Source organism: Onychomys torridus, chromosome X (assembly GCF_903995425.1).
Source record: "Onychomys torridus chromosome X, mOncTor1.1, whole genome shotgun sequence".
In the NCBI taxonomy this organism is placed as follows: Eukaryota; Metazoa; Chordata; class Mammalia; order Rodentia; family Cricetidae; genus Onychomys; species Onychomys torridus.
In genome coordinates this window covers 21,643,422-21,787,600 of record NC_050466.1, presented here as the reverse complement: position 1 = coordinate 21,787,600, position 144,179 = coordinate 21,643,422, and positions in this window count along the sequence as shown.

Sequence of the window (144,179 nt, the reverse complement as noted above, 5' to 3'; positions counted from 1 at the left end):
ATCTGCACCAGTGCAGATAACAGACTCCCATTTTCAGCTTCACCTGTTTGAAAGCATATGAAAGATGATGCTTCGAAAAACTTGGCATTTCTTTTTAAAATTGGCACATGATTATAGCATATAACATGTACATCTTTCTAGATCACAATTTTTTTCAGACTGGATATGTTAACAAAAGTCATGAGATGAAGTCTAGACTCAAAAGAATATGGTTAGTTCCTGCTAAGCATCAGCATCAACAATACTATGCTGAACATAAGTGGAGAACCAACTCCAGTCTGTCTTCATTTTCAATCAACAAATACATGCTAAGTATCGGCAGTTTGTCAGGCACTCCTATGGCTACCTAGTTTTAAAACTGAGTTTTAAAAAGTCTCAGTTTCATCAAAGCTTATATTGTAAGGAATATTTAAAAAAGTAAATAATGAATTTAAATAGGGAGAAACAATAAGGAATATCAGAGAAACTGTATTTTAAGTAAAGTAGCTATGTAGGTATTTGAGAAATGGTGATACTTAACAAGAAAATACTTGAAAAAAATGAGAGCTTTCCATTATCAAGGTAATGGAAGAAAATAAACTGAAGGAACAAAAGTCTGAAGTAGTGGGGTGTTCTATAGCATTTGAAGAACAGAAAAAAGGACTATAGTTGTGGAAGCCAAATGAGTGATGGGAACAAGGGGATAATTAGATATAAGGTTTTCAAGGTAACTTTCTGGGTCTATAAAGACTCTGGGATTCACTCTGAGTGACATGGGAAGACATTTAAAATCTCAGTGGGAAAGTATGATTTACTTTAAATTAGAAGATATGTTTATGTAGCAGTCTAGTCATCTTTGTTTTACATCTAGTATCCTCCTATGAGTGAATACATACCATGTTTGTCTTTCTGAGTCTGGGTTACCTCACTCAGGATGATTTTTTTCTAGATCCATCCATTTGCCTGAAAACCTCATGATGTCATTGTTTTTCTCTGCTGAGTAGTACTGCATTGTGTATATTTACCATATTTTCTTTATCCATTCTTCAGTTGAAGGGCATCTAGGTTGTTTCCAGGTTCTGGCTATTACAAACAATGCTGATATGAACATAGCTGAGAAAATGCCCTTGTGGTATGATTGAGCATTCCTTGGGTGAGACCAAGATTGTAAAAGGACAGGGACAAATAGCCAAACGAATGTAAACACATGAATTATGAACCAAAAGCTGTGGAGCCCCCAAATGGATCAGGCCCTCTGGATAAGTGAGACAATTGAATAGCTTGAACTGTTTGGGAGGCACCCAGGCAGTGGGACCTGAACCTGTTCTTTGTGCATGAGCTGGCTGTTTGGAACCTTGGGCTTACACAGGGACACTTTGCTCAGCCTTGAAGGAGGGGACTGGACCTGCCTGTACTGAATCCACCAGGTTGAATTTAATCCCCAGGGGAATCTTGGCCCTGGACGAGATGGGAATGGAGGGGAGGGACTGGGGGGAAATTGAGGGCAGGGGCAGGAGGAGGGAGGACAAGGGAACCCATGGCTGATGTGTAAAATTAAAACACAAATATAATAAATAAAAAAAGAGAAATAAAAAGAAGACGTGTTTATTTATTTGGTGTGTGTGTGTGTGTGTGTGTGTGTGTGTGTGTGTGTGTGTGTGTGTGTGTGTTGCAGGCTAGGGAAGAGTTTCAGATCCTCTGTGGGTTACATTAAAAAATCAGACTGACAGGCACTGGGCCAAGCTCTGGGAGTCCAGTTGAAGAGAGGGTTGAGGGATTATATGAGTAAGGCAGTATCAAGTTCATGACAAAAAAACCCCACAGAGACAGCTGACCTGAGCTTGTGGGAGCTCAGGGACTATGGATGGACAGCTATGGAGCTGCATGGGACTGACCTAGGCCCTCTGCAACTGGGTGACAGTTGTGTAGCTTGGTCTTTTGTAGGACCTCTAGTAATGAGACCAGGACATGTCTCTGATTCATGAGCTGAGTCTTTGGAACCTGTTCTCTATGGTGGAATGCCTTGTTCATCCTTGATGCAGGGGCAGGGAGAGCTTGTTTCTGCCTCAACTTGATATGCCATGCTTTGTGGATTCCCAAGTGAGACCTTATTCCATCTGAATAGAGAGTGAGGAAGAATGGATGGGGGAGTAGAAAGGAGGTAGAAGAAGGGCATGGGAGAATGGGGAGAACTGGGCTTGGTATGTAAAATAAAAAAAGAAAAGAATCAGTCTGAAAATGCCATGAGGAGCACAGCAGCAGAAGCTTATCTCCATGGCCTCTGTTTTACTTTCTACCTCCAGATAGATTCCTGCCTTAAGCTTCAGCCTTGACTTCCATCAATGATAGTCTCTAAACTATAAGATGAAATAAACCCTTTCCTCCCCAGGTTTATTTGTTCATGGTGTTTATCACAGCAATATAAAGCAAACTAAGACAAGGGATAAAGGGATTATTTCAGCTCACAATTGTAGAATTCACTGCGTCATAGAAGGGAACAACAAATATCATTCAGCTAATGATTGGATGATGGAAATGTGGTATGTTTACACAATGGGATATTATTCAGTTGTTAAAAAAATGAAATCTGAAGATAAATGGGTGAAGCAGAAAAAAATAATACTGCATACTCTTATCGTAATATTTTATTTGTTCTGAAATGTGATTTTATTTGTATGTTAATAAATAAAGTTGCCTGGGGGTCAGAGCTAATAGCAAGCCATTAAGCAGAAGTCTGGCAGTGGTAGCACACACCCTTAATCCAATCACATGGCAGGCAGAATCTGTGTGAACAAGAATACAGCCAGTTTGGTGACACACACCTTTAATCCAAGTACCAACCATAGAGATCTGGAGGTCTGTATAGACAGGCAGTGATGAAGAAGTCATGTGGTTAGGTTTAGAAGCAATGAGAAGGCAGAAAGTTAATAAAACTACAGACACACAGGAAGTAGCTCTCTTTGCTCAGGGGAAGGACGGCAGTGACTGGTAAGCTAAAGGCTATTTGCTAGTGCTCTGACCTCTTGGGCTTTTAACTCTTTATTTGGCTCTGTGTTTCTTATTAATAAGACTGTTTAGAATTATATCTACATACTTTCTCTTGTTTGTTGATGCTAGCTCAAAATCTTTACAGTTGAGTACACAACCATAAGTAACTGCAGAAGGTAGGAATTTAAAAAGGGACCATCAGTAGAGTGGGAATGAGGAGCTCTAGAGAGGGGCACAGTTGAGAATAATTGGAGGAGAGTAGCCTGGGAAAGGATAAGAGAAGGTAGTGCAAAGTTAGAGGCAGAAAATACATAAATAATACTAAAGATGCTTGAAAAAAGCCATAGAAAAACATTGTTTTATAAGGTTATTTAAAAATAATAATAAACATGCAATATATGCTCATACATACACACACACACACACACATATCTTGCTGAATCCATTTAGTATATACGTGTGTGTGTGTGTGTGTGTGTGTGTGTAGTTCAAGAAGGTGTATGCCCCATTTAATTTGGTTTCTTGATTTCTCAATATTTAGTTTTTGTTTTTGTTTTGTTTTAAATTCATTGTATCTATAGATACTAACCCAATGTCAGATATATGACTAGTAAAGATTTTTTCCTATTCTGTAATATGTCTCTTCACTCAAATGATGGTGTCCTTTGCTGCACAGACACTTTCAATTTCAATGATTTTCATTTATTATTTGTTGATTTTAATTCCTGCGTTACTAGAGTCCTGTTCAGAAAACCCTTTTCTATGCTAATGATTTTAATCATGTCTCCCTGTTCTCTATTAGTATCTAAGTACCAAATATTTTCTTGAGGTCCTTGTTTGCAAGTTAAGAGATAATTATCTAGTTTCATTCTTCTACTTGTAGGGATACAATTGAATCAACATCATTTGTTGAGGATGTGTTTTTTTCTTCAATATGTATTTTTATCATCTTTTTCAGAAATATGGTGGCTGAGGTGTGTGCTTATATGTGGTTCCCCAATTCTGTTGTACTGATCAATGTGTCTGATGATACACCAGTACTGAGTTGTTTATTGCTATAGTTCTGTAGTATAACTTGAATTCTGGGATGGTAATATTTCCAGCAGGAATTTTAAAGATTTATTTTTATTTTATGTGTATGACTGTTTAATGCCTATCTGTATGCACATCATGTATATAACTGGTGTCCTCATACATCAAAAGAATACATTGGGCCCCTTGGAACTGGAGTTACAGATGCCTAATAGCCACAATGTTGGTGTTGCCAATGAAATCTGGGTCCTCTGCAATAGCAGCAAGTGTTCTAAATCACTGAATCAGATACCTAGCTTGAACATTTTATTTTATTGCTCGGGTTTTATTGTTGATGCTGTTAGCTTGCGTTTTCTTATGCACATGCCTAGAGAAGTCTATATACTACTACAGAGATACCTTCTCATCTATGTTCATTGATGCTCCATTTACAATAGCTAGGAAATGAAAACATACTAGATGACTATCAACTGATGAATGTACAAGAGCAATATGGTATATTTAGACAATGGAATATTATGCAACATTAAGAAAAATGAAATTATTAGGCAAATTGAGGTAACTGTAAACAACCATTCTGAGTGAGATGATCCAGACCCAGAAAAAAAAAATTTCTCTCATTTGTGGATATGAGCTCTGAATATTGGGATAGATGAACTTGCCAGTGAGAATTAAGACAAGCAGGCAAAAAACAAAAGCTTCCTTCATTCATGTCCTTTTATGTGGGCTCGCACTAAAATGTGTGGCCCAGATTTAGGGTATTTTCACCCCAAATGGTTGAATAAGGAAAATTCTTCACAGGACGTATAGTCAACAACCAAGATTAGCCACCACAATATGTAAGACATATCCAAATAAAGATGTTTATTCTCTTCAAGTTATTCTGTAGGTATAATGGAATTGCTGCTGAAATATCAACAACATATTTAAGACAAAGGAAGTCCTACTCCAAAATTTACGTGGAAAGGCTGACTATAGAGGAGGTAAGATACAATCAATTTGTTGCAATCACTCTATCCAATATTAGCCCATTCTATACAGCCACAGTAATCATTACAATATGGTAAATATAAACAGATAAAAACAAAACAAAACAAGAGAACCCAGAAATTGAACTAAATGTATTGATTTGCCCATGTGATTTTTATCTTTATTCTCCTTGTTTATGTATATGAAGGCCAGAGGAAATCTTAAATGTCATTCCTTAGGAATGACATCCAATTTGCTTTTGTTTTTGTTTTTCTGTTGTTGTTTCTGAGACATAGTTTCCATGTGTAGCTTTTACTAGCCATAAAACTCAGAGATCCACCTGTCTTTGCCTTCTGAGTACTGACATAAAAACACATGCCACCAATTTTCTTTTTGTTCCTATTTGAGAAAGGTTCTCTCAGTAGCTTAAACAAGGTTCTCTTACCAGGTTGAACAAGCTGGCTAACAAGTCCAAGGAATGTGTCTGTCTCTGCCCACCTCCCCCACCACCACAACCACCACCACTATCATGACTGCCACACTTGGCATTTTTACTTGGGATGTGGGCACAAAACAGGGATTCTTTTCTAGACTGAGCCATCCTTTCCTGTCCAGCTGTATGATTATTTACAGAGATGAAAAAAAAGTTTAATGGAGTGAAAACAGAAATTACAAATCAAGTAACTCACCATTTAAATTTCTCAAGTTGAGTGTCATGGTATAGTGAAATGTCTTAAAAGGGGGAGACTCATTCAGAGAAATAAATGCTGCTTTGTCTCGGTTTTCAGAATTGCTTATTTCTTATGTGATATTTCTTGTCAAGGCTTTTGATGTTCCCCATTGATGTCACTGAACCACTATACAAAGGTAGAGAAACTTAAGAACCAATATACTTGGACATGTGGGAAAAGAGATAAATCAGAGACATGATTTGTTTTGCTTTGCTTTGATTTTTTTACAAGACATTTTGTAACTTATCTTGACTTCAAATGCAAGTTTCTTTTCTCAGCCTACCAACATGCTAGGTTTGCAGGCATACATATCAGTGTCTGACATTTAAAACCATTCTTGAGGTATTTAACATAAATATTTTAAGTCACTTTAGTCATATATCTGTAAGGAAAAATGTTTACTTAACTTACAGTTCAAGGGAGATTTACTCCATTGCAGAGAAGACACAGCATTAGACAGGTAAAACTTGTCATATCACATTTGTACTCAGAACGCAGAGTATGAATAGGAAGTTGTATAGGTCTATAAAGTGTTAAGGTCCACTCCCAATGGCCTACTTCTTCTAGCAGTTTTTCATTTTTATTATCATTTGAGAATTTTATGCATGCATATAAACTGTGGTGGTGAATAGAAAGTGTACTCAAGAAAATTCTAAATATTTTATATATATATACCTATTTTGTGGGGTGTATAACAAAATAAGTGATACAATATTAACTCTAATTGTCAAGAGCAACTTCTATTCATAACTATATTTCTGTTTATGATGCTAGAGCTGGAGAATTGAGAATAATAATAATAAAAGGGTTAAAACAAACAATAAGACAATAACACAATAACTTTTGTGATATAAATGTACATAATATTGCCTAGTGAAGAGGTAATTCTTTGACCTTTACATTTAAATGGTCCATATTACCTCACCATGTTAGAATTCTGTCTCCCATTTATGGAATATCAACACAAATACAACATACACAAGCATATTTAACATTTATCTCCAAACGATCTTGCAATAAGTATTATATATTTATGTCACTATCACTTAGGATATCAACACACATTCATATTATGCACTACTCTAAGTATGGTCTATGGACAACTAGCATTAGCACATTTCTGGGGAATCATTAAAAGGAAGATTCTGAAGCTCTCCTCCAGTCCTAGTAAGTATAATCCTGTATTTAAATAAGATGCCTGAGTGATTCATTTGAATATTAAAGTTGAGAAACACTGTCTTCATAATGAGAAATTGAAATGAATGCTTTTATGACAGCATATATCAAGCTAGAAAACAAATCATACAAACTGTATTATCCTTTGTATATACATTCAGTTAATTTTGAATCTTTTTCCTTCTGAAAGTTGTCACCCTATTCAGAGATCTGAGAAAGAATATTTGTTAGGCCATACTGCTTTATCATAGGCATGTGAAAAAAATCTTGCTAACCATATGCAAATGTGTATTAAGAAAAGAAGCCCTTGAGGTTGACCCAAGAAATTAATTATACCTCTAATTCATATATCAACTTACACATTACCATATCTACACCACACATTTTTATTTATGATATCTATCTCCTGTCAAATATTTAGTAATTGCTCTAGGAGCAAAGAGAACAGTAATAAGAAATTATCTAATATTTTAAAAAGTTATTCCAAACTGCAATCAGAATCATGCCATAATTCATTCCTTTTGGCTCAACTAATTAACTTAAACTTGCTACTTGTATTTAATGCCAATACTTAATATCAGTAGAACAATTCATTATATATTACATATTGTATATAAATAACAATGAGAGTTATATTAGACATATTTCAAAAGCAATAGACATATTTTTTGCTAATTCGAAATAAATTCATTTCCCTTAACTTAAAAGAAAGTAATTAATCTGATAGAAAGGATATCAAAAGGAAATTTAAAATAAAATAATGCAATGTAATACAAGTTGCATTCTTATTTATTATTTTGCTTTAAAACACATCAATAAGTCATTATTCCTTGAGGAACAAATTCTTTCCTTTGCATCATTATGATATTGAAATTGGCATCACACTCTAAATGTTATCTCAAGAGTCAATCAAAAATCCTCCAAAGGATACTTAAAGAATTATAACAAATTCCACATATCTACATACACAGATAAACTATTCAAATTTTGGGATTACTTGCTTTATTTCAAATAATAGAAATACATACAGTTCAGAATTCATCTGAAATTTTCCCAAGTCCTAATATCCATGTAAAATGACAATGTGCATGAAATGGACAAAAAGTCCATAGGTATAACTGTGTATGGTCTTTAAGAAATTATATTTTCTTAGAGTTCTAAAAAGGCAAGTAAAGTACGAATATTAGGGTTAGTTGTAAATTTAACATTGTTTTCAATAGCCTTGATGAAATCAGAATGAGACATTTGAGCACATTTCGATTATCTCTGCAATGGGATTTTAAAGGTGTTAGCTGATCAGCAGGTGGTGAATTCTCTCTTAAATGAGAAGCTGCCTTCAAGAAGTTCCTGAATAAACCTTCAGGCATCAATACCTCATAACAATAACTTGTTTTAATGTTTGTTTTTTATAAATCTTCTTTTTCGAAAAACAAAGAATTTGATATGTTGCTCCAATTAGAAAAGAAATGAGCCAAAGGAAAAGAAGAGGTAGGATGGAGAAAAGTTAGACAACAGTTTACACCTCATGTACATTTACAGATGTGATTATGGTCTTATAGGAAAGATTCTTATTCTGTTGGTTTCTGAGAGACTGATTTATAAAGAACTTTGTTTTCAAGTCACAGTTCCCAAAAGTATTAAGTCCATGTTCATGAGGCTACATCTGTTTAGAGCCTTCTTGCTGCAGTGTTTCAAAATGACACCTTCTGCCCTGTTTGGTAGCTTAGACAACTATCCTAAAGTTAAATGGCAAGTATCAAATATTTGATGTAATACATTTAGCAGAGCTTTGTAAATAAGATTTTATGTTAGCTTATATAAATTCCACCTTCTATTGAACTGATTGAAAAATTTCCACTTTGTGAATAACACTATTTTCTATAATTCCTGCTAAACTTTATCATTGTCATTTAGAGTACAATTTCACATTATCTCTATTTTGACACTCCATGTGTTGCTCAAATTTGCCAACAACACGTTAGCAAGTCAGTTTTTGCACTGAATCAAGTTGTTGAAAGTTCTAAAGTAATAAAGACTCAATCCTACAGCTAATTTCATGCTCAATTAATAGCCAATACTCTTGCAATATACTTGTATACTTGAAAATTTAAATGGGACGAATGAATGAATGAATGAATGAATGAATGAACCTTCTCTTTCGAAACACTTATAACTTGTCAGATATTTGAAAATTAATAGTTTTATTAACATTAAAAAATCAATAATTTGATGATTAATGTGCACATTAATTATCTCATTTGATTCTAACAAAGACATTGTGATTTGTTTTCCCCCCATTGGATATTTTTAAAGCTACAATAAAATTCATGCAAAATTTATTATTATTATTATTATTATTATTATTATTATTATTATTTTATCAGTGTTGGCATTAACTATACTCATATTCTATAACTATCATAAACTAACTTTAGAATATTTTTATCATACAAAGCTTCAATTCTGTACCCACTAAATCAAGCATTCCACCATTCCTGCTGTAGCCTCTGGAATCTACTTTCCTCATTATAGCTGGAATCTTAAAAGTTCTTATTAATAAAATCAAACTCAGGGCCAGGTATTGGGGTGAATGCTGGAAGATCAGAGAAGCAGTCTCTCAGAACCCCTCCCTCCCTCCATCCCTCCCTCCCTTCTTCCTTCCTTCTTTCCTTCCTTCCTTCCTTCCTTCCTTCCTTCCTTCCTTTCTTTCTTTTTTTTTTTTTTTTGTGGTGCCTCCTCTGTGGTTTGGAGCAATCACAGTCTGATAAATGTCTGTCTCTTGGAACCATGAATGTTCTTCTCTAGAAGAGAAAATCTTGACAGCAATTTCTCCCCACCATTTGTCTTGCCAAACTTTTCCAAACTGACCTTTGCCTATGCTTGCTTGTAACACGATGGTCCCGGCAATTCTTCTCTGAGCAAGCAGTTGTAAACCCTTTGTCCCAGGTAGCAACATCATTGCAGTCACCAACACGATAAGAAGAAGCCAGCAACTCAAAGCAGCCTCCACTGTCCCCATAGTCCCACCACAACTCGGGATCTTTCTGCCTCTCCCTCTTTCAGCAAATCCTACTAGCATGAGATACCACAACTGGCCGAGTGTAGCTCGGGCATGAGCTGGGGCCTGCAAGGCTACAGGCAAGCAGCTTTTTCATGAATTTGTACCACAAACATTGGGCGTCAGATGTAACATGAATTGTTAGAAGGTCTTATTAATAAAATCAAATTTGAGATGCTCCACATGCTTATTAAAAGACCTGGGTTCTTGGAATTTTCAGGACAAAAGAAAACACTGCTTATTTAACTGATGCTCATTAATAGAGAAAAGTGCTAGACAAAGGAGGTTAGATTTAAGGTGCTTGTTTAAAAAAAAAAAAAAAGAAAAAGGAAAAAGATAATTACTAGTTTTAAATTCTTTACATTGGATTTTTTATATTGTATACAAATTTTATATATATATAAAATTCTAATCTTGTTCAAGATATTGTACTTATACTGTTCATTTAACAATGTAATGCAATTTGCTGATACTTGAATGTTATTATTACCAACTATTAGGATAAAAAGAAATGAAAGTTAGTAGTTAGACATTACAATAGAACTTGTAGTCATATTAGGTATGTTTTCAAGATTGAGCAGATATATTTTAGATAGACAGAATATGCCACTAAATGTTTAATAACTTATATTTTTTCTTTTTGTTATGACTATGAGACATGTCAGCTCCTGGCAGTACCCATCTACTTGAACGAATATATGGGAATTGAAGAAACTGCACATGGAGTTAACTTTCATTGTAGCAAAAGTTAGCCACTGAACAACAAAGTATCCTCAAATCAACTGTTGACAAACAAGACAAAATGAACAGACAGTATATGAAACAAAGAACTACCGATTCTTGCCAAAACAAGTGTGGTTGTGGCTTTAACAAAAGGTATCTTCTGAGGCCAGGACAATATGGCACCATCCCTGAAGTGGCCTTTGCAATCCGAAAAATGTACAGTGCCCTTTTCTTTGAAGGCAGCTAAACAGGCAGTGGAACTATAGCTCTGATGTGCAGTGGAACAGCAGCTGAAACAGTTGTTCTTGAAGAGTAACTAAGCTGACAGAGTCTAACCTCTCAAAGGTAGACCGGTGTTTAATAGAGGGATGTGGAGAAGAACGAGATGCCGAGGTGAAGCCACACACACACAGCCAAGAAGAATGGACAGCTGAATTTAAAAAAAAAATCAACAATTTCCATAATTTAAAATCTTGAGTCATGAAAGGACATTAGTGGAATTCAGGTGTTTCTGGTACATAGACTGCTCTCACCAAATGTGAGGTTGAACTGTAAACCTTGTGTACATCTTACTTCCCAAATGAGTCTGTCAGATATGCTAAGTCTATAGGCTAAGGTGATGCCCCAACACTGTGGAGAAACCTCAGGTGACTGTCCAGGCAGCTGGCTGTTTCTGTCAACTCATATTTTTGGAAGCTGCTTGCATGTACTTCCTGCTTTTATTTTTATTAGGTATTTATTGCTTGTATATATGGTATATAGTTATTATACTTTTGTATATAGTTTTTCTTATATTAGTTATAACTTTTTTCCTTTTTTCTTTTTATTAAAATAGAAAAGGGGAAATATGGTGATATTTTATTTGTACTGAAATGTGATTTTATTTGTATGCTAATAAATAAAGTTGCCTGGGGGTCAGAGCTAATAGCAAGCCATACCAGAAGCTGGGCAGTGGTGGTGCACACCTTTAATCCAGATCACATGACAAGCAGAGCTCTGTGTGTTCAAAGATACAACCATCATGGAGACACACGCCATTACTCTCAGTACCAACCATAGAAGTACTGGAGGTCTGTATAGACAGGCAGTGATGAGGAGGTCATGTGGTTGGGTTTACAACCAATGAGAAGGCAGAACAGAAAGTTAATAGAAAGACAGATACAGAGGAAGTAGCTCTCTTTCTGAGGAGAAGGACAACAGTGGCAGCGAAGGGTAAGAAAGGTTTTTTTAGTATCAGCTCTTAACTACCGCTCTGACCTCTTGGGCTTTTAACTCTGCATTTGGCTCTCTTTGTTTCTTATTTAATAAGACTGTTCATCTACACCTCATCTCTTTCCTTCTCTTTCCCCTTCCTTCCTTTCTAATTCCTCTTTCAATCTCTACATCTTTTTTTGTCCTTCTTTCCCTTAGAATGAAAACTAATACAGAATGGCTTTGAGGGAAGGGATACTCTTTTAGTTTAATATTTCATCATGTCACATACAACTTGTCTCTGAAAACATCCTTAAGAAATGTAAATAAAAGCTGTCTCTGCCAATTATTTTTTATTCTTGTGTTAAGTAAAAAAGCTTACATTTAGGCTGGGCAGTGGTGGCACACGCCTTTAATCCCAGCACTCAGGAAGGAGAGCCAGGTGGATCTGTGTGAGTTCCAGGCCAGCCTGGTCTACAGAGTGAGATCCAGGACAGGCACCAAAATTACACAGAGAAACCCTGTCTTGAAAAACCAAAAAGAAAAAAAAAAAGGAAAATGTTATATTTAACTTGAAGTATTGAAAATGTGCTAGTTTATATAATTTCACAAGCAAATCACAGATAGAATAATAATTAAGCATTTATATATAGACCATGGTTACTGTTTTCTAGATATTATTACGTCAACTATGCCCAAATTTTCTTTTCATAATTTCTGTTTATTTATACTTCAATTCATTTTCATACTAAACATAGATGCCTAAAAGTATAGAGTTCCTAATACTGATGAAAAATACACTTAAGGTACAGTCTTCAATAAATCCCACAATCTTTTTAAAAATAAACACATTTCTTAGCTGACCATAATTTAATGTCAATGAGTATCCTTGATAAACAATATTGGGATGTTAGCAAGGAAGAGAGCTTTTCATACTACTCAGGCTCACATGGTGTTGTCATTGCATACACACATAATCATTTTATGTTCAATAAATATTCCCAGATGTCTCCCTGTTTATATTTCTTTCAGATCTATTTTAAATGCTTTATACTATTTCTCCAATGAAATAAATAAGAAGCTCCAAGTACAAGATTATATGAAGTTTTATTCCACCTACTGTAAGCCTTTATCTGCAGGGAGTATTGTTCCTCAGGAGAAAGGATTAGGACATATTTTAATCAGAGTTCTACTAATTAATCCCCCTAGAACAGTATTTCTTAGAGAAGCAATATATTCCTTCATGAAAATCCAAACTCCTTCAATTAAAAAATCCAGTAATTCTCATTTGCATTTGCATAACAGGAAGAGAGGCTGCACAACGTTGGCATCTAATATGATAGACAAAGCAAAAAAATTCAGAAAATCATCTAACATAAATGTGACTCAGATCACAGAAAGCTAGTGATTTACAAGTATAGAAGGGTTCATTATTTTCTAATAAATTCCACTTGAATGAATTTTAATTGAAATGAGATATGTCAATAAGTTAGTAGGACAACCACATCTAGCATGAAATTTAATAATATTGTTCTTTATAAAAAATCAACAGTGGTAAACATGTGTGGAGAGTGCATTCAATAGTAAAGTACTTGAATACCATGCACAAGGTTCTGAGTTGAATCACCAGCATGGGAAAAATATTGTTTGACAAATTATAAAAGATTATGATGGAAAATCTCTCAAAATATGAGACTCATCCTACAGTCAAACACAAGGAAGAGTTACACTGTACAAATTATCTCTAAATTCCAAGTCAAAATTTATTCTTTAATATGAATATTTTCTTCAAGGTATCAGGCTATAAAATATTTCATGCATAAGCACCACCCTTAAATGCATTTGAATCACATGAAATGACTCTACTTATATATATTTTAGTATACTAATCTAAATAATACACATTCAATACAGAGATAGCCCCTAAGACAAATGCTTCTCTTAGTCTTGAATCCACTCATGTGAAAAGTTTATAATATATTGTTTAGAAGTTTAGAAACAAAACACCTGCATGAATGCCAGACTGCTAAGGAATCATCAGTAGTGCTTATTTTTATAGGAAAACATTGATAATAGGGACTATTGATGGATAAAGGAGAAGGTTACAGGTAGATGAAACCTGGTTAAATATGAACAAAAGTACAGTTATTTCCATGTAGAAAAATGAGGAAAATAAAAAGAATCAGTTGAAAATTGCATAATTTTCAAAATGAAGCAAAAAACAAACCCACAGAAAAATATATGGAATCATAATCATTTGAAAGTGTTTATTATACAATCCTACGGAAACAAGAAAACCAGAAAATTAAGAATACTCTTTCTTTTAGAATTATTGAATATTTCCCTATCAAAAATTACCTTAATTTTGGTATATTAACTTCTTTGTTAAAGTAAATGAACACAAAATCCAAAGTGATTTATAATCTAACCCATTTCCTAATAAAGTAAAATCACAGAATACATGGGTTAAATTCATTTAACATTTAAACCATATGGTAATTGTGGAATAATTTGTCCTTCTATGTGACAGTTTCCTCAAAATATTTGAGAGAAGACAGAAAAAGAAAATCCTATCCAGCGGTAGGATTCATATAAAAAGAAAGGTTTGACTTATGACATTAGTGTGGCTTCCTTGAATGTCATCCTCAGTGTCTCATAGACCTTTCTTTTGTCACTTGAACCTAACATATATGAGATATTCAACAAAGAGAAGCTTGTGAAATAATTGGATAAATAATGAATAATTTTATCTAACTACAAGTTTTCTGCTGTAATCTTTATATAATAATTCTCTTATTGAATACTCCAGTTAAATTATATTGTATATTACTGCAAATATAATACTCTGTACTTTCAGAAAATCAGTTTGATGTTTCCTACAGCCCCTTTCAGCATTTCCTTTTAGCCCATCTCCATTACCATGTGATACTCACTGACTTAAAGAATCATTTTCTATGAGGGATCCCCAGTGGTCCCATTAGGCAGGGACTCAGGTAGGTGACCTTTATTATCATTCCTGCTCTCCATTCCAATCTCTCTTGACTTGTAACTGACTGCCTCTAGAAGTCCCTCCTTCCAGCACACCATCATCCCCTTAGGGCACTGCCTTTTGTTGTGGACCCAAGCTCTCCCTAGTTCATTGCTCTCATACATGTACATGTACATGTAAGCATTCTAGCCCATCTTCATTTCTTTGTGAAACCCGATGACCTGCAGAAACACTATCATACTTGCCTAGGACACAGAGTAGGAAATAGCGACCAAAATAACCTAACATCCACACAGCAAAGCTCAGAACATATATCTACATACACACACACACACACACACACACACACACACACACACACACACACGCCACTTCAAATATCATAAATCCAGATGCTTAGATTCCAGTGCAAGAGCACAAACATGAACAACAAAGACAATATGCCTACTCAAGAAGATTCAAATCCTAGTGTAATAGACCCCAAGGAAAACAATTTAGCTAAAGCACACCAAAAAGACTTGAAAATAGCAATTATAAATATGTTGTTAAGGACTTTAAAGCAAATAAGAATAATTGACTTAATATAGACCATAAAAACAAAAGAGTTTATAAGAACAAATTGGCACACAAAATCAGAATTTAACAAACAAATCAAATCAATAAAGAAAATCCAAACTAAAATAAAGCCAAAAATTTAAAACTCAGACGTCAAACAAAAATCTCAGAGGTAAGTCTTGCCAAAAGGTTATAAGATGTGGATTAGATCATTTCAGGTCTTGAAGACAAGATAGAAGAATTAGATAGCTCAATCAAAGAAAACATTAAATCTAAAGAAATACAGGTACAAAACATCCAATCTGAATCTTAAACATTATGTGAAAAGACCAACTAGGTAAAGAGGAAGACAAAATCCAGGGTCAAAGGAGCAGAGAATATTTAAAATAAAGAAGGAAATGCCTATTAATGTATAAGAAACATAAAGAACACCAAATAGGGCAAGAAAAGAAATTTCCCACAGCTCATAATAAGCAAAACAAAAACTGTACAGAACAGATAAAGGACATTAAAAGCTGCTAGGGAAAAAGAGAGGCACATATAAAGGCAGGACCATTAAAATAGCACCCAACTTTTCAATGGGAGAAACCAGATAATTATTATAGAAATCAGTGCAGACATTCCTCAGGAAGTGGAGAATTCAATATATCTCAAGATGCAGCTATACCACTCTTGGGCATATACTCAAAGGACTCTATATCCTACAACAGAGATACAGGCTCATCCATGTTTACTGCTGCTCTCTTCATAATAGCCCTGAATTGGAAACAGCATAGATGTCCACCAACTAATGAATGGATAATGATACATTTACACAATGTAATATTATTCAGCTGTTAAGAAACATGAATTCATGAAATTTTCAGGTAAATGAATGGAAGTAGAAACAACCTGAGTAAGGTAACTCAGAAGCACCCTCCCCACCCTGAGAAAATGAATATTGCCTGTTTTGGCTTATATGTGGGTGCCTGCTTTTAAGCTTTACATATGTTTGTTTCAATCTGAGTAACCACAGAGGTTAGGTAGCTGATAAGGGATTGGTGGTGGAGCTTCCAAGGAAGGGGAAATACATGATAGTGTTATGGAGAGATAAATGGGAAACTAGAAGATTATAGGAGAGATTATAGGGAGGGACAAGTAACACGAAGGCACTTTGAAAGCCATATGGAAACTGACTACTGAAGACCTTCCATATATATGAATTTAAATTGAGTCACCATGCAATGGGGGAGATGATGCTCCAACTAGATATCATATGCTACCAAATAAAACCTCCAGTGCCAGGATATGTCACATCTTGTTGACTTGTTGGCCAAAGGAGTCTCATGGAATGGCCCCACTCAAATCATCAAAAGATTATTATTATTATTCATAACCTGATTTTTATGACCCCATTGCTGTTCCTTATGTCTTCAAACATAGAGAGGTATAGCTGGTAATGAACTAGTGTTCATGTTGCCTGGAAGGTATTCATTAATATAGCCCAGCTACTACAAACTTTGTGACCTATACCAATGACCTGTCTGCAATTAAAATATATATATAATAGTGGCATAAATCTTATGTGTGTAACCAACCAATTTCTGGACTGATTTAAGGCCCACATCATAAGATGGGACCTGACACTGCTAAAGAGACCAAGAACCTGAGACTAGATAGGTCATGTATCTTAGGGAAAACCACAACTATTATTCTTATAAATTAACATGGTAATAAAAATTCTAATAGCATATTACTCTAGATCCATGCCTGATCCAACTGTCACCGGAGAAGCTTCTTCTTTCAGTAGATGCGAATTTACAGAGAGAGCCACAACTGAACAATGTGCAGAGCATAAGAGACTTTGAAGTACTCAGTCCTAAATGGGATGTCTCCTGAAGGTTTAGGGGTCTTTGGAGAAGTGGCTGTAGGTAGATTGTGAAGAGATTGACATGTAGATGAAAAAGAGCAGTGAAACTAAAAATAAGTATACACAAATATGTTCAGCTGATAAATGGAGCTTCATAAAATGCTCTCCAAAAGATCTTAAGAAGATGAGAAAACAAGGGTCTAACTAATAAAAATATCTGCCAACTTCATATCTAAAAAAGCACCAATATTTAAAACACATGAAGAACTTATAGTAAATAGTAACAAATGACAAAATCCAAGCTAAAAGTGAGTGGCAGAAATTAATGGATCTTTCACTGAAAAAAATATCCAAATGTAGAAGATTAATATATATATAATAAGGGTTGGGGATTTAGCTCAGTGGTAGAAAGTGCTTGCCTAGCAAGCGCAAGGGCCTGGGTTGGATCTTCAGCTAAAAAAAAAAAAAAGTAAAAGCCAGGCATTAGTGGCACATGCCTTTAATCCCAGCACTCTGGAGGCAGCAGCAGGCAGATCTCTGTGAGTTAGAGGCCAGCCTGGGCTAAAGAGTTCCAGGAGAGGCACAAAGCTACACAGAGAAACCCTGTCTTGAAATAAATAAATAAATAAATAAATAAATAAATAGACCCCCCAAAACTTTAATACATATTAAATTATACATTAGCATATATAGTTAAAGATTATATACATATACATAACAAACACATGTGTGTGTGTGTGTGTGTGTGTGTGTGTGTGTGTGTGTGTGTGTGTGTATGAAATGGAGTTACCACATAATGAGGTGATTATCCCTCTATTAGACACCAGGAATATGCTATCTCTGTTGGAGATTTTGGCCAATTAGGACTCATGGATCCTTAAGCATTAAAAGCTACTGTCCTTGTTCTTTGTTGCTCTCTAAACTTTGACAGCGAGACTTTGTTCTTGAGGACAGCATATACTTGAGTCAAAGATATGAAGAAGTCAAGCTGGTACTGAACTGGAAGTTTCAACTCTACTAACTTTCATAGTGCTAAAATGGGCTATGTACACCAATAGAAGAGAAATGTAATCATCAATCTTATTTATCCAGCTGTGAATCTTGAAAGCTTAAATAACACTCAGCCTGGCAAGACAGATCCACTGACACAATAGTGGCATAAATGTCATTGGAGAAGCTAGCTACTTTCTGTTTGGATTTAATTCATGCTCCACAAAATATAACCTATGTCTAGCACCATTATATGACTAATAACTTATGGCTAGACAGGTTATGGACCTAATAGAACTTATTACCCTTATTCTGCTAGGTGGACACAGTATTAGAGCTACCTTTTAATTTTTTTTATTTTCTCACACAATACATCTCAATTATAGCCCTCCATCCCTCCACTCCTCTTAGTCCCCTCTCACCTCTCCTCTCCTCCAGATCCACTGATCCTTCATTTCCCTTCAGAAAAAGAGTGGACCTCCCAGGAATATCAAAGATGCAGTGAGGCTGGACAGAATCCTTCATATCAAGGCTAGATGTGGCAACCCAGGAAAAAGCTTCCAAATGCAGGTAATAGAGTCAGATAGCCCCACTCCCACTGTTAGGAGTCCCACAAAAACTGCAAGCTACACAACCACAATGTATATACAGAGGATATAGTACAGACTCATGTAGGTTCTATGATTGCTGCTTCAGTCTCTATGGGCCATGTTCTCCTGGTGTTCTTGAACCAATGACCCCTACAGTCTGCCCTCCTCCTCTTTTGTGAGGTTCCCCAAGATCCACCTAGTGTTTGGCCATGGACCTCTGCCTCTTCTATCAGCTTCCAGAGGAAGCTGCTCTGATAATTGGGCTAAGCATAGAACTATAAGTATGGCATAATATCATTAGGGATAATTTCATTTCATTGACTTTTATTTCTGTCTTTCCTTTCCTTTTTTTGACAATCATTTTTGGTTATACCCTAGGTTTCTGAACCATTCAGCTTCTGTTTTCTGGCCATCATCCAGGCAGTATGGGGCATGGCTTTCTCTCAGGGTTTGGGCCTCATATTAGAACAGTCATTGGTTGTCCATTCCCACAAGCTCTGAGCCACCATTGCCCCAGTACATCTTATAGGCAGGACAGGTTGTGGATTGAAGGTTTTGTGGCTAAGTTGGTGTCCCAGTCCCACCACTGGATGCCTTACCTAGTTACCAAAGATGGCTGGTTCAGTTTCTGTATCCTCCATTACTAGGATGATGATCCTCACTAGGGTCATCGTCACAGGTTCTAGGAAGTTTCCACTCTACTAGGCTTACACATCACCCTCTAAATTGCCCAAATTCCAGTTGTCTCTCCATGTACTTTCTGTCTCCATACCTCCTTCCCCAACCTGACACCTTTTCTCTTTTCCTTTCCCACCTGTTTCAGTTCACTGGCATAATCTATTCTATTTACCCTTCCCAGGGACATCCATGTCCCCCCTCCATCCCTCTTTGTTACTGGCCTCTCTGGGTCAGTGGATTTAGTGTGATTATCCTTTATTTAACATCTAACATAACATATTAAGTGAGTACATATCATGTTTTTTTGTGGGGGGGGGTTCATTTTTTTTTAACTCAGTATGATTTTTTCTGGTTTCATCCATTTGCCTGCCCATCCACAGTCCCTGCCTGCCAGATGATCAGGTAGGCCTCCTATAGATCCTCCTCACTCTCTAGCTTCCAGCAGAACCAATACTCAGTTAACCCCACCTTGTCACTGTGCCTTAGGCCCCAACTTTGGCAAACACAAGCCAACGTGGGTGGAAATTCCCCGCTGAATCAGAGGCCATGTAGGCCACCAGAAGTCTTGCCCAAAATTGGGCGGCAGACCCTGAACAGACACAGGCCACTCTGGTCAGAAGACCAGAGAGGAAACAAACCAACCAACAAAATCCTCATCAAACAGATACAAACCCAGAAATTGACACCTAGACCTCTAATCACCGCAAACCTAGATACCTAGATTTCAGTGGAAGAACACAATCAACAACAGCTCAGGCAATATGTCCCCAGCAGCAAGCCCTGAATATTTAAACATAGCTGAAGCACAAGAAAATGACTTTAAAACCAACTTTATGAAGATGATAAAGATCCTTAAATTTTTTTAAAGATTTTATTTTATATGTGAGCGTAATTTACCTGCATGCATGTCTACACCATTTTCATGGTGTCCAGGAAATAACAGGGACTGGAGTTACAGGTAGTTAAGAGCCACCATGTGGGTGCTAGGAACTAAATTAGGTCTTCTGCAAGAACAGCAAATGTTTTTAACTGCTGAGGTATTTTGCTAGGCCTAGACTGACTATTAATGATTCAAAATTATACTCATTGATTAGTGCATCTTTCTTCCCCCATCATAGATGCTTCAGCTGGTTAACACAGAGGCCCATAACTGGCCAAGGTACAAAGAATAAGAGACTGTGGAATGTTGAGTCCTAAATGAGACATCTGTATTACAACCCCTCCTCCTAAGGCTTAAGGGAATTTGCTGAAGAGAAGATGGAAAATAGAAGAGCCAGAGGCAGCTCATGGCTATACCAAAAGAGTGTTTTCTAGACACAGCAGTAAAGTTGTACATATGTATCTCAGAAGTTAAAACAGCATGCACAAGCCCTGTGCAAATTCAAGCCAAAACAAAACCCCGTGAGGAAAAAGGAGTTGGGAAAGATGTAGGGAAATCTTGGCAACTGACAGCTCCTGGGAGAGGGAGAGTCAATTTCCTTAAGAATTAAACATGTACTTACTGCAAGTGAGCTATTAGGAATTTATTTCAGGCAAATTATAACTAAATGTCTAAACAATGTATATATCAAATTTTATGTAATCTTTGTTTATGATAGCCAGAACCTTTACTTTAATAGGTGAATAAACATACAGATTCCATACCATGTGAAACTACTTAGTAATATATGTGAATAACTTTTGCTATCACAAGATGACTTGGGTGCATTTCAAGGAAATTACCATGGGTGAATAAAAACTAATCTCCAAAGGTTATATACTATGTGATTCCATTTTATTTAACATCCTTAAAAGGTATTGGAACATGTTTATGGTGATTGGCATACAAAATAGATTTAAAATAAAATTTATTTGAATTATGCTTACATGAAAATGATTACTTTTAATACTGATGAAATCTAAACTCTTTATATTTTCCTGGTACAAATTTGTGCTTTTGATATAATGATCTTAAGTCCTTAATACTGGTGCTGGACATAAAATCAAGATAGGATACTTGTAAATAATTTTATATTACCCTGTAAATCTACAATTATTTCAAAGACTTTTAAAGTCCATTTTAGTTGAGTTAATTGTAACAACTGAAGGCATTCTGATAATCTAAGAAGCGACAAAAATAATAGCAGCGCTATCTTGGATTCAACAATTCATGCTCTTGCAGACCCTCCTCTTTCTTGACAGTTGGACACCTGGAGCTCCACCTGGGACCTGGCTGGGGAACTCTGCGTCCACTTCCATCAGTTATTGGATGAGAGTTCCAAGACGACTGCTAGGGTGTTTGGCCATCTGATCACCAGACTAGGTCAGATCAGGCTTTCTCTCGACCATTGCCAGCAGACTACAGAGGATATATCATTGTGGATTTCTGGGGACCTCTCGAGCACTCTGCCTATTCCTGGTCTCATGTGGTCTTCATTTATTATGGTCTGTTATTCCTCATTCTACCTTTCCAAGATTGCAAAAAGCGCAGGGACAAATAGCCAAATGAATGGAAGCACATGAATTATGAACCAAATGCTGTGGAGCCCCCAGCTGGATCAGGCCCTCTGGATAAGTGAGACCATTGAATAGCTTGATCTGTTTGGGAGGCATCCAGTCTGTGGGACCAGAATCTGTCCTTAGGGCATGAGCTGGCTCTTTGAAACCTTGGGCTTACACAAGGACACTTTGCTCAGTCCGGAAGGAGGTGACAGGACCTGCCTGTACTGAATCTACCAGGTTTAAATGAATCCCCAGGGGTGCCTTGATCCTGGAGGACATGGGAATGGAGGGGAGGGGCTGGGGGGAAGCTGGAGGTGGGGGCGGGAGGGGGGAGGACAGGGGAACCCATGGCTGATGTATAAAATTTAAAACACATAATAATAAAGAAAAAATTATTTATTAAAAAAAGAGAAGAAAATACTAGGAGCGATGACTGGAATTGGGGAGGCATTTTGGAGCAACGTGGAAATCTAGGGCAATGGAAACCCCATGGAATCTACATGAGTGATCTAAGGAAAGACTCCTAGGAATAGCAGATGCTGAGCCTGATCCGACCATCTTCTGTAACCAGGGAAGGCCTCAAGTGGAGAAATTGAGACACCAACCCAGCCTTGAAACCTTCAGTTTATCACAGATTTCTGGAGCCCAGCAGAATTCTCATAAAAGAGACTGAAGAGATTCCATCCAGCAAATGATGGCAGCATTTCAGAGTACATTAGGTGGAGCTCAGGGTGGTCCTGTGGACAAGGGGAGGAAGGGTTGTAGGAGCCAGAGGGGACAGGGTCACCATATGCACAAAGTCCACAGAATCAACTGACCAGGACTTATGGGGCTCAAAGAGATCAGAGAGCCTGTTATGGTAGAGTAGCTTAGTGTTTTCCTGTGGGATTCCTAACAGTGGGAGTTAGGACAGGGGCACTCTCTGACTCTTTTGTATATTTGTAGGACCCTTTCCTCCTGCTGGGTTGCCTTGTCCAGGCTTCATGTGATGGTATATGGTCTTATTGTAATTTGGTATGCCATGTTTTGTGAATATCCCTGGGAGGCCAGCTCTTTGACTGAGGGGAAGCAGAGATGGGTGAAGAGGGGAGATGGGGGAAAAATACTGAGGGGGAGGGGAGGGAGGGGAAACTGTGGTCAGGAAGTAATACACATAAAAATAAAGACAAAGAAATGTAAATAATAATAATAATAATAATAATAATAATAATAATAGCAGAGCTAAATTTTGTTAAGTGTTCCAAAAGGCAGAGAATTCTAAAGAGAATAAAACATCAGAGGGATGGTGGAGATAAGAATCATAATGGGACTAATCCACAGTTCAGCAGGAAAGGGCTTAACATTCTCTAAATTTTTCTTTACTTAAACAATTTTAGATTAGAAGTAGTGTCTTCAAGTTTCATTTGCTGTGCTGAAGCATGCTCAAAAACAACTTGGGGAAGAAAGAATTTATTTCATCTTACAGCTTCTAAGTCCATCTCTGAAGGAAGAAGCCATGGTAGGAACTCCCTGCAGGAACCTGGAGTCAGTAGCTGATGCAGAGGCCATGGAGGAGTGCTGCTTACTGGATTGTTCTTTATGGCTTGCTCAGCCTGTTTTCTTATAGAACCAAAGACTACCAGACCAGGGGTGGTACTGCCCAAAATGAGCTGGCTTTTCCACATCAATCATCATTCAAAAATATATACCACAGGCTTGCTTGCTTACAGGCCAATCTGGTGGTGACCTTGACTCAATTCAGGTGTCTTCATCCCAAATGTTTTTCACTTGTGTCAAGTTGATATAAAACTAGCCAGCTGAGTTGGGGGATTTAGCTCAGTGGTAGAGCGCTTGCCTAGCAAGCACAAGGCCCTGGGTTTGGTCCTCAGCTCTGAATAAACCAAATAAATAAATAAAATAATTAATTAATTAATTAATTAATTAAATTAGCCAGCACATTTAGTTTTGTGAACTTTTTTTTCTCTTTTATATCTATTTCCACTGTTGGTAAACCAATAGAAAAATATAATTTGCTTAAAAGGTAATAGGGTCAGACTACACATTTTCTATAAACAAATTGATAAATGTACTGTGTATGTTCCATTTAAAACTGGTCATACTATGAAAATAAATAACATACAATGATGATCCATATTAAAAATGAGTTACAGAGACAATTATATTTTGAGAAATTAATTGCAAAACATCTATTTGCATTTGTAATCTGGCTTTTCAAGATGAATTGGAAGAATTGAAATATTTCTGGATATTAGTCACATTGATTTTCATTCCTACTTTTCAAATACTCGAGAAGCTTAAGGACCCAACTCAACTTAATGAAAGCTTTACATGTAGAGAAATGAATGAGAAATAACTTGTGATCCCAGAGCAACATTAATCAATGTCAGTATTAAATGTTTGTGCTAGAGTGGATATAGCAAAAGTAAAACCACAGTCCAGTCCAAAACACACTCCTTAGCTGGCTGGAGAAGCATTGAAAAGTGTTTGAAGTAGGCATAAACCAAATGTGAGAAATATTGTTTAACAGAAATTTACTTAGCTATTCAAGAAATAGTACTAGCTATGGAGGAACACATTTATTTTCTATTTAGTTATATGCATTTCATCTATGCACAAGTATGGTTTTCTTACCCAAACATCATGGGATGTTTTTAGTGCTTATTATCTTCTTTCTGTCTCTAATGTCTTAAAAGAATTATGTGGAAAGAAAAAGTATTTTATTTTGTGGGGAAAAATATGCCTACAAGCAAGCAGGAGGTAGCATTTAAACATGGTTACTGTGGATAGAAACATGAGACCAGCAATATTTTCTAATTAAAACTAACTTTGCTCTGAGTCATACTTTATAAATCCTTTTGCTTTTCAATGCTAAACTGTGAATAGTTTTTCAAATATTGCTCCTGATAATGGCCAGTAGAGAAAGTTTTGAAGCCAAGATAGTATATAAAACATAATGATATAAGGAAAGAAATAAATATCTTCTGGGCATCTCTGCCTAGATTATTCACAACCATAACTCAAAATAAGCATATTCTACACAGAGCATAATTCCATTATTTATATACTACCAGCAATCTTTCCATGTTCCCCATTTTGATAAATTGCCTTAAACTTCAAGTAGGTTCCAAATTAGAAAATTTACCAATTGGTTCTCTATCATAACAGCAAGTCTTTCCCATAAATGGACATTCTTTAAAGATTTATGTATATATGTATGTATGTATGTATACAGAAGAGGGCAACAGATCTCATTACAAATGCTTGTAAGCCACTATGCCATTGCTGGGAATTGAACTCAGGACCTCAGGACCTCTGGAAGAGCAGTCAGTGCTCTTAACCTCTAAGCCATCTCTCCAGTCCCCATAAATGGACATTTTAAGAATAGGTTTAGGAAGCTTAGCTTGAGTCTGGTGGTCTGGCGCTTTAGGCCACTTGGCCATCCGGACATGATTCACCTCCTTGCTGTTCCCACACCTCATTCCAGCTGAGCCCTTGTGCATGTGGCCTGCTCTTCCAGTATCCCACTCCCTTCCTCCTTCATCTCGTTTTCCAAAATCCAGCTTGAATGGCATCTACATATTTTCTCCCTCTCTCACAGGCAGCTGGAATCCTTATTACACAGGCTTCATGGCACCAGGTTCTCTAAATGGCTACACTGTGGAGCTTTTTCTCTGCTCAAACACTAGACTTCATACTTCATGATGAGGCGTCTCTTCCCTCCTTCTTTGTCCTTTTAACCCAACATGACCTGAGTCCATTTTCTTGTGATATTTGTTAAAATTGATAAAACAATCTATGTATATTATTACTAACCAAAGTCCACAGGTTACATCAAAAATCATTCTTTGTGTTTTACATTTGACAAATAGTTTGACAAATAGTTAAATCATATATAATGGTATGCATCCACCATTACCATGTCATACAGAGTTTCAGTGCCCTAAAATCACCCAGCTCTATCTATCACTCCATCTGTGTTTCTCAATGTCATTACTTTTGGAAATACAAAATTTTCAAATTGTCTTCTTTCACTTAGAAATGTCATTTCCTGGATTAATAGATTGTTTTCTTTCTATACAATTCATCATTGCCTGGATGGATATTTCCTGATTTTTTAAAATCCACTAACCCATAGGAAAGCATTTTGATAGCTTCTATCATTTGGCGGTTACTTACTATAAAGTTATTAGAAATCTTTGTGTACAGGCCTTTCTATAGATGTATCTTTCCCCTTGACCTATAGGTCAAGGAGCATGGCGGCTGGACAGCATGCTCTAGAGTATACTTAATTCTGTCAGAACTGCCCCAGCTGATTTGCAAAGTAGTTGTTTTACTTTTGAATTCCAAACTTTAATAAATTAGAGTTTCTGTTGCTCCCTGAACTCCTAATTGTCAGCTACTTCCAACATTTGGAATTTTAAAAATTCTAATAGGTGCATAGTAATATTTCTTTTCCTTATTTGAAATTCCTTAGTGACAAGTTTCCAATTTCTTCACATAATTATTTTCCTATCTGAGTAAAGCTTTTGTTCAGTTATTTTATGCATTTTAATTCCTTCATTGTCTCATTCACTTTCTTTGAATTTTTCTGTGTATTTTGGATACCAATCTTTTTATCAGTTATGTGTTTGTCAGGATTTTTTATTTTTTTATTTTTCTCATAGCCGTGGCTTCCTGTAATGAAGTCTAACTTAAAAACTCTCTCTGTCAAGTATCATGCTTTAGGTTTTGTACCTAATATGCTGTTACCACATTCAAGGCTCATTATTTTTTCTTTGTATTGATAATATTATATGAGATGAAATAAATCAGAATCTCCAGCACCAAAACAGGATAAAATCAACTTTTAAACTTAACTTGGGTAGAAAACTACTAATATGTTAATATAATTAGAATTACCTTAGGTTATCATAGAGCCCAAAGTCCAAGAATTCTTGCTTTTAAAAGCCTATTTGAACCTGGTGATGAAAACATGCTTATTACTCCATTGTTCTAAAGAACAAATTTTGTCCCAGATGTCTGGAAGACTTGACGAGAAATTCTAAGTTTCTCTTTCATTAAATATACCAACCTTTCAAAATAAGCATCATACTGTCAAGATTTTGTTCATTCTAAAAGTGGCTCCCATGTGCATGTGAAGCACACCAGGATGAAAAATGATTACATATTATCACAGTTCACCAAAATATTTAGTCATAGACTTTTTTCCCCCAAAGCATTTCCACTTTTCCTGTCTGATTCATTATTAAGTGCTCCTCTACCACGGGATTCTATTATCACTGTGTTCAATTCACTCTACCTTCAAGGACTTCTACATGTTTGTCTATTTTTTTAATATTATCCCAATCACTTATGATTATTTAGAACCTCAGTTTCCTATAGATTTGCCATCTATCTTCTATAAAATAATTCTGTTGCATTACCATTCACATTGAACAAAGGCCGGTTCACTTATTAAGACAAGGGATCCTCTGTGGAAAAGATACATCTATTTTACTCTAGAAGCAAACCAAGCATAGCCACACATTGCTTAAAATTTAAGTGTATTCTGAGAAATGCATCACAAGGCCATTTAGTCCTCATATACACAACATAATTTGACTTTACATAAACTAATATGGTTACAATGTCACTAAGTGACTTAATCTTTTGAGGCCAGTGTTTTGCACACCATTAGCAATTGGCAGAAATAACATTGTGTGGCACATAAGGTGCATTACTGTGTCTCACAAGGTATTTAATCCATAGAATGAATGAAAAAATTGACTATTCAATTTATATCTGATATCTGTCCTTGCTCCCTCTACCATGCTTCTAAACCATGGCGTACTCTCTTCAATGCCAGTCCTATTATATTGCCCAGATACTTCACATTTCAGGAGTTCCCTTATTTTTCCAAAACCTAATTGTGTTAATAACCACTCTATCATGAAACTGATTAATGATTTCAAGGAAATGACATTTATTTTGTACAGTTTATATATACCTATTGTATCAAGCTTTTCTTTTAGGCCACCCACCAGTTGCCAAATTACAACACAGAGACATATTATTAGTTTTGAATAGTTGAACTAACTTAGGCTCATTTCTGGATAGCTCTTTTAATTTAAACTAACCCATTTCTCTTTATGTTTTGCCTTGGGGATGTTTATATTCTTTCTTTCCTTTTTGGTTATTTTGCGGGGGGGCGGGGCAGTGTTTCAAGATAGAGTTTCTTTGTGCAATAGTCCTAACTGTTCTGGAACTCACTTTCTAGACCAGTCTGGACTAGAACCCACAGAGATCTACCTGCCACTGCCTCCAGAATGCTAAGATTAAAGGCATGTGCCGTTATTGCCTAGCTCTTTCTTTCCTTTTATATACCTTACTTTCACTGCTTCTCCTGTCTGTCTGTCTGACTGCTGCCTGTCTTCTGGCCCCAGACACATCCCTCTCTTTTTCCTTGGCTCACTCCTCCTTCTTTTTGATCCTAGATTTCTTCTCCTATTTATTCTCTTTGTCTGCCAGCTCCACCTATCACTTCTTTGCCTAGATTGGTCACTTAGCTCTTTATTAGACCAATCATGTGTCTTAGACAGGCAAGGTCAAACAAATGCAGCACATCTTTACACAATTAAACAAATGCAGCATAAACAAAAGTAGCACAGCTTTACACAGTTAAATTAATATTCTGCAGCATAAACAAATGTAAAAAATCTTTGCCTAGTTAAAATAATATTTCACAACAACCAGGAATAAAATAAACCAAAATAGCACAAACTCTGTATGGTACTATAGCATAGAAATCCATTTATTGCTCAACATTCCTAACATCACATAACACCAGCCTCAGAATACACTAGTACTTATATATTTCATTAATATATTAAATTGAAAAATTCCAGGCCTTTGTAGTATCTATCCATCAGTCCATTAATAGTTGTTTACACAAGAGTATATATTTACATTTATGTATCACCAAACATTTGTTGGTTGTCTATGTGCCAGGAGCTCCACTATGAATTAAAGAGGTAAATATTAACTTATATGTAGCCTAGAGCATCTATTTGGGGAAATATCTGGCATGCAAACATAATTTATTACAGGTTATGAAGTGCTCTCCCTTGGAAGGAGAAATAACTATGTCTAAACAGATTGACTAACTCAATTCGGGAGTGGTTATACAGATAATCCACTTATGTAAAAAAAATAAAATAAAATCACATGTTAATTAGATTCATTCTTATATATTCACAGAACAGAAATAAGTATACCTGTACTTCAAGAGACAATACTATAACTATTCAAAATAGCTTAATTGACTATAACTGCAAAATTGTAACTAAAATTTCTGTGAACAGTTGACTGTGTTTAAAATTATTATAAATTTAAACATTTGAATACAAAATAACAATGAGAATGTTAGAAGAAAAGAAATGGAGAACATCAAAAATACAATGTCAAACCAATGAAACAACACATAAAGGAAGTAATGTACTACCTTCAATAATTTAAAAACTGCCAAAATACTTTATGCTGTTAGAGGTTAGGTATGGAGAGGAAGAGGTAGTTACTGAAGGACCATGATAGATTTTACAGGTATATTGGCAATCTTTTCTTCATTTGGTTACTGTTTAAATAGTTCTATTAATTTTTATGTGATATTTGATTACACTGTGTAAAGATATTTCACTCTGATTAGTGTAAAAGAGATGAATGTCCAATAGCTAGGCAAGATTTCAAGGCACAGAGGATCCTGGTAAGAACAGTGGGGTTGCCAGGAGATGCAGAAGAACCAGATTATGTAAAGGATGAGGTGACAAGCCACTAGCAATGTGGGAGCATGCAAATTAATAGAAATGGGTTAATTTAAGTTATAAGAGCTAGTTAGAAACAAGCCTAAGCTATCAGCTAAGCTCTTATAATAATTAATAATTACTGAGACTCAAAGTTTCAGACACAAAATTATGAGAGATGAAGCAAGAGGCAGCACAGAGACTTATAATCATGGAGTGCAGATTGAGCTTTATCTTGAGAATTAAATATACAAAGAAGAGAAACTATTCACATTTTTAAAACAAGAATTCTCTAGATTTCCACCAAACAAGAAATAGTTTAGAAAATGTTTTAATAATAGTGCCAGGAGCCGGGCAGTGGTGGCGCATGCCTGTAATCCCAGAACTCGGAAGGAAGAGGCCAGCCTGGTCTACTGAGCAAGATCCAGGAAAGGCACAAAGCTACACAGAGAAACCCTATCTTGAAAAACCATAATAATAATAATAATAATAATAATAATAATAATAATAATAATAATAATAGTGCCAGGAAGCAAAAATAAGTTTTTTGAGTAGGTAAGTTAAGAAGTAGGATTGTAGGACTGGTGTAGTCATGAACAAAGCAAACTGGACTTAGTGGAGACATATTTTGAAGCTAGTTCTGACAGAATTTGGGCACTATTTAGATTTTCTACACAACAAGAATGAACAAAACCAAGAATGACATTTTCAATTTAGGATTTATATTTGTTTGAATTCATTCCACAGAAAAAAATAATATTTACAATAGATATCTGATTTACCCTGTAAATTTTGACCTACAGAGAGCAGAGACAATCTTGTGTGGCTACTATTGTCTGACCTTCTCCCCATGCCCCAAACTCAAAGACCATAGTAAACTGTGTACACTTATCTTGCCTTCACATATACTAAGGTTTTTGCCATGTATTTGACTGTTTTATCTTATTTCTGGTCGTCCCTGCTGTTAAGCCTTTGCTGGTTGATCTAGATTTCTCTAAGTCAACTTGAAATATTCTTTTGGTTATAGTTGCCCAAAGTGTGGTTTGGAAACCAGTAGAATAAAATCATTAAAGAACCTTGCTGATGACATAGATGCTGAAATCATTCCCATTTGAAATATCTTAAACATAGGAGGGCTACTGATTTTTTGAATTGATCTTATATCCTGCTTTGTTGCTGAGGTGTTTATAAGCTGTATCTGTTCCTTGGTTGAATTTGTGGGTTCACACATGTATACTATCATGTCATCTGCAAATAGGGAAAGCTTGAGTTCTTCCTTTCCAATTTGTATCCCCTTAATTTCCTTATGTTGTCTTATAGCTCTGGCTAGAACTTCAAGTACTATATTGAATAAGTATGGGGGGAGGGGACAGCCTTGCCTTGTTCCTGATTTAAGTGGTATTGCCTTGATTTTCTCTCCATTTAATTTGATGTTGGCTGTTGGCTTGCTGTAGATTGCCTTTATTATGCTTAGGTATGTTCCCTGTATTCCTGATCACTCCAAGACCTTTATCATGAAGGGGTGTTAGATTTTGTCAAATGACTTTTCTGCATCTAGTGTGATGATCATGTTTATTTTCTTTGAGTTTTTTTTTATATGGTGTATTACATTGACAGACTTTCATATGTTGAAACACCCTTGCATCCCTGGGATGAAGCCTACTTGATCATGGTGGATAATTGTTTTGATGTGTTCTTGGAGTCTGTTTGCCAGTATTTTTTTGAGTATTTTTGCTTCAATGTTAATGAGGGAGAGCAGTCAGTAGTTCTCTTTCTTTGTTGCATCTTTGTTTAGTTTAGGAATCAGGGTAATTGTAGCCTTATAGAAGGAGTTTGGTAATGTTCCTTCTGCTTCTATTGTGTGGAACAAAAACTGACCTCAAGCTCTACTATAGAGCTACAGTAATAAAAACAGCTTGGTACTGGCATAAAAACTGATATGTGGACCAATGGAATCAAATTGAAGATCCTGACATTATCTGCACACCTATGAACATATAATTTTTGACAAAGAAGCCAAAACTATACAATGGAAAAAAGAAAGCATCTTCAATAAATGGTGTTGGCATAATTGGATGTCAATGTGTAGAAGGCTGCAAATAGATCCATATCTGGATCAGGCCCTCTGGATAAGTGAGACAGTTGATTAGCTTGAACTGTTTGGGAGGCACCCAGGCTGTGGGACCAGGACCTGTCCTTAGTGCATGAGCTGGCTGTTTGGAACCTGGGGCTTATGCAGGGACACTTTGCTCAGCCTCAGAGGAGGGGACTGGACCTGCCTGTACTGAATCTACCAGGTTGAGCTGAATCTCCAGGGGAGTCTTTGCCTTGGAGGAGCTAGGAATCGGGGGGGGGGGGGGGGGGGGGTATTGGGAAGGGAGATGACAGGGGAATCCATGGCTGATATGTAAAATTAAATTAAATTAAATTATAAAAGAAAAAAGAAATATCTTAAACAAAAAAATTTAATATGAAAAAGTGAAGAAAGTCACTTTATTTTAAGTATTTATGAAGCAAGGATCAGAAGTAGAGGAGCAGTCAGGCGGTGTGTGGTGGTGTAAGCCTTTAATCTCAGCACTTGGGAGGCAGAGCCAGGCAGATCTCTGTGAGTTTGAGGCTAGCCTGGTCTACAGAGAGAGTTCCAGGACAGACACCAAAACTACACAGAAAAACCCTGTCTCAAAATAAAACCAAAAAAAAAAAAGTAGTGAAATCTCATATGATACAATAGAATTAGGAATTCAAAGTGTGGCTAATGTTCTTTCCCTTGTTTGAAGCTCATATCACCACTCTCTGTGTGTAGGCCTGCTTCATAGTCTCTCTCTCTCTGTCTCTGTCTCTGTCTCTGTCTCTGTCTCTCTCTCTCTCTCCATTTTTCTTTAAATATGATTCAAACGTGGTTGACTCATAATCACAACCTTACTTCTTGAATTTTGAACTTCTTGGCTCAAGTGAGCTTTGGGAACTAACTCAAATTTCTGTGTTAAAAAATCTGAATTCATATCTTTGAGAATATAAGTTGTTTTCCCTAGATCAGTTGTATGATCCTGTATCAATCTGCTGTGGCCAGAAAGAAAAATCATGTGACCTACTCCTCACTTAATTCAATTCCAAGAGGCCCTCTAAAAAATTTAATGTTGGTATAGGTTCCTATATTTACAACAGTTGCAAGATATTTCAGTCCTAGGATATACCACAAACTCAGTTTACTCATTATTCTAGTCACATTATCAATGCCTTGAGAAATTTGAAGTATTTCAATCAGTTTATTTCAACAACTTAATGCTATGTTTTCTATCTTTCATATTATTACCATCATGTCTATTTGATTCATTTGGTCATTTTTCATATTTTCTGACTCAGTTTTTTTTCTATCTCACTTTTCTCCTCCTTCCCCTTTCACCATCCTATTTTTCTTTCAGAAGCCAGAGATGCATTAATCTTTGCAAATTATTCTTTAACTATTATCAGGACACTAATTTAGTGGAATATGGTAGTGAGAACAGAATGACATTACCAAGGTTAATGGCCAAATCAGTTGTAACAAAATTTATTTGAATTCAAACAGGCAGTGTTATTCAAGCTATTTGAAAGTGGAAATAAGTAGCTTTATCTGAAGTGTTCCATTGTTTCAACTCAGATCCATAATTGTACAGCATCAAAGAACTATAGATTCTTGGACATCTTAGTCTTTAAATACATCCCAGTTATCTGTTTCTCTGAAAAGACAGAATGCCATAGAAAACTGTCATATATCAAATGATAGGTGATGAACTATTGAAGTACATTAACAATGATGAGTCCTCTAGGATTTTATCTTATGAAAAAATGGACAAGTCCACATAAATGGCAAATCTGTTATCTGTCTAGTCATAATTATTAAAACTTCTTGGAAAGTTGTTCAGTAGCAATTAACTAACATTTTTATTGATGAACTACAACAGTATCCTTTCTTAGACTGTTATCCACATCCAGGTATCTTACCATAGAATTTTGTCAACAGTCTCAACCATTGCACCTAAGTAAGATTTCAGTTGCTTGATCAATTGCTTTCTGTAATTAGTAAGAACCATAACTCTTTTTTATTTTTTTTATTATTATATGTTTTAATTTTGTACATCAGCCATGGGTTCCCCTGTCCTCCCCCCTCCTGCCCCCATGCTCACCTTCCCCCCAGCCCCTCCCCTCCATTCCCATGTCCTCCAGGACCAAGACACCCCTGGGGATTAATCTAAACCTGGTGGATTCAGTACAGGCAGGTCCTGTCCCCTCCTTCCAGGCTGAGCATGTGTCCCTGTGTAAGCCCAAGGTTCCAAACAGCCAGCTCATGCACTAAGGATAGGTCCTGGTCCCACAGCCTGGGTGCCCCCCAAACAGATCAAGCTATTCAATTGTCTCATTTATCCAGAGGGCCTGATCCAGCTGGGGGCTCCACAGCCATTGGTTCATAATTCATGTGCTTCCATTCGATTGGCTGTTTGTCCCTGTGCTTTTTGCAATCTTGGATTCAACAATTCACACTCTTGCAGTCCCTCCTCTTTCTCGACAGTTGGACACCTGAAGCTCCACCTGGAGTCTGGCTGAGGATCTCTGCATCCACTTTCATAAGCAAATGCATAACTCTTCTTCAACAAGTGTTCATTTAAATAAAGTGAAAGAAAAAATAAAACTTATTTTTAATTATAAATAAATAAAATAGGAAACTAACCATGTTCATCCCATCATAGGAATAGATAAAATTCCTGAACATATCAATTGCTGATATATTTTCCTCAATAGGAAACAAAGGCTAATTTGCCTAAATAAATAACTTTATAACTATTAGTACAATTTTCTAAGTTAAGATCATTTCAGCAAGTATATTGCCCATTTCACTCATGGAGCTATTGAGTTAGGCTTGATTGGAACAAAACTTTTTTTTTTTCTTTATTGGAAATAGATTATTTTTTTACATAATATATCCAGAATTTGGAAACAACCTAGGTGTCTCTCAACAGAAGAATGGATAAAGAAAATGTGGTACATTTATGCAATGGGGTATTACTCAGTTTAAAAAAAAATCATGAATTTGCAGACAATTAGATTGAACCAGAAAAAAAGTCATCCTGAGTGAAGTATCCCAGACACAGAATGACAAATATGATCAGTGTCTTGTTCAGCCATCATCAATAAGTCTTCCTCTTAGAGTATAAGGGACCTTTGAACATTCAGACATAAATGGGATGTCTCCATTAATGACTCATGGAACCCTGCAGAAGAGGAAGCAGAAAGAATGTAAGAGCCAGATGGGATGGAGATCACCAGGAATGCAAGGCCCCCTAAATCAACATTAGCAAAGCTCATATGAACTCACAGAGACTGGGGCATCATGTACAGGGCCTGCACAGATCTGAATGGGTCTACTCTGTACTAGGTCAACAAACAGAAGGAAAAAAAGCCTAAGAGAAGGCACAAAAATCAAACACATATTCTTTCACACACTCAGGAATTCCATAAAAACACTAAACTAGAAGGCATAATATATACACAGAGAGCTTGGTTCAAACATCCCATTTAAGGTTGAGTGGATTGAAACAAATCTTAGAAGTTAAAACCAATCAGAAGATGAGAAACATGTAGATTATCTTATTTTGAACAAATTAGATAGAGTAGTAGCATTGTTTAACCAAGAAAAGAGTAATATAGAGAAGTAATCATCTACCATGGCTTACTGTTGTGATAGATTTCAGTGGTCTCTGAAGAAACATTAAGGATAGAATAAATGATCAAATTTGATAAATAGAAGGATTAGTCCCACAGAATAGTATTAAGAGTAAAACAGGATAATTTATATGAGTAGATGAGGAGGAAGTGAGGAAAGATTACAGAATAGCAGTAAGAATGATAGCTTTGGGATGTGGAAAATGATGAAATTATAAAGACAAAAAATATGAGAATTAGAGTACAGGTTTAAAAAAGGAGATGAAAACAATGAGTATAGTTCTATATAGACAATTCAAATGCTACAAACTATGCATAATATTATTTAAATAGGCACTAAGGTAAAATACAATGCTTTGTATAGAAACATTTTGACATACCAGTAAATCTTTAAGGAAATAAAACATATAACTCTTACATTTTATCATATTTTCTCTTAGCAACAGAGAAAGAGTTGACTTCACTGGACTAGATAGACCATGGGGGAGAAAAAATAGAGTACAGAAACATTATAGAGAAGTTGACAAATATAATTCTATAAAGTAAATGAAGAGTTTTCTGTAAATAATACAAGAGGAGAGGAAATTAAAGCTCAGAGAAAAATATACAAAGAAGTATGACAAATATCAACAGCCACATTCTGTAAGAATAAAGTCATGTCATTTTGTTTGTGAGCCTCAGCTGTTAAGCTGAGCCATTTGCATGTGGTAGCATTCACCTTTAACTCAAACACTCCAGAGGCAGAGGCAGTCAGATCTCTGTGAACCCAAGGCCAGGCTGATACATGTAGTGAGTTTGAGGCCAGCCAGAGCTGTATAGTGAGACGCTGTCTCAAAAACAAAGAGTAGTGAACAGCATCATTTTTATTTTGTCAAATTAGTTAATGAAATACAAAATTCTGAACTTACACTATAAAAAGTCTTGTTATGTAGCAAAGTATTAATTAATTGAACTGATAGTTCCATAACAGGTAGGTAAGGAAGCCAATTTCCCCTTTCAACTGGTTATTATAATCCCATAATACAACCGAATTTAACATTTTTAAATTATCCTTTGGCAAAAGGATGCATAGACCCATTTATGAGTTTGATGTGGTTTTCTTCCAAGGGTTTATTGTTAGAAGTTTAATCTTCAGAACAATGTTATTGGGATAGTGGAACCAGTAAGAGGTAGGGCCAATAAGGGTTAGTTAGATGTGCTGACCAAAACCCAAAATCAGTTGATATTGTTCTCATATGGCCCTGAGTTTATTTTTTTATGATAGAAATTTATTTATTTATTTATTTAAAAAGCAAGACTAACTGGACCCTACATTACTTCTGCCTTCCTTGCTTTGAAGATTTTACAGATCTGATGTAGTTACATATTTAACTATTTCATTGGTTCATTACAATTATCAAATATATCTATAGCATTATCAAGAATTTCCCTTGTACAAAGTGTTCACTGAGGTTCTAATGTCTCTAGACCTCTCTATCTATGTGTCAAAAAGACTTTATTATATGAAGCTCAGGTATCCAGCAGCTTATACCATTGGGGAATTGCCTTTGGTCTACAGATTTACTTTTATCTTTCCAAATCTCTGTGTATATCTAGATTCTGGCACTATGTCTGTATCCCTTAGATGCAGAAAATACGCGGCGGCAGAATGCTCATCCCTAAAGGTAATGTACATTCCACAGCACCACAAACAAGACGCAGGGATCATTGCAGAGGAGGGGCACAAGGAGTGAAAGAGCCTGAGGTGGTTGATGAGTACAAGGAAACATTATCTTCTGCATACAGAAGCTGCAAAGGGAATTCACAGCATTCGGGACAGCATGTGCAAAAGCTGTGCAAGTCCAAAACAGATCAAATCCCAGCAAGGAGAGAAGAGTTTGGAACAGAATCCTTCCCCAAGCCATGGATCTATTTGAAATTGTTAGCTCCTAAAACAGGGAGACAGTTTTCCCTAAGACTGTAGTCTTTTGTAAGTCAACTACTCCAACAGAATATCCACACACCTAAGAATAAAGAAATAGGCACCACAAATTGGTTTGAAGGAATATTAAAAATCATACAAAGTTTATGGATAGTAAAGGAGGTAATGAAATTGGGAAGAATTGGGAGGACTGAATATGATTTAAAAACACATGAATCGCTCAAAAAAAAAAAAAAACAGAAAAATGGTGTGGATTGCAACTTTTTTATTTTGTGATGATGAACAGTGTTAAACTTTTCATAGACATCCCAAAAAGAATTTTGCATTTTGATCTTGTGGGAGGTCTGAAGGTAGACAATGCTCTGTTGACAAGCTGTGCACTACAGTAAACCACAACTCTGACTCAGCCACACAATGATGTGGGCAAACAACAAAGGGACTATGGTGTACTATATTGCTAAGCTAAGATTCTTGGTAAGTTAGATGTGTTCAATGCATTTCAAAGTGGAGGGCCATCTGAATATTCACAAATATATACACATATCTGGTTACAACTGTTAAGCAGTTAATTAAAGGAATATTGGTAGGTGCACATGTACCCATACATATACCCAATATTCCTACTTCTTCCTATGTTAATCCAAGGAAAAAATTACTAAAACCTATATTCAGACAAACTCATTTGAGTGTTTTCTCTCTCCAGATTACTGTGAACTATCCTTAAAATCTAAATGTAGTATCTCCCACTGAAGCCCAATTCTTCTGCTTCTCTTCACAATTCTACTGGTTTTAACAGCCTCCATATCATGTTCTTGGATCCTAGGCCTAATAAAGCTTGAAAGATCAAAGATAATATGACCTCCATGTTGGAACTTGATAACATAGTCATTTAAGCCATTCAACATGGCTCATTGTGGAAGGATAAATTATGAAGATATTACTCACTAAGGCACCTTCTGTAACCAGGATTTTGTAAAAACTTCTTAGTAAGATCCTGCAAGAGACCCTTTATTGACTTTTAAAAAATAAGTTGGGAGAAGAGCTAGAAAAATGGCTTAACAGCGTTGTTGGAGCATTTACTGCTTTTCCAGAGGATCAGAGTTTGATTCCCAGCATGCATATAGTAGCTCAAAGCAATATGTAATTCCAGTACCAGGGAATCCAATGTCTCTTTTTTTACATTCTGAGTATACAAGGCACGCATGAGGTACACACACATACATGCAGGCAAAACATCCATATACATTGATTTAACTGAATTTAGTGTTTTACATTTAAGAGTAATGATGAAAGAAATCACAAGTTATGCATATTCTAGAAATACTTAACATTTTATTAAAAGCTTTACTAAAACATGTCTATTAGAACTATTTAAAGTCATGAATAATGGATTGCTTTTTCTTTTGTAGATTCTATGAGGCATAGGATCCATAGCAGGGAAGAACAATTAAAAAATATGTGCAGCAATTTCTGGTTACTTCTGAAATACAAGTTTATCATATATTCATTTAGCTTGCAGGTCGTATTTTTCCTCAGAGGTCAGGAAAATTAAAATAATAAAAATATATTTGAAATATACAAGAAGACATAAATTTTAGAAAGACTGAGAGAGTTAACTCCAACGAGCGGAGTGAAATCAATTGCTTTCAGAGAAAATTCATCTAATTAGTCTTCCATAGTGATTCAAACTCAAGCGTTACTTCTCTAGTTTACTTGCATATAAGGAAATAATTTTTAGGATGAACATGTTATTTCTAACTTCTAAAATTCTACTACATGTATCATTAGATTTTACAAATATAAAACATATAATCTAAATATATTTCATGTCAAAGTTGATACTAATAAAAGCTTTACCTAAGTCTACCTTTGGAGTATTTATGTAACTGGTTGGAAGATCTTGCTGCCAATGACATTTGAGGTTTTTTGGTTTTTTTTTCTCTCAGTGTCACAAATTACAAATTTTTCATCATATCTAAGTCAGCATTTTAATAGCCCCAAACTAAATACAATGCCATTTATAGACAAGATTTTAAAATATTCAAAGGCATAAAGACATTTACCTTTAAGACACACACACACACACACACACACACACACACACACACACTTGGACTTATTTTTAACATTTATATATTTTATAATGCAACACTCATTCTAGTCTTTGGTTGAGTCCAAGGAGAAATGAAATTACTCCAATTTATTATAGAGTTTAACATTCAATGAAATAATCTCTAGTAGTCCAGTTTGCATTTTGACTCAGAAAGCTATATATTTCCTAGAGTAAAAACAAACAAACAAAAAAGTCACTTTTTTAGAGAAGACTAGCCAGATAGCTAATTGTGTAGACTAGTACAGTTCTCATGTCCTAAGTTTGATCCCAGGACGTGTATAAAGACAGAAAGAGAGAACTAACTCCATTGAATTTTTGTCTGTCTTTCACCAACATGCTGTGGCACATGTGCATCATCCCCTGCTCACCCCCTGCACACATATGCACACCCACTGATAACAAATTGAATTTTAAAATTTTTTAAGAATTTGAACATTTCTTAATGAAATAGTTACTGAAAACATAGTAATGAATCTAGACAAGTGACCCTTTGGGGGTTAAATGACCCTTACACAGAGGCCACCTAAAACCATCAGAAAACACAGATCTTTTTATTACAATCCATAACCATAGTTATGAAGTAGCAACAAAATAATTTTATGGTTGGAGGTCACCACAACTTAAGGAACTGTATGAAAGTGTCTTAGCATTAAGAAAATTGCGAACCAGTTTCCTTTAACAGATAGATATACCATTTATTATACAAATATAGTTCAATTTCCTCTGAGACTTTACTGTGTGACGGACACAGAAAAGCGAATTAAATATAGTCCCATAACAATATAATCAACATGAACAAAATAAACATTCAATAAAAATATTTGACTGGTGGATGTTGTTATTCTAAAATTTCTTCATATCAGTAGAGAAAGTTACTTTTGCAATATGTCACTTAGTTGGTATCACTCATCATATTTAAGTAAGAGAAAGTAGAATGACACATTAATTTATTTTGAAATAAACCTCTGAGTTTGTCGTGTCTGAGAATTTCTCTCAAATGATTGTTGCTGACTCTAGTTCACCCACATTTCAGCCAAAACTTATCTGGTCCAAGTTCACTGAACAGTCTCTTTTCAAACCCCATCACGTTCTAAATTTTGCTGTGAGCTGAAGCCATTTCATTTCACTTGTGCATTGACAATAAATTAAAAGTAATTGTGTACAAAAATATTTCATGTCCTGCACGACAGGAGTTTAATATGATAAATGAGTTTCTGTGAGGAAAATAAAATTCCATTGTAGCAAAGGCCACTTTTAATTTATAGGAAATATACATTAAGGTTGTTAAATCAAGGGAGTATTACTTGAGATAAATGACCTGGGATTGCTACATACGACTATTAGAAGCTGACTGCAACTTTCTGAATAAATAACACACTAAAACATATACCTGAACTGAATACTTCATGGCTAATAGAACAAATTTTACAAAATTGTGATTAAACACCATCTATTTACTTCTAGATGGTCTCTGCTTAGAAATTGGTGTCATCAATCTCTGACACCAGTCCCAGCTGTCAGGAACATATCAGAATATGGAGCAGCTTAAGTGCTTGTTTGGGCAAACAAACATCAAGGTGGTTCTTGTAGTTACTGTTCCTTTGGTTGATTTTGAGGTATAATCTCTTCAAATTAAGGTTAGTCTACCTTTTCAAAGAGTGTTCTGTTTTAAAAAAAACAAAACTGTCATCTCTCTCTTTAAGGCACTGTCTATCTTTGATTCCAAAGCCTCCCTCAGATTACCCTCTGCAGCTCATAAAGCAGACAAGCGTTGTACCAGATATTCAAGGGTTTTTCTCAGACATTTCGTTATGCTTATTTAAAGACAGCATAGAATAGTGTATTCCAAAACTCACATTCCAAAGTTACAACATATTGAACAAATGTGCATTCTAAAAATCCATTTATCGCCAAAGCAGTTACAGGATGTCACTTCCAAGATCCTCAGAAGCCTGCTTTACAACTTCACTTACCTTCTGAGATAAGTATGTTTGGGCTGTGTTCCCAGCCAGAACTCAAATTGCATGGGAACCCATCAACAGTCAAACCATTAAGAAAGTACCTGATACTCTGTCTGCTCTAGGATAAGGCACAGCAACAAAACATAAATTTTCCTTATGCATTTTAATTGCACTTTTAAAAGGATTCTACTTTTGTGATTTCACACTTTCCTAATTATTTTAATTGCTTGAGCAATTATCATTTGTCAGTTCAGAAATTAAAGGGAAACAATGATAAATACCAGACTTTGAGTATATATTCTTGGCAGTAATAACTTTTTGCTTATTACTCCAATTTTAATGACAATTTTACACATTAGGCTAGAAAAAAATTTGTAATTCAACAACTAAATATCTTTTATGTTTTCTCTAGAATGAGGCCCCTCAGTTGAGGTGACCTATATATGGAAAATAACACATTCAAATTTTCTTTTCATTTGAAAGCACAAACTAACATGAGTGAATTTTCAAAGTTCAAATGGGAGGTTGATAGCATGGGGAAATATGTGCATTAACAAATAAAATACAAAATATGTTCTAAAGGACTTCAACATTTGTTTACAACTTTTAAAATCATGAGGACATCTTTTCTCCATTTGAAATTAGAAAAAAAGTATTGTCTATTGTAGACAAATTTCTAAATCATCTTATTAAATTAAAAGAACATATAAAGCCAAATATAGGGGTGAAAGCCTTAGAGAGATCAGGGAAATACGGAAAGCCACTCGCTAACCTCACCTCACCAACTCTGTAGCTTCCAAATGTGAGTTACTTCCTGTTTACCCATGCCTATATGCCTTGCTGTTCTGCCATCTCTGATTTGCTCCCTGTCCAGCTACATCACTTCGTCTTCCCACACAGCTCTGTCACTGTCTTTCTGTACAGACCTCCAGAGCTCTATGCTTGGCTCTGTTCCCTTGTGTAGCCTTGAACACACAGAGATCCTGGCTGCTAAGTGATAGGATTAAGGGCATGTGCTACCACTGCCTGACTTTTTGTTTACTTATAGTAACTTTCTTTTTCCCCTGATTCTCCAGGCAAGTTTTATTTATCAAAGCACAAATAAAATGTCACCACATCTCAGCACAAATAAAATATTACCACAGTCTATGTTCCAAGGACCACATTTTCAATACATGTGGGAGATGAGAATGCTAACATCCAAGTTATCAGATTCCTAAGAGAAGACAAACACCAATATCTGCTTTTTTCCCCACTAAACAAAAAAGGAATGTGAAACTTTGTCTAGAAAAGAAAAAGAGAAATAAGCCACCAAATATACCAACCATAGGAAGGCTGGGCTGATGAAGTGGAGATCTGTAAAGTTCCTGTCACAGAGCAGGTCAGCATCAACTTGCCCATTGTATTCATTGAAAATCCTCCTAAGTGTGTAACAGCAGTATACCAAAGGCTGGCAACAAAATAGAAGTGGTAGGAAAAGTAACAAAAATGAAATTTATTAGTAACATGGACAGAGTAAATATCATCCACACACAAAGGTTGGGACATCAAATGACATATGGGGTTCTGAAATATACTTCATCATGTATGAGAGATGAGCCATTGAGGGCTGGGGGACATGGTATCAAAATAGAAACATACACACTCATGGAGATCCCTAAACAACTCAGTCTGATGTTAGGACAAAAAGTTGCCCCCTAAAAACTGACAGAGGGCCTCATTGCTGAGGACAAATTCCACTCAGCTCACTGAAAGGTCTAGCTGATATAGGCTTATAGCCTTCACTCCTATATTATAGTCCCTTTGGTGCAAGAAAGTACTCTGCAAGCTCCAAAAAAAGAAATTTGGACACCAGCCCAGCTACAAAAACCTCTACCTACAACCTGTCCTAACTACAAGCAATGGTGGCACAGGTTTTGTGGGAGTGGCCAACCAATGTTTGGTTTAACTGGAGGCCCACACTTTACAAGTGCTCATGCCTTACACTACCTGCATGGCCAGGAACCAGAAAAATTACAGAGACCTAAGATAGAATTAAACATGACAGGCAAAAAAAAAATCAATGAAATGATTCTTAATGATGTTCTGCTATATTCATAGAATAGATTGGTACCTTGTCTAGTTATCATCAGAGACTCTTCCTCTCACAGCAGATGGGAGTGGGTGCAGAAACCTACATTGAGACACTTTGCAGAGAAAGAATCTAAATTGGGAGTCTCCATTGATTCCCTCCCCTGGAAGATCCAAGAGCCCCATGGAAGAAGGGCGTAAAGACTGTTGGAGTCACAGAAGATGGAGGGTACCAAGAGAACATGGCCACTGAATCAACTAAGCAGAGATCTTATGGCATCACAGAGACTGCATGGGTCTGCACCAGGTCCTCTGCATATATGTTATGGCTGTTAGCTTGGGGTTTTGGGGGGACTTCTAACAGTGGGAGCAGGTGTGTCTCTGAACCCTTTTGCCTGCTCTGGAGACACTTTTCCTATTATTGGATTACCTTAACCAGTCTCAATATAAGAGCTTTCACATTGTCTTATTTTATCTCATTTTGCTCTGTTTGGCTGTCATTCCTTGGAGGCCAGGTCTTTTCTAAAGAGTAAAAGAAGAGACTGAGTAGATCTGAGGGAGAGGGGAGGTAGGAGGAGTAGAGGGAGGGAAACAGTGCTGGGGATATATTGTATGAGATAAAAATCTAGTTGGTCAAGATTTAAAAAAACAAAACAAAACTATAAAGCAAAAAAGAATTCTTGGTGGTCTAAAATGCTGAGTAACTGACCTATACATCATGAAGCCTTCATGATTTGGAGAAACCACAAAATAAGAAGTATTAAATTGGCACCAATAAAGGCTATTCCAGACCCACACTAAGAAGGCATTTTAGAAATTCAAAATAATAAAACATATTCATAAATATGCTCACAGTTTAAAGATTTAAAATGGTCAACACCTTTAGCTACGGGAGATGAAACTTCTGCTTGGCCCTATTAAAGGGTCTGAGAACCTCTGGCTAGGTAGATGATAGACTATATGGAGGAATCTTTTATTGTCCTGTTAATGGGCATGGCATTAAAATGAAAGCTAGTGAATTTTTGCTACATCCCTAGATCAGTGCATCTCTCAACCCTCATCAGAGAAGCTTTCTCTTGCTATAGGTCACAATTAACAGAGACTCTCAACTGGTCAACATGCAGAAAATTAGAGACTATGGCCTGCTCAGGCACAAATGAGTTATATATATATATATATATATATATATATATATATATATATATATGTGTGTGTGTGTGTGTGTGTGTGTGTGTGTGTACATGTATATATCACACCCTTCACCTAGGCTCAGTTTGATTTTTTTTTAAAGGAGGGGTCAAAAAGATTGTAAGAGCCAGAGGCAGTAAATAACTTCAAGGAATCAGTGTTTTCAGGATGCTATAGGGCTGTTATACACATGAACTCACAGCAATTGTAATAGCATGCACAAAACATTCTCAAGATCAAGACATACAGAATCTCAGCAGGAAGGGGATAATGGGTCAAAATTTTATAACTAAATGAGTATGTACTGAAATTTGATGATTGCTGAGATAGATCAGTTTTCTTTAATGATGCAATCCAGAACAGGCCTTATTCCCAAGAGTAGATGGACAACACAAACGGGACTCAGCATATTAAAAGAGAAGTAGAAGAATAAAATTAGAGGTTAGAGAAGTATGGAGATGAGGGTTGACAATGTGCATCAGGGAAGTGTTGAGAGGGCGTGAATATTACCAAATAATATTATATGACATTCTCAACACATTAATAAAACATTATTTAAAAATATTTTTATTGCATTTCCATAAGTGTTAGCCTGCATTTATTTATGTGCACCACTTACAGGCCTAGTGTCTGCAGAGGACAGATGAGGACATCAGATGCCCTTGAATTGAAGTTAAAAATAGTTGTGAGCCACCATGTAGATACTGGAAAGTAAACCAGGGTCTACTTTAAGAGTAGTAGTTGTATTCAGCCATTGAAAAGTATTTGTTGAAAAAATTGTTTATTAACAGGTACCTAAAATTATAGTCTTAATAGGGTAGTGTAATATTTTGATAACATATAATATTGTTTAATATATATTTACATTTGTCATTTCTTTTCACCCATTTCTTTCAAAATCCTTTCTTCTTTGTGAAATTTATGGTCTATTATGGCTATCAACCACCATACTGTGCAATAGTACACCAGAACATTGGTTTTTTTTCCAAGATAGGTTCTAAATATGTAGTTCTAGCTGTCCTGGAATTCACTATGTATACCAGGCTGGTCTTGAACACATAGAGATCTGTCTGCCTCTGCTGCATGAGTGCTGAGATTACAGGTGTGTGCCACTACACCTGGCAAGAACTTTGCAAGTTAATGGTAACTTGGTTTACATTGAAATGAAAATTTAGTTCAGATGATTTCTTGGTATAAGGACTTGCTGTATCATGTTCTTTGATATTGTGGATCTCTGTGACAGCTTTTTTCTGCTGCAAAATGAAATTTCTATGATAAGGAGTGAGATCCACGCTTATTGGTGGATAAAAGGCTAAGTATTTAGAGTATAGTTTGAAATGACAGCTATAGGAACTTCTCAGGTGTCTGTTACTTTTTCAGCCATGAGCAGTTGGCTAGGTTTACAATACCTGTCATGAATTCCTGTTGTATGATATTTTGTATGTGTTCTGGCTAGAAATCAGATTCCAGAACTAGCCACTAGTCACCCTGGGTTACATGTGATTGAACCAGTCTAAAAGATAAACAGAGCCAGAGGTGATGCTTCACGACTTTGAATCCAGCACTTGGGATCTCATGCCTTTAATCCCAGAAAACAGGAGGCTCACACCTTTAATTCCAACAACAGGAAGTTCAGACAGGAATATAAGGTGGGTGGAGACAGGATAACCACTATACAATCTGATGATTCATAGAGACAGGATCGTGCCCCATTCAGTCTGAGATTTCATACAGGTAAGAAGTCTCTAGTGTAGATCTCTTCCATTTCTCTGTCATTGGGTGATCCCTGTGTCTTTCTTAGGGTCCTGTTTTCTAGGTAGCCTCCCTGGAGTTGTGTAGCAGTCTAGTCATCTTTGTTTCACATCTAGTATCCTCCTATGTGTGAGTACATACCATGTTTGTCTTTCTGAGTCTGGGTTACCTCACTCAGGATGATTTTTTCTAGATCCATCCATTTGCCTGCAAACCTCGTGATGTCATTATTTTTCTCTGATGAGTAGTATTGTGTATATTTACCATATTTTCTTTATCCATTCTTCAGTTGAAGGGCATCTAGGTTGTTTCCAGGTTCTGGCTATTACAAACAATGCTGATATGAACATAGCTGAGCCAGTGCCCTTGTGGTATAATTGAGAATTCCTTGGGTATATGCCCAAGAGTGCTACAGCTGGGTCTTGGGGGAGATGGATTCCCAATTTTCTAAGGAAGTGCCATATTGATTTCCAAAGTGGCTGTACAAGCTTACATTCCCACCAGCAGTGGAGGAGAGTTCCCCTTGCTCCACATCCTCTCCAGCATAAGCTGTCTTCAGCGTTTTTGATCTTAGCCATTTTGTGGAGTGTAAGGTGGTATCTCAGAGTCATTTCAATTTGCATTTCCTGGATAATTAGGGATGTTGAGAAATTCCTTAAATGTCTTTCAGCCATTTGAGCTTCCTCTGTTGAGAATTCTCTGTTTAGCTCTATAGACCATTTCTCAATTGGACTGTTGGGCATTTTGATGTCTAATTTCTGAAGTTCTTTAATATATTCTGGATATCAGCCCTCTGTCAGATGTGGGGTTGGTGAAGAACTTTTCCCATTCTGTATGCTGTTGCTTTGTCTTGTTGACTATGTCCTTTGCTCTACAAAAGCTTCCCAGTTTCAAGAGGTCCCATTGATTGATTGTTTCTCTCAGTGTCTATGCTACTGCTGTTATATTTAGGAAGTGATCTTCTGTGCCAATGCGTTCAAGACTACTTCCTACTTTCTCTTCTAAAAGGATCAGAGTAACTAGATTTATGTTGATGTCTTTGACCCACTTGGACTTAAGTTTTGAGCACGGTGACAGGTATGGATCTATTTTCAGCCTTCTACATGTTGACATCCAGTTATGCAAGCATCATTTGTTGAAGATGCTTTCTTTTTTGCTTTGTATATTTTTGGCTTCTTTGGCTTTGTTTTCATAGGCTTGTGGATTTATATCAGGGTCTTTGATTCGATTCCATTGATCCATATGTCTGTTTTTAATGCCAATACCAAACTGTTTTTGTTAGTATAGCTCTATATTAGAGCTTGAAGTCAGGGATGATGATATCTCCAGAAGTTCCTTTATTGTACAGGATTGTTTTATTTATCCTGGGTTTTTGTTTTTCCATATGAAGTTGAGTATTGTTCTTTTGACATCTGTGAAGAACTGAGTTGGGGTTTTGGTGGAGATTACATTGAATATGGAGACTGCTTTTGTTAAGATTGCCGTTTTTACTATGTTAATCCTACTAATCCATGAGCATGAGAGATCTTTCAATTTTCTGATCTCTTAATCAATTTAATTATGTTTCTTTGCTCCATCTTTATTTGATTCAGGTATTGGGGTAACTGTGGCTTTACAAAAAGAATTTGGCAATATTCCTTCTGTTTCTATTGTGTGTAACAATTCAAAGAGTATTGGTATTAGCTCTTCTTTGAAATTCTGTTAGAATTCTACACTGAAACCATCTGGCTCTGGGCTTTTTTTGTTGGGAGACTTTTAATGAATATTTTTATTTCCTTAGAGCTTATAGTTCTGTTGAAATTGTTTACCTAGTCTTGAATTAATTTTGGTATGTGTTAATAATCAAGAAAATTGTCCATGTCTTTCAGATTTTCCAATTTTGTGGAGTACAGGCTTTTGAAGTGTGACCTTAGGATTCTCTGTATTTCCTAGTTGTCTATTGTTTTGACCCCCTTTTCATTTCTGATTTTGCTAATTTGGTTAGTTTGGATAAGGTTTTGTCTATCTTGTTGATTTCTCAAAAAAAAAAAATCCAGCTCTTTGTTTCATTGATTCTTTGTATGGTTCTTTTTGTCTCAATTTCATTGATTTAAGCCCTGAGTTTGATTATTTCCTGCCTTCAACACCTCCTAGTTAGGTTTTCTTCTTTTTGTTCTAGAGCTTTTAGATGTATTCTTAGCACTAACTTTGGTGTGTCCCATTTTCAGTTAATTCTAGAAGTCTTTAATTTCTTTATTTCTTCCTTTACGCAGAGGTGTTTCACTTGAGAGTTGTTATTCCTATGAGTTTGTAGGCTTTCTGTAGTTTGTGTTGCTGGTTTGACAAGATACAGGGGTTATTTAATTTTTTTCTATCTATTAAGATTTGTTTTGTTACTAAGTATGTTGTTAGTTTGGGGGAAGATTTTATGAGGTCCTGAAAAGAATGTATATTCTTTTGTGTTTGGATGAAATGTACTATAGATGTCTCTTAAGTCCATTTGAGTCATAACATATGTTAGTTCCTTTGTTTCTCTGTTAAGTTTCTGTCTGGCAGACCTGCCCATTGGTAAGAGTGGGGTATTGGAAGTCTTCAATTATTAATATGTGGAGTTTAATGTGTGATTTAAGCTTTAGTAATATTTCTTTTACAAATATGCACATCCTTGTATTTGGGGCATAGTTGTTCAGAATTGAGATATCACCTTGATGGATTCTGGGGTAGCGCCCAAGCTTCCACCACCTGTTCACCATGTCCCAGCGAGGGGCTGTGGATTAAAAAACAGAGACAAGAGACAGCGAGTCATTTGCCCCAGCAGAATGCCAAATGCCGAATGCCATTTATTGACAGAGGGAGGAAACCTTAAATACAGGCTTACAGCACAAAGGAGGAACCTCAGAGGGCAGAAGTTTGGTACAGAATGTTCTACATTCTTGAATCTAAGCTGTTTACACAGCACCATATTGTTTGTAGTACCATGTAATGAAATTACAAAGATTTTGAATCTTACAACAAAAACTATCTTTCAATTCTTTATAGTGACTAAGTGGCTTTCCTATATGTATGTGTTATCTTTTAAGAACATTCACTTTGTTTCACTTACCTAGGAACTAAAATGCATTGACTGACTCTTTCTGTAGTGTGATTTATCCTCTAGCTTCTCCTGTAGCTTCCATCTTGATTCAATGTTGACACTTATGATATATCCAGGATTTAATAAAACATTTGAGAGTATTTGTTCATTTGAACACCATTTGTCATCTAAAGATGGGGCAAATGAAGGAAACTGTTTTTCTAAACTAGCATGTCCTTTCTTGGAAATATTATTCCATATTCTTGCCAATACACACACACACACACACACACACACACACACATACACACACACACACACACACACACACACACACACACACACACACATATATATATATATATATATATATATATATATATATATATATATATATATATATTTCTCCATTCTCTTCCCTTACTTAACAATAATAATGTTAACAATTAATTGGGATAACTGACTTCTTGAAAATTTGATTTTTTAGATGCCAATTTAGTCAGATATACACATATGTTAAGTATTTTGTATACTTTCTACATTTTCACAGATGGCAGTTTTCTCAGGATTGCTCCCTTTCAGACTTCCTATGGAAAATTTTCACTGATACCTTTCAATAAGTTTCTCCAGCAGCCTTTCAATTCTAAGACAGTGACATATTTTGAATGTTATTAAAGGAATAGCTTACTTTTAGGGGAATATTCTGTCTCTGTCATCTATTAAAATTACTATGTAACAATCAATATGGTGAACTATTTTCTCATAACTCTATAGATTGACTAGGGAATATTTCTGTACCATACAGTGTCAATCACAGTAGGTCATATGCATTAATTTAACTGATAATTTAAATATGTAACTTCAGTTCTGCTCTGTAGTTCCTTGTCAAAATGTATTTTTATCTCTGGGACCTCTCTTTATGGTCTTCTCTATATAAGAATAGCAAGAAAGTTCTTAAGCACATTACAGCAAGGATGGAACTGGAACATTTTACTTACATGTGGTAATCCAGGCTCAGAAAACAAAGACAATATTTCCTCCTCATATGTGGATAAAAGTTTTGAATTTTGTGTATATGTATTGAATTTAGAATATCTGTAGATCCTAGAAACTATAAAGGTGCCGTGAAAGACACAGGGGAAATGCTAAGTGGAAGAGTGACAGCATAACATATCAAGTTATTGGGGAAGGTGAAACAGATTTAATAGTTTAATAGCAATCATAATATGGAATAAGAGGATAGGAAGTGGGCAGAGAATGGGTTAACCAAAACTAAGTGTGAAAAAAAAAACCCTTATTGCAAACCCACAACTTTGCAAACTATCAAGTCCTTGCCAAAATATAATTTTTAAAACAGAAGGGATTTTGCGGAGAAAATTTTTCTTCCAGAAAACATGGGTTATTAAATGAAAATATTAGTGCCAGGCATTGGATGTTTCTCTTAGTAATTGGTTAGGAAAACTCTTGAGGCCACTCAAACAACACTATTGATGTTACTCTTTGTTGTTCTCCAGAACAAGATGGTATGATTCCATTGCCAAACAGAACAAACTTTGGTTTGGATATAGAGAAATCATGCTGGAATTTACCTATAAACTTCCTCCTGCTGACTAGCTTTTAGGGTGCCACAAAGTGGTAATCAGGCAGCTTGGGAAGAAAAGACATCAGTGGTACCATTTCATCCTATAATGCTGACCTGCCAATTATGATGTGCCCAGTAGTACAACAGTGAGACAGAGAATATAGATTTGGATTTGAATTGAAGCCAGCTCCCCAGGAAGAAATTCATACCTGGCATTGTAAACTTGATCAAAATTCTATGAACTGGGGCCAGGCAGTGGTGGCGCATGCCTTTAATCCCAGCACTTGGGAGGCAGAGTCAGGTGGATCTCTGTGAGTTTGAGGCCAGCCTGGTCTATAGAACGAGAACCAGGAAAGGCACAAAGCTACACAGAGAAACCCTGTTTCAAAAAACCAAACAAATAAATAAATAAATAAATAAATAAATAAATAAATAAATAAAAAGTCTATGGGAACTTTCCACTTTCTCTTTACTAAACAGCATGTTGTCAAATTTCCTTCAAAATATCTATAACTATACCCATATATTAGCACTGCCCTTATATGTCACTACAGAAGCTTCTTTCTGCAATGATCAGCAGTTAATGCAGAGAAACAACTGATAAAATGTGACTGTTGAGTGCTTAAATGATTCATCTATATCACCTCCTGCAAAAGTTCAGAGATCATCATGGAGAATGAAATAGAAAGAATGTAGAAAAAGAAGGGGAGGAATACTGTAAAATGCTATCTCTGTACATGGCAAAACCTTGGCATTCATGAAATTACTGAAGCTATGGTTCTTTATTAAAGATCAAGTCAACCAGATCAGTCAACATTCCAGTAGTCAGCACTAATTAGACTCTATGAGCCATTAACTTTATAAAAGGAGAGGACAGGAAGAATAGTAAAGAATAGATTGTTAATTCTAGGGGAAATAGGAGTGAAGACATGTGGGTATCTGGGAAGAGAGGAAGAGAAGAGCTGAAAATTCCTGGATGGAGTGGAAGGAAAGAATTGGGGGCATATATGATCAATATATATTACCTACATGATCAAAATTGTCAATAAATAAAATATTGTAAAGAAAACAACAGCTATTTGTGAAGAGAAAGTACACAGAGTCTCATGATTTTTTTTTTTTTATTTTGGAAGTGGTAGTAGAACCACTTCCATTATATTTCATCAGTCAAATATTCATAAAGATAATAAAGATTAATATTAATAGAGACTGATAATAAAGTCTATTTTATTTATGAGAGGAAAAGTCTACCCTATTAGTAGAGATGGGAATTTCAACACTTAATCTCTCACATAGAGCAACTTACAGTATCAGTAACTCCAAATTAGAATATATAAAAGAAATCAGAAAATGAATTTGTAAATTGCTACAAAACAATAAAGAATGAGAACTTAAATAATTCCAGAGTAAAACTAACTACTTTATGAAAAATTGTAACTGACTTACCATCAAAAATAAAATAAAAGATACTTTAAGATAATTAGTTAAGAGTACCTCTATGACACATTTTAAACAAATAGTAGTAGCAGACTAAAGGCAATGAAAAGGTAAAAGCAAAACACTAAATTTTGCTTACATGGCACAGAAATCAGAAAAAAAAATATAGTAACAAGAACCAAATGTTTCAAATAGAAAAAAAAAATACCAAAATGGTAAACAAAAATAATCATAGCAAAATTACATTAAGAACAAGTGATTTGATAGTATAGGTGAAAGGCAGAGATTATCAAATTGGAGAATAAAGCAAACTCTTACTCTGTATTATATAAAATATTGAGGACGGGCAGTGGTGGCGCATGCCTTTAATCCCAGCACTTGGGAGGCAGAGGCACTTGGATCTCTGTGAGTTCGAGGCCAGCCTGGACTACCAAGTGAGTTCCAGGAAAGGCACAAAGCTACACAGAGAAACCCTGTCCCCCCCAAAAAATTATTGAAAGATACAGGTTGAAATCAAAGGGTTGTAGAATTCTATAAAATTATAATAAAGGATATTAGTAATAGAAAATATACATGATGATATGATAGTATATAAAGAAGACATAATAATTCAAAATACATAATCATCAAAAAGATATTTAAAAGCCAAAATAGAAATTAGAAAGAAATATAGTAATATATAACGATTATACTAAAATATTTTAATGCTCCCAATAAAAAGAAATATAAAATAACAAATCAGAAATACATCATTAACATAGGGCAATAATATCAGTTTATATGGCTTAATCCCTATTTATAGTTAATTCACTGAAAAACTATAGAACTCATTCTCTGTTTTAATGTACACATAATATTTACCAGGATAAAATCATTATATAAATTTCAATAGACTAAAATTCCATAGTTAAATTCATTAACAACATGGAATTATTTAATCTATCAATAATTACAACACCCAGAAATAGTTAGGAATAATTTTATGGATGTATAAATTATCATTACTTAAAGGAAAAGGTAAAGAATAAATTATGTGATGGCAATATGGCTCACTAGATAAAAAAAATTGCTTCATAAACTTTTCAAGCTGAATATAATCTCTGGAAACCATGTAAATGTGGAAATAGATAACTGATTACACAAAGTTTTTCTCTGACCTCCACATGTACACTGTGGCACATGCAATGCATCCATGTCACACATCACATACAAACTTACTCAATAACTGTAAATTGTCAAAAAGAAAAAAATAGGCATTAGTTTGAACTAAAATTTAAAGAATACATAGTATATAAAATTGAGGAATATAGCCAACATCATATTTAGAAGTAAATATATAATTTGAATAAATTTTGAAATTAATTATATTAAATGTAATTGAATTAATGCTATAGTTGAAATATAGGGTTAAAACAGACATTCTTTTTTAATGGATAACTACTCTGTAAACCCTTATACAGTTTGTTTTAAACAGTTGTAAGTTTCTGTATCAATCACTATCCATGAACAAGCATATTTATCTAATGAGGTCTGAAAACTGCATTAATCTATGGGTACAGAGATTTCATACTATATCTATTTAACAAAAAACTATTAATAGTAATAGTTTCCCCCTGGTACCCATCATCTCCCCAGCTATACTTTCTTGATCTTTTTACAGAATTAGACATTTCTTTCCTTCTGTTCAGCAGGCTTTTAATCCAATCAGAAAATGATTGGTTATTACCATAACATTCATGCCACTAATGCATCCAAGAGCTTATCTTGCCACCCAGTTATTATTGTAGCATACAGGATTCACAACCAGATAAGGCTTTTGATGTTTACTGTCCCCCAGCAGCCTGCATAGCACCTTCCTGTATTATAAATCTATCTAGCAGAGATGAAGCTTCTTGCTCAATATCAGACTAATGTCTCCATGTTCTGTGACCAACATGTGTGGTTTCTTCAGCAATAGGATGTAACATTCAAGTTCTGATGGCAAATCAAAAGCGATCACAATAGATGTATTGTAGAGGTTCTTTTGGACACTCTTGACTAACAATATGAAAAAAGAAAGCCAACACCTGACACTAGGTTTGTAAAACATCATTAATGCTAATTACTCCTATCTTCTTGTACCACCTTTTCAACCCTACTCTCCAATCTTCTTCTTAAACCTATCTCCCTATTATTATCATATTCCACAATGGAAGAGAGAACTGAAAGATTGGAAGAGTTAGAGATCAGGGAAGACTATGCTAAAAGAGTGTTTTCTGGCCATTACACAACTACAGAATTCACTAATTCACAGCAGATGTTGTGTGTGCAAGACCTAACCAGATCAAGCCAGTCAACATTCAAGCATGGAGGAAGCAGAGTCTCATGAGACATGACCCCTAACTGAGACACTATTAACAGTTAATGCAGAAGGGAGTGTTAGTTTCCTTTGATAGTATGGATCCTGTGCAAAATGCTTTCAACCATATTCATCTATGTAAATATTAGAGGATAATAAGAGTTATGGCATATTAGTTCCTTTACAATGATTCTTCATCATACATCTTAGAAAACATGTCACTTCAATTGAATAGCTTGAACTGTTTGGGAGGCACCCAGGCAGTGGGACCCAGACCTATCCTTAGTGCATGAGCTGGGTGTTTGGAACCTTGGGCTTACACAGGGACACTTTGCTCAGCCTGGAAGGAGGGGACTGGACCTGCCTGTACTGAATCCACCAGGTTGAATTGAATCCCCAGGGGAGTCTTGGCCCTGGAGGAGATGGGAATGGAGGGGAGGGGTTGAGGGGAAGGTGGAGGCAGGGACAGGAAGTGGGGAGGACAGGAGAACCCATGGCTCATGTGTAAAATTAAAACACAAATATAATAAATAAAAAAAGGAGAAAAAAAGAATTCTAGGGAGTAATCTGGAGGCAGGAACTAATACAGAGACTTCAAAGGAATGCTATCTACTGGATTGTTCTCATGGCTTGCTAGGTCTGCATTTTTATAGAACTCAAGACCATTTGCCTAGGGGTGGTACTGCCCAAAATAGGTGGGATGCTCACATATTAATAATTAATTAATAAAGTGAACCAAAGTATTGCTATAGGCCAATCTAATGGAAGCATTTTTTTCAAGTAAGTTCCCCACTTTTCAGGAAATTCTAGAGTATGTCAAGCTGACAGAAACTTGACAGCAAAAAGTCTTTTTAAAAAAAGTACAGAGTTTGGGGACTGGCAGGAAGACTCAGTTGACAAAAGCTTTTATTGCACAAGCCTGATGATGTTTTATCCCAAGGATACATATAGTGGCAGTAGACAAATAACTCCCATAAACTTTCCCAAACTTTCCTCAGACCTCAATGTGTATGCTGTTGAATTCATGTACACACACACACACACACACACACACACACACACACACACACACATGTACGCATGCACACACACACGCACTCCCACACAAATATATTAAGTAAATGTAAAAAAAATAAGTGCATCATATTTGAAATACATCATATGAATAAATACAAGACATATACTGTAAAATATTCTACTTATAATTAATATTTCTATAAAATTTAAAAATAATTGTGGGTAAATCAGATATTTGTAATTTTACAATAAAACCTCAGAGCTTATGAACAATGTATGCAAAATTGAAGAACTTTAGATCATTATTAAAAAATTGCATTTTCATATATCAGTAATGTAAAACCATGAGCAGATTAGAAATCCATTGTTTGAAAATCCTATGGGTTTTTAAAATCAGAAATGGAAAAGACAATCCTAACATTCACATAAAAATCTCAAGGGACCTGGGACCCTCAACTGCCAAAGCAATCTTCACAGAGAATAGTCAAATTTGTGAAAGCATACTTCCCTACTTCAACTGATATACCAGGGTCCATAATCAGAACATTGTGGTAATCCATGAAGACAGATTAATTATTTTAATAAAATTTACCATGCATAAATAAATCCATGTATCTCTACCTAAGGTCATTTTATTTTTGTTAACAAGACTGCAAAGACCATTCAATGGAAAATTCTATTTAACAAACAGTGCTAAAAGAAGTAGTTACTCATAATCAATAATAAATTTTGGCTCTTACCTCTTATCACATAAAAATAAAAGAAAATATAACAGAAGTAAAAATAGGAGTTCTGATTATAAAACACTTGAAAGGTTTTATTGACTGCTTATTAACGAAGGAGGGTTCACCTCACTTTGAGCAGCAACATTCCTAGGTAAGTGGCCCTGGATTGTATAATGAAACCAACTAAGCATGAGTATGTAAGTGAGCCAGCAAGCAGTATTCCCCATGGTTCACTTATCTAGGAACCTATTTTCAGTTCTTGTCCTGCCTTCTCTCAATGATGGATTGTGACCTGAAGTGTAAGCCAAATAGACCCTTTCTTCCCAAGTTGCTTTTGTTCAGAATAGTTTATAATAACATTAATAATGAAATCAGAACAAACACCAAAACCTACCAAGGGAAGTTTTTAAAATTAGGATCATGTTAGATACTGAGGCACAACTAAGCATGCAACCAACATCATGACAAAGTATAATTCAACTTTAATATAGCTTTAATAATAAGGCAAAACAGTAAATAGATGTAAGAATATAGAAAAATCAGTGCCTTCATACACTGATGATGTGAACATAAAATGGCATAGTCCCTTTGAAAGCAAATTTGTAAGTTCTTTAATAAATTCATTACAGGGAAGGGATTGTAGCTCAATGGTAGAACATTTTCTTAGCATTATTAAGCATCCTTACTCCCACATACAAACACTAACTTAAAAATAGAATTCCATACAAGCATTTAGTTCTATTCATTGACAAACAGCAGAAAGACTAGATTTTAAAATGAATTTCAAAAAATAATTTTTATACATGTAGTCACAGTATTATTCATAAATGTCAAAATCATAATCAATCCAAGACCCTACCAATTGGTTATTTGATAGATAAAGGACCATAAACCACAGATGGAACATTATTTAACCCTAAAAATGTTTTATAGATATGGCATCCCAAGCAGATGAACACTGAAAATATTACTCTAAATGAAAACAGCAAGGCACATAAAAATCACAAATTTAAGTTTCCATTTATCTTAAATGTTCACAATAAATGAATGAAATGACACAGAAAGCAGATTAATAATTACCAGGGATGTGGGTGAGGGGAAAATGAAGAATGAGTTCTTAATGAATACAGAGCTTCATTTTAGGGTGATGAAAATGTTTCCAAGTACATAGTGGTGACTGTTGCACAGTTCTGTGAATGCACTCACTAACTGCCAACGAATTTACAGTTTACAATGATAAAATTTATATTATATAGAATTTACCACAACAAAAGAAATTGGAAAAGGATATGAATAAATATTTCTTCAAAGATGGCATGCAAATGGCCAGTAGGCACATGACAAAATATAATTTTAGTCAGAAAGTAAATATAAATCAAAATCTTAAATTACCACTTTACACACACTGGGAAGGCAATAATTGAAAAAGACAGATGTCTTTTAAAGCACTCATATGTAGCTGGTGGAAATGTAAAATGTTATAACCACTTTCAAAAGAGTTTGGCAGATTCTTTAAAAAGTTAAACACAGAGTTACTATATGATCTAAAATTTTCTCCTTAAAATCTAAAGATTTTAAAACATCTATCCACAAAAATATGCAAATGATTACTTACAGCTACATTATTAAATTATAAAAGACAACCATCAAATATCCGTGAACATATTAATAGTTGAACACAATGTTATATATCCAAACAACAGAATATTGTTCAGACATAGAAATAAATGAAGAGGAACGAAGTACTGACAGCATGTTACATCATGTCTGAATACTGAAAACACTGCGGCATGCGAAGCAGCAGATGCTAAAGGCTACAATTTGTAAAATCCACTTTATATGAAATGACCAGAATGGGCAAAACCAAACAGACAGACAGAAGATTAACTGTTGCTAGGGGCTAGGAGATTGGGCAGAGGGATGAGTAGTGGCTATTGCATTTTGGGTTTCTTTTGGGGGCTAGAAAAGTATTCTGAATTTGCATAGTCATGACAGTAGACAATCTTATGTATCTATTAAAAGTCCATCAAGTTGCCCACTGTAAGAGAATGAACTTTATGGTATGTGAATTATATATCAATTAAGGCTTTAAATGTTAAATGAGCCTTTGATAAGAATGATTTCATAAAGGCCAAGCTTCTAAAATGTGATGAGTTCAAAAGTGCAGATCTGAGCATTATTTGTTAATTGCTAAGCAGAATGCCTGCTAAGAACCAAAAAACTGTCTTCTCCATTTCTTCTATTTCATTTATTTAATCCTTAGAAACATGAGAATGTCCATCTGACAAAGAATTTAAGCTCCATCAGCTGAATTAGTTCACTGTGGGTGAGTTAGCAAAGTCACAGAGCTTTGAGTAAAACCCAGTGTTTTAGTACACAAGTAAAATATAAAAACATGATGTAGCCCTGCTTTTACTCAATGAATAACACTACTCATAGACCACCCTTGTAATTGATGATAGTTCTTTTATTCCTAGGTTCTAACTCAAATATCTGCAGTGCTATTTTCTCTAGTGTATGAAATGGCATGGAAGGACAGTTGCTTCTCTCGATCCTCCACTGTATCACCCAGATATCCTTTCAAGATTTAATGAGCTACTATCTTATGCTGAAAATCTAGCTGACAGCCTTTTCCATGAACTAAATTTTATTGAAGACACCCACAATGCCTAAATTCACAACTCCTTTCTAAGATGCTCTATATCTAATGTCTAAAGTCCAGCTGCCCCTTCAATCTGAGACAAATCTCAAAGGCAAAACTAGCTGAGGCTATCTCCATGAGACTAGCTAAAGCATTCTGTATCTTCACAAAATTCTAACTTTTCTTTCTACCCAGTTTGATTCTGTTCACTTCTCTTCCCTAAGGGTGCTCATCCCAACAAATCAGAAAGCTAATCCTCATTTTTAACTCTGCCTTCCTGGGAATGCAGCCTTCAAAAATGGAGATCCAATTCTTTTGTTACACATAGAATTTCTTTCTCTTTCAAGCCTCAATAGAGCAGAAGAGACTTAAAAGCAGTGTGAAACTTGGCAGTGAAAATAACCATGACAGCACAGGATATTTTCCTAATAATGCAGTACCAAAGTCAAAGAGCCACAGCTCACAATGAATTTCTTTCTTGCAGAGTCCGGAAGTGGTTCAAGGTACCACATATCAAGATAAAGAGAAAATGGTTATTTACTCACCCCCACTCCCTTTTTTTTTCCTGTTTGGTGCTGGAGATTGAACACAGGTCCCACACATGCTGAATGATGCTTTAATAACTGAGATATATCCTCAGCCTTAGAAAAATTTCTAAGTTGACAAGATTTAATCAAAACACTGCCTGATCAGAAAATATTATTTTAAGATGTGTTACTTTTGCTTATGTTGCATTTGTTTAACTCTGTGAAGCTGTGTTACTGAGCCTATGTAAAATACCTGATGGTCTAATGCAGAACTGGCCAATAGCAAGGCAGGAGAAAAGATAGGTGGTACTGGCAGGCAGAAAGTATAGAGGGAGAAATCTGGGAAGAGGTGAATTGAAAAGGAGGAGTCAGAGAAGAAGGAGGACTCCAGAAACCAACCACCCAGTTATACAGTGAGCCACGGAGTATGAGTAAGATTTATAGAACTAAGAGAACAGGAAAAGCCCAGAGGCAAACAAACAAACAAACAGACAAACAAAACAGATGGTTAAGTTAAGGAAAGCTGGCAAGAAATGAAACAAGCTAAGGCCAGGCATTCATAATTAAGTATAAGCTTGTGTGTGTGATTTATTTGGGATCTGGGTAGCAGACCCCACAAAAAGAATAAAAAACAATCAACAACACATATGCATAGTGCACAAATATGCATGCAGGTAAAATACTTATATATGTAAATTAAAAATAAAGAATCAAAGAAAACAATGATCCTCATAAACAAAGAAATATGATTTGCAACTTTTCATACCAATGGACACTTTAACAATCAGCTATTTCTGACTAATCATGAAGTAAAATAATTTACCGTCATATAATCAAAGGAGAATAACAATGGATGTAGCATTTAGATTTCTGAGATTTTGAAGAGATGGTATTTCTATTTAGTAGTGAACTCTTGCTTAATTTTATGCTGGCATTGCTCTTATTGTTTTAGGGACCACCATCATTCTTTGAAACCAGAAGCAAGAGGATACACATGACAATTAAAAACAGCAGAATAAGTGACAGGGATATTAGGGCCAAAGATTCTGGAAGATAGAGGATTTGGTGTAAACTAATTAACCAAACAACTGTAAGTCCCAGTGTCTTTAAGAAGGTCCAAAGAAAAGATTAATAGATACTTCCCTCTTAATGCATAACTAATATCATTTCCTAATATGCATTCCTTTACCTCCAATACCTATAAAAAGAAATCATAAATTTCTTAAAATAAATAACTGTAAACATATATTTGCATATCTTAATTTTGCATTAATACTCTCCTGCATTTACATAATGCTTTAAACATCTTTTCAGCCCTTCACCTTCCAAAATTATTTCACAATTTTTCTTCTTTCATCAACTTTCAGTACCTCCTTCTACATCCCTTACCTCATCCCACTTACGTGATGTGAAATAATTGGAAAGAACTTGGCCAAAATATTAATCAAATTTACAATCAATTTATTGCCATCTGACATCATAATTTTTTCTCTATTACAATTAATGATCTCACTTTATCTATTAATAAGTAAAGTATTTTCCTTATACATTGAAGTCATCTTATCCTGAATATCCAAAGGTGTTCTTTTACCAGCAACCTCTATTTATTATATCACTCATTTTCACCTCATATTGAATAACTCCTATTTTTTCTGTGCAATAAAAATATTACCCTATTTGGAACTCACTGTGATGCATCAGCTACTTTCTAGTTTTATTTCTTTTCTTCAGGATAATACTCCTCAAGTGTGCAGTTTAGGTTTTAGGAAGCTACTACAGTAGAAGCTTCTCATACAACTTTTTCAAAAGGTCTTAAATGTTACCCCTCCAAGTATTCCCTTGTGCAATATATCCTCCCATTCAGGGGTTTCTTAGCTGTTCTTGGATTGTTTCATTTTCTATATTTACTTGCTTGGTGATCTCATGTATTTTCATGTTTTCAAATTCACTCTATCCAAATTCTATCTACTTCAGGCTAGGAAAATAGCTCAGTTGTTGAAGTGCTTCCTATGCAAGCTTGAGGACTTGAGTTCAAGGCCCAAAACCCAAGGGAAAATGTCAATTGTGATAGGTTATGCATTGTAATCCCAGTGATGGAGATGTAGAGACAAGCAGATCTCTTTGGCTCGATAGTAGCTAGACCAGTCTACTTGGCAACTACAGGCTAATGAAACATCCTATATCAAAAACAAGGTGGAAGACATTCTGATGAATGCCAGCTAAAGTGGATTTCTGGACTACACACACACACACACACACACACACACACACACACACACACACAAACTTGCTTCTTTGAAGACTTTTCTTGACTCACATATCTTATATTTATAATAAATATATTTAACATAATATATTCAATATTTAGCTTCTGATTTTGAGTTTGGAAACTTCTTTCTTCAGCAGTTACTTCTTTCTTAGTGGGTAATGATTAGTTACTGTTGCATAAAGAACAGTACAGCACATAAGGCCTTCATCCAAAGCCCATTTCTTATTTAACAGTTTCTGTGGATCAAGAGACAGTTTAGCTGAATCTTTTAATCTCAGAATCTGGCACACAGTACTCAAGGTGTCATAAAGGTTTAAATTCTAATTTGAAATCTCATTTGGGGGAAGATGAACTCTAAGCTCATGTTTTAAGTGAACTCGGCTTCTTTCTGGACATATATTAAAAGCAATGTTTGGAGTTATTGATATTGTTATATTGCCAATGAAACTAACTAATGTATCTGCTTGCTTCCTCAAATGCACAAAAGGAGAGATTTTACTGGAAAGGTAGAAGTGACTCTTAAAATATGATCATGGAAATTAATTCCTGCTATGGATATTGCTCTGTATAAATAAAATGCTGTTTGGCCAGTGGCCAGGCAGGAAGTATAGGTGGGACAAGAGAAAAGAGAATTCTGGGAAGTAAAGGCTGAGGTGGGGATATATTGCCAGCCGCCACCATGACAAGAAAGAGATAAGGTACTGGTAAGCCATGAGCCACGGGGCAAAGTATAGATTAATAGAAATGGGCTGACTATAAGAGTAAGAGCTAGACAATGGTAGGCCTGAGCTAATGACCAAGCAATTTAAATAATATAAATGTCTGTGTGTTTATTTTGCAAATGGGTTGTTGGACTAACAGGGCTTGGTGGCACCTGGAGAGAAAAACTCTAACTACAAATTCCAATATTTCCACAGTATTATATTGCTTAGAAAGAGTTCATCCACCCAGCCTATACTCTAGGAGGGAATTGTACTAAATATGATCATGATCACCAGTAGGCCTGAAACATATGAGGTTATTTTAGGCTTTGTCTATTATTCTCAGTTATTGGCAACTAAACTAAAACCAAAAACCTGGATGTGATTATTGGCTCCAATTTTTTTCATAACCCACGTACAATCAGTCAGTACACATGTCAGTATTTTCAAACCATGTAGAATCTGATCAAATGTCAAAAGCTCCATCTAAACCACTCTAGAAAGAGAAATTATTATTTCTCTTTGATTAGTTCAGTACTAATTTAATTCATCCTCATTATTTCTTATGGTCTTCTCTGCATGTAGCAATCATAGTGAATCATTATGTTGTAGAATATTACTTTACCTATGTAAAGGTGTGTCACATTTGTTTATGCCACATTTGTTTAATGATATAAAGATGTATTACATTTGTTTATACTGCATTTGTTTCATGTTGCAAAGATATACATTATAATATTTATATTTTGTAATATTTGAAGCATAAATAGTAAAGGAAATATTAAAATAAAAATTGAATTCCTATAAGGTGAACCTTCTCAGAATCAGTGGTCCACTTGGATCAAAAAAGAAAGGAAAACATAAGAAAAAGCAGTAGACTAAAAATGGTAGCTTTCTTGTTTTGAAAGCACAAAGTTAAACCTTACTTTATGAAATCCTCATCATTGCAACAAATGCCACTATATGTTCTATTCTTCAAAGGTCACAAAAGAAAATTATTCATGCTAAAAGACAGATATTAAATAGGAAAATTAAAAGAACAAAATTAATAATTATAGATAACATAAAAATAAAAATGAGTGAGCAGAAAAATAAAGCATAATTAGGGTCAGTTAGTTCAGATTTGATGTTCATGAAAATCTTTCCTGATGAAATAGCATTGTATAACAGAAGAAATAGTTGTAGTGTTATTATATATATATATATATATATATATATATATATATATATATATATGTGTGTGTGTGTGTGTGTGTGTGTGTGTTATTATATATATATGTGTGTGTGTGTGTGTGTGTGTGTGTGAGTGTGTGTGTGTGTGCACGCTATAGATGAAATTAAGGGTACACTAATATCAACTCTGGCTGTTAATCATTTTTTGTAGCTATAACAAGATATCTAAGAAACTAACTTAAGGGAGGAAAGAATTATTTTGACTTATCATTTCAGAACTTCGCTCCCTGATATTTTGACTCCATTGCATTAAGTCTGAGGCAGGACAGAACAGCATGACAGAGAAGGTATAATGGAGCAGAGTGATGGAAAGAAAAGAAAGGGGAGGGGATGGGCATAAGATATATCATTTAAAGTTGGGTACCCAGAGACCTCTTCCTGTCTACTTTCCATAACCTTGTAATAATACCATAAAACTAAGAATCGATCAATTAATTGCATCAGACTGTTCTTGATCCAATCATTTCCTAAAAGCCTACATATAAACATTGTACTAGGGAACAAAACTCTAACATACAAGATTTGAGGGCAGATATTTCATTGTTTGAAATTCAATACTAATATATTACCTTCCTCCCTGCAATTCTACTAGGGTAATCAAGAATGGATTAATACCACTTTGATAATAAAGTGACTGCTTACTCAGACTGTTTACTTGATAGTATAGATAGAAATAGTAAAGAATATAATTATGCATTATCCTTCTGTATCATTTTGTCTTCCTAAAGGGAAAAGGTGGTGGGAGTAAGGGGAAGTCCTGTCACTACTATGGAATCAAACCATTCCTGTCCCTGTGTACTTTATGATCATGACAGAATGAATTCATAAGTAATAGAGTTTTATATATAGAAATTAAGTTGATTTTACCAAAAAAAAATAAAATAAAATCAGGTCCAGGGCTTTTTTTGTTGTTGTTGTTGGGAGACTTTTTATGACTGATTCTATTTCCTTAGGGGTTATTGGACTATTTAAATGGTTTATCTCATCTTGATTTAACTTAGGTATGTGGTACCTATCCAGAAAATTATGTATTTCTTTTAGATTTTCCAGTTTTGTGGAGTAGAGGTTTTTGAAGTATGACCTGATGATTCTCTGGATTTCCTCATTATCTGTTGTTATATCCCCCTTTTCATTTCTGGTTTTGTTAATTTGGATGCTCTCTCTCTGTCTTTTGGTTAGTTTGGATAAGGGCTTGTCTATCTTGTTGATCTTCTCAAAGAACCAACTCTTTGTTTCATTAATCCTTTGTATTGTTCTCTTTATTTCTATTTTATTTATTTCAGCTCTCAATTTGATAATTTCCTGGCGTCTGTTCCTCCTGGGAGACTTTGCTTCTTCCTGTTCAAGGGCTTTCAGGTGTGCTGTCAAGTCACTATCATGAGATTTCTCCAGCTTCTTTATGTGGGCACTCAGTGCTATGAATTTTCCTCTTAGTACTGCTTTCATATTATCCCATAAGTTTGGGTATGAAAACACACACTTTTAATTAGTTAGTAAACTCCAATCCATGGACATTATTTTAAGTGAATGGAGACAATTCCCCACTTTCATATTCTTTCCTACTTAATATTTTCTAGGTTTCTCTGTGTATAATTTCACACTTCAGCCCCAAAAATATGTGACTTAGGTATTATCATTCACCATTCTCTTACCAAGACACTAAATCTCATGTTCTTCATGAAGGTGAGAGTTTAGATTTGCAGGATTTCATGAGTTTTCAAAACAGTTGTGGATTTGATGCATTTGTGTGAAATGTCTCCATGTTTATATAGAGGTTACATTTTAAAATTACTTTTTCATTAAAGAAAATGTATCTGTAGATATAACAGTTTGGGGGCTGTTGTGCTTATGATGTTGTTGCTTAACTATATATATGAGCACTGAAATAAAAAATCTATCCAGTAACATTAGCAGTGCAAGGATGTTGAGTTCTGTGCGAAGTCAACATTGAGAGCAGTAGAACCTAGTACTGTCTATGAAATAATATAGACACAACTTACCATTTGTAGTTTCCAGGTACCTAAGGGACAGGGACTCTATGAAGAGAGTTCCTGGAAATATCTTTGTAACTAGTATAGCCGCTTCCCTACCAATATCCCATAATTTAGAACACACCATTCCATTTTATTCAAAACAACAGTGTAACAATATATATTTCCATGTTTCACAACAGCCTAACCACTTACATCATTCATTGCATAACCATATTATTACATAAACAAAAGCTAAAAGAAAGTCCTTGCTAATCCATATAAATTTTTCTTTTTCCTGTCTTCCCTACTGATGCAGTAATCACTTGAAATAGTTTTGACACATACTAAAGAGGTTCAGGACCCTGGACTTGAGAATCATACTGGTATTCAGTATTTCTTCCTGTATAATTTATTCTTTTCATTAGATTTTCTGTAAGTATAGTTGAAAGCCACAATCTATAGCTCTGATGCTGAATTTACTTTGTGTGGTAAGTACATATAAGAATAGAGTGTACACATAAAATTGTGAGCCATGAGCCATTACAATCCAATGCAATAGCTGTGAGGTATGAAAAAAGGGACACAGAGGCTTATTTTGAACATCTAAATATGGTGAGTTTAAAATGGTAGCAATGTCTCAGTTAATTTAGAAGAAAGGCAGATCTAATATATATATATTTATATACATATATATATATATGTATATATATATATATGGTTCATACAAGAAAATTGTTTTATGTCCTCTGCTATAACAAAGAAAAAGTAAATATATAATGAAAATCATGGATAAATATGCATTCTGACTCTTGTATAATTGTATATACTATTATTTTGAATGAGAAATGCTTCTATTTATACATAAAGATTGTCACTTCATTTTAAAATATTACTAACAAAGATTTGACATTTATTCATCAAACCACCTAATTCTGGAGAAAATTTCATGACACAGAAAAGCCCAATTAACTGAAAATAACAGGAAGGGATTATGGAAGAGCCAAATGATAAGGATAATTGAAATCCATATATAATCCTCATTTAAATCCTTGGTTTTAACTTGTTCTCCTTTCAAATCATTTACCAAAACAACTCACCCATAAGAGAACTGATTTAGAATTAAACCCTCTCCCATTGAATATACACGAGAATTCCTCAGTAGTAATACATTTTAATTTGACAAATGCTTAATATCCAGTATGATATACGCACTTGTTATGCCTATACTGAAATTCTGAAAACTACAAAATTAGCATGTCATGAAATAAATGACTTAAGCAAGCATACAGGTAAAGCATGTTTACTGGCTTGCAAAACAATGTAATAACAAATTATACTGGATATTTAGAAAATATGGAAGGAGTATTGATAATTCAGAAACTAGATGCATAGACTGTGAATGGAAAGTTGCCAGTATTGAAACACTTTTCTATTATATTAGTATGTTTTTCTTTATTGCCCATTTTGCAGGAGCTTTTCACTGTATTGTAACAATTTACTTCACAAGACTTAAGGAGATTATATCTTATCAAAGGTATGCTATCATGGTATAAATAGGCCTCAAATGCCTTTATGCAAATTATTAAGGCTTATAAGAAGATAGCTTTAAGGATCCTGCCAAATGATAAAATATGCTTGAAAATTAGATATGTAGCTTGCATGTGTGGTTGCATGTGTAATGTTCCAATTTCAATCTCCCTCATCCCAACGGCTTCAGAAAACAGGAAAGTATATGAGGTAACTCAGATTTATATTCTATTAGCCCAGTGGTTCTCAACCTTCCTAATACTGTGACCATAAAATTATTTTCATTGCTACTTCATAACTACAATTTTGATACTGTTCTGTGTAGATTAATTGCTAAACGGTCTTATTAATAGAAACCCAGGGGAGCCAGGTATTGGGGTGAATGCTAAAAGATCAGTGAGACAGAACAAGCCTAACCTCACCTCAGCAGATCCTGTTTCCTGAAACTAGAAGCCTCTGTGTCCTCATCCAAGTGGATCTCAGCTCAACTGCTGCTAAAAGCCTAAAAGCTTAACAAAACTCAGTTCCTGGTCCTCATGCCTTATATACCTTTCTGCTTCTTGCCACCACTTCTCGAGTTTAAAGGTGTGTGTCACCATGCCTGGTGGTTTCCAGTGTGGCCTTGAACTCACAGAGATCTGCATGGATCTCTGCCTCCTAAGTGATAGGATTAAAGGCAGGTGTGCCACCATTTACTGGCCTCTATGTCTGTCTAGTGGGTGTTCTGATCTCTGACCCCAGATAAGTTTATTAGGGTGCACAATATATTGGGGGATACAATATCATCACCACATTTCCCTTTTTGTCTAAGATAATAAAAGAAGCTTATAACTATATCCAATAAGTACAGACAATATATACAGACAAGAAAGACATTAACAATGTCTAGTCCATTAATATTTGACAGATTCAGACAAAAAAACTCCATCATATATAGTGACAATGTCCAGCCCATTAACATTTGATAAATTCAGACAAAAAATTCATTATTTATCCTATTTTTGTGAGTCTAATACAAAATTTGTATACAATATAGAAAAACCCAAGCTAATGTAAACTATTTAAAATAAGAAGTACCTTTATAAAATTAGATCCAATAATCTACCTTTCTATCTTATCAGTTCTGAGTTGTAATGTAAATATATGTGTTTTCTGGTAGCTTTTAGGTGACCCCTGTGAAAGGGTCTTTTTACTCCAAAGGAATCTCAACCCACAGACCCACAGGTTGGAGAACAAATTATTCCAATTGTTCCATTCACATTTAAGAAAAACCTATGATATATTTGGTGCCTGGTTATAAATAGTGTATCTAAGAAGGTGAGTTCCTGACCTAAAGGACCTTACAATAGTAATTGTAAGGTACTGGTAACTACATTAGAGGAACTTCAGCATTTAATAGTCACCTGGTATATGAAAGATATAGACAATATGTACATGGAGAGTAACACTGGGCTGGAGAGATGGCTCAGCTGTTAAAGGCTAGGCTCACAACCAAAAATCTGAGTAATACTGATAACTTATTCAACTGATGTCAAGGCTAGAGAAAAGGAAGCAAACAACAGCATACAAAGAAGAAATGGCAAACCCCACAATCCTGCTAAAGTTATAGAAGACTGAAAATGTATTTTCCTCATTTTTACTACACAAAGAGGGAAATAAAGGTAACAGCCTACTATGTAGAATTTTTAAAAAAAAGGGGGAAATGTGGTATTGGCTTCCCAAATATATTGTGCAGGCTAATAAACTTATCTAGGGTCAGAGAATAGGATGGCCACAATATTAAACATGAGGATGGGCACTGGTAGCACACGCCTTTAATCCTAGCATTCCAGAGACAGAAATACCTCTGGATCTCTGAGTTCAAGGCCACATTGGAAACAGCCAGGCAAGGTGACACTCGCCTTTAATCCCAGAAATCCAGCCTTTAATCCCAGGGAGTGAAGGCAGAAAGTAGAAAGATATATAAGGTGTGAAGACCGGAAACTAGAAGCTTTTGGCTGGTTTAGCATTTGGCTGGTTAAGCTTTTAGGCTTTGGAGCAGCACAGTTCAGCTGAGATTCATTTGGATGAGGACTCAAAAGTTTGCAGTCTGAGGAAGCAAGACCAGCTGAGGAATTGGCGAGGAGAGGAAGCTGTGGCTTGTTCTGTGTCTCTGATCTTCCAGCATTCACCCCAATAACTGGTCTCAGGTTTGTTCTTATTAATAAGACCTGTTAAGATTCCTGCTTCAATGTTTACATTGCATTTACATTGGAATAGGTACTTTGCCTTTCAGTTAATTACTTCCTTTAATTCCATCAATATATCTGTTAGGCAGATGTTATTGTCTCCTCTCTAAAGCTGGGGGAAGAGAGAGTTTTTTGATCAATGTGAGAACAGAAGAATATTTGCATCATAGCCAACACATATAAACTCAAGACATTATTAACATTCTCTGTGAAAATAACAAAATTGTGAGATGCTGAATTTTTCAGAATAGTAGTTTGTAAAGCTGAGTGTATCCCCTGGAGAGCTTGTTAAAGCATAGATTGCTGGGACCTATACTGATTATTTCTGAATGAGTAGACCAGGGGTATGTCTAAATGTTTTACATTTCTACCAAATTCCTGCAACGTGGGGCTGCTATTGTTCTCGGAACCACATTTGAGAACAATTAGAGCATGGCTTTGAATAAACATGATAGACAACTTTCCTCTTACCATTGATCAATTTATTTTCTCCTTTACTACCAGTGGGATCGTATTCTTAGATGCTTACAGTTTCCCTGATCCTTGTGATCTATGGCTAAAGAATTTAGAAGAGAAACACAATGTAGAAGTTAGGGCATTTACCACAGTATATAAAATAATACTGTTGAAGGGCAAGAATGGACAACTGCCAAAGGAACCATCATGCCAATTTAGATTTTATGTAATTTCTGAAGTCTCTATAATGGGCAACCAGTTTCCCCTGAAGGGTGTTTATCTGCCTAAATGAGAGGACTATGTGGAGTAATTATTAAGGAGAGGCAATAGTATGTGTTTGTTCTTTACTAAAACATTTTGAACTAAATCATAATCTTACAATCTTTTAGACAGTTCGAGGCCAGAGATATGACTCACATCTGATTTTATTTTTTCCAGTATTCAGAATCCCACAGTTATAGCTCCTGGTTTTAAAAGCTGCTAATTGGGAGAGATAGTTATATTCCCAATGACACTGAATTCCACTAATACCTAACTAGCTGTTAGAAGAGCAGCCATGTTAGACAAAGGCAATCTCATGGGTAGCTTCAGTGTTGCAATCACTGACTCAAGGAAAAACAAGGTAGTTTTGAAAGAAAATAAATAAATACATCGAAATATTAACCTTTTTGGGAGTGGTGGTAGTCATGGGGAATGCTTTGAACTTACTGGAATATTTTTCTATTATCAAAATAGTTATACATAGGTCATGTTAATTTTGGAATCTGAAGTTATTTCTTAAAGAACATCAAAGACTGAATTGGTAATCAAGTAATTTCAACTCTATGAAGAAAAGAAATGGCTTTTATTCAACATCTTCTATCAGTAAGGCTTATAGCAAGTACTCCGTCTAGAGTCACTCATAAAACTCCATCTTTGACATCTTTCCATGATCATATAACATTATTTTTTCTTTATTTTTGTTTTATATGTTTTTTGAGTTTTACCTGCAAGTATGTCTGTGCACTACATGGATTACCTGTATCCACAGAGGCAAGAAGAGAAAAGAGGATGTCAGATCGTCTGTCAGTGGAATTAAAGATGGTTCTGAGCCACTGTCTAGGTGCTAGGAATTGAACCTGGGTCATCTGTGATATTAACTGCTGAGACATCTCTCCAGTCCATGACATGCATTCTTGAATAATTCATTATAATGCATCCATGACAACTACATAGAGAATAACTCTCCCAAGACATAGGCTGGTATTTATAACATTTATAGAATTAATTCTCTTGCTATATTTATTTTGAAGAGATCTACTAGTTATCCATTTAATATACATAGTCCCAAATCTATTATGTAGATTTTGAGTTTGACTTTTGAATAACTTGAACATGTGTGATACATGACACTGTGCGTTAGTAATAAAATAATGGGCTCAGTAAATTTCAATAAATTATCCCTCATAAACTAAACTAAGGAGACAGTACTTGCTTTAATGTATGAACCAGATGGCACAAACTTCCCCACTGTTACCATTTGTTTCTCTAAATAATTTCTGAGACTTTCTCACAGAACATTTGTGGTAAAAATTGACATCGACCAAATGTAAACATAAAGAGTCATAGAAGTCCAATAAGATTTGTCAAAACTGATTTTTTTAAATTACTTATTGGTTGTCCACTATATTCTTAGTTTTGTATTAAGTGATATATGAGTTACTTGGACATAATTTTGACGTATTTTTCTTGTGAGATTTCTTGTGTGGTAAACAGCTTCATTTTCATGTATGAATAAAGTGACAGACATAGTATGCTAAGGGCTCAGGGATATGGGATTTGAAACTGTAGCTGTGTGATTTTAAAAGTTTTCTCATCAAGAGCAAGTATAGTAACTGCTATATGCCACAGTGTTATCAGGAATAATTTCTAGTTTGTGTGATTATTGGAAGATTAAATGAAACACACACAAACATGTATATATATGCATATATACACATACATACATATACATAAATGTATATATGAGACAGAGAGTAGTTCTGAGTCTGATATTTATTATACATTCAATGATTATAGGATTTATTATTTTTAACAGGGTGATATGTTTGCCTGCAGCAATGTATGATATTAAATGTTTAAAATTCCCACAACTTCCTTCTTATGCCGGTTATTTCTGCATCCAGTCATTGGGTCTATCATAACTGGTAAGACAGTGTGTATTTACTAGTGAAGTTTCATAGATAGATATCTTACTGAATGAAAAAGTTATTTCCACATATAAAGGTGGGTACAAACTCTTTATTTCAAGATTGCATTGAAATTCTTTTCAAAATCTCAGTAATGCCACTACTAACCTAAATTGTATATGTTTGCCCACTAGTATTTCAGACTCACCTCCTTTAATTCCCTGATAAAATACATTCATAAAATTTGTATGTATTATATTATTTTTCTGTTTCATATTTTTATTTATCAAGGGAAAAAGGCTTGCAGAACATCAAAGGCTTTCTTGGGTATTAACTCTAGTGCAGACAACTGTATGTGTAGCTGCCTGTGTATTGATTTTCCCACTATTAAAACAAAGAGCAGACATCTTAGATCCCAATATCATTTTATTTGTTTTAGTACATCACAGATGTAAATGTAATTCCTATGAGATTTAGGGCTTCATATTTGAAATTAATTGCACAACAAAGTAATTTTTTATGCTTTCAAAACTTAACCTTGAGAATTTCAATTTTATTTCTTTACTTAAAGTACAAATCCCTTCCACCTTGTTACTAGTCTAGGTTTATGTTTGCCACAATGTTTTCTGGCAATGTCATCTACAGAAAAATTCAAGTTGTTAAAAGATTAAGTTGGATTCAGGCAGATTTCATTTAACTGAAAGTTGATTGTAGTTTTTGGAATTTATAATTATGGTCATAGATTATTAGAAAACAGATCTTGCAATAGGCCTTCTTTCCTTTTCTACTTTTTATGACTTGCATTTTTCTTAGAAAAACCATATTACATTAAAAAGTTTCTATAATACGAGTTAATTTCTATAAGAAGTCACTTCCTGTGAGCACAACTTACCATTGCTAACCTTACAGGGAGGGTTGTTCCTTCTTAGCTGGGCAGGTGGAGCAGTTCTTTCTGCAGATCCATTCCTGGCAAGCTTCAAGAACCCTAACAGTCTTCCCACAGAGGTCCAGGAATCCAAGACTGTCAGAGAAAATTCCAGCTTTCTGGGCCAACAGAACCTGTGACACAACAACCCCAAGCAGGCCAATGTATTTTCTAAATTTACTAAAGAGATCACTAAAAAGAACATGCAAAGGAGTATAGCTTAAATTATCAATGGGAAATGTAGATTACATACAACCATAAGAGGGCAAGAAAAGACTAATAATAACATGGGAAAAAGAAGCAAATAGATCATATATAACAATGTGGTAACTAAATACAGTAACATTATATGAGAAGCAAATTATATAAAATTTCTAGTTAAAGGATAGTTTAATACAGTGGTTTTCAACTTGTGGGGCATGACCTGTATCTACTTTAAGACAAAAACACCTAAAGTACTAATAAAATACCTAAAGAAATACTCGTAAAATGTCAAGTCACAAAAACATGAAAAAATAATAAAAAGTATATGCCAGTAACATACTTGCACAAATATTGCTAGCAAGACTATATTAAGTAAAAGGAATCACTTGAAGCTATGGAGAGGTTATACATATGAATAAAAGGCAGCTCATTTGGATATTGAGTAGTTCTAAACTTGAATGTAATTAGTAACATAACTAATATAAAATATAAAAACAATGTAAAAAGTGAGAAATTCACTAAAATGTGTTATGGTTTTTAAGTAACTTCTCTGATTTTTTTATAGTAATTATTTGAACCTAAGATATCTTCCACAGTCTCTTGTGTCAATATTTGGTCTTCAACTTTTGATACTCTTTGGTGAGATGGTAGAAACTCTAGAAAGTAATACCTATATGGAGAAAGTAGGTGATTAGATGTGTGCCTTTGAAGGATTTAGCTGGTACTTGACCCTCTCTTGTCTGTTTTCCAGACACTATAATGCTCTATAGGGTGAAGAATTTCTGTCACATGTTGCAGCCACTGTGATGACCTGTCCAGGCAACAGAGGAAAGTGACTATGCTCTGAAGCCTCAGAAATGTGAGTCAAATGATTTTTCTTTGTATTGACTGCTTTGTACATACACTTTAAAAAACTATTAATAAAAGACCTTGCAAATAAAAAATGAAGGGGGTTGGTGATTTAGCTCAGTGGTAGAGTGCTAGCCTAGCAAGCACAAAGCCCTGGGTTTGGTCCTCAGCTCTGAAAAAAAAAATTAAGGCCAAAATTAGGTTGGACATTCAGAGCTGAGGACCAAACCCAGGGCTTTGTTTTATCAGAAATATTGGACTATTTGTCCAGTGACTGATGGAGGCAGATGTAGCAATCCATAGCCAGGTGCCACGCTGAGATCTGGGAATCCAATCATTGAGATAGAGGAGAGGTTCTGCAGGCAGGGAACATTGGTCATGATGGGAAGAAGTGCAGAGATGACTAGCCACACAACAAGATAGACAAGCCCTTATCCAAACTAACCAAAAGACAGAGAGAGAGCATCCAAATTAACAAAATCAGAAATGAAAAGGGGGACATAACAACAGACAATGAGGAAATCCAGAGAATCATCAGGTCATACTTCAAAAATCTCTACTCCAAAAAACTGGAAAATCTAAAAGAAATGAATAATTTTCTGGATAGGTACCACATACCTAAGTTAAATCAAGACCAGATAAACTATTTAAATAGTCCAATAACCCCTCAGGAAATAGAATCAGTCATTAAAAGTCTCCCAACCAATAAAAGCCCAGGACCAGATGGTTTCACTGCAGAATTCTACCAGATCTTCAAAGAAGACTTAATACCAATACTCTTTAAATTGTTCCACACAATAGAAGCAGAAGGCATATTATCAAACTCCTTCTATGATGCTACAGTTACCATGACTCCTAAACCAAACAAAGATGCAACAAAGAAAGAGAACTACAGACCGATATCCCTCATGAACATTGATGCAAAAATACTCAATAAAATTCTGGCGAACAGATTCCAAGAACACATCAAAACAATTATCCACCATGATCAAGTAGGCTTCATCCCAGGGATGCAAGGGTGGTTCAACATATGAAAGTCCGTCAATGTAATACACCATATAAAAAAACTCAAAGAAAAAAACACATGATCATCTCACTAGATGCAGAAAAGGCATTTGACAAAATCCAACACCCCTTCATGATAAAGGTCTTTGAGCAATCAGGAATACAGGGAACATACCTAAACATAATAAAGGCAATCTACAGCAAGCCAACAGCCAACATCAAATTAAATGGAGATAAAATCAAGGCAACACCACTAAAATTAGGAACAAGGCAAGGCTTTTCCCTCTCCCCATACTTATTCAATATAGTACTTGAAGTTCTAGCCAGAGCTATAAGACAACATAAAGAGATTAAGGGGATACAAATTGGGAAGGAAGAATTCAAGCTCTCGATATTTGCAGATGACACAATAGTATACATGAGTGACCCCAAAAATTCAACCAAGGAACTGATACAGCTTATAAACACCTTCAGCAACATAGCAGGACACAAGATCAACTAAAAAAAAATCAGTAGCACTCCTATATACAATAGACGAACAGGCTGAGAAGGAAATCAGAGATACATCATCCTTTACAATAGCCACAAATGTTATAAAATATCTTGGGGTTATTCTAACTAAGCATGTGAAGGACCTATATGACAAGAACTATAAGTCCCTGAAAAAAAGAAATTGAAGAAGATGTCAGAAAATGGAAAGATCTCCCATGTTCATGGATAGGCAGGATTAACATAGAAAAAATGGCGATTTTACCGAAAGCAATCTACAGATTCAATGCAATCCCCAACAAATTACCAATGCAATTCTTCACAGACCTGGAAAGAATAATACTCAATTTCATACGGAAAAACAAAAAACCCAGAATAGTCAAAAGAATCCTGTACAATAAAACAACCTCTGGAAGCATCACGATCCCTGACCTCAAGCTCTACTATAGAGTTACCATAATAAAAAGAGCTTGGTACTGGCATAAAAACTGACATGTGGACCAATGGAATCGAATTGAAGACCCTGACATTAACCCGCACACCTATGAACATATAATTTTTGACAAAGAAGCCAAAAATGTACAATGGAAAAAAGAAAGCATCTTCATCAAATGGTGCTGGCATAACTGGATGTCAATGTGTAGAAGGCTGCAAATAGATCCATATCTGTCAATATGCACAAAACGTAAGTGCAAGTGGATCATAGACCTCAACATAAATCCAGGTACTCTGAACCTGATAGAAGAGAAAGTAGGAAGTACTCTTGAATGCATTGGTACCAGAGATCACTTTCTAAATATAACACCAGTAGCACAGACACTGAGAGAAACAATCATTAAATGGGACCTGTTGAAACTGAGAAGCTTTTGTAGAGCAAAGGACATGGTAAACAAGACAAAGTGACAGCCTACAGAATGGGAAAGGTCTTCACCAACCCCATATCTGACAGAGGGTTGATATCCAGAATATATAAAGAACTCAAGAAATTAGACATCAAAATGCCCAACAGTCCAATTAAGAAATGGGTTATTAAACTAAACAGAGAATTCTCCACAGAGGAAGTTCAAATGGCTGAAAGACATTCAAGGAATTGCTCAACATCCCTAATTATCTGGGAAATGCAATTCAAAATGACTCTGAGATACCACCTTACACCTGTCAGAATGGCTAAGATCAAAAACACAGAAGACAGCATATGCTGGAGAGGATGTGGAGCAAGGAGAACTCTCTTCCACTGCTGGTGGGAATGCAATCTTGTACAGCCACTTTGGAAATCAATCTGGCGCTTCCTTAGAAAATTGGGAATCCATCTCCCCCAAGACCCAACTGTAGCACTCTTGAGCATATACCCAAGCAATGCTGAATCATACAACAAGGGCATTTGCTCAGCTATGTTCATATCAGCATTGATTGTAATAGCCAGAACCTGGAAACAGCCTAGATGCCCTTCAATTGAAGAATGGATAAAGAAAATATGGTAAATATACACAATGCAGTACTACTCAGCAGAGAAAAACAATGACATCATGAGGTTTGCAGGCAAATGGATGGATCTAGAAAAAATCATCCTGAGTGAGGTAACCCAGGCTCAGAAGGACAAACACGGTATGTACTCACTCATAGGAGGATACTAGATGTAAAACAAAGATGACTAGACTGCTACACAACTCCAGGGAGGCTACCTAGAAAACGGGACCCTAGGAAAGACCCAGGGATCACCCAATGACAGAGAAATGGATGAGATCTACATGAACAACCTGGACGACATTGGGAGTAATGACGGGCAAGATTTGAGGGCAAGAAAGCTTAGGGGAGCAGGAGATCCCAGCTGGATTAAGAACAGAAAGGGAGAATGAGGAATAACAGACTATGATAAATGAAGACCACATGAGACCAGGAATAGGCAGAGTGCTCGAGAGGTCCCCAGAAATCCACAATGATATATCCTCTGTAGTCTGCTGGCAATGGTCAAGAGAAAGCTTGATCTGACCCAGTCTGGTGATCAGATGGCCAAACACCCTAACAATCATCTTGGAACTCTCATCCAATAACTGATGGAAGTGGATGCAGAGATCCTCAGCCAGGCCCCAGGTGGAGCTCAAGGTGTCCAACTATCGAGAAAGAGGAGGGTCTGCAAGACCATGAATTGTTGAATCCAAGATTGAATATAGCACAGGGACAAATAGTCAAACAAATGGAAGCACATGAATTATGAACCAAAGGCTGTGGAGCCCCCAGCTGGATCAGGCCCTCTGGATAAATGAGACCATTGACTAGCTTGATCTGTTTGGGAGGCACCCAGTCTGTGGGACCAGGATCTGTCCTTAGTGCATGAGCTGGCTGTTTGAAACCTTGGGCTTACACAGGGACACTTTGCTCAGTCTGGTAGGAGGTGACAGGACCTGCCTCTACTGAATCTACCAGGTTGAAATGAATCCCCAGGGGTGCCTTGATCCTGGAGGACATGGGAATGGAGGGGAGGGGCTGGAGGAATGTGGGGGTGGGGGCGGGAGGGGGGAGGGAAGGGGAACCCATGGCTGATGTATAAAATTTAAAACACATAATAATAAAGAAAAAATCATTTATTTAAAAAAAAGGTGTGTGCTTCTTTTGCAAAGGACACTATTTAATTTACTAGTACCCATATAAGGCAGTAGGACACAGGACAGGAAGACACAAATATTATACATGCAGACAAATATACACATAATTAAAAAAAAAATTTTTTTAATTACCTACTTTTTAACTGCTGGGGTTATGGTGGAGTGTCAATGTTCATGAAGGTTCTGCAACAATGAATGATTTGGTCCCTTGGTGGCAATTTGGAAGATAGAAAAATCTTTGGGAGGTAGAACCTAGTGGAAAGTCCATATGTCACCTGGGTATAGAGTATAAGGTGTTTCTTAAAAAATTCCTTTGGTTCTTCTTTCGTTTTTCTTTTTTTTTTTTTAAGAAATTTTCTACTCACTCTACTACATACCACCCACAGGTCCCAACTCCTCCCTCCTGTGTCCTCCCACCCCCCATCCCTCCCTCCCAGTCCACTCCACATCCCCCAAATCAAGGTCTCCCCTGGGAAGTCATCATAGCCTAGCAAACTGCACCCAGGAAGGTCCAAGCCCCTCCCCCATTGCATCAAGGCTGCCCAAGGCATCATAACTCAGGCACTGGGCTCCCTAAACAGTTTGAGCCAAACAACCGTCTTCCATATCCAGAGGGCCTAGGCCAGTCCCATGGGGGCTCCATAGCCACCAATCCACAGTTCATGGGCTTCCACTAGTGTGGCTGGTCATCTCTGCATGTCTTCTCATCATGATTTCATGTCCCCTGTCTTTAGAATCCCTCCTCTCTATCAATTGGATTCCCAGAGCTCAGCCTGGCAACTGACCATGAATCTCTGCATCTGCCTCCATTTGTCACTGGAAAAAGGCTCTGTGATGATGGTTAGAGTATTCACTAGATTGGTCACCAGACTAGACCAGTCCAGGTACCCTCTGGACCGCTGCCAGCACTCCAAGGTGGGGTTATCCTTGTGGATTCCTCAGAGCCTCCCTAGCACCCTGCCTCTTTTTATTCCCATGATGTCCTCATCTTTCATGGTATCTTCCTCCCTGCCCTCCCACTCTGTCTCTGTTCCTGCTCAACCTTCCCATTTCCTATGTTCTTATTCCCCACTCCTCACCCTCTGCCACCCCCATACACCCAGTCCACTTGTGTAGATCTCATCCACTTCTCCTTCACTGGGCCATCCATGTGTCCTTCCTAGAGTCTTTCCCTGTTAGCTAGCCTCTCTGGGGCTGTGGGTTGCAGTCTGGCTATCTCTTCCCTCACATCTAGTATCCACTTACAAGTGAGTACATACTATGTTTTTCCTTCTGAGTCTGGGTTACCTCACCCAGGATGATATTTTCTAGTTCCATCCATTTGCGTGCAAATTTCATGATAGTATTGATTTTACTGCTGAATAGTACTCCATACACATATGTGCCACATTTTTTTTTATCCATTCTTCAGTTGAGGGGCATATAGGTTGTTTACATGTTCTTGCTATTATGAACAATGCTGATATGAACATAGATGAGCATGTGTCCTTGTGGCGAGATTGAGCATTCCTTCGGTATATGCCCAAGAGTGGTGTAGCTGGTTCTTGAAGAAGACTTATTCTCAGTTTTCTGAGAAACCATCCATTGTCTCTTCTTGTGAGATTTCCATTGCAGCACTCCCTAAAGCAGTGGTCCTGAACCTATGGGTCACAACCCCTTTGGCAGAACTTTATCTCCAAAAAAATTACATTACGATTCATAACAGTGGCAAAATTATAGTAATAAAGTAGCAACAAAAATAAATTTATGATTTGGTGTCACCACAACATGAGGAACCATATTAAGGGTCACAAAATTGGAAAGGTGAGAACCAATGCCCTATAGTGTTGTTATAAACCAAGAAAGCCTGACCCTAGCCATTCTCTTTCTCTTTGCACTCATTAGACATATAACTGTTTATTCCTACTGCGAAGCTGCACCATCTTCTAATCTACTTAGTGACTAAATCAATGGTGCCTCTAATCTTGAACTTTTAACCTTAAAAATTGTGAACAAAGTGCTACTCCTTAAATAATTTGTGTCCTTATTTCTTTGCAGCAAATAATTAGGTACTCCTAAGTTACTATGAATAAAATGCCTGGCAGACACAAATAATGGGATGGGAGGTTTATTTTGACCCACAGGTTCAGATGGTGTTCAGTTCAGGGTGATGAGGTTGTGGAGACTTTACATATGATAGCACACAAGGTAGCTAGAAAGCACTGGCCCAGAGGCTGGGCTGTTAAGTCCAAAAGCCCATTAACAGGAGTTCTATATCCACATAGTTCCCAAAGGCTCTCTAGCCTCTGAGAGTAGCAAAACCAGATGTAGGATGAACATCAAAACATAAGCCTTTGAAGAATTTTCCAAATGAAAACTATAATAAGCAACAAAGCTTTATCAAGGTACATTGTATATGAATGAATTTTCAAAGAAAATAAATACAAATTATATTAAAAAATAATAAGGCTGGTCATGATGGTACATGCCTTTAATCTCAGCACTTTGAAACAGAGAAAGGCTAATTGCTATGAGTACAAAGTCAATCTGGTCTACATAGTAAGTTCTAGACCAGCCAATGATTCATAGTGAGACCTTGTCTCAAAGAAAATAATAATAATTTCTAAAGATGAAAAAGGGCATCATTAACCAATAATGCTGGCAAAATCAGATGACTAATAGATTCATACTTACCCCCCTACACAAAATTCTATTCCAAATAAATCAAAGACATCATTATAAGGCCAGATACACTGGATCTGATAGAAGAGAGAGTGAGGAATAGTCTTGAACTCATTGGCACAGGAAAATATTTTCTGAACAGAACACTGATAACATAGGCACTAAGAACATCAATTAATAAATGAGACCTCATGAAACTGAAAACCTTTCATATGGCATAGGACACCCTCATTCAGATGAAGTGGCAGCCTATAGAATAGAAAAATATTTTTACCAACTATATATCTAATAAAGGCTTTTATAAAAAATAAATAAAAACTCAGAAAACTAGATACCACAGAAACAAATAACCCAATTAAATATGGGGTACAGATCTAAACAGAATTCTCAAAAGAGGAAACTTAAATTGCTGAGAAGCACTTAAAGTAATGTCCAACAATCATAGTCACTGGGGAAAAACCATTCAAAACTATTTTGATATTTCATTTTACATTGCTCAGAAAAATGACAGCCCATGCTGGCAAGGATGTGCAGTAAGAACACTCATCCATTGCTTGTGGGAATGCAAACCTATGCAGCCACTATGGACATCAGTGTGGCAGTTCCTCAGGAAGATGAAAATAAATCTACCTCAAGATACAGCTATACCATTCTTCAAAATATATGCTTCACCCTACCACGGAGCTACCTGCTCAGCTATGTTCACTGCTGTTCTGTTCACAATATCTAGAATTTGAAAATGGCCTAGATGTCCATTGATGGATGAATTGACAAAGAGAATGTGGTAAATTTACACAAAGTGATATTATTCAGCCTTTAAAAACAGGAAATCATGAATTCAAGGTAAATGGATGGAGGTAGAAAAAAATCATCCTGAGTGAGGTAACGTAGTTCCAGAAACAAATGGATAGTATGTATACCCTCGTACATGGATATTAGCTGTTAATTCAATGATAACCAAGACCAAGTCTATAGAACCACAGTTGTAAGGTGTAGAGCAAAGTAGTTGAGGTAGGGATGGAGATCCCTAGCCTGAAAGAAATAGAATAGATATCTATAAATGGATGAGGAGGGGGCTATTACTGAGTGATAGGATCAAACAGGGACAGGGAGGGAAGAATGGGACAAGGAAGGGAATCTAGGAGGGAGAGCTGAAACTAAGGGCCATTTGATGGGTCATATAGAAAACTAACACAGTATAAGCTTCCATATACACGGAGACAATCTAAAAGAAAGCACCAAATAATGGGGGAGGCAGAGCCCCAATGGGATATATCATCACCAAATCTCAGAGCTTCCAGTACCAAGAATGGGTTGCATCTAATTAAGTTGTGATGAGGTAAGGTTAGCTGACGGAAATGCAAATAGACTAGTTATTATAACTATAATTCTTGCTTGATAACTGTTTTGTTATATATAATTTTCCTATGTTAAAGTTAAATTTTTCCTTTTTAATTAAATAGAAAAAGGGGAAATGCTATGGGATAATGCTTTTGTACACTGGTTTAATAAAACATTTATTGGCCAGTAGCCAGGCAGGAAGTATAGGTGGGATAAGCAGACAAGGAGGATTTGGGGAAGAGGAAGGCTGAGTCAGGAGATACCAGCCCGCCATCCAGGGAGCAGCATGTAATAGCACACAGGTAAAGCCATGGAATACATGGCAATATATAGATTAACAGAAATGGGCTGAGTTTAATTGTAAGAGCTAGTCAGTGGTAGGCCTGAGCTAATGCCTGAGCAGTTTTAATTAATATAAGCCTCTGTGTGTTTACTTGGGTCTGAGTAGCTGTGGACTGGGTGGGATACAGGAAAACTTCCAGCTACAGATTTGTCTTCCTAAGGGACCTCCTGGGAACTCCCAAACAACCTAGTGTATTTTCAACGCTATTTGATGCTCTCCACAAACTTAAGGCCATATTGCTTAAGATAACATGTACATAATTCGTTGAACATGGAGGAGTTGAGTTGGTGCCTATCTAGATCCTTCACCCCTGAGGATAGTGCTCATGGTGCTAGCAGCTACTATGCATACTACCAAAGGAGAAAAGTAAATACCAACCCAGCTGAAAACCCTTAAATCTACAATGGTGACCTGCTTGCAAGGTGAACTATTACAATAATGACACAAACCTGTTGGGGGTAACCAAACTATCTGATTGGATTTAAGACTCACTGCATGATATGGAAGATATCCCTGACACTACTCAAGTTGCCAAGAACCTGAGAATAGATAGGCCAGGAAACCACAGGAAACCAAATACTAGAGTTCTGCTAAAGGAGTGTAGCAATAAAATGACTCTCAAGGACATTCTACTATACTCATAAATCAATGCTTTACTAAGCCAAGACCCACAGCCAGACAATGTGCATAGAGCAAGAGACTTATTTATTTTTGTGTGTGTGTGTGTGTTTTTCTTCAAGACAGGGTTTCTCTGTGGAGCTTTGTGCCTTTCCTGGAACTTGCTTTGGAGACCAGGCTGGCCTTGAACTCACAGAGAGATGCCTGCCTCTGCCTCTGGAGTGCTGGGATTAAAGACGTGTGCCACCACCACCCAGCCACAAGAGACTTTTAAACAGTTAGTCCTAAGTGGGATGTCTCCATAAAATCCCTCCCCTCAGAGCTCAGTGAACCTTGCAAAAGAGGAACTGGAAAGATTTTAAGAGCCAGAGAGGGTGGAGAACACCAAGGAAACAAGCCTTCTAAACATTGTAGGACAGCTGTACAACTTAATTCACAGAGACTATGGCAGCATACATGAGGCCTACATGGGTCTGCACCTGATGAAGTCCCAAGGGTAAGAGGAAAAGTGGACACAGGACCCCATCCCTAAACCAGAAGCAAGATCCAATTGACAACTACTCACAAATGAAAAAAATAAATAAATAAAAAATAAAAAATAATAAAAACCACTCCAACTGAGTATCTCCCAGCAGTAGATAGCCACCAATTAACAAACTCAACAGCATCTTTGGAAGTCTTAAAACATTTAATTAGGGCATTTTAAATTTTTTATTTATTTTATTTTATTTATTGTATTTTGTTTTATTTGTTTACCTTACAGTTTCTTTGCATATATATTATGGTTCTATTTTTATGCTTTCATGGGAGTCCTGTTATGCCAAAGTGTGTGTTTCTGCATCTATGTGTATGTGTTTCTTGTGCTTTATCTTCAGCTCTTTTTCTTCTTTTTGTTTTGTCCCATTCCATTGTGTTTGGGTTTTTTTGTGTTTTATTTTATTTTAGTATTATCCTTTAGATGCCTGTTTGTTTTCTAATAAGATATAGAAAGGGTATAGATTAGGATGGTAGAGGATGTGGGGAGGATATCTTAGGAGTTGGGGGATGGGAAACCATAATAAGAATGTATTGCATGAAATATAATCTATCTTCAAAAAATAAAAATCAAGAAACAAAAGATAAAAAGCCAACTAGTATACTAAGTAAGGCAAATAATATCCATGTTAGAAAGTGCTCATTTAAGTAATGTTTGTTCTCATGTATTTCAAACTGACAATTTTCAGTCTCTAAGTTTCAAGCTCTCAAAAGATCCCAAAATACTGCAACAGTGCATTAAAAAAAGTGGGTCTAATTGTGTTTTCTAAAATGATTTGAAATACAGATATATTCAAGGCAAAAAGAGGTTGTAAGACTAATTCTGCTCTTTCCTATCCTCACTTCTGCAAATATTCCCCTGATCTTTCCTGAGGTCTTTGTGCTGCTGGAAGAAAGCCAATGTCTACTAATTTCATTACTCGGATTCTTTTGCTGTCTGACTTCTAGTTAATTTCTTGATTCAAGTTAGGTGATAGCAACAGGAGATTTGTGAGCTGGAAGAGAAAGGGAGTAAAAGAGATCCATGAAAAGAGATCCCTATATGGAGTCTCAGCTACATTCTCTCTGTCTCAGTATGGTTCTTATGAAGTCATAAAATTTATATGACCCATTTCCACACTTTCTCACTCTCTCTAAAATCTAGTGCCTGTATTCTCCCTAATTCACCCACTTTAATGGCTAACTGAGGATCCCTTAGCTCAGACTATTCCATTCTAAATCGTCTATTGAAACATTGAGTTAAATTCCATCTCCTGGTAACCAACTGACACAGAAGCCACTATAGTCTTCTCATTATTTCAAAACTTTCATATTGCTATGTTTTTAAACTACAGCATGTAAAACAATAAACATTCTAAATAGTGGACAAAGTCAATTTGATGAAGTATGCAATATTTATCATTTATAGATGCTCTTGTTTGCAAAGACAAACTTGCGTAAGTATCTGATATTTTAATATCCTCTATTCTGCCAGGAAAGAAAAGCTTGAGGACAGCCTTGAATAACACCCTTCCATCAGATATTGACACTTCCAAAACAAAGGCATGGACCCACTTGAGGATGGATAGTTAAGCATCGGGAATACTTACTTAGTAAAATCTTGTTTTAGCTTTTCAGTAAGTATATCTAGGGGGTAAAGATGTCTTTTTTTATTTTAATGAGCCCAATCTTTTAGGATCATCAGGTAAGAGTAATTTCAGGTTTTGAGGAAATATGAAAGAAAGTGACAGCTAAGCAATGCGATGGTAAACATTTAAGAAAACTTTAGTTCTCTTGAGCCTATCCTATATCAAGATCAGGAGTACTTAACATTTTATTTTGAATCAAAATACTAGTCAATAATTATCAGTATCAATGTTAATAATGATGACTGTAAATTCTACAAGTATTTTAATATGACAATTGACTTATTAATGAAACAAAGATATGTTCAGCCAGTTTTTTTTCTTTTTTTTCTTTTTATTTATTATATTTGTGTTTTAATTTTATATATCAGCCATGGGTTCCCCTGTCCTCCCCACTCCCTCTTCTGCCCCCACCTTCCCCCTAGCCCCTCCCCTTCATTCCCATCTCCTCCAGGGCCAAGACTCCCCTGGGAATTCAATTCAAAAAGTGTTAAGGTTCCATCATTTAGTAACAGCTAATGAATGCAAGCAGTAAAATTTATTGAGAAATTGTTTTGAATAAATGGCTTCTAGATTACAGTGACATAAGAGCAAGAAACACTAGTGTGTTATTTGACAGTATAGGGACCATTGATGATAATAACATGCTGTGCATCAAAAAGTCTGAAAGAAGGGTTCTGAGAGTAAATTTAGAAATGATAAACTGAACTTGTTTTAAACATTATACAATATATTTATATGAACTATATCACATGTTATGTATTATTCATCTCCATTTCTTATATTGCTGAATAGAATGAATTTGCCTTTCATGGCTAAATGGATTCAATACAATTCAAACTCACCATATTATATGTTTGTTAATTAAAATTTTTCATTGATTTTTACATCCCCACTGATATTTCCCCTCCTTCCTCTCCTCCTATTCTCCCCTCAGCTCCCCTCAACCCTGGCATCCACTCCTCCTCCATCTCCATTCAGAAAAGGGCAGGCCTCACATGGTAATCAACAAAGTATGGCACGTCAAATTGAGGCAGGACCAAGGTCTTCCTCCTGCATCAATATTGGGCAGGGCAATCCAGTGTGGGGAGCAGGTTCCCAAAAGCCAGGATCAGGTCCTGATCCCACTGCTAGGAGCTCCACAAAGAGTCCAAGCTATACACCTGTCACATACATGCAGAGGGCCTAGGTCAGTCCCATGCAGGCTCCCTAGCTGTTCAGTCTATGAGCTCCCATGAGCCCAGGTCAGCTGTCTCTGTGGTTCCTCTGTCATGACCTTCACCCCCACTGGCTTGTACAATCCCTCTTCCCTTTCTTCAGGAGGATTCCCTGAGTTCAGTCTAGTGCTTGGCTGTGGGTCTCTGCAGCTATTTCCATCAGTTACTGGATGAAGGCTCTCTGAATGACAATGAGGATAATAACCAATCTGATTACAGGAGAAGGCTAGTTCAGGCAACCTCTCCACTATTACTAGGAGTCTTAGCTCAGGTCATCTTGTGGATTCCTGGCAATTTCTCTGGCACCAGATTGCTCCCTAACCCCAAAATGCCGCCCCACCCCATCAAAACATCTCTTTCATTACTCTCCCAGTCCATCCCAACCCCAACCTGCCCTATCCAATCCCTCATGTTCCCATCCCCCCACCCACCCCTCCTCCAAACTCTCTGCCTCCTGTCCTAAGTTTACCCAGGAGATCTCTTCTATTCCCCCTTCCTAGTGAAATCCATGCATCTCTCTTTGGGTCCTCCTTGTTAACTAGCCTCTCTGGGGCTAGGTAATTGTAGCGTGCTTATCCTTTACTTTACACCTAATATCCACTTATGAGTGAGTACATATCATATTTGTCTTTCTGGGTCTGGGTTACCTCCCTCGGGATGAATTTTTCTAGTCCATCCATTTGCCTGCAAATTTCATAATGTCATTGAGTATTTTTATTATTTTTTTGTACAGTGTCTTACCCTGTAGCACTGGCTGGTCTGGAACCCAAAATATAGATTAGGCTGTTCTTGAACTCACAGAGATCTGCCTGACTTTTCCCCTTAAGTGCTAGGATTAAAAATCTACACTATCATGCTTGTATCTAATATTGTTATTTTTACTTAATTTCCCATATCTTAAATCTCTAACTTCAAGTGTTTGTTGTTGTTGTTGTTGTTGTTGTTGTTGTTGTTGTTGTTTTCCATTCAGCAATAGCTAGGATTGCTTTGAGTAACAGTTGTATTTCTTATTGTTTAGTCAATAATATAATCTGCCTTAGGTTGTTTGTTATGCAGATAAATCCATTCATCTCTGTCAAAGATAATGCATTAAAATTAGTCTGAGACTAGGTAAAGAGTGAACTGCTTCAAAATATAATGCCAAGTAGGATTCACTTATTTGTGGTCTTTGAGATGAAAGGAATTTGAAGTTGAAACTCCCGTGTTCATGTAGAAACTCTTCCAATCTATAGCCACATAGTGCTGTGCTTCCTACCACATGTAAGTAATGGAAGAGTAAGTCAAAATGAGCTCATCTTTATTAAAACCAGATCTTCAACCATGACATTTTAGAAAAAGTATGACACTAGGTACCATCATTCCTCTATCTCATTGTCTACTTCTAAGACTAGTGTTTTGGGACTTGTACTTCCTAATTATCCCTAAAATATTCTAAGGTCTACTAATGAACATATTGGTGGAATATGGGGTTAAACATAGTGGTAGTCCTCAGGAATACAGGAACTACTAACTGTCCAAAGTACCACAACTGGGGATGTATTTGACCTCATCGTCAATGGAGAGGATCATTTCTCAACTATCATTTCTTCAAACTCATCTCTACTAAACTTTGTGTAGCCCTAATATTATGAGATGTGGATCTTCTGGGGCCTATCCATAGGTCCTTAATGACATGCTTCTTATTCTATAGCTTAGTATAGATATAATAACCTGTGTGCCCTATAGTTTGTTTGAAGCCTATTAGCACCAGCACAAGATATAATTTTTATGTAGATTGTATGACAAAGCCATCTTTATCACAACTACTTATCATATACTTGACAAAAATGTGGGTAGCATCCAGGTCTTTGAAGGAGAATAGCCCAAACTCATTTGATACTGTATGGCTACAAATTGGGCATTCATCCACTTTGGTCTTCCACCCAAAGTCAAATATGTGTCTGTGGCATCAGGGATACCTTAGCAGAAGCAATAGGTTGGTATAGTTTGTCCTTATATTAACAATAATAGTATTTAGAGCTGTGACTAATTATGATACTAATGGTGCACACTGAGGGAAAAAACCCATTGCTTTTTATCCCTATGTCACTTCCTTAGGAAGGAAATAGCTCTGCATTCATTTGAACATACTAGTAATACTTTTAGAATTACTAATAATGTGTCAATGTCCCATCCAGAAAACTAAATAGAAGCAGGCACCCTGCAAGTAATTTAAGCAAGAACAAGACAATTTTAATTTTATATTTCTTACTCCCTGTGTCTTTTGTCATGTTCTGTTTATTGTATGGGTCTGAATCTATGCCTGCCTGAATGCTGCCTTTGAAACTTTCTGTCCGCCCATAAACATACATGCTATACTCTGAGTCAGGGACATGAAAGGCCATATTTCTTAAAATTAAAGCTGTGAATTTGCTTATGTTATAAAAGCTGATTACATGTTAAATTCAAGGCAAGTAAAGGTGGCTGTTATATTGTTCTCTTAAAGACAGATTAAACAAACAGGCTGAGTACATAGTAGGATAGCAGTCTTGTCTTAAGTGACTTCAAGTTGTATTATTAAATCAGGTTTGAGGCCCACAAAAACTTCCAGTCTCTTTAAGTGCTTCACCATACACCCCCAACTCTTATCTAGTAGGGCATTTTATCCACCTCCTAATATATACTTTCCATGTATCCAGGCTTTTCTCATTCACAACTATTTTGCCAAAATTTCATGTGTATTTCTAAAGGAGAAACTAAGTTATACTACCTTCTGTCATGCCTTTGTATTAATAGTCTGTGTTCTATTCACATTAATCCACTTACATCCCATCACATACTCATTTCCACTTTTATAACACAGTTTTGATCATAGTAGTCCCTTACTGGTATACCATTGAGAACTCAATTTTACCTTTCAGACACAATTCCATTCTTTATATCTTGTCCAAGATTTAATTCCTCCAAGAAACCTCCTCTGATTACCATGACACTTGGTAATTCTTTTAGTGTATTGCCAATAGCACTGCATTTTAATTGCTTATTGTTATAGTTTACTTTCACCAGACTGAAAGTCCTATAAAAAGCTTTATTTTTATTAATGATTATCTCTCCATGGCAGAGAAAATGATTTCAAATAATTATATTATCATAACAGAATGGCCTCTTTCTCTAAAGTCAAAATTTTTACTTCAGAGACTCAAAAACTAAATGGGCAACCTGAAATATGTATACTTTCAAGTTTGCCAAAGGACTAATACTTTCATTGTTCTACAGATCCAGAAACTCCACATATTAAAGTGGTATTAAATTTATACATAGTTACATATTAAATTCATTGTATAACATATTATATAAAATAGCATTTAAGTTACATGAAAAGAATTCTTATTTTATTCTTGTATTATCTATATAAAACATTCACAGAAGATTAAAAATAGTAGAGGGTCTTCTCTTTATAACTAATGTAGGGCAAATTAAAAATCCTGTTGAGACAGAGGTTGTTCTCCAGAAGACATAAAAAAGAAACAAACAAACAAACAAACATGTTCCTGTTGATAAAACAGTGTTGAGAGAGTTATAAAATGGATGACCATGTGCTTCTGTGGTGATTTGAATAAGAATGGCCTCCTTAGACTCATGTTTGAGTGCTAGGTCCCCAGTTGGTTGAACTGTTTAAGAAAATTAAGGAAATGAGATATTGTTGGAAAAAATATGTCACTGGAATTAAGCTTTGAGGTTTCAAAACCTCTCATCATTCCAATTGGATCTCTCTCTGTCCCTCTGCCTTATCACTATGGATCAGATATAAGCTCTCAGCTATTTCTCCATTGCCATTCCCTGCCTGAAGTCTGTTCCCTATAATTATAGCCATGAACTCTCCCATTCTTTGGACCCATGAGCCTCAGGTTTCTTTTGTAAGTTTTCTTGATCATGATGTCTCCCCATAGCAATAGAAAGATAACTAACACAAAAGTTGGTACCAGCAGTAGGGTATAGATATGACAGGCCTGATGGTTTTGGTTTTTTTGTTTGTCCACTTCTTTGCTTGTTTGTTTATTGTAGGAATATAGACTTGGAACTAGAAAAGTGCTTGAACACTGTCTATAAGTAGGGCTTAATGCACCATCCTAGTAGTTGGTTAGAAGACAGTAATTCTGAGAGCAATGTGGACTATGGAAGTATAGCTCAAGAAATATCAAAGAGGAAAATATTAGAAAATTAGTAACTGAGATGGAGCCACTCTTGTGATGTTTTGCAAAGAAGTTAGTTTCTTTGCACCAGACCTAAGAATCTGCCTGAGGCTAAACTGAAGAGTTTTAGACTAATTCATTGGGAGAGATTTCAAGACAGCCTAATATTGACAGTGTCAATAAGAGATTGTTCTTGTGCAGGTCTACAGTGAAAATGAGCAAGCAGGCCAAAAGAAATAAAGAATATATAATTTTTGGAGAAAAAAAAACACCAGGAAATTTACTGTCATATCGATGTCTTGTGTGCAAAGGGATAAGAAGTTTAAGAAAAGGTCTGACACTAAATAGAATAAAGGGAATGATGACATCAGGACAGGAGCATAGCCAGCTTACTCTCCAAATCATAAAAAGTAAATGCCTAAGGAATCTTCTGGTCCTATGACGAAGGAAAGCTTATTTGACAAAGAAAAACATCAACAAATGAAAGCTTACGCAAATGTAAATAAAGTCCGGCCCAATCAGATAGCTGAACATGGCACCATTGCCTATATGGCTCTGGCTTTAGAGTTGTGAAGGATAGTGGAGTGAAGAGGTTGTAGAATCTTCCTCCCTGGTTAAAGAAACCCTCTGAGTCCAGGTTTGTGGCAAGATAATTCCTACATGGAAGCCCAGAGAGGACATTGCACAAAACTGTAAAGATGAAGCTTGGATTGAAGACCATAAAATGCTGGAAATACCAGAGTCATAGTATGTCAGATAGGGAGTGCTACATACAGGGAGTGAAATTTAAGTGAACATCCTATTCTAGCTTCTTTGGCCTTTCACTGTGGCTCTTCAGGAATCATTCATCCCTTTTGTTCCACATTGGGAATACTGAAGCATCTAGACTTGTGGACTGCGGTGCTACATGTTTTTCTGGCTATTCAGCACAGAAATAGACAGTGCAGTGTTGAACTAGTCAGCTCATATTGTGTAAGACAAGCTAATAAATCCTCTTTTGTAATGTACACACACATATTCATTCTATTGGCTCCGTTAATCTAGAAAACACTACCTGGTCTTTTCATTTTCAGCCTGCATTATCTCAAAAGACTACTCATTGGTCTCCCTCATTAACATCTTGTGCTTTACACTCTTCTCAGCGTTCAATAGCCAATTCATTCTCTAAGAAAATTAAATTTTGCCCAATGTAATATTTTTATTAATTATTTGATAGTTTCATAAGTCTACCCTCATACACTTGCACCCCCCCAAAAAACCCCAATAAGTCCAATTTGTGTTGCCCTTGTACTCATTGTAGCATGGTCAAATTAACTTAAATCTCTAAGTCAGATCATATTTTTGTGCTACTTAAGCTTTCCATGACTTCGCATTTCAACAGAATGTAAGCCAAAGTTGTTCTAAGTACATATGCACTAAGGAATGCTTAGCATTGATGACATTATTTGGTATCTATAAATTAATCATTATTATCATCTTTATTATTACCAGTATCATTTTAAACATAAAGCATATCTTCTTTTTCTATTTTTATTATTGTTTCACAGCACCAAAAAAACTAAAATTTTTCCATTCATACAGAAAATTCACAGCTGTCCATTTTCTATTTTTATGAGCTCTGGGCCTGAGAGCTAATAAAGGTAACAGAAATACCTCAGAAGGTCTTACTTCACTCATTAGGCAGACATATAACCCAAATAAAGAAACACTAATGTGTAAATATCCCATCATTCATTCCATACATTTAAAACTATTTGTGCAAATTTTCTAACCTGGTATAACAGTTTTTGGTAAATGCATAAATAATTACGCAGCTCTTAACAAATATTTCATGTAAAAACAGGATTTATATGTGTAAAATTATAAATGGAGTTTTAAATTTCCAGGAGAAAGTTGGATTATCCAATAGAGAGGAATTGAATTAGAGCAAGTGAGTTTATAATAAGCATGGTCAACAGCTGCCAGAGTCATTACAAGACAGCATGAGCAGGCTGGCTTAATTTTTATAGGATGGAGTCAGCATTGACTGTGGAGTCCTAAACTCTTTATTTAAATTTCATTATTTTTCATTTATAATGTGATGTTATTATCATGTCTGAAACTTGACAGTTTCACGGAAAACTGAGAAATTTCAACCCAAAGACAACACTCATTACCTCCACCTCCTGCATTTTCTTTCCCCAAGCCAGATTTAAATTTTAATTCATTGATAATTCCCTAAGATATTTAAGACTTCCTCTAAGATATTTAAGACAAAATATATTAAGAAAATTATGTTTCTCATTTCTCATAAAATGGCTATTAGAAAACAAAGAAAAATTAAATGTCCAGATATCTAGCCTTCAACACAATTCTGACATTTTAAATAGGTGAAGTGCCCTGGTGGAGGATTTTTACAGCTTTAATGCTGATAAAGACATACCTTGGTCTTCAAACAATACCATGGAATCTGTTGTTTATGTAACAAATCAAAGAACACAAAAACATGTACTATCCTGTGTTTGATGATAAATCCTTCTGTTACCTTGAAACTGCATGAAGTGATCAAATATCTTCACAGTAACAAAATGCAGAACTAAAACAAGTAAAACTATACAAGTAAATACATACTGGTACCCTATGAAATGCTGATAGACTTTTGAAGCTTTACTGAACTTACTTTATTTCAGTTGAATATGTGAACTATTATCCTCTTTGCCTAGCAAAATGCTTTTAATTCTATAAAACCTTATTCAATTACCACCAATAGTTGTAATACAAGGTAGAAAGTTGTAATACAAATTGAAAAGTGACAGAAGCTGTGAAACAGTAAAGATACTGTGGAAATCTAAACACAAAGAAAGACAATCAGGTCAAAGTAGGATCTCCTATGTTTTTCCTCTAACAATAATTTGCCAGAAAAATCTTCCATAATTCTTCCAATGAATGGAAAATTTACTGATAAATTTATACCTCAGCATATATGTCTAGTCAAAATCTCTAAGATAAGGAACACTTTCACTAGCAGAATAGAAAGAAAAGAAATCCCAAAAATTAGTGCAATATAACAATTGTTTCAGAAAACTACAGTTAAGAGACAGCAATCTAAAGTCAAGTCTTAAGTATATTGACAGAATTGATTTATCAGATACCATAGACAAAATGATATTAGAATCTCTATTAGAGAGCCAGGAGGTGGTGGCACATGCCTTTAATCTCAGAACTAGGGAGGCAGAGCCAGGAGGATCTCTGTGAGTTCGAGGCCAGCTTGGTCTACAGAGAGAGTTCCAGGAAAGGCACAAAGCTACACAAAGAAACCTTGTCTCAAAAAAAGAAAGAAGAAATAAAGAAAAGAAAGAATCTCTGAGAGAAGAATCATGTATGATATATAGAGAAATTATAGCTCAATTATATATACTGTCCACTTAGTTGAAGCAATAAAGTAATCTATACAGGAAGAATGGCAATATAATTGTTAAGGCTGGCATGGACTAGTGTGTTGGAAAAACTTAGTATTCTGCTTAAGATAATACTAGCTGATATTTGATGATGTCTACTAAATTTTCCTTGCATTGATCTGAAAAATTTTATCTTCATTTCATAGTCTTCATACAGAAGAGTTTACTTTGCTTCAGAATGATGTGTGCTTCAGTTCTCAATATAAATTTATTTAAGAATAAACTAAAGGGCTGGAGAGATGGCTCAGAGGTTAAGAGCACTGACTGCTCTTCCAGAGGGCCTGAGTTCAATTGCCAGCAACCACGTGGTGGCTCACAACCATCTGTAATGAGATCTTGCACCCTCTTCTGGTCTGTAGGGATATGTGCAGACAGAACACTGTATACATAATAAATAAATAAATCTTAAAAAAAAAGAATAAACTAAAAAGTTCAATTTACTCTGGGATAGCTTTTTGTTGCTGTTTTTCACTTGTTTGCAAAACATTTTTAATTCTATTCCAAATATATATCTTTACCTGATTAATACCTACACACCTTTAATCCCAGAACTTGGGAATCATAGGCAGGATCTGTGTGAGTTGGAGGCCAGCCTGGTCTACAGAGTGAGATCCAAGACAGGCACCAAAACTACACAGGGGAAACCATGTCTTGAAAAAACAATATATATATATATATATATATATATAAAGAGTGAATGAATGAAGTACAGTGCCAAGACAATATTTTAGATGGTTTGGGGGAAGCTCTAAAGAAAACACAATTATGTCATGAAGATTTATATTTCAAATATCCAGCACTCAGATAACATGAAACTCTGATCCTTGGATATCCTCTTAAAGAATGTTCTAAAGGACAGTTTTTGCAAATGTCAGTGTACCCAGAACCCCAGAGCCGAAATCTTTCTTTGTATTAAATTCCTAAGAATAGAAAGTCCAAGAAGAACGAAGATAGATTGTGAGATGGAGACGTATCACTTTTCAGCAAGAATAAAACTAGATTCCCACAATTCCCAACCACATTAAGAAAATATGACATATTGTTTAGAGTAATAAGTCAAAAATTCAAATATGTTGTTTTATATTTGGCTCTAGTGTACATTTTTGTTATGCTTTTGTCCTCTGGGACCAAGTGCTACAAGTTTTGTGCTTAGTGGAATGGGGATGATTGCTTTAAGTACAAGAGTTGACTTATGAGATGCTTGTCATGAATTATCGTTTGAAGGTTAAAAATCCCTAAAATTAGGTTCTGTTTATTTAATTAGGATGAAAAAATTAGGAGCAGAACTGGGAAGGGATAATCCCTCCCTATTAACTATGAGGAACAGCTGCTAAAAACAGCAGGCATGTTATGGTTGCTCTCTAAAATGAGCATAGGTCAAACACATAATGTGTTCTGTTCAGGGATTTAGAGTGGCATATGCTGCACTAGTTTCTACCTCACAGCAGGGAGGAATTTATCCATGCAGTGATACAAAGGCTTCATTTGCCCTTAGGTTTCAGACATCCATCTCAAAATTATGTATGAATGGACACAATGCAGTTAATAGAAGAAGGTATGGTGACTTCAGCATCATGAATTACTGAACTTAATTGCCTGTCTGATGTTCAGCAAATTATACTATGTATGAAAGAAAGTTTTCATCTTGAACTATATGAATATATAGCAACATACCTGTCATGACACTGCATTAGTTACAACCTCAGAATGTGTTGTACAAACCAACAGTCCTTGAGTTCATTTTGGCATATATACAAAGACATTTTGCTCAAGCAAGACTGTGTATACACTCAAACACGATAAAAGAAAGAGAAAAGTCTAGAGATTTTAGTTAAAAATTGAGGTGTATAACTTCTTTATACTTCTAATATATTACTGTTCTAAGTATGGATGGCTAAATTACAAAAGAGTCAAAGACAGTCTTCCTAGTTTACTTTCTATTGAGGTGATAAACACCATTATAAAAAACAACTATGGAAGGTATATGTTCTCTTATATCTTTCATGAAGGAAGTCAAGGCAGGAAATCAAAGAAGGAATGTGGGGGCAGGAACTGAAGGAGAGGCCAAGGAAGATTGCTGCTTACTGGCTTGGTACCCACTGGATTCCTCAGCTTATATTTTTCATGCAACACAAGGACAGCATTGTACATGGTTGGGGCCCTCCTATATCAGTCATTAATTATGAATATCCCCCCACAGACTTGACTGCAGGCTAATCTGATGGATGAATTTTCTCAGTTGAGGTTCCTTCATGCCATATGACACTAGCTTGTATCAAGTTGGGAAAAAAAACTAACTAGCACAAAAAGCTAGGGAATAATCTGTAAAGGCTTACCCCAAGTTATCCATCTTTGCCAACTGGAGCCCATGTTCCAAAGATTTTTCAACATTCCAATATAGTCCTTCTATCTGGGGACCAAGTGTTCAAACATATGAGTCTATGTGGTATATTTCATATTCAAAACATAGTCAAATTAGAAATAGAAAATCTCTACTGTAATAGGCTTAAAGTTCAAGTACACGGAAGGATTAAACAAGATTGCCATCAATTCATGATTAATCTGTGTTACATAGTAAATTTGGGGTCATCCTGGGCTATATAATAAGACCCGAGTTTTGTTGTTGTTGTTTTTTGTTTGTTTTTTGATTTTTTGAAACAGAGTTTCTCTGCATAGTTTTGGTGCCTGTCCTGGATCTTACTCTGTAGACTAGGCTGGCCCCAAAACTCACAAAGATCCACCTGCCTCTGTCTCCAAGTGCTGGTAATTCCCCACAAAATAACATGTCATTGCTATATATGTTCACTATTATAGAGTTCAACAAAATACTCAAAATATTGTCACCAAATCCAATTAAAATGTCCCAAAATATAGAATAGTGAAGCTTTTTCCAAGCATATTCTACAAACCCAGTGTACAAAAAGAGAAAACTACAGCCTTGAACATATAAGTAAAAAAATTCAAAACAATGTACCTGTAAGTTGGATCCAACTACACATTAAAAGATCATCTACTATAATAAAATTAGAAGAATCTTAGGGATATAGAGGCAGTTTGATATAAATAAATCCATAAGCATTGTATACTGAATTAAGAAAAAATACCACATGATCTTTTGAAGAAATAGGTAAAAGACATTTGACAAAATTCGACATATTAAAAAAGCCATATAGAAGTCAAACCAACTTTGAAAATGTGTGAAGGATTAGTGGAACACATATGAACTGAAAGAAGGGGAAATGCTCAGTGTTAAAGAATTAGGTGTGGGTGTAACAAGGTGTGGGGTGAAAGAATAGTGGGAAGGTTAACAAAAATAAGTGATGAAAAAGCTTTATGGAAACCTACCAGGTAGTAAAATTACTTCAAAATATAACTTTTTAAAAAGTTCAAACAGATTTTTCTTACACAGATGGATAATAACACTCCCAGAAGATATGGGTAATTGAATGAAAACTGCAATGGAAAGCATGAGATAGCTTTCAATGGTTTATTGTTAATGGAGGTCCCAGAGGTCTCCAAAACAACACAGACTACTGTTATTATCCTTGTTTACTTAACATGACAACACTGTAAGACTATTTCTGAAAATACTACAGCTCTGGCCCTAGGACATTAATAAATAAATCTCAAAATTACAAGAAAACTATCTTCCTGCTGGCGATATTCCATAATTCCGGAAGGTAATATACAAGCTGTTTTCAGGGAAGAGATATCATGGTCCTATCCAGCATTGAACACTGAAGTACAGACTGATAAGGCGATATGTGTCTCCTGGTGCAAGAGCAGCACAGCTATTGTGGAGTAACTAACTCCTTTCTGATTGGATTTGTGGTCTACTCTTAGGATGGAACTTCATGCCTGGTACTGTAATTCTTATCAAAAGACCCTGATTTTGGAAGGTCATTGGCCCTAATATAAAGCCTTATATTATTATTTTGCTAAATAGTCATTCTATCAAATTGTCATATAAATATTTATGTGTCTCTATATATATACATATACCTATACTTATACCAATACATATACCTAAACCTATACACTTATACCTATTATTTTGCTAGTCATGCTGTCAAATTATCTTCTAAATATCTATGCTTATACATATATATGTACCTATATGCTTATACCTCTGTATATACATATAAATATTTATGTGCATATATAATATACATATGCATACAGTGACAATAATTAATGAAAAAAGAAGCAATTGATTTGAAAGAGAGCAAGGAGGGATATGTGGGAGGGTTTTAAGGGAGAAAAGGGAAAAGAACATTATTGTAAATTATGCTCTCAAATATAAAAGTAAAAAAATAAGTAAGAAAAATAAAATAAATTCTGCTAGTAATATAACATTTCACAAGACTTTCCAGGAAAGTATGTCAGAACCTTCAGTATTGATTGAGATTTATTATCCTTCTGATTACCAGTATAATTAATCCTATATAAATCAGTTGCATGGGAGTTTCCAGAAATGTTACTGTCTTCAAACCTCATACTATACTGAAGAGACATGTTTAAAGCATAATTTCTACTTAGTTTTCAAAAAAATTATCACACTTTCACATTTAAATCCATATTTACCTTAAATATAACATTTATGATGCTCTCAAGTCATGTTAAATATGTTTTTAATTAAAAATAGAATTATACCACTCTCCCTTTTCCCTTTCCTCCTTCCAACCCTCTTTCCAGCTGCTCCTCCTCAAACTTCTCACATCACCCCACACTCTCAAGTTGATAGCCTCTTTTTCTTTGATTTGTGCGTATATGCATTTATGTGTGTAAATATATGTGTGTGTGTGTGTGTGTGTGTGTGTGTGTTTGCATAAATATATACAAACACAACATTCTGTGTTGTTTTTGCTGGTTTGATGGTTTCAAGGCTGAGCACTCTGCATTGGACAGCCAATAAGAGGGCTTATCCCTGGGAGAGGCTAACTCATTTTATAAATGTAGTACTGTTAATTTCATTTCAAATATTATCATTAAAGGCACTAAGTGGAAAATATGTTTATCCAAATCCATAAACAAATAATCAAATTTTTACTCTTCTCAAGATCATTTTCCAGTGTATATTATGAAGGCTTTTAGTTGTTGTAATTGATTATGTACAGTCTCCAGTCAACCATTAAAGCCAGTTTATTTATGACCTTGACTTTCATTCCCACTAACACTTTTCATCCTGAACTTTCATTTTCTTGGAAATGTGTTGAGAAATTGCTTTTAAGTCTTCCCCCAAGGATGAGTCTCATAATTGGTTGACCAATACTAAGTGGTCAGGCCTGAAAATATATAAAATACTAATAGGAACAACAGGTTTTATTTAAATATTTATTCATATGTATGTATGTTTCCACAACAGTAACTATAGAGAAAGAGGTAATTCTGAAAATCCATCACCATAGTCTATCCAGGTAAGAGCATCTGATCCACCTTCCCAGGCACCCTCCTCATTCCTTTGATATACCCGCACACTCCAGGCTTGGAACAGGAAGTACATCCTGTACACTAGTCCAGTGCCCTGTGTTCACCAAACTTCTTTCTATCAAAGCCTTTTCCAACTTCTAGGCTCAACCAAGCCCATATACCTTGTGCTCTACTCCAACCTTTTGTGTCCATATCAGACACAGAATCAACAAAAGAATTCCATGTGTCTTGATCTCATTGCAAAATCCAAACAATGTGAAAGATCAAGGAATTAAAAAATCCAGTAGTCCAACTAGAAAACTCAAAGCCCTGGAATTAGAATGGATCAAGCAGAAGACAGAACATCTGGATCTGTAGTTGGCCTAGACCAAATAAGAAAAGAATATAAAAACATTTAAAAAAAAAAACACAGGAAATGAATATACAGGAAATGTCAACACCATGAGAAGACAAAACCTTCAAATTATTGTAAAAGATGAGGGAGAAGAATCCCATGTTAGTGGCACAGACCAGATGCTCAATATGATGATAGAAGAAAACATCCCCAAACTAAGGAAAGTTATGCCCATATACATAAAAGGAGCACACAGAACATACACACACAGAGACACACTTATGCACACATGCACAAATACAAGACTAGAAAAGAATTCCCCATAGCATATCATAGTTAAAACACTAATTACACACAAAAAAAAAGACATACAGAAAACTGTATAATAATAAAAAATACATGTCACATATTAAAGAAAACCCATTAGAATAATTGAAGGTTTCTGAATTGAAACTTTGAAATCCAGAATGGCTTTGGTTAATGTATTCCAAGTCCTAAAAGAACATGACTGTCAGTCTAGACTACTATACACAACAAACCTGTCTGCCATAGTTAAAGGAGAAGGAAAAACTTTCCATGAAGCAAACAGCCTACAAAATGTTTACCTATAAGACAAAATGAAGAAAATAGGTTAGAATACTTTGTCAAATATAAATTTGAAGGAGGATTAAGGTCCACAATATACAGCTAGCTAAAACAAAACCAAACCCACAAAATATTATAAAAACAAATGACCCATTCAAAGCTGGAATCTGAACAGAGTCTCAAAAGAGGAAATAAAATTTTCTTTAAAATTTTTTTTAAAATTTTTCAGCATTCCCAGCAACTAGGAAAATACAGATCAAAATATCTTTGAGATTTCATCCTATCCCAGTCAGAGTGGTAAATATAAACAAGGCATCTGACTAAAAAGATTCTACCTGAGTATGTAAGAGACAGAAAATCTTTCTTAATTGTTGGTGGATTACAAATTGGATCAGCCTCTCTGAAAATGTGTGGAGATCCCTAAAACATTAAAACTAAATCTACCATATAACCTAAATATACCAATCCTTGGCATAGGCCCAAATAACTTGACATCCTCTTCTGTAGGTATTAGTTCAGCCATGTTCATTGTAACTCTATTCTAAGTAGCTAGGAAATGTAAATAAGGTAAATGCCCTTGAACTGGTGAATGGTTAATGAAAATGTGGTACATATTCCCAATGGAAATTCAGCTATAAAGAAGTATGAAATAATGAAAATTGCAGATAAATAGGAGAGATCATATTAAGTGAGTAAACATGGATCCTGAAAGACAAATGTCATAACTTCTCTCATCTATAGGTCCTAGCTCCAAGTTTTCAAATCTGAGAATATGAAGTAATAGAGAGGGGAATAGCAGTATGCACAGGATTTGACTAAGAAAATTGGAAAAATGGGGAAAGGTGCTTTAATTAGGAAGGAAGTCAATACTGCAAGGATGTCTGAAAAAGGCAAAAGGTGCATGGGAGAGGTTGGAAGGAGGACATGAGAGAGGGAAGCAATATAATTATATTTTTAAAATATTAGAATGAAAGAAAAGATGCCAGGAATTTGAGAACTGGGGGTGGGGGAGACATGGGAAATTTTAAAAAAAAAGGAAATTCAATTTTATAGGAAAGGAAGAAAATGTGAAGTTGGAAGAGGTATGTACCAGAGGTCTAGGAAGAATTGGATTTGGGAAATGAGTGGTAGCTATGATATAAATACATTTTATAAGTGTATGAAGCATACTTAAACTCCAATGCATCTGTGAAAATGTCCACAAAAACAGACACATTCCTGCTGCTTAACCTATTATCTTACAACTCCTACTAGTACTACTAAAAATGTGCTAAAAGAATGAGAAAACAATATTTGCTACTTTGGGATAATGAGCACTCAGCACAAAAAGCTATGACTTTGATGTGTTAATTTGTCCAGAGAAATAAATCAGTTTAACTAAACTACCACAGAATTGACCACAACATGATGACATGATTGTTTTTCAACTACTATAATGAATTGTTTCTGAGTAATGAAGCAATCTCCAGTAGCTAATCTGATTGAATAGTCTGGACAATCAAAGTACCCTTTGAAATGACAATAATTTATACATAGGTAGCATGATGATATACTGTTGTGGAATATTAGTTTGGGATGTGTTACATTATTTATGCTTTGGAATGTTTGTTTAATGATGCAAAGATGTGTTGCATTCTTTTATGTTGCATTTGTTTAACTCTGTGAAGCTGTGTTACTTTGCCTGTCTAAAATACTTGATGGTCTAATAAAGAGCTGAATGGCCAATAGCAAGGCAGGAGAACGATAAGCAGGGCTGGCAGGCAGAGAGAATATCTTGAAAGAGAAATATAGGCTCAAGAGAAGAAGGAGAAGCAAGAAAAGGAGAAGGAGAGATGACACCAGGGGCCAGCCACCCAGATACTCAGCAAGCCGTAGAGTAAGAAGTAAAGAAAGGTATACAGAATAGGGTAAGGTAAAAGCCCAGAGGCAAAAGGTGACAGAATAATTTAAGTAAAGCTGGTTATTCATCCAGTAACTGATGGAGGAAGATGCAGAGATCGACAGCCAAGCACTGGGCAGAGTTCTGGGAGCCCAGTTGAAAGAGGGAGGAGGGATTGTATAAGCACGGTGGGTCAAGATCATGATGGGGAACCCACAGAGACAACTGACCTGAGCTAGTGGGAGCTCACAGACTTTAGACCTACAGCTAGGGAGGTTGCATGGGACTAACGTAGGCCCTCTGCATATGGGTGACAGTTGTTTTAGCTTTCTCTGTTTGTGGGGGCCCTAGCAGTGGGATCAGGATCTGTCTATGGTGCATGAGCTGGCGTTTTGGAACCTATTCTCCATGCTGGGATGGCTCACGCAGCCTTGATGCAAGGGGAGGAACTTGGTCCTGCCCCAAATGGATATGCCATGCTCTGTTGTCTCCAATGGGAGCCCTGCCCCTTTCTGAATGGAGGAGTGGATGTGTGTGTGTGGGGGGGGTGGTTAGAACAGAAGTGGGGGAAGGGAACAGAAAGAGATGAGGGAGGGGAAACTGTGATTGATATGTAAAATAAATTTTAAAAATTAATAAAATATATAACACGAATCATAAAAGGTCTTATAAATAGAAAACCCAGAAGCCATATATTGGGGTGAATGCTGAAAGATCAGAGAAGCAGAACAAGCCACAACCAACCTCACTTTGCCAACTGCTCAGCTGATTCTGTTTCCACAAATCCTCAGACTGAAAGCATCTGAGTCCTCACCTGGAAGGGATCTCAGCTTAACTGCTACTAAAAGCCTACAAGTTTAAAAGCCTCTAGTTCCTAGTCCTCACGCTTTATATAGCTTTCTGCTTACTGCCATCAATTCCCGGTATTAAAGGCGTGTGTCTTTCCAAAGCTAGACATGAGATCTCAAATCCTGGGATTAAAGGCATGTGCAGCCATGCCTGGCTCATTCCTGGTGTGGCTTTGAATTCACAGAGATCCACATGGATCTCTGCCTCCTGAATGCTAGGATTAAAGGTGTGTGCCACCACTGTCTGGCTTCTATGTCTAATCTAGAATCCTATTTTCTGACCCCAGATAAGTTTTATTAGGGTATACAATGTATTGGGGGATACAATATATCACCACAAATGAAAGAAAAGCTGGATAGAAATAACCAAGCTAAGTCCAGGCATTTAAAAGGAAGAATAAGTCTCCATTTATTTATTTATTTTTGAACTGGGCGGCGGGGGCGGGGGTGAGGCAGGCCCCCAAAGAGTTAAGATAAAACCAAACTACAGTGGTCACATAAGCACTGGATGTTAAACAAAACTAAAAAATAAGACATCATTTCACAAATATAAAAATTTGGTAACTTAGTTTTCTGCAAGAACTAGATGGTAAGGCTCTAGTCTGAAAATATAACAGTTTTCTTAAGACATAAAGGAATCAAACTGGAACATACCTGAAAACTTCTCCATAAAAGGTACTATGCAGGCTACTGAAGGAGTAAAACTATAAATGGCATCACCTAGTAGTGAATCCTCCTTGCTATAATATTTATATTTCCAGTGAGATTTGCCCACTGAATAGAGTGCCACAAAGATTATACTGGTAACCAGTTGCTTTTAGATTGAAGCCTGTTCTGCAGAGAATTCCTGGCTGGTACCATAAATGTGGTCAAAAGCCCAAAGCTCAGGAGGTCATAGAGCCTGTGCTAAATAGGCATGTGAAACTATATTCTGAATGTATATGTTTATATTCATATTAGTGCTACCTTCAACTTTGGCCAGAGAAGCTTCTCTCTGTAGTGGTCAGCACTTAATTCAGAGATTCATAATTGGTTAATATCCAGAGAATAAGTGCTCAAGTGACTAAATTGTGCATCTATATCAAGTCCAATCAGGGATCAGAGAACACTGTGGAAGAGGGGACAGAAATAATATAAATGTAGATGACTGAGGGGAATGTCATAAAATATTGTCTTCTGGCTTTTAAGCCCAGCACTCAGGAGGCAGAGGCAGATGGATCTCTGTGAGTTCAAGGCCAGCCTGGTCTACAAAGCAAGTTCCAGGAAAGGCACAAAGCTACACAGAGAAACCCTCTCTCGAAAAACCAAGAAAAAAAATATTGTCTTCTGGACATGATTGTAGTGGATAGCCATCCCAGCATTGGCCTGGAAGTTCCAACCCCCACTGAGGCTTCGGTAATGGTCACACCCACAAGGCGGGGTGGAGGAGGAAGCGGAAGACCCAAGAGAGAGAGGAGGGGGCGCGCTCTCTTGGTTCGAGGACGCTGGACACAGGAGGTAGACTAAGCAGAGTTCTCCAGAGAACACCGCCAGACTGCGCCATACCTTTGCTAGACCCTACAACCTAGCCTTTAATAATTTCACCAATACATGATGTTGTCATTTCACTCATGAATTCACTATAGCTACAGTTACCTTCACAAAACCAGCCTCAAATCAATCTACCAAAGGCAGTTAAGTCTCCAACAATCACAACACTAATTGCATTCAGTGTATTACAAAAGCAAAAAAGGATAAGATGACAAAGAGGAAAGGGGATGTTGGGGTTTATTAGCAGAGTGAGATAGGAGAGTTGGGGTCCATATGATCAGAATACATTATTTACATATATGAAAATGTTCAAAATAAAAGTATATCCTATTAAATTTTTTGAGCAAGTTGTTTAATTTTCTGACATCTATCTTTAAAATTGAGATGGAATGACAATGGCATTCTTGGGTTGTTGCTGTAATAGTAAAGTAACAGTATATGGCATAAGAAAAGTGCTAAGTAATTCATGATTCTATCCCTTGACATTTTGTGTTTTCTATACATTTACAAAAGAGGTTCATACATGTAAAGTTTCTAACTAATTTTTTAAATAATGTTAATTCTAAGCAATTTAAAAAGTAATGCACTTAATTATCTCTGGATAATAAAAAATAATATTTTATAATTGGCTATGAACAACAAACTACCTAGATTGGATACCAAATGCCATCACATTGAAACATATGTGAAGAATGTCTTCATTATTTGCTGACGTTCTACAGGTGAAGCACTGCTCCTGTTCCTTGTGGTTCCTGTAATCACACTGAATGGTTCTGTCAGAAATGATGTTCTCCTGAATTTCCAATCAACATGAAGGGTCATCTTAGAAAGTCTAATAAATAAATAACCATTCAACCATGCTTCTTTAGTTTTCAGTTCTCTAAATTCAGACAGTAACCATAATTGAGCTCTAATAGGCAGAGAAAGAGAAAATGTAGGAATATTTCTGTGGCAAGTTAATTCTACAACTGCATAGCCATGTACAAAACCCTTTAGATATCAAAGAATATTAATCTCTGTATAAAGATTACACTTCGTTGAATGTTTTTAACAGCTTCATACAACCACACAGTGATACAAGAATAGGACCATGGAACATGAATAAAATTTAACTTACAGTGGAAAAAGCATTTTTGTTAGGATACAACTCTATGATTTTTCTGCTTTTATATACATCTGATTAGAAGAATTGAGAATTTTTCTAGACTACCTTTTCAATAATATTTATATATTAAACAGCTTTGGAAGGTGAAGATACTGTCTTATTCCAGGACACAAAACACATTTGTTAGCTGTGCAGAACAATAAAGAAAATGCTTCCTCCAGTGCAAAGTGTTGGGGAAGTTAACACATTGGAGTTTTCTAAATCCAAAGTTTTCCATCTGTGAAATACACTACTATATGTGCAACAGATGCTACCTCATGTAACATGACTCCTATGGTACACATAGAACAAAGAGAGGAGTTCCAAATATAATCATACTGCCTGCTGAACCCTCAGTAATAAAGTTCTTTGTCTCTTGCCCAAGACTCTCATGCTTTCTTTCAGCTTCCATGAAGCTGTGGTCAAGGAATATGTAAACCTGAAAGTAGTTTTATATCCCAGACACTTCACTTTGGAGTACTCCTATGTACTGTGTGAATATACGTCAGTACAATTGGTTTAATAAAGAAGCTGACTGGTCAATAGGTGAACCAAATAAGGTTAGGCAGGAGAGCCAGACTAGGAGAATTCTGGGAAGTACTTCGGCAGAGTCAGAGGAGTCTCCAGGACACACAGAAGGAGCAAAACACACTGGAGGACAGGTAAAGCCATGAGCCACGTGGCAATACATAAATTAATAGAAACGGGTTAATTTAAGTTGTAAGAGCTAGTTAGTAACAAGCCTGAGGTATCAGCTGAGCATTTACAATTAATGTTAAGTTTCCATGTCAGTTACTTGGGAGCAGCTTGAATGACAGAAGCTTCCACCTACACTTCACAGTTCTTACTTATGTTACTGAACATTTATAAAATTTCTATAAAATTCAGTATCTTGTATGAGTTCTACTCATAACTCATGATCCTATTTTTAAAGGAATAAGATATTAAGAAGATTACGTTAGATAATAGTTTTGAAAGTTATTCATAAATTTAAAATATTATATAAAATTATAACCATCTTTGTCATATAATTTTAGCTACTATTAAAAGCATTTTATTTTCCCTTTTGCCTTGATCTATTGCTCATTCCTCCAGAGCTGCCAAGTAAGAAAATTTGCTATGGGATTTTAAAAAGTTGTTCTTATTAATATATTATTTAAGGACAATAATAGCTTGCAAAATATTCTCCCTACTTCCATTTTAGGAGCCTCAAATTTATTAACCACACAAGAGTCTGAATGGGTTTTTACAAAAGATCGCCCTTTCCTGCTCAAACTTTTCATGGTTTCTCATTACACTTTGAGTAATACACCAAATTACCAACTGCCTTTAAAGATCTCTCATGATCTGGTCTCTGCCTCTCTCATCAGCTTGATATCTATTTACAATAGTATATCACATGCAAGTGATGTAAATGTTTTTTCAGTTTATTAAAAGTGCCTTATTCCTTTTCATCTCTGGAATTTGCTCTTTCATCTTCCCTACATTCTTTCCCACCTTCTACGTCTTTGTTCGTTTACTTACTGTCTCAGTTACTTTCCTGTTGCATTGACAAGTCACCATGTCCAAGACGATTTATAACAGAAAGTGTTTAATTTGGCATATGGTTTCACAGCATTAGAGTTCATAAAGGCTGAGGGAAGGAAGAGGTAAGAGCTCACATCCTTGAGGTAAAAAGAAGAACAAGGAATTGCACAAGACTTTTGAATCCCCAAAGCCTCCCCAACCCTCCAGTAACATACCTCCTCCAACAAACCATGGCACCTAATCCTTTCTAAATAGCTCTACAAACTGGGGACCAAGTATTCAAATATGTGAGCATACAGGCCTCATTCTTATTCAAATATCCACATATGCCACCATAGGCTTATGGCTATATAATAAATGCAAAGTACATTTCGTAAAAATTGCATACTTATTATATGCAATAGCACAGAACAAACATTATCATTAAAATGGAGAAATTGGGGCATAGTAAGGAAATATTTGACCACAGAAAGACTGAAACCTAGTAACACAAACCCCAAGTCTATAGCTCTGTGTTAGATGTCAAAAGGCTAACATGGCTCCAGCCTTCTAGTTTTTCTTTCCACAGTGTACTTCTCTCTGTTAGGCTGCTTCCACCTCTTATGTGAATATATCCTTTGCTGATATACCATGGCCCTGACACTCTAACATCTTTCTATCTCAGTGGCTCTCCATTGAAGAAGATAACACAACCCCTTTCCTCGTGTATCCTTCATTAATCTAAAGCCAGAATCACCATGGCAATACTATCAAGTTTGACCACCAAATCAGAGGAAACCCTGGCATCCTTGAATAGCATTGGTAGCCACTTTGATTCGTTGTTGCTTTTTAAGTCCAGAAAATACCTTAGGCATTTTCTTCTTGAAAGTTCGAAATTTAAGTAGGTGGGTGGGGTCTTGACCTAAAGGCAACCCATCCCTTTATTCTACTTCTTATTAGTCCTGTTTTTAGGCTTCTCATCTCTGCCAGTACAAGCCCTAGCTCCAACATTAAATTTCTCAATGTTGTTTTTCTCTTCAAACTGTATATTTTGTATTATTAATCACTGTTATGCAGGTATGCCATAAAAAAGAACACGTTTGGCAAAATGTGGGACAAAACTAATAGAAAATGTAAGAAATCAATATTAGGCTCTCTTGAAATATCCTCTGCCAAAGAATTACTTTTCAATTTAGCTTCAGGTAATATCTTGGGACAAGAGCTTTTCTGTTTGCCACATTCTTTGAAAAAATATCACAAGAATGGGCATATCACATTTGCCAATATTGTTCTCTTCTGAAAACTCCTAGCACTACTGTCTTCCACTTCTGCTGTGCTAGCCTAACGCCCACTTACAGCATTCAACTGCTCTCCTAGTTAAAAGATCCAAAGTCTTCCACATTCCTAACCAAAATAGCATAGTCACACCTGTCACAACAATACCTAACTCTTGGTTCCAACTTCTGTCTTAGCTACTTTTCTATTGCTGTGATAAAATACCAAGGCCAAGAGAATTTATAAAAGACAAATTTATAATTTGTCTTAGAGTTTCAGAAAGTTAGAGTCCACAATGGTAGAATCATGGACATTTGAGAGGTCATATCTTGATCTACAATCCACAAAGTGGGGTCATAGTGGAGAGGATTGAGAATCACAGGAGTCTTCTGACAACTCAAAGCCTGCTCCCAGTAACACAACTTCTCATCCTTCACAAACAGTTCTACCAAGAGGGGACAAAGTATTCAAATTTATGTGCCAATGGGGGGCATTCTCATTCAAACAATGACACTTATTTCTTATTTAATAAGGATTCAGTTTACCAAAAATAATTAGTGCCAATGAGTCTAGACAGCCACAGGCACACATACACACATGGGCATTCAGCCTAAAATATTAATTTTAGTTCTCTTCTCCTTTGTTATGAAAAATGTCTTCCTCTTGACATGTGCTTGCTGATCTTTTCTATTGGTTAGTGGTAACTTCAATAACTATGAAGAAATTTGGATTCTTCAGAATAGTAACAATACTTCATCGCTAATTTTTTAATAGATTTTTTTCATACAGTGTATTCTGATTATGGTTGCCCCTCCCCCAACTCTTCCCAGATCCTCTCCACCTCCTCACTAATCCAAACACACTCTTCCTTGCTCTGTTTCATTAGAAAACAAACAGGAATCTTAAATGATTAATAATAATAATAATAATAATAATAATAATAATAATAATAAAAGCAATAAAGCCAGAATAGGGCAAAACAAAAAGATAAGCCAAAGAAAAAGTACAAGAAAAAATACAAAACTGGAAACTGTAATATATAAGCAAAAGACCTATAAGGAAAACAAACCAACAAACAAAACAATCAAAATACCATTGAGTTCACTTTGTGTTGGCCTTCTATTGCTGGGTATGGGGACCGGGCCTTAAGTGAGGTTTCTATACCCAGTGAGTGAGACTCCGTTGGAGAAAACTTTTTTTTTTTTTTTTAGTGAGATGTTATGAATTGGAAATAGCTTCTGATTAGGGATGCAGGATTGTGACCACATCTTCTCTAAGCACCAGGACCCCATATGAGTTAGTCCTATTCAGGCCCAATTTTCCTACAATTAAATGCAATAAAAACAGATAATAAGGGCTATCTAATCCAAAATAATGAGATACATCCTTATTTAGTAGTATTACTTGCACTTGGAGAGTCAAAGTAGGAAAATTGTCTGTAAAATCTAATTTCTTTGAAAATCAAATGTAATAAAAATAGTAGAGTTGGGAAAAATTTTCCACTATAGAATTTTCTCTTTGCTGACACATTTCTAATATCATAATATTTTATTAAAGTATAGCATTCATGACATCAGCACTTTCAGAAACCTTAACAAGATTGTCCATCTAGGCATCTTTCCTAAGACAATTCTTATGTAACTCATATAGGCAGGCATTTTCTTTTCCTGTGAGCTTTGTACTATGACTATAGTTGTTAAGAAAGGATGGAGTAACACTAATCAAATTCTCAATACCTGCCAACTTCCCTCCAGTTAAACTCTCATTAAGGGAGGCCCTATCAGTGGGTTCCATCACAAAAGATGACCAACATTTCTTGAGCCTGGATTCTGGGCTACACTAACAAAGTGTTTAATGACTGTGAGAAATCAGCACTCAGCAAGGAGAAATGTTTGGCTGGCAGACACTACCATTTCCTACTGGGTGAAATAAAAAAAAAATGTTTTTTTTTTTGTTTGTTTTTGGTTTTGTTTTTTGGATTTTTTTTTCTAGAGGAATGCATTCTCAAATCCTAGAATATGATAGCATATTTGGACAGAGCAACGAATTCACACCATTCTAAGAATAATTATATACTTCCCAAAGCTATTTAGAAGTCCAAATCATTGTAAAATGATGAGAGAGGATGAATGGAATCACTGGTCACTCAAAATATTTTTCACTAATAGAAGTGCAGAAAATTACAAAGATACTCTAAGTATATACTAGCTTAGAAGAGCATATTGGGTTAATATGAATCAGACAATCAATATTTATTTATCATTATATAAAGTCTTATTTTGTGAGTAAATAAATTTAATAAAATATGAGGCAGAAAACTGTATCAAATTAATGATAGGATACGATAATTCTCTGGGAAATCAGAATGCAATGGATCTCATCTGTTTACTAGATAATTGAACAAATGCATCAAAAGTAAAAGGGGTTTGACCTCATTTTCAATTGAAACATTTTATATCTCAGGCAAAATGCTATGTATTCAGCTTAATATATCATTCTTAAAATTACAATGTCCTGGTTGAAATGCTTAGTCTTTCATGTGTCTTATTGAAAAGAATTTCAGGGACATCTATTTCTAATTCATGAAAATGCTTTATTTAGACTTACGTCTCTAATAGATACAACATGCTAATCATAAGCCCAGTGACCAGAAGTTGGATAGTTTTTTTTGGAGTTGTTGGCCAGTGAGGGCCCATAGACTCCTAAACATTAAAGGCTATTCCCAATGGTACTGGTTAACCTCCAGAATTGTACATTAAGGTCTATTGCTGAAGAACCACACATTGAGCCATAAATCATGGAGAAATTAAATTGGTATTCATCTCTGTTGCATAGTTTTCATAATGCTAGAAGGTACTGTGCATAGTACTAGAGGAAAAAAGTAACCAGTGATCTTATTTAGGTATGAATTCTAAGAGCTACAATGACCAGCTTGTAAGACATTCTACTTGGTACAATGGATAGCTGCTGAGTAGGGCAGAATCAGAATTTTTAAGGTGCAGCCTCTGTTGGATTGACCAATATTGAATGGAAGGCCACACACCCAAGATTACATGGGCAGTACTAATTGTGCTTAATGGGTTTAAAAAAAAGATACAAAGTTGGAGATGGGTTAACTGGGAATAAAGAGGGAGTTGTGAATATGCTATATATATAATCAAAAAACTAATAGAAATGAGAAAATATGGCTTCTTTTTGTTATACCTTATACACATAGACTGCTAACATTATCTTGATAAACAAATTTAAAATTTTTGCTCTGGCTGTTATTTTTTCCCTCATATCTACAAAAAAAAACCCCTCTCTTCAGCCATACCTAGGTACAGTTTTATCCTCATTTTCAGTCACAAGTCAGATAAACTAACTTCTGTCAGTTTAGACATATATCACAACTTTTTTGATTTTTGGAATAGTCAACATACTCACTAATATGTATTGTCTCAGTTTCATAGCTATTGTGACTAGAGTGGCAATGAACATGATATCTTTGGAGCAATTATCTCTAGAATGGGAATTCAGTAAAATCCTTTGGGTATATGCTAGAGAGGGGTATAGCTGGGTAATGTGGTAGATATACTTTTATCCTTTTGAATTATCTCCACACTGATTTCCATAATAGTTGCACAATTAACAATCCCTTCAACATTATATGAGGGTCTCCTTTCCCTACATTAGAGGTATTTAAATATATTTTTTAAAGAAGCTGAAAATGGCAACTACACTCACAATCAGAACAGAACACAAATAATACAGTGTAAACTATGAAGTAGAAAGTTATTAATTAGAAGGGGCATCAATAGACACATGTCCCTGGCCAAATAAATCTATATTTCAGCCCCTACTTGAATACATGCATGGATGACTTCATGATGCTTATACAGGGCTTCTTTTCCCTGTCTATTATTTAAGGTCTCACTGAGGAAGAGTCTCACTTTTAACTATGGTGTTGTTAGGAGCTTAATTTTAAGTGTCTTCGTTTCTTTTACAAATCCAAAGTTCAGAATTTCTGTATCTCACATAGTCTTTCTCAACTACTGTTTCCCTCCTGTGTCTTTCTGTAGTCACAGGCCTTTCTCTTTAAATCTCATGGGTATGCAGGAATGTGCTTGGTGTCTCTAATGTACCAACTTCCTTCATTAAAACTCGTTTATCATAATTCATTTAGTCACACATTGTCAATCCTTGTATTGTTCTATGATGGGCTGTCCAGGCTCTACTTGCAGCTGATGGGAGGGAGAATTACAGCTTCCTGGCTTGTTTGTGGGACCAGACCTACAGAGTTTCTAGATGTAGCTGCTTGGCTGCTTCATAGAATCAAATTGGTGGGATCTGAAAATGGCTGTGAACAGAAAGACCCAGCATCATCAAGGAGATATAGTATGGATATAATTTGTCCAGAACAATGCATTGGTATAGTAGCCACTAATTCTGCATCTGTATCCTACAGGATTCTCCAATATTAAATGGTCAGATATCTGGAGTCTAAGTGGTTATACACAAGAGTCTCCTGTTGTCCTTTTAAAACTAAATGAATTCATTCTTAGTTGAGGAGTGCTCTGTAGAGATAGAGGTGCTGTGGATATCGCTCTGTATAAATAAAATGCTGTACAGCCCTCTGATGTGGTACAGAAAAAAAACAGTATCTTTATTTAAAGCAGGTTGATTATAAATGAGATCTCTTTCTAAAGAAGAAAAGGAGATATGATATAGATATAATAGGATGAAAGGGTAGATTAACGAACTTACTTCTAGAGAGCAACTTGTTTAAAATGTTTTACATTGGTATAGATTTTAGTCTATTTATACAAACTTAAAGTTAATTTTGTTATACTGTGTATATATTTCTATTCCTTTTTAAGGTATTATGTTTGTATAGCTCATTTTAAATTATAATGGATAATTAAAAATAGATTAATAATTAGTCATCTATGATAATCATAATCGTAGCCATGTTAGTTCAGTCTTCTAGGTATACATAGAGATATTTCAGTTAAATAGGTAATATTCAAATACTTCAAAGACCTACAGAATATGGCATTTAAAATATTTTTAAAATTTAGACTTTCTGGGCAGTAAGAAATGTCTGCTCCTGGCAGCACTGATTTACTTCAAAGAGGAGGATAGGCATTGAAGACACTTCATATCTTATCTTCACTTTGGCAAAAATAGCCATTTGGTCAAGAAACTGTTCTTGCCTGGACTGCTTGATCGACTGGACATGCAGAACCCAAGAAAGGTGACCACTAAACATTGCTTGATAAAATGGTCCTTCAGGTTCCTGCTTCACAGAGGAAACTGCCAGACATTCTACAGGACACTGAGAGAAATGACCGAGAGACTATAGCCCTGTGGGCTGAAGACAAAAGCCCCAACTTTACAAAGGAACATTAGGTGACTATCCAGGATGCCAGCTGTCTCTGTCTACCCTGCAAGACTCCCGAAAGTTACTTGCATCCTTCTCCCATTTCTCAGGTAATAATATATCCTGCTGAGGTCTTTGATGTGGTTGAAGAATAGATAGTTATAATTTCCTCAGTTATGATAAAAGATAAGTTAGATATAAAAAACTTAGACTCACAAATATAGGATAGATAAAATATTTTGTTTAATTTTGCCAAAACAAATAGACTAGTTATTGTAACTATAATTCTTGCTTGATAATTGTTCTGTTATATGTAATTTTATTATGTGAAAGTTAAAACCTTCCTTTTAAGAAAATGAAAAGGGGAAGTGCTGTGGATACCACTCTGTATAAATAAAATGCTGTTTGGCCAGTGGCCAGGCAGGAAGTATAGGTGGGACAAGAGAGAAGAGAATTCTGGGAAGTGGAAGGCTGCTGGAGAGACACTGCTAGCCGCTGCCATGAGAAGCAACATGTAAAGACACCAGTAAGCCACAAGCCATGTGGCAAAGTATAGACGAACAAAATGGGTTAATTTAAGATAGAAGAAGTAGATAACAAGAAGCCTGCCATGGCCATACAGTTTGTAAACAATGTAAGTTTCTGTGTGTTTACTTGGTTGGGTCTGAGTGTCTATGGGCCTGGCGGGTGAGAGAGATCTGTTATGACTGTGGGCCAGGCAGGAAAACTCCAACTACATAGAGGCATAGATGCTCTATGGATTGTCCCCTTTGTTATAAGGTCATTATAAATCTTCATGCTATTTGATATCACTGAGAGACTCCTATAGCACTCAGATGTTCCAGTGAAGTAGCTGTGCTATTGTTCTTATTTTTATCCTTTGTAATATAAATAAGCACATCAACAATTTTGTCAATGTCACCTTAATAATTCTGTAAAAATCATTAGTGTATCATTTCATGAATTAGATCACAGTTGCTCATAGACAGATTACAAAGGCCACTACTAAAATAATGGATTGAAAATTATCAAAGTACATTATATACATGTATTAAATGTTATAACAACTCATTAATTTGCACAATAAATAAATGAAAATAATGGTATATAGTATCTAATGAATTATAAATTTACCTCTTTAAAGTCTTTATGTCATGGGCATTAATAGTTTGGGATTCTGATTATTTATTTCCTTTTTGTGGCAAGAAGTATAAATATAGCAGTGAGACTAAAAAAAAACAAGAAGCAGATAACAACATACAGGAAAAATCAAAAATTCACACAGTAAATTAGATAACTGTAATTTCAGTTTTCCTCTTTTTATGTATAGACAGGGTTTTATATTTCAAAGAAAATTTGCATATGTACAGCCAGCAATAATTCAACAGTTGTTATTATTCATATACTTAATTCTGAAATTGTGGCCTTCCTAATTTCCATTTTCATTAATTTGAATATATGCATGATATTCACTTACTATAAAATGCAGAGCCAAATGGAAATTAATTTCATTACATCTCAAAGAAATCTTAGCAAAACTGTCATTATCTACGTGATATTATATTATCTAATGGGTTTAATGCTTTATTAGTCCTGTTAAGGTCAAAAGTATGTTGAGAACTGTCTTTTTAAATTTCTTTTATTTTTTGGTGCAAAAGTAAAACAGCACTTAGTGGAACACTCAAACAAAGCAAATGCAAAGGAATACAAATAGAAAATCCCTTGCAAATCCACCCACTCTCATTTTTATATGATTTAGTCTAATTCTTCATGACTATTTACAAAATAAACATGTCTATATATGTGCCATATCATCTATATAAATTTCATAAAATCTTTCAGGCAGGCACTGAACACTGGTTATATATTGTACAGGTAAGTGGATATGTAGCTTTTCTGTTGTTTGAGTGTACAATAAACATCTCTATGTACAGATTACATAAGCATTTAAATAATGGAAAGTAAATGCTTATATGTATACACAATTACACATATAAATGCACCTATTCAATATAAGTAGACAGTCAAATATGTTAAGTTTAAGTTAATCAGAAATTCTTCCAAAGTACTTTTCTATGGTATATCATTTTCATTTTCTTATTTTTCTTTTATTTGTTTTTTGTTTCTTTCAATTTTCAGAAGTATTAAGAACTCTCAACGTTTAGAAATAAGTAAACAAAAAAGTCAATTATTAAAATATGTGAAACATACAAGTACTTCACTAAATATGACATAGGCATATGAATAGCTGACAAATATCATTAGTTTTTAAGGGCATGCCACTTAAGGACATGATGAGATGTCACCTATTGAAAAGACAATGCTAAATGCTTGTGAGGACTCAGCACAATTGAATCTCCACCATTGCTGCTAAAATGGAAAAGAATACAAGCAAGCCACTAGAAAACTTTTTAAATCTTTTTGATGAAATCAAATAAACATTTCGCATTTGATCCATCAATCAGTCTTTCTCCAACATATTGACCCAAGAAAAATAAAAACATATTTTCACATAGAGTATAAGCATGTTTATAGAATTTTTCTGAAAGATGATCCCAAACTAGAAACAACCAAATGTCCAAAAACAGATAAATGGATAGACATATTATAGTGTAGGCGTTCAGTGACACACTACTTATCAACTAAAAAGAAATTAATGAAAAAAACTACTGATACTACAATATCACAGATAAATACCAGTAATGGAGATAGTAAATTAAAGAAGCCAACTACAAAAGACAATTAATCAGGTAATATTAAATGTGTATAGTATTTTACTGATTGGCTTGGGCAAGAAGATGAGAGGGGTATGACAACAAGAGGACAGCATGGAAAATTTTATATGAAGTTTAGGGATTGTTCTCTCTCTGTCTTGGTGAGAGTTGCACAACTCTATGTATTTATCAAAATTGTCATAACTATCCAACAAAATGAGATCAAATAAACTTCTTATAAAGATTATTTTTCCAAATCAGCGGAACTATAGGGGCATTCATAATATCTATATTTACTGTTGTAAGAGATCAACTCTGGGATATTTGAGTCACAGAAAATATAAAATTATGCGTTTTTGTTTGATTTCTTGTATTGTCATTCTGTTTATTTTTCTATACTTTCCATGCTACAAACTTTAGTGGCACTGATCATTTAGTATAAAATCATCTACTAGCATGCTGTACCTTGTTTTTCTTCTCCTGTACTGAGGAGATAGTGTTCTTTTTTTATAATACTGAAGGTCTTCAGTTCAACGTATTAGACAAAACACCTTCTACAAAGAAGGGCACAGCTGTTCATCACAGCTCTAACTAATTTCAACTCATTGTGGGCAATGTTGTATATGGAGTTCAGGACACTGTTTTTTTTCAGAACATAGAAAAGAGCCCAGAACTCACCTGACAATTGACACCAACATCTTCCAGATAATAAGATGAGAGCATGTGTGCTACTTGATCATGGTGGATAATTGTTTTGATGTGTTCTTGGAGTCTGTTTGCCAGTATTTTATTGAGTATTTTTGCATCAGTGTTCATGAGGGAGATCAGTCTGTAGTTCTCTCTCTTTGTTGCATCTTTGTTTGGTTTAGGAATCAGGGTAATTGTAGCCTCATAGAAGGAGTTTGGTAATATTCCTTCTGCTTCTTTTGTGTGGAACAATTTAAAGAGTATTGGTATTAAGTCTTCTTTGAAGATCTGGTCAAATTCTGCAGTGAAACCATCTGGTCCTGGGTTTTTTTGGTTGGGAGAATTTTAATGACTGATTCTATTTCCTTAGGGGTTATTGGACTATTTAAATGGTTTATCTCATCTTGATTTAACTTAGGTGTGTGGTACCTATCAAGAAAATTATCCATTTCTTTTAGATTTTCCAGTTTTGTGGAGTAGAGGTTTTTGAAGTATGACCTGATGATTCTCTGGATTTCCTCATTATCTGTCGTTATGTCCTCCTTTTCATTTCTGATTTTGTTAATTTGGATGTGCTTTGTCTGTCTTTTGGTTAGTTTGGATAAGGGCTTATCTATCTTGTTGATCTTCTCAAAGAACCAACTCTTTGTTTCTTTAATCCTCTGTATTGTTCTCTTTATTTCTATTTTATTGATTTCAGCTCTCAATTTGATAATTTCCTGGTGTCTGTTCCTCCTGGGAGACTTTGCTTCATCCTGTTCAAGAGCTTTCAGGTGTGCTGTCAAGTAACTATCATGAGATTTCTCCAGCTTCTTTATGTGGGCATTTAGTGCTATGAATTTCCCTCTTAGCACTGCTTTCATAGTGTACCATAAGTTTGGGTATGTGGTGTATTCATTTTCATTGATCTCTAGGAAGTCTTTAATCTCTTTCTTTATTTCTTCCTTAACCCATTGGTGATTCAGTTGAGCATTATTCAGTTTCCATGAGATTGTAGGATTTCTGTAGTTATTTCTGTTGTTGAAATCTAACTTTAAACCATGGTGGTCTGATAGAACACAGGAGGTTCTTCCAATTGTTTTGTATATGTTGAGATTTGCTTTGTGGCCAGGTATGTGGTCGATTTTAGAGAAGGTTCTGAGAAGAAGGTATATTCTTTTCTGTTCGAGTGGAATGTTCTGTAGATATCGATTAAGTCCACTTGAGCCATAACATCAGTTAAGACCATTATTTCTCCGTTTAGTTTCAATTTGGCGGATCTGTCCAGAGGTGAAAGTTGGGTGTTGAAGTCTCCCACTATTAATGTGTGGGGTTTTATATGTGATTTAATCTCCAGTAATGTTTCTTTTACATATGTGGGTGCCCTTGTGTTTGGGGCATAAATGTTCAGAATTGAGACTTCATCTTGGTGGATCTTTCCTGTGATGAGTACCTCTTTTGATTGATTTTACTTTGAAATCTATTTTGCTGGATATTAGGATGGCTATACCAGCTTGCTTCTTAAGACCATTTGATTGGTAAAGTCTTTTCCCAGCCTTTTATTCTTAGGAGGTGTCTGTCTTTGAATTTGAGGTGTGTTTCTTGTATGCAACAGAAAGATGTGTCCTGTTTTCCTATCCATTCTGTTAGTCTGTGTCTTTTTATAGGTGAATCAAGTCCATTGATATTAAGGGATATTTATGACCAGTGATTGTACATTCCTGTTATTATTTTTATTTTTTGGTGGTAGTGTGTGTGTACTTCTCTTCTTTGGGGTTTACTGCTGTGGCGTTATCTATTGCCTGTGTTTTCGTGGGTGTATCTGCCTTCCTTAGGTTGGAATTTTGTTCTAGTGCTTTCTGTAGGGCTGGGATTGTGGATAAGTATTGTTTAAATCTGGTTTTGTCTTGGAAGTTCTTGTTCACTCCATCTATGATGATTGAGAGTTTTGCTGGGTATATTAGTCTAGGCTGGCATCCATGGACTCTTAGTGTCTGTTGTATATCTGTCCAGGCCCTTCTGGCTTTCAAAGTCTCCATTGAGAAATTAGGTGTTATTCTGATGGGTTTGCCTTTATAAGTCACTTGGCCTTTTTCCTTTGTTGCCTTTAATATTCTTTCTTTATTCTGTACATTTAGTTGTTTAATTATTATGTGGCAAGGGGACTTTTTTGGGGGGTCTAGTCTGTTTGGTGTTCTGTAGGCTTCTTGTATCTTCATAGGCATTTTGTTCTCTAAGGTGGGAAAGTTTCTTCTATGATCTTGTTAAATATATTTTCTATGCCTTTGAGTTGGTAATCTTTTCCTTCCTCTATCCCTATTATTTGTAGGTTTGGTCCTTTCATGGTGTTCCAAATTTCTTGGACATTTTGGGTCATGACTTTGTTGGTTTTAGTGTTTTCTTTGACTGATGAATCTACTTCTTCTAACATATCTTCAACACCAGAGATCTTCTCTTCCATCTCTTGCATTCTGTTGGTTATACTTGCATCTGAAGTTCCTGTTTGTTTACTCAGATTTTCTATTTCCAGCATTCCTTCTGCTAGTGTCTTCTTCATTTTTTCTATTTCTCTCTTCAGGTCTTGGACTGTTTCCCTTGCTTTTTCATGATTTATTTTCAGGGACTTATTGTTTTCTTCTGCTTTAGTTCTCCTTTCCTCTAATTTTTTATAGCATTCTTCCCATTTTTTGTTTGTCTGTTCCTCCACTTTATTTTTGATTTCTTCTATATAAGGCTCTAGCCTCTTCATGATGTTACTTATAAGGTTGTTTTCTTCTTCTTCTTCTTCCATTCTGTGATATTTAGTTGAGACTTTTGAGAAGCTTGTTGTTCTGGTTCTAAGGCAGGCCCCAATAATTTCTTAGACTTGTACTGCTGAACAAATTTTAAAATGTCCTTATACTTAACATCATCATACAAACGAAAGAAAAGCCCAGATGAGACAGGGCCAGTTTTAGTATCCTCTATTCACAGATGGAAACTGTCACTCTATGTATAAGAGCACATGGTTCAGAAGGAACGCAGCTGGAAAGAACATTTGAATCTTATGATTTTCATACAATTCTCAAAATGTTTAAATAAGAAACATAAAGTTATTTGGTTTCACCTGATCTTCAGGGCTTATTTCCTCAGGCTTATTTCTATACTGAAAAGATATGTAGTTCTTCTTGAATATTTTAGAATGCTTCATTCAGTTACAGAATTATCAATTGTCATTATGAGGGTTATAATTACAATAATTGTTATAGCTGTTATCAGGGTTAAAAATCAGTATTTAGAAGCATGAAAGTTAAGACAGACACCAACAAGGCTGATTACCTGGCTTAAGGAGCCTTCACTATCCTCTAAGCATAGTTGGCTGGACTCTATGGACATTATCTCAACTTCTCAATGTAAATGTCTTTTGCTTATTTCTAGCCTAATGCCTTGGATTCCACCCTAAATTACAAATAATCATGTCTCCCTAAGGTGAACTTCTACAATTTCTTTGTCTATTCTGTATTTCTATAGCAGAACATCACCAACTATGTAATTCATAAAAAAATGGGAATTTATTTATTCCAATTCTAGAGGCTGGGAAGTCTGGGAGTGGTGGATCAACATCTGGATAGGGCTTTAGCATGGCATCATCCTATATTAGAAGGGCAGAAGATGGGGATAGAAGTAGAGAAAAAGAGAGGAAAAAAGGAAGAGTAACATTAAAAAAGACTGAAAAAGATAAGAGGAGAGAGAGAGAGAGAGAGATGTGGGGGGGGGCACATAGTCTCAAGCTGATTTTACTATCAGTTTTAATCCATTCATGAAAATGAAGATTTTGTGATTGGAAAACCTCCATTATTATAACCTACAACAATCTTAATACAGTAAGATTAAGAAGGAAGCTCTAAATACATACTGTTTTTAAGATGCCTTCCAACTGTAGCACTCTATTCCTGGACCTCCAAAATTCATATTCTCAAATGTAAAATATATTCATTCTTTTATAAATCCCCCAATTCAAATAAATAAATAAATAAATAAATCCCCCAATTCTTAACTTATTCCAGCACCAATTAAGACATCAAAAGTTTCATCTAAGTTAGAAATAAATAATACTCAAAGAGTGAACCATATTCAAGTGAATAATTATTTCCAACTCTGAGCACATGAAACAATAGCAATTTCCCTAGTCTGGTAATGCAGGCATATAACCTTTATGATGACTGTATGTTTTGAGAAATGTGTTATGAAATGATTTCATCATATATTGTACTTGCGCAAATTAAGATAGTTGTGATAGCACTAGGCAAGTGAGATCACTACTGTTTAAGTACCCCATCATCGAACAGAAAATATTTAAGTGATATCTAATAGTATGATGGCGAGCTAGTGTTGGATAGATGTTCCCATCACAAAAGAGAGAGAAATGCCTAAAATGACAGGTAAGTGATTCCAAATAAGGCCAAACCCTAACAAGGTGAACAAAAGTCAACCTTAAAGTTGCTAAATAATATTTATTTTTTATTCCATTTTTTTACTTGTGATAACACTGGGAGAAGGGATAAGTTCCTCAGTGATTTTGTCAGGATCAATTAATGTTGCAGCTCTTGGGGCTGGGGGAGGGTCTTTTAAATTTCTTTAAATTTTATGTGTATGTATGTTTGCTGCATGTATGTCTGTGTACAACATATGTGCCTGGTTCTCACATAGACCATCAGGTCCATGAAACTGGGGACTGGGGTTATAGAAGGTTGTGAGCTACCATACATGTGATAGAATCTAACCATGGTCTGCTACAAGAGCAGCAAATGCTCTTAGAAAGGATGTCACCTCTGTAGCACCTGGATGAGAGTCTTATGCCTGTATCTGCCTATCTTATAGGGCTTTGCTGCTGGCGTATAAGGTCTAGGGTTTTGGCAAGTGTTCTGTCACTACAACTTTGCTCAGCCAGATGTGGACACTTTCATCTAGTTTAAGCTCCACATTCCTGCTTAGCACCAATTTAGTGTTGTTGTTCAGTAGCAGCTTCACCATTGCAACAAATCCCTGCCTCAAGCCCAGACCATTTTTGACATCCTTTGACCTCAAGGCAGAGGAATCAGTTCTACATCTCTTGCATTTTCTGTGTCTGCAGATGAAAAATCACTTAATGGCAACAATTTTCACTTATATCCTCCAGAGTCCAAACTGCTCTTGAGCCTCTTTGAGCCATGTACTGTAACCAAAAGGAGGCTGCACCAGAATGCAAAGGAGACACTAGACATGGCCCTGAGCCATATGATCCAACATTCCAAGAGTGTACTGTGTGTCCCTTTTGACATATACCTTTCATCCAGACCACTGTGGACCTGTGATGAAAGTGATATCATCAACATATCTCTAAACATGTAGGATCATTCTAATATTGTCCAGATAAATAACACCTGGTTTACTTCTACATATTCTGAACTCTTTATCAAATGCTTGCTTCATCTTGGTTTCCTATGTTGAAAACCCTCTCTCAATATATACAACATGACCAGCTGAAATATCTTTCAAATACCAAAGCCCAGTTTCTCTTTTGATTATCAATTCCATCTTTTCAACATCTCTCTCCTCAATTTGCTGTGTGCTATTAAGACATATACCTCCTTCAGTATTTTGCTTGGTTTTCTCCACTAGACATTGTAGATCATTCCTTCTTAAATTCTAGTATAGACACAATTTAGAAAAGGCTTTACCCATTTTACAACAAATATGGTTTTTACTCCTGCTTCAAATACCTTATCCTTCATTTATATCTGAGAGTTTATCAAAATGACTTTTATCACTTACATTTCTAAAAGTGTTCTGAGACTGTATGAGAAATATCTGTGAAGACTTAAACTTTCTTTATATTATTTTCTTTTTCAATCTCACTGAATTTCAGTATTAAATGCTTCTTTTATAGCAATCTGGGGTTTTAAAATCGTTCTCCTCTAAACTTTTCTATTATCTGCCCATTCCCCAATTAAAAAGCTATGTCAATGTTTTCAGGATATATGTTAGGAATAGCACCACTTCTCAATACTTTCTTATCTAACTTAATCAATTCCATACTGATATAATAGAATACTGCTGGCAATTGAGATGAGAGAGAGAGTCTTAAACATATTTGTAATGAGAATTAAGCCATTCATATGACCTCATAATGTAAACAGCCCCCCTTCCTGAACAAAATTTGGTTCCACCTACTAATACTATTTCATTGCATGTTAAGCTTCTCACACATACTTTTGGGGGGACATATTCAAATTATAAGAAACTTCTTCATCAATTATTTATTAGCATCCAGTATCCCCTGCCTGCCTTGTTGCCAGTTAAATGACTGTGTCATTATTAATAAGGTCAATGTCTCAGAGCTTTGAGATAGTCTATTATTAGAAGTACTCTGAATTCCATTTTATCTATAACACCTATTAGATTAGAGGAGAGGGCATATAGAAAGGGTAAATATGCATTTTGGGTAGATTATTACATGAATCAACGATGTATACAAAGTCAGTTTTCTCTGGGGAAGAAAGTTTGTACTTGAAGGTATTTGACAATTATTTGTTGCTATGGAGATGAAAGTGGTGGTCACAGTTGCACACTGAGAAATATTTGTCAGTAGACATGGAATTTTTTTTAAAAGCCACAAATATAACTGTAACTGTGCTCTGATCCAGGCTAGAAAAGAAACAGGTCATCAAGGATCATGGAGTTCTTATGATCCTTTGAGGCTTTTTTTTTTTTTTTTGAATACCAGAAAAATACAGTTCAGTGGGGTTTTTTTTGTTTGTTTGTTTGTTTTGTTTTGTTTTAATGAGCATAAGCACTGATGACTTTGCATTTTCCTCATTTGGGCTCGGAAAAAGAAAATCACACTTAGATCCTAATTTTCCCTTCTAAAGTTCCCCTGGAATCTCATGAAACTCACAAATGTTGTCAATCTAAACAAATATCCTTGATTGAAATTTTCCTTCCTGAACACTCATTGAGGATTATGCATTTAAGGGCTTTTTATAACATAATCTGCATAACCTTGAAGAGTCTCTTCATCCCTTAGCTGATTAAAATTATTTTTCACAGCGCATAAAGCAAGACATAACTCCATGCTATGGCTATGTGTATTTAATAGGGGAAATATGCTTTATGTGCCCCATTAAGTCATTTGTGAAATTGCATTAGTGTCATGCCATTCAAACACCTCTTTAAGATATATCCATGGCCCTCTCTTGACAGGCAAATTAACACTTTCATCAATGGCCATAGAGTACAAAGAAAAACATCTATCTTATCAAGAATTACAAAAAAGATCAAACATAGTTTTCAACAGAATGCCAGATATAGAAACAGAACAAGATAATATCACATTTCATGATGGGTATTAATGACATATTTAGAGTCTTTATAAGTTATAAACATTTATGAGGCTGAAATCTCCAAATATATAACACAACATGTAATAGATGATTGCATGAATGAAGTTTAAATTGTGGTAACAGTTTAAACCTTGAAGAAAATGATTGCAAAATTTCATAATTTTTTTTTTTTTTGAGACAGGGTTTCTCTGTGTAGCTTTGCGCCTTTCCTGGATCTCGCTTGGTAGACCAGGCTGGCCTCAAAATCACAAAGATCTGCCTGCCTCTGCCTCCTGAGTGCTGGGATTAAAGGCATGTGCCACCACCACCCGGCTTCATAATATTTTTATAGCATCAAAACTTTTGAATTAGCTGGGCGGTAGTGGTACACGCCTTTAATCCCAGCACTCGGGAGGCAGAGGCAGGCTGATCTCTGTGAGTTCAAGGCCAGTCTGGTCTACAAAGCTAGTTCCAGGAAAGGCTCCAAAGCTACACACAGAAACCCTGTCTCAGAAAAAAAAAAAAAAAAAAAACAACTTCTGAATGAGAAGCATATTGTTCAACATTGATGGCATTCATGATGCAAGTGTTCCTTTAAAAATACATTTCTAATTAATATATTTGTTATTTATATGAAAAGTTGGTGTTGCAGAAGAGTGATGCATTTAAGTTTCCCAATACTTAATATGGTTTTTGAACTTATACTTCAGACATCAGTTCTTATTTTCTGAACATTTACTGTTAGAATACACTGTTTCTGTAACAATAAATTAGAAAAAAACAACTTCCAATGTGTCATTGTCTCAAATCATCCAATATCTTTTTTTTTAATCCATTATTTTTCTGGTATGTTTTACTGTTCCCATTTCACTATTTCTAAAATTTTATGCCATGCTAATTATTGAATGATTGTTTTTTATTATCAGTACCTCCTGTATGTCTAACTTATTCCCAAATGTCTTCTTAGCAAGATTTTTCACTTAATGTCTATTGTATGCTATTAGCTATAATTATTTAGGAGTACTCCACACATCTTTCCAACTAGAGGATGAATTATTTATGGGCAATATGTAGCACAGGTACATATTGTACAAACTGCAACACAGGTATGTAACAGGTAAAGCTTGGACTCCAGTATCAGAAAAAATTGAGATCATACCCTGGCCCTTCCACTTGACTTTCTATGTGAACTTGAATAAGTAACTTCACAACTAGAAATGTCATGACCTTCATCTATAAAAGCATCATTATTATACCACCTCTCACAAAAGCATGAAGAACATCAAGGAAGAGGCTGAGCAAAGGTTTTAAGACCCATAGGTAATGGAGTATTGCTGCAAAACAATCTTTTCTGTACATGACAGGACTGTTGCAGCCTTGAACTCAGAGTGGATGTGACAGCAAGCATAAGTCCTGCACAAAATCAAGCCAGCAAAAAACCCAGCAAGGATACTGACGAGCCCATGAAGTCCCACCCCTAGGTGAGGAAATAGGGGGCACTGATGTGATGGCTTCTGGGAGAGAGAGAGAGAGAGAGAGAGAGAGAGAGAGAGAGAGAGAGAGAGAGAGAGAGAGAGAGAGAGAGTTTTCTTTGGTGATATGGCCACTAGTAGGTTGCCTATGTTCCAGTTACATTTATGCACATGCTGGCAGCACTAAGCGGATTCAGTGGCTTTGACAAAGAGTATGTGAAGTTGGAAGAGAAAAGTGGTGGAGGAAAAGCAAAAGTTAGAAAGGAAGGAGAGGGAGTAGATTTGATTAAAATACATTATATTCATGCATAAAATTATCAAACAACAAAAGGTATTGCATCATACATTTATTATACCCATAAATAGCATTTATCATTCTGTCATATTTGTAGATGAAACACCACATAAATTTGGAGGATGGTCAAAAATTGTCACATACATTTCAGTGTATCCTTCAAAATTTAGTGGTATAAAATTCATATGGTTGAAAGTGTGTGTATCACTCAATTTCTAACTTATTAAAAATGACTTATAGTCTCATCTATCTAAAGCCAGTTGTGAATCAGTTTCTGTCAGAAGAGTTATGATAAAAAATATACAGGCACCGGGATTCTTAGCAATGAGAAATATTGCATTAATAATGCCTTAAGGAAAAAAGACTTCCTCTTGGATTAGTTTGATGAAGTACAAGCCAAACATTGACTTCACCATATCTGCTATGACTTCTGGCTGTAGTTTGTAGTTACTGACCTGTCTGCTGTCTGTCTGTTGTGTGCATCTGATCTGTCCCTGATGTGCTGATCTCTGACAAGTTGCTTTGCAACACTGAAAACATGGTATGGCAAAGAAATGAAGAAATTCTCTAGAGAAATCTTTAACAGAGTTTCACAAGGATTGATGCTATTTACTGACCCCAACTTACTCAGAAAAATCACTCAAAACAGCAAACAAATGTTATTAACCTACATGGTATTTTCAACATTTATGGGATATTTATTTTGCTTAAGGTTGCTTTCAACCATTGACTACTTTAAGTAAATGATTATAACAAGATACATATGCACAAATACATTATTCTGGGTCAAGGATGTGGGAGAACACATAACTTGCAATTAAAGTTATTCATATAGCTTAGGTTGTAAAATCTGATTAGATGGGAAATGTGTGGCATAGTAAGGTTGGCTACATTGTTCTGTTAAAGGAAGGCTAAATTAAAATAGGCTATGTATACAGTAAGATAGCAGGTTAAAACATAGTTCAAAATAACTTCAGGCATATGATTAACTTGGCTACAGAGTGCAGCAAAAGTTTTTTCCCATCAAAAGCAAAAGATATTTTCGGAAAATATATCACTATAAGATAACAAATTATTTCCCTATCTCCTTAATCCTCATATTGTTTATCTCTGAGATGGTGGTAACTCTAGTGCCTATGTCATAAGATTATTTTAAGAAGCAAATGAATTTAATAAATAATTTAAAACTATATCCTGCCCAGAGAAGACAATAAAGAATTAGGAAATATAATCACTTTTTCAAAATTGTTGAGTCTCAATTTTAGATCCTGATGAAATATTTTAAATGTTAAAATATAGAGGAAAAAATATTATGAAAAATATCTCATAAAAAAATAGTAGTAAATAATGGTGTCCCTGTGTATAGATCCACTGAATTCCCAAAGGTTTAAAAGCCTATCATACAATTGGATGTTCAGTATTTGCAATTGGTAGTCCATTATTTTGATTTTGTTTCTTTATTTTGTTTTGTTCTTACTTAGTGATGCATTTGAGCACAATTTAAAGGGGATACTCTAAACAGATAAGAATTAGCCTGCCATGGTGACAAATGCTTATAATCCTAGAGAGCTGAGACAGGACTACCCATGCAAGTTCAAGGCCAACTTCAGACAGCTTGGCTAGGATTACACAGCAAGACCCTTTCTAAAAGGGGAGATAAGAATTATCATTTTAAACAAGACTTAGTTTCCATTCATTTTTCAAGACGAGTATCAGTTTACACCTTTTCAGAGAAAGCTATCATGATACATCAGATTCTACAATACTTTTTTCATCCACAGGGTTAGTGAGTGGAAGATTCTTGTCCAAATTGACAAGCCAGCATTTGCATGGCCTGCTTATAGATTTGGAGTGCAGAAAGCTTGCTTCCATGCTTGGTGCTATTGAGAAGGAAATATAAACTGGAAAAGATGGCCAGGCAATGGTGGCTTATGCCTTTAATACCAGCACTTGGGAGGCAAAGGCAGGAGGATCTTTGTGAGTTTGAGGCCAGCCCAGCCTGGGCTACAGAGTGAGTTCCAGGAAAGGTGGAAAGCTACATAGAGAAACCCTGTCTCAAAAAAAAAATTTAAAAAATTGGAAAAGGTAAGTAAGGCCTGGCAGGCAGAAGGTCATGAGGGTGATCAAAGGGGATTATGGCATGGCAGGCAGTCTCTTTCTTAGTTTTTTTCTGTTCTTGGATGAAGGGTGCCTGAGTCTATGAGGTTGAGGGGTTCTGCTCTAGTATCAACTCTCTACTTTACTGTCTATCTCACCACAGACCAAAATGTAACACAGCCAACCAATCAGTAAATAGATCTCTAAATCTGTCAGGCCAAACAACCTTTTACTTTTGATCCTTACGTGTGCTATCATGTTAGAAAGCTAACAAAGCCTGTGAAATAGAAGTAGTTTTCATATTTATTAAGAATTTTAAATACAAATAAATAATATTTGATAAACAATACATTCAGTCTTCAAAAGCAAAATTATTCACTACAGTTTCTTCAGAGGAAAAAATATCACTGACCTCTGCTAGGTGGTCCTCATTTGGCATTTAATCCTATACTATCTTAAAACATTCTGGAGGCAGAGGCAGGCAGATCTCTGTGAGTTCGAGGCCAGCCTGGTCTACAGAGCAAGTTCCAGGAAAGGTGTAAAGCTACACAGAGAGATCCTGTCTCAAAAAACAAAACAAAACAAAACAAAACAAAACAAAACAAAAACCACAAAACAAAACAAAACAAAATTCTGTTTTCACTGTCATTAGTAAAGAACAGCCATTTGTAATCATGCATCTTGCTATTGCTCCTTTATCACAGCGCAATCTTCAAACCAATTAGGAGACATACTTTCTTCTCTTTTATCCCAATCCTTCTTCTACTTTGTCCCCACCTGGGTCAATTACTGACAGCTATGTAAAGACAAATTAACGTTATAAACTTAATTGGAAATGCTGATTCAGTGGTATTTAGCATTCAAGTATGGAAATGAAAAAGAAGGTGGTCTGCTTGCAAGATTATATGTATATATGTACACATTACAAAACAGCAAAGACAAATTCTGGTAGTTTAGGGATAGGTTTTTGTAATTATGCTAAACCCATAATTGAAATACTGAAGCAGTCTCTTAAAATACTTATATATGGTAGGTAAATTTCTATCTTAGGTTATCTCAGAGAGTCAGCATTCTGAATGCTATACATGAAACAGTTACCAGTGGTGATCTCAAGAAGGGGGATTGGGAGGAGGAGGAGTGACAAAGACTTGCGTAAAGAATACTGTTGTATAATATTTTGTTTGTGTTCTGACAAATTAAGCTTGCCTGGAGATCAGAGGGCAGAGCTAGCCACTAGTTAACTATAGAGGCCAGGCAGTGGTAGCATACATCTCTAATACCAGCACTAGGGAGGTGGAGACAGGATTATAAGACAGGTGGATACAGGAACTCAGGCACATTCAGTCTGAGGATTCGTAGAGACACGATCTCACCCCCTATTTGATCTAAGGATTCCTAGTAGCTACTTCTCTGCTTCTCTGATCTTTCATCCTCATTATCTAACTCTGGGTTTTTATTGTTAAAACTAATTAGGATTATGCATAAGAATACCTTGATTTATTTATGCATTTAAATATGTATAATAGCCACAGCTTTATAATTAAAAGATAAATAAACAAAACTCTATCAAAGGGCCATCTAATGGATAGCAACTGATTGTCAAAATGCAATCAAAATAATTGGATTTATTCTTTTTCATTTAGTGGCTTTATATCTACACAATGAGACATCATTGTAGTACTGAGAATGATTTCTAGAATGTTTGAGAACTTTAAGATTAAAAAAATATTGGTTTTTGGATGATCTTTGTCTCATCATGCTTATATATTATAATTTCCAAATTTTGTTTTTTTAGGGGATTTCTGGATGTGTGAATGACTGTGTCTCAGAGTCTCTTTGTGTTTCTTGTTTTTCTTTGGTTCTTTTTCTTCTATTTGTATATGTTTTTGTCCTGTTCTGCTCAGGTTTATTTTTAGTTGCCTGTTTGTTTTCTAATGAGAGAGAGAAAGAATGGGTATGGATTTGGGAGGATGAGGAGGTTAGGAGGTACTGAGAGAAATTACAGGAAGGGAAACAGATTATGTAAGTATGAAAAAAAAATCTGTTTTAAATAAAATAAATCCCAATTCAGCTTTTAAATGTCTCTGTAACAGAGACAAGGGAGTAGGGAGTCAGTCTTGGACCCCAGGCCCATCACCCTCAAGAAAGGACCTGTCTCTCTACTATAGTTATATATGTTCTGGTCTTTGTCTCCCAGCCTTCTGTAAACAGTCAGATAAACACAGGCATGGAGAGGAGGGGAAAATTAGACTCCCTATCCTTGCCCATACTCTAAATAAATACACTTTCCTTTATGAAAAAACTGTTTTTGTGTGAATGTGTATAGGTGCACATGCTACATCTTGTGCTGGGAAGAAAAAGAGTTTATTTCATCTCACGACTTGTAGTTCATCATCTAGTGAAGTCAGGGAAGGAACTAACACAAAGATCATGGAACAGTGCTGCTTACTGGCTTACTCCTCAAAGTTTGCTTACCCTGCTTTCTTATATATCCCAGAACCACCTTCCCTGAGGGGATACACAATTCACAATAGACTGGGCCCTCCCACATTGATCACTAATTAATCACCCGGCTATCGCATGGGCCCATCTGGTGAGGATATTTTCTCAATTGAGTTTCCTTCTCTTTAAATGACATCTTGTATCAAGATGACCTATAAGTAGCCATTCCAAGAACTCTGTTAAGTTAGTTCCCTTCCATTGTTTTGGGGATTGAACTTAAATCCTCAGGCTTTCACAGCAAGGATCTTTACCTTCGAAAACTGTCCCAGATATCATTATCACCGTCACTGTCATTATCATTATCATCATCATCATCATCATCATCAATTTACACAATGAGTGTCAAAATGTCCTGTTTTCCATGATACACAAATATTACCAAATATGTAAAATTATGAGATGAATATAAGTACTCATTTCAAGCAGCATAGCCTTTGGACCATTTTATCACCTATTTCAATAAATTTGCTTAGACTGATTCATATGAAAATACACTCCAAGGGCTGCTTTAGGAATTGTAGAAAAGTCATATGATACTTCTATTGACATGCTGTCTTCCAATGTTCTGCAATGTAGAATTGTGTGGGAATAATTCATTGTGCTAAATAGTGATTTATGACTAGAAATATGAGCCCAAGTTTGAAAAGATTGATGACCGTTGTAATGAAATAGAATTGTAAGCAATCTAAACATACATATGCATTTAAGTTGATCCATTATAATTTCACTGTTATATAGTCACATCATAATGAGGTAAGTTTACATGCACTGCCATAGAAAGGTGTCCAAAATGCCTTAAGAGTTGAAAATTCAAAGTAATACGTTCAGTATGATGGTGTTTGTGTAAAAATAATAGATTGATGCATAGACAAGCTTTTCTTTATATAAAAATACACTCCAATGATATGCATAAGTTTAAAAAAAACAGGTTGGAGTTGAAAGGAAAACCAAACAAACAAAAAAAGCAAAATAACTTTATTATGTGTTTTGGTCTCTGAATGGTTTATATAATATATTCATAGTTTTGAATATTTAATTTAACTTAAGTCCTAGGGACGAAACCTGATGGATTATATATGTGTTCTGCTCTTAACCTACATTTCTGATTACAGAGAGAAAAATGTCCTGGGCATAACAAAAGAGCACATAAAGAACTTGATTATCCACATGATGGATTACCTATTTTGTTTCTTTTCCTTTCACCCATATCACTCACAACCACGTTCAAAGTGTTTCACCTTTATTCATTTTTATATATTCTCAAAATGAATCATTCTCATATAAGCAGTCTATAGAATAATCTCTAAAAATGGAAACAACTATGAATACTTAGAAAAAATGTGGCGGGGGCGCAAACAGAAATGAATAAAAAAAATTTCTTCACATCACTTTAGATATGAAGTCAAACATGAATTATGTTATCTAGTAAGCTGGACTGATAAATATTTAGAATGGGATTATTGATCATTTCATATTGCAAAGATATGTTGATCATCTAAACAACAATGTCCAAGGAAAATTTTGTTAATTTTGTTAATGTCTGTAGATAAGGAATCATCCTCAGTCAGTCTTTGTTGTTGATTGGGGCATTCTTTCTTTCTTTTGTTCTTTCTTCCTTCCTTCCTTCACCCTTCCTCCCTCCCTCCTTCTTTCCTCTCTTTCTTCTTTTTGTGTCAGTGTTTCCTGCAGTGTAGATGAGCATGGCCTTGAAATCCTGATACTTCTGCTTCCATCTCTCAAGCTCTGGGATTTCACTTGTATGTTCCCACATCAACCTTATTTTGTCTTTTATACATCCTTCATCAAAATATGGAATTTGATAAATGATAGTCATGTAGAGAAAGGGGATTACCTTTGGTTTATTGACAGATAGGTCTGGATTTGAATTTTTTATTACATGACCCTTTTGTGTTATTAGGCAAGCTATATATGTATACTGTCTGAGCTTCTTTGACTCCAGAAACTGAGACAGCAATACCTATCCAATAGGAATTCTAAATAAATGAAAATAATGTATATCAAGTGCTATCACAGTTCCTGAACCATATAATGTTTACACTATGGTAGTTATTATTATTAACCAGATGACTCTTCTCTAGCTACTGGTGTCTGTTTACTTCATCTGAATGAACAAAATGATACTTGGTGTAAATGAATCTTGTTTCTGCATGTACTAATTGCTTTGGATGAAGCAATTTGTTTCATACTCATAATACTTCTTTACAACATACATAGAGATTCAGAGTGGTTAATTTACTTGGGAAAATTTCAAAAGGCAAGATTAGAACCTGAAGATAGCTTTCAGTAAAAATAAACAGATGCCATGAAGTGCTACAGTACATGTGTGTGTGTAAGAGCAAGTAAAAAAGGAGGCTATGAATAATACTTTTAAAATAGAGGAAATATTAGAAATAAACATAATTGTGTAACTTTCAATTTTCCTATTACTTTAAAAAATTTAAATTATTTAAGTCTAGCAAATATTTCTTTTTTATTTAAACACAAATAGCTAACATAATTTATAGGTAGAGGAGGGACTATAAATTCATCTTTCAACAAAATTTGAATAAATGCATTGTGGAAATAAGAAAGACAGCAAACTTGTTATGTGTTTATAGGATTTTAAATGGTATGCCAAAAAATAATCTAGAAAAGAGCATAAGGAATGTTAAAAATGTGCATATGTGTGTGTACAATTTTATTTTTAACTTAGAATTTTTACCTATTATAATTTTTAAATCGGTTTTTTAAATATACTCTTTAGGTATGGAAAATTTTTTTTTCACAAAGCCTTAACTACATTGTAAGAAAAGAATTCAGGTTTAGGGAAACCAGTGTCATATATGTAGTGAAAACTGTGCCAGAATGCATACTTCTGTTAGAATGATGAATGTATAAGGAGGGCCTCATTTCTGTTCTTGTAACCTCTTTCTTCCCTGCCTTCTCTGGCCTCTGCTGGTTTGTTCTGCTGGTTTGTTATTTTGTTTTGTTCTCCCACCTCAACACACACACTTGTTTGAGCAGTTCCCAGTCTTCTTTGCAGGCTCACTTGCCCCCACCCACTCCTGTCTTACTGGTTCCAGAAGCCCATACCACACATTTCCTTGAGCAACAACACCCATTCCTACAGAACCTGGGCTTTGTATGCATACTAGCAGGATGGAAAAGAATGGAATGGCATCTCAGCTCTACAGCAGTCTCCTTTCACAGATGCAAGTGAATGAGTGCTCAAAGGAACAATGGCTTCAGTCTCTCAGTAGGTGCTTGTCCTTGCCAGGAAAGCCACCACCTGATTACACAGGATGCTAAGCACTTGAAACATTTTGCTAGGTTCCTCACCATTGGGCCTTTTGTTAAAATAATAAGAGCATACCTCTTTAACAACATGATTCATTTTAAAGAAAAGTGTTTGTATTGACAAGACTGTTTGTTCTCAGTTGTGCCTCCAGAGTTCAGACAGTGCCTGGTACCCCTGCATCATACTTTTTTAAAAATAATATTTATTCTCCCTCAAGTGTGTGTGTGTGGGGGATGCATGCATGTGACTGTGTCCAGGTGTATCTTTGTAAATGCCATATCCATGCATATCTGAGTCCCTGGATCTGGAGCAATGAGATGTTGTAAGCTGTCAAGACGGGCTCTAGAAATGACACCCAAACCCTCTGGAGAAACAGGATGTCGTCTACACTATTGAGCCATCTCTCCAGCCATAAGACATATGTTTAATTCAAGTTCTTCAAATTTTTCATGTAGGAGAGAAAATATTGTGAAGCTTAACAATATTGAGTTTTAAAAGAGATTTTGATGTATTCTATCAACAGGGATAGTGAATTAATATTAACATATATTTTGAAATAAGAATTCCAGAGTGTAGCTTGGCTAATGAATAGAACAAAGTTTAAAAATAGTTTCATCAAAAAAAAAAAAACCCTTCATATCAGTAAAAGTGTTTTGAGATTAGGAAAAGTAATGTTGTTTTGTAATACTAGAGATGATCCCCTGGTGCCCAAGAGAGCTTACTATCATGAATAATTTTAAAAATCAATGAAAGTAGAAAGCTTGCCATCACTGTTTGAATCTAAAATCTCATCTTACAAACAAATTTAGGAAGACATTTCTGTAACATTTCAGCTTTCCTCAATGAAATATTTGAAATGTATATGAAAAGAAGTAGATAGATTCAGCAGGAAAACAATATAATGGTAGTAGTGACACCTGAGGGCAGGAATTACATTTTATATTTCATTTATTTCTAAAAAATAAAACAAATTACAACAAAAATCAATATATATGCACAGAGGTTACAATAGATAGCTAAGGTGAGGTACCATATATACATAAAATCCATAAAAGGACATCATATGTTGGATGTTTGTCTGTACACTGTGAATACACGTTGCTCCCATTGGTTAATAAGTAAAGCTGCTTTGGCCTATGGCAAAGAAGGATAAAGGAAGGTAGAAAATCCAAGCAGAAATACAGGAAAAGGGCAGAGTCAGCCAGCCACAGGAGGAACAAGATATATTAGAACACAGGTAAAATCATGAGACACATGACAAAACAGATTAACAGAAATGGGTTGATTTAAGTTGTAAGAGCTAGTTAGTAATAAGCCTGAGCAATAGGCCAAAAACTTTGTAATTAACATTAAGCTTCTGAGTGATTATTTTTAAGCAGCTGAGGGACCAAAGCCTCCAGCTATAGATATCAGAATTGTGTGTTCCTTTATATCTGTTTTGAACTTGTGCAAACCTATCTGACAATGTATAAATATAGACAATAAGAAGGTTGTCTTCAACACATAATATCATTCTTCATTGAGGGTAGTACCTTATTACATATACTGACCTAAGGAGCATATGAACTATGTCATCTATTGTCTGAACACAAGATCACAGGAAAGTTGGAAGTAACAATCTTCATTTTCACAAAAGGGAAAGACTACATAGTACAACTTTGGAAATACTAGGGAAAAAAGCTAATAATAAGATAGTGATATGAGTTGATTTGCCATTGAGAAATACAGACTAAATATGGGACTTTATCTTTCTCAATCATTTTTCTGTGTCTATTCCTTAAATCAGTGTTTATCAAGTGGATAATTTTATACCCCTCTCAAAAAGGAGAATTGATAATGGTTAGAGATAGTTTGAGTTAATAGGGCTGTTTGGGTAAAGATAATCCACATGTGAACCACCCATAATAAAGAATCACTTGGAATGACAACCATGCTAAAGTAGAGAAACCCTCCTTAAAATTATACTCAATATCCCTATGTCAGCACATCTTGGAAGAAAATAATCTCCATTACTTTCTAGACTTTATCTCATAAATGATTCAATTTCATCTTCCTATCATGACCTGTTCCTTCTCATATTTCTACTCCATTTAGTTCTAGTCTTACTTGACTTTACATCTCAGTTCTCAGTTGCTACAAGTCCATTTTAATTTAAGACTATGTCTTCTGGATGGAAAAATATACCAAACATTTCTTCTGTTAAACACTATTCTGATACATATTTTAATATCAGACAGAAGATATTCTATTTCCATATTGAGGCCTCCAGACCAATCTGTCTATCCAGAGTTATTTTTAATAGTAAAGTCTGTATAGTAATTATAAACAACCATGAAAGAGATCAAATAATAATAAATATTTACTCTTCACTAAAAAATTAAATAAAAGTAGTAAAGCTTTTCTTATAATATTGCTATTGAGAAACTTAGGAAACACGAACTCCTGTTGACTATATCAGGTTTTTAATTAAATGAAGTTATCTTATGGAGGGGGCAGGTTTTGGCCCATAATATATAAGGCAGTCTATTTGAAAATCTATTAACATAAGTGGTTATTATATTACTTTAACAAAAGGTAAAGTACTTATAAAGCCTATACAAAGAGCTATAATTCATATGGGTTATCATTCAGAAAAAAAAACTATATGAGAGAAGATAGATGAGTCTTTTTGAAAGAGGGAAAAAATATAATATAATGTCAAAGTTTGCTCTGTATTGACAGATCTTGCTGTCTTATCAGAATTTTTATAAGTTCTGTATTCAGCCAAATGCAAGAAAATAACAGTAAAATAAAAATAGAGAAATCATAAAACAAGAATTCACAAATCACCACATAGTGAGTACTAATGAAAACCTTAATAATTTCATTCCCTCTTTTAAAAGAGCAAATGTTGATTTTTCTGTAGTATATGGAGAAGCAATTACCAATATTCAGGCTGAGGTAAGATTGATCACTATAAACTCAACAAGGTGTTAGTTTTTAAAGAGCAATCTATTATATAGGTTTATTCTGGAACTTAAGATTTTAGACACATGAAGTACCTCTCTGAATTTCAGTTATTACATTATGTAATCTTTTTCAAACATGTTTCTATTTTCTTTAAGTTTTCTGTGGGTAATCTACATTGAATGGAGCAGACATTAATAAATATGTTCAATGCATGAATTACAAAACAAGAAAGTCAGTACAAATGACCCATAGGGTCTCTTTCAGATTCTAACTGCTGTTGGTTGATGAAATTTTTGCTGTTGACTATTTGTAACACACTGTATTGTATATCATAAAAGTCAAAATTATGATCATTACTTAAGAACTGCTAATTTTCTTGAAGAGACAAGGTATCATGATTGCTCTTTGAGGTGTCTACAGTTTACTCCTACGTTTCTAAATTGTCTCTGAAAATATCATAACTACAAAAGATGATTGAGGATATCTTTCAGCTAAATGAATCTCTTTGGGTGACTAGAGGGTCTGTCCTGCCTCCTATCTCCTCCTTCTACTTAAAGAAGCTAAGATAGATTTTAGAGGAAGACTTGAAATTACTCATTTTATCTTTACTCACAATCTCTGTAACTCCATCACTCACACTTCAAAAGAAAAACTAAAAGTGATAGACAATTACACGGTTGGGCTTGCCCGGGGGACCGCCTAACTATTTCCGGTGTAGAATAGCCATCTCCGGGTCAGACATCTCGCTGGACCGGGACTCTGTGGCCTTACGTGGTTGCGTAAAGTGCGCGCGCACGCAGCCATGTAATCTACACGCATGAGTGGAGTACCCACAGGAGTCCCTGTACGCATGCGCTGCCCAACCTTTAAAAAGCCGGCGCCATCTTGCGCGAGGCTCTCAGTCTCTCTCTCTCCTCCTCCTCCTCCCTCCCTCTCTCCCCTTCTTCTCTCCTTACCCACATGTGTGTTTCACCCAGGCCTGTCACCTCTATCCACTTTAATAAAACTCTTCCGTGGTCTTGTTGTGTTCGGGAAGTGTTCCTAGCGCTGCTTAACTACTAACATTGGTGCCATGCAAAAACGGGCGCTTCCGGGCACTCTGGAAACCCGGGAACCGGGACGGAAACTGCACTACGTACACCGGGAACTCTGCTCCGTTCGCGACAGATCACTCCATTTGCCTGGTCGCACAAATCCGCATGCAACACCGCTACTGATTGGTGAGTTTTCCCCTTTTCTTTACTGGCCACGGCTGGCCCCCATCGCGGGCCGGATTTCCAGCCACTTCTCACGTCTGCAGCTTGAGATATTTCGCGAAGGGACCACCACCGTCAGGTGCGTTCCGGGGGTCGTGTGAAGCCGGCACGGTCTTAGCACCCGACGGGGTGGCTGACTGTGAGAGGTGCTCCTGGGGAGGCCTTCCTTCACTTGATAGGGCCCCCGCTTATCGGCTGACGAGCTGATAAGGCGGCTTGTGCCCGAGATCTGTCCAGACCTCCAGGAGGTCTTGGCTCCGGATCATGTTTATTTTTTGTTTTTGTCTCTCCACTGCAGACATGGGAAATAAGTTTTCCAACTCGATCAGCCCTACTTACAGATTCCTAAGCTTATCCGTCTCTGTACTGAGAGATGGCCCAAGTATGCTTTAAAAAAATAACAAAAAAATCCCAATCTTTTACGGGAGTTATCTAATTCTGGCCAGCGAACAGGCAAATGGAAAGAGTTGCTCTTTATCTTAGCTTTCTTTCTCTCTAAAAGCTCTAAAAAGGTAACCATGGCTTGTGATTCTTCCGCCAACCAGCACGCACCTCCTGCTGGCCACCGCAGAAGCGCGGCTTTCCATTATTGATACCGCCACGATTTTTCACAGTGAGTCTGCTGTTCTAATGGCTGAAATCTGAGCTATATGTTTGCGACGGACAATCCCAGGGGTTGTCCAGGCTGTGCTGGCATTGGCAGGCACATTTTTGCTCGGAGCAAGAATGGCGTCTGGGTCTACCGGGTGGATCCACGGCAGCACAATTGCAGCTCTTAGCTGAGCTTAGATCTTACTTCATTCTCAGGATGCCTGAGTTGAAGTCTGATCCCGGTTTGTTTTAATTTTTTATTTTCTACTCAGTTACCGCCATGGGACAGAGGGCGGATACCACCCACTTACTTTGGCGGATGGGGCGGTACCGGTAAATCTGGCCGCTTAACAGCTTTGCGGTACCGGTAAACCTGACCACATAACAGTATGGCAGGTACTTCAGCCAGTAAATGTTAAAATAAGAGTTGCTTCATCTCCAAACTTTCTGCTAAAGCTCTAAACCCTTTCCTTTCCCACTAAGGCGTCTGCCACGTGTAACCTCTGTCTGACTTTCGCGCCATTGGTGGGCGGGCTCAAATGCGCAGGCTTGGGAGGTTCCTAAGAATTGCCCTAACTCACTTAACTCCACCCACACCCTAATTCCACCCACTCATTCTCAAACTGCCTTGAGAACCACAGACGGGTCTAAAAGTAGCTGAGATCTAAACAATTAAGTTTACAATAATCGGGATGGCTCCTAAGCCAAAAGGAATCAGCTTATAGCCTCAAGCAAGTCTTCCAAAGGATCGGTTTACAGTCTGCCTACTGGCAGACCTTCCAAAAGCTGTCCTTAAGCCACCAATCGTCAGGAAAAATTCAGGACATAGAGTAAAATCCATCTCTTGTTCCCGGCTAAAAGTTAAGTATCTGGAGAACAAGGCTCCTGACCCCACGGGCAAAAGAGTCATCTGTGGCATTTAAGGTGTGTCAGGAAAAAAAGCCCGAAAACAAAATTGCCAAATGCTGGCACTCGCTGACTCCTGAAAGCTGTTGGGTCCCTGTTTTAAATGAAAAAGGCCATGGGCTAGCAAATGCCCTGCCCATCAACAGCCTTGTCCTTGTGCTGCCTAGAAAGACAACCAGTCAGCTGACTGCCCCCAGGCGCCAAGATGCATGGGTACAGCAAGCTAAGACTTCCAGCAAACCTAGGCTTGGCTACAGACACAGCAGGGAACCCAGAACTCAACAGGGAATGGATCAGTTTCTTTCCTTCTGGACACCAGAGCCATTGACTCAGTCCTGGGAGCTTTAGGATGTCACTCCTTTCTATTGTCGGGAACAGAGGACAGCCTTACCTCACCAGATTTAATTGTACTTTCAGAGTTACTTAATGAGAAAGATTTCCAACTAAGATAAGAGCTCATTGTCTCACTTTAAAGTTACCGCCTGTGTTTCTCATGTGCATACAGACAGGGCCATGATCTTTGCCTTGTACCTAATTAAAAAAAATAAGTTCTCTTCCACTCTCAAGCTCCAGAGGACACCAGGATCCACTGCCTTGTCACCAATTCCAGAGGAATAAGGTATCCCCCTTCCCAACTAGGGCCACATAGAGCCGGAGGCAAAAGAGACAGTCAAAATATCCAGGCGGTAAGGATATAACAGTTTGTCACTGTTCAATACTCAGTAACTGATCACCTGTGTTTCCCAAATGCTAAACTAGCAAAACAAACAGGTGCCTTAAATAAACCACCTCAAATGAGGCTTGTCTCAGGTAAAAAATTAAGCAGAGTACTTAAACATCACAGCCACCTTTAACATGTCTCCATCCGGACAGGCGAGATCTACCTCAGATAAATGTCAACTCCAAAAACAAAATAATAATGAATCTTTTGTCTAAGCTTTTATGTCACCAGTGTTTTGTCAGATAGAAGGTTCCCAGCCACACCATGGAGGACGGACAGCTGCAGGATTTCATCCCAGAACTTCAGGAGACGGCTTCCCCATCTCCCCCCAAAACCAATCAACGTCCACCATTCAGCCTGAAGCAGTCTTTGAGAGAAACGGCGTCCCATACCCATCTATCCACATTGTTTTTTCTTTTTTAAAAAACATGAGAGTCGGGAATGATAGACAATTACACGGTTGGGCTTGCCCGGGGGACCGCCTAACTATTTCCGGTGTAGAATAGCCATCTCCGGGTCAGACATCTCGCGGGACCGGGACTCTGTGGCCTTACGTGGTTGCGTAAAGCGCGCACGCAGCCATGTAATCTACACGCATGCGTGGAGTACCCACAGTAGTCCCTGTACGCATGCGCAGCCCAACCTTTAAAAAGCCAGCGCCATCTTGCATGACTCTCTCAGGCACTCAGGCTCTCAGTCTCTCTCCTCCTCCCCCTTCCCCCTTCCCCCCCCTTCTCTCCCCACCCACACGTGTTTCACCCAGGCCTGTCACCTCTATCCTCTTTAATAAAACTCTCCAGTGGTTCTGTCGTGTTTGGGACGTGTTCCTAGCGCCACATAACTACTAACAAAAAGTCTCTATAGTTATTATGCAACTAGGAGGAAGCAAAAGGTCTCTTTCCAGGGATAGGGAGGTGTTGTGTGATATTTTCTTTGTGTTCTGACAAATAAAGCTTGCCTGGAGATCAGAGGGTAGAGCTAGCCACTAGTAAACCAAAGAATCCATGTGGTGGAGGTTCATGCCTTTAATCCCAGCACTCGGGAGGCAGAGAGGGGAAGTGATAAGGTGGGGCAGAGACAGGATCTGGACCCTTTTTATCAGAGGATCCAGAGAGGTAAGAAGTCACTGGTAGCTGCTCCTCTGCTTCTCTGATCTTTCAGGTTATTATCCCAATATCTGACTCTTGGTTTTTATTAATAAGACTAATTAAGTACAAGCTTCAGGTAATTATGGGACAATGACTATTATAAGCCCCTCTCCTTTTCCAACCACAGGATGTTGGGAACATTGTAAAATATACAGCAGACTCTTTTGGTGCCATATAATGATGTTTTATAAAATACTACATTATTCACAGAACTTAGTACCTTAGAAAATTCACTCAATTCTCAGGCCCTACTCCTTTTTCTCTTAGATAAAGACTTGTCTAACAGCAAGAAAAGTTTAGCAGCAGAAAAGTACCATGGCAGATCTGGAATAAGGAATGCCATAAGAGAGCATACCACACAACAGATCTCATGGGAGAGATTTATTGGTGAGAATGAAAGACAATCTCTGAGCTGGGGCAAGAGAGAGATGGGGAGAGAGAAAGAGAGATTGAGATAGAGACATAGACACAGAGAGATAGAGAACTGGCCACTATGGTGGAGAATTTTTAAAGAGTATGCTTGCCGCATTTGGTGACTGGTGGTAAAATGACTGTTACAGCTGATTCACTGAAGGCAGAGGGAAATGGAGCACCAGGTTCTAGAATGTAGGTTGTTCCTAACAAGACTGATAAGTCAAGCTTACCTACAAATGCTGTGGGATGTTTTCTCTGTATGCTATGAATATGTGTGGATAATAAATAAAGCTGCTCTGGCTTATGGCAAGAAAGCTTACATCCAAGCAGGAAATCCAAGCAGAGAGACAGAAAGAAGAATGGCAGAGTCAGTAGAGATGTCAGTTGCCACCCAAGGAGCAACAAGATGCCAGTAGACTGGTAAAGCCATGGCAATGTGGCAACATATAGATTAATAGAAATTGGTTGAGTTAAGTTCTAAGAGCTAGCTAGTGAGAAGCTTGAGCCAATAGGCCATACAATTGGTAATTAACATAAGCCTCTGAGTGATTATTTTATAAGTGGCTGAGGGACCAAGTGGGACCTGAGAAACTTACAGCTACATACAAACTGATTAAGTCAAAGCTTCTTAGTAGGGTCTAGAACATCAAGTCAGCGTGATAGCCTTAGAAACTTTGAAGGCAAATACCAAACCACAAAGAATACTTAGGAATGAACAAGAACATAGATGAAGCATCAAACATTGCTGGGATCATCTGATCTCAGTAAAAAATATTTTCTTAGCTCAATCCAATGGCTGTTTCCTCCCATTCAATGTAGAAGTTTATATAAAACAATCTGACTGAATTCCAACTAATCACATATTCAGTATCATGTTCTTACAAGGAATCTGTAGCACATAGCTTGTTTTGCTCTGTTTGTGAGATTTTGTTTTTATCTCACATTAGATTCATTTATCATCTTGACAGGCTGTTTTGTACTGAGTATCTACCACTAAAGAAAGGGGGAAACACTTAATTGTCAAGCATTGTGTGCCAAATGCTTGTTTAAGAATGTGTGAAGGGGCTTCATTTTCACAAGAAAGAATACTTTGGTGTGATTCATTGTTTTTCTCTTTCATGTTGTCTTAGGCAAATGGACTTATTTTTATCTGTAAAGAGAATCACTTTGCTTGATAAAGGGAAGAATTACCATTTTTTCTAATGGATCACATTAGGTGCCAGAGAAAATATTTGGAAGGGAAAATACTAAAAGACCTACCTACAAATCAGTTATCATAATGGAGTTCCATAGTAGATCTACATGTGGCCCTCTTGTTGCTGGTATATAAGAAAATAAGTCATTACTTAACATATCTGTCTGCCTTAGTTTCTGCAGAACAACCAGAGGCTAGGGATGGATTTTATGATGTCATGCATCTTAGCCCCAGAACCAGGGTAGAGTCAGGGGTAGGGGTGGGAGAATGAACAGATTTAAGTTTTTGGAAGATATAACTTCCAGCATCAGATTAAATATGAACTTACCTTGCATGTAACTTTGGGCAAGATTTCTGCATAATTTC